Below are 143,209 nucleotides of genomic sequence, written 5' to 3'. Positions count from 1 at the left end.
AAGAATAATTCCTCCCTCCCTGGATTTGGATTTTACAGTCGGATGATATGAAATGCAATATAATACAATACAGAGTATAGTGTTATATTACTCTGACACATTCAGACAAAACAAAGTGTGTGTGCACGCGTGCATGTGTGTGTGTCTGTGCCTGCGTGTATGTGTGTGTGCATGTGTGTGTGTGTCCGTGCGTGTGTGTGTGTGTGTGTGTGTGTGTGTCTGTTCATATGTGTGTGTACGTGTGTGTGTGTGTGTGTGTGTCTGTCCTGCTCCTCAGTGCTGCTGCACCCTGGGGACCATGTCCTGGACGATCCTGAGGGTTGTTAGAGTAAATTATTCAGTAATGGCAGCCTGTTTCGTTTCAAGATGTATAAGAAAATATATTTAATATTCTTCTGCAGAAGGAGGAAGTTTACAAGCACGTCAGACAAGTCTTAACAGTGAAAGTTCCTCGTAAAGTCCAGATCATTCATTTCATCTCAGTATTTATACAATCAGGTACCCTCAGGTAAGGGGTCCGCCCTCAGGTGAGGTTTAGACCAATCATGAGCAATGGGTGTGGACTTGTACATTGATGAAGATGATTTTGATGAAGGCTAGGGGGGAAACGGCCCCCACTTTCTCCTAGTTACACAAAGGTGAAAAGGGAACACAATAGCCTGGTTTAGTCTGTACTGGGTCTGGGGCAACACAAAAGTCCAAAACTGCTCTAGATGGGTTGGTCCACTCCGAGACAAAAGAGGGCAATCAGGTCTTTGTAATCATTTAAATGTGTCCGCCGCCCAGCCGATGTCAAGCTTCAAGCAGAGAAACCGGTTCTATTGTGTAACAACAAACAGGAAATCAGCTTCCATAGCTTTGCCCCAAGACATCCAAAGTTTGAATCTTAAATGTAGAAGAATGTCTTTTACATATAATAATTTTCTCTCACAGGGTCCTGTCCTGAGGCAGCTGGGGTCCGGCCGTCACAGGGGCTGGATGAGCTTGAGCAACAGCAGACCTACGTGGGGGGTGAAGGCTGCTCCACGCCAAGTTAGCAAGGAGACGTGAGTAGCGGCTTCATTCATCGGCACGTCAACGTACAGATATAGGTCATATTAGGTCATATTATTATTACACTCACATACAGTGTGTTACTTTAATGTACATGTAAATGTAACGTGTGTGTATGTGTGTCCTCCACTGGCTAGGCCTGTGCAGCGTGGGCCTTTAAGGTGGTCATGTTGTCGACAGGTCACGCCGAGGTCAGACACAAGACAGAGTACACCCAGATAATGATCAGTCACATCCTCCTCTGTTACTATGGCAAGCGGCCACCGACAGTAGTCTTGGCAACATCCGCTTAACATCACATTGGGATTTGTGGTTTTCAATATTCATGTCTTAGGCATTATGGCATTCAAAGTTTGTCATTGCAGAGTACAACGAAATGCATTTATGGCGTCTAGGCAAACGGGTCACAGCCATTATAGGCGACCCCGGAGCAATTAGGGGTTTAGTGCTTGCTCAGGGACACTTCGACACGCGGCCCACCAGGGATTCGAACCGCTGCAAGCTGCCGACTTTTGCGATCGTTAGACACCGGATCTACCGATTGAGCCACCGATCACCCCCGCTACATAAATGTGTGCTTTGTATGTGTTTGGATCAGGAACATGAAGGCGCCGTCCTGTCGCCGTGCCTACCCGAATGCATTCTGGCCGGGTCAGGATAATCACGTCCGATTGTACTTGCCCCGCGTGGAGATCACCCCCGTGTGACCCCACTTCGAGCACATCGTCCGCTCCCTGGCCCCGAATCCAGGAAGCTGGCCCGTCAACGACATGGGTTACTCCACCTCAGGGGACATCGACGGGCGCAAGGCCTACATCCTGTAGAGCTCTTGACTCCGTGTTGAAGTTCAGTCACATTCAAGTGTCTTGACTCTATGCAGTTGAGTTTATTTTGCCTGTAAAGGTCATAATAAAGACTAACCCTGATAAACAGGCATTTGTGTCCCGGGTGTATATACGTTTCTCTGACACATTTACATTGATGCTAAAACGTACATGTTTTTTTATGTGCACTGTCCCACTGACCCACTGTCAACTTAAACCGAGTTCCCCAAAGTATTTCCTGACCATGTGACCTGATGAAATGAATTTAATGAATTTGAAATGAATTTAAGTGTTACTTTGGCATCATCTAATGCACTGTATTTCAGATTGGTTACTTAGTCTTAGATACAGTAACTGTTTGCAAAATAACTGTTATTGTTATTGCTGGAAATAAGGTTTGGTTTTGAGACTTCTCCTATTGTTTCAAGACCTCAGAAAGCAGTTCTGCAAAGAGTAGCCGTTTTCCTTTAGAACTAACAGATTTTCCCCACCTTCCCAATCGCTTCTCCCCACACAGAAATAATCTGGATTTGGTGGGTGGAAGATTGCAGCACTTGAGGCAAAGCCAACCGCATGACATTACATAAAGCTTTTTTTTATTTTATCTATCTCTCTTCATTAGAGGTTAATCTGTTCTAACCAACTGTCAACTGATGATGAAGGTTCAGTTGAATGTATCTGGGTGAATATATCACAGCAAACTCCCATGCCCTATGTTAGTTGTTATCAATTTTTTTTTTAAATGTATGAATAAAATGCTGCCATTTGATTAAATAAACGTTTAACATTATTTAATAATTGTTCAGAACTTTTCATAAACAATTGAACTGACAAAGCCATTGAGAGGAACATCTCTTCTATAGCTATAGTTATGCCAGATCTAACAGTCTAACAGATCTCGAGTTTCTGGGAAGGGTGACTCTGAGGAGACTTTTGGGTGTATTAATAGTGAGGCTTGCCGGGTCTCCCTTACTGCCTGTGTCTGCGTTATCTACGCTCAGCAGATGGGCTAAACAACGAGCTGCCCATCTGTAGACAGACTATACAATGCTACAGAGATAAGCATATTGCATAAACGCTAGTTAACAGAAAGCAGGACCTCCTCTGCAGAGGACAAGGAACGCTGCCAGGTTCAAGGCTAGGCTACTGGAACTGTGCTTGTTGTGGATGGGGTTGGAGGGAGCAATGAGATCTTTTTATTTATTTTAGTAGCCTATAGTTATTAGTACCTGTTACATTAGTGTTAGCTTTACCATACTTTATTTATTTTTTTAAATGTATGAGTGGGGCAGTCCCACTCATATTTTTCTTTTTAATGACAGATATTGTAGAGATTATGACAGGAAGGATGGGTGAGAGAGAGAGAAGGGATGACATGCAGGATGTGTCCGCGGCTGGAATCGAACCGGGAACCCTGTGGTACATGGTCAGCGCTTAATCCACTACGCCACCTAAGCGCCCCTACCATACCATTTCTAGATATTATGTCAGGTAATCCCTGTACCTGTTACTCTGTTACCTAGGTATAGTACTAAATGAACCAACCCCCCCCCCCCCCACACACACACACACACACACTACACACACGCGTGTCTAGCCCTCCAGCCCTCAGGCATGTACTCATGGAGACGGAGAGTACTCTTACTGTATAGTAGCAGAGAGCTGTGTAGGTGCTGGCAGCTTAGACATTCTCACTGAGACAAATTTAATATGATGTGTTTGTTTGGGGATTAAATGTGGTCCGAATGCTCTCTAAAATCTGGATTACAGACAGATGTACGTCACACAGGAAGATTGTCCCAGAAATACATTATTCTTAGAAGTTGCTGTATTTTCAGCAATGTTGTCTGTTAGGTCTTCACAAGAAACACTCAACCAAGACATTCGCCTGCAATGTTGTTGACTTTACTTTAGTCTGACAACAAGTAAAATACCAACTATGTGGCCATAAATAATGCTCAAACACATTTCCTTCAAACATGCTTTTTAATAAAAGCCTTTATTTATCAAATCTCCTCCAAAAGCATACATTCGAAACATTGGTGATGATGCAACAATAACCGATCTCAGTTTGGCAGCTGGTGGACCAACATCTGTGTGAGACGGTTACTTTGCACAGAGAATGACTCCGACATGCTGACATGACTACAGTAGCAATAGAGCTTCGTGCGTTGTGAGACTGGTCAACCCAGCTCATGCTTGTGGCTAACTACAGACTACATACAGTACCATTTTCACTAATACTGGCTGGATGGAACACTGGATAGAAAACCCACACAAAATGATATCAGTCTGATATCATTAATCTAATGTAACTCAAACAATCAAAGAGAAAAGAAAAAAAGAGATCTTTGTGAAACCATGGCAATATAAAAGAAAACAGTTCACTTAAGGCTGTTCAAGTTTATCACTGATAAAGCTTTATATGTCTTTAAAATCCCTTCAAATAAATATCTCTCTTAAAACAGACATCATCATGCATCATGACATTACACATTGGCATTCATAAATATATTACCCCCACACATCTTGTGTGTGACCAGCCATAAGCAACATCTAATCCAGTCCAATGCATCATCTTCAACAACTTAAGGTATAATGGCATATGAATCTATCAGTGCACTAAAAGTATGTAATGTAATGTAGTCAATAAAATAGACAAATAAATAGGAATACATGAAGTAACATATAAATAAATAAATAAATAGCTCTTGAAAATCTATACCTTTTCCAGCATTAAGAGTTAATTTATGTAATACAATTTCTGATTTGTTTGCTTGATTATGATATTACAAATGGCAACACTTGGTGCAATTATGCAAGGATATGACATGTGTCAAGGCTCTTCTAATCTGGTTAAGGAGGCAAAATTGGGCATTCAGCCCAGTAATTCAAACACATGTTCTCTGTTTTGAGTGGGGAAGATCCAGTCCTCTGGTTTGAGTATATCAGTATGTTGCTTAGACTACATAGTGTACGTTTCTAGCAGTAAGAATGAAGATAATAGGAAAGCTGTACAAGTTGAGTCAAGTAGTAAGAACATTGTAGCTGGAGAGTCTTCCAGAGTTCCACGAAATCCTTTTTGAGCTCAGCCATAGCACTCACAGAAATCCTTCTCCTCAGTGTGCAAGATGGAAGTCATTACCACTTTGCTCAAGTCAAATAACTGTCTTGTCTCATCTGGTGCATTAAAACCAGTAGGTTCCCCTGAAATAGGGCAGCCGTGGAGAGTCTCAGCAGTACACACACCAGTAGATGAGGTTGAAGATGATATAGGCTCCAGGGAAGATCATGCGGGAGTATGTGTCGATGACGTGGGTGTTCTGGATAATGCTGAAGCTGCGCTTCTTCTTGGTTCCTGTGGACTCATTGTCCAGGGAGAGATGCACCACCATGTGCTCCTGCTTCTCCGGAGGGTCCTCATGCACCATGGGGGACCTGGTGTACCCTGCCAGACTGTTTGTGTCTGCCTCGCTGTAGGTCCCATCCAGGATCATGGTCCTGGTGTGGGACATGCCACAGGTGCAGGGGAGGGACTGAAGGGCAGACAGGGAGACACACAGAGAGAGAGAAGATCAGGGCAAGTAACCATACTAATGGTGGCAAGAAATATACTAGAAAATATTGTTTGGGTAAAATGCTCCTTCTAATGGTTCTAGTACCGGTTTCCTGGACATAGATTAGGACAAAGCATCCTCAGTGGAGATTCTACATTGGAGGTGTGATTTAGTCCAGGACCTGGGGCTGTGTTCAGGAAACAGCCCCATAGAGTAGTACAATATTGGTAATGATGTGGGACCTTTACCTGCTTGTTGGCCTTTTCTCTGAGCTTCCGGTCTTTTCCGTCTCTTACTGTTGTCAGGTAGTTAACAGCAGCGTATTCCAACACCGATAGGAATACAAACACAAAGCTGACCCAGAGGTAAATGTCCACAGCTTTGATGTAGGAGACCCGGGGCATGGAGGCGTTCACTCCAGTGATGATGGTGGACATGGTGAGCACTGTGGTGATACCTGAAGCATAGTCAACACATGACCCCTGGTTAGAGCTGTTTAAAACGTAAGGATGCAGGATAGGCTACTTTAGTCAAAATGCAGGCAGCCACGTCCATAGACGTGAACAAACTAATCTGTCTATTGTAATCATACCTAATGACACTCTGGCAGGTACGGCCCGGCGGTCGATCCAGAAGGACACCCAGGACAGCATGACCATCAGAGTGGCAGGGAAGTAGGTCTGGAGCAGGAAGAAGAAGATGTGCCGCCGCAGGGTGAAGTTGATGTACAGACGATTGTACCAGCCTGGAGAGAGGAGGCGAAAAAACAGCACAAATAGGAAAATGTATTTTTGGTGAGGCAAATAAAACCCATATACTGTAGACTGTTGCTCAAGAAATATTCTACAATTGTGTAATGTTGATTAAAGGCATTTTGAATATGAATATCTTGAAACATTGATTCATAGTTATGTTAGAGTGTACTTCACAGTTGTTCAGACCAGACCAAATTCATGAGCCTACCAGTGCTGCTGTAAAAAGCCAGTCTGGAGGTAGTATGAAACTTCTGAATAAGGAACTGAGAAAGAGAGATCTTGTCATCTGTGCTCAGGGACTCATCCCCGCTTTTCCAGTAGAGCATGAGGTCCTCATCTGTGTAAGCATCTAGGGACAAAGGATATGGATTTCAAATCTAGCTCATAGATAGAGGATTTTAAATCTAACTCTCATAAAATACCCTCATTAGAATGTGAAGGACAGTGAGGGCACTTACAGCTCTCCAACTCTAACGTGCAGGTCTGTGAGTCCAGAGGGAAACGACTGAAGTCCATATTACAGGCAGCAGTAACTGTGACCCTGGGGATGATTCAAGGACACAACAGCATTACATTTCCATGATGACTCAAACAACAACACATCAACAGAAAACAGCCCAACTGTAGAGTTTGATTCTATGAGATTAGGTACATGTCTGTTGGGCAAATGTGGAGTATAAAGAGTTAGCTACAGTAGATAGCGTCATAGAAATGCCCTTTTAACAACAGTTATGTATTCAAACAACTGTTTTTAGTACTTGGGGGGTGATACAATAATACAACTCCCAGTGCAGCCTCCTAACCTCAGGCTGTACAGCACGTGGCCATCTGGAAACACCCGCAGCATGATGTTTTCAGTGGTGGTGTCGTGGATGAAAGACCTCTTGGAGTGGACAAAGAACACATCAGGCACCCAGATCTTCTTCACCAGACGCCCATCGAAGGTCATGCTCTTATTAGTGGTGCTGGGGAAGGACAGCCTCTCATCTTTCCAGTAGTGTCTCAGATAAAGGGTCATGGTGAAGTCCTGGGGTTTACAGAAAAACACAGATAGATAGCCTCTAGATTAATGTACTACTGCAGCCTTGTACAGTATGAATCCTCGCCTTTCATGAACAGAGATTTTTTTAGATTGAACCATTGATTGTATGCTGGGATTACCAGGGTTTCTTCCTGCCCTCAGGATTACAGGGTATGTGTATGATCAAACATATGTTGCTAGCATGAGCATGGAACATATGTTCAGAGAAAGAAGTCTGAGCCACATAATGACAATTCTGGTTAAGAGCTTACATTGGTAAATGACACAATATCCCTTTCCTTCCCGTACCCTTGTTGCTATGTTATTATGCACACAGGACAGTTCTGTGCCGACTAAGCTACTCTCCATCACCACCGCAGATCACTCGCGGCATTATGTAATAGCAGCTTTGTGATATGACTCTGATATGAAATAATAACTCTGGAGGACTATTTACAAATCGAGACCAATTTGTATACTGCATAATGATGATATAATAAATATCAGACCCACTTTATTTTTTTATTCAAATTCATTTGGGGTCTGATATTATATCATTAAGCATAGTTATCATCTAAAAGCTCTGTCTGTCTTAATACAATAAAATACCAAATACTGAGATCCAAATTCTATGTAATCCTTAGTTGTCCGCCCACAGAGAGGCTTACACAACATCAGGACAGCAGTTTGGAGTCCAATTTGCAGCTTAGAGCAGGAGACCCATTTAATTACATCACTATGGAGTATACATGTGACCCTTAGTTTGAACACAATAAATATGTTTTAGCACTGGGCTCTTATTTTCCTTTTGAGTATCCATCTAAAAAAAGAATATGAGTGAACATGCCAAATATATAATAATACAATATATTTATATAATTATAATAATTATAATACAATTTATATATATATAAATATATTTTTTTGGTCAGGTTACAGCATCCCCTGCCGATTACAGTACAGCAGTAGTAGCCACATTTAAAATGTTACAATGACCAATTAAATAAACAAAACGCATATGATTATGAACCCACACATACCATGTCGACCTCTGATATACTGTCCAAACTCTCCACTTGCACATCCACCCCTACAGGGATAGCCGGGCCTGCAAAACAACATCCACAGTAATGGTATTATGTGACCAAATCAACACAATGCTTATCATCAGTGTCACCTTCATTCAGGTATGCAATGAGAGTAGAAGTTTCAGTTACTGCACACCAGGTGGAAGGACAAGTTTCATGCAGTTAGACTTTGGTAACAGTTGGAGTTGCGATGATACAGTATGAACCCTAATGTAATACTGCACTATAATACGCTCAAATGAGTATGCAGTATGCAGATCATACTGTTTCACACAGCCCAAAACATCTCATATGAAATGTTGACATGCAGGGTACTGTGTGTGCGTGTGATGACTTTTTCAGGAATTATGGGTAGTCTCCCTCTTGCCTGCTATTGTCTAATCTGTGCTGATGTAGTGCCAGGCTCAGAACACGCTTATGTAATCAGTGGTAAAGCCTGTCAGTTAACTGGAAGAGAGGATATAAACTCATCGCCTTCTGCCAGCTGTGTGCCCTGTCTCAACCCTCACTTACACTATGTGACAGAGTCTGGTGAAAAGTCCTTAAGTAGGGCAAGGTCATTTGTGACAGCAGCTGGTGAAACTAGGGACAAGTCGCCAACCGACGGACCGTTCTGACTTTTATTCAGAAAAATGTCAATTCCTTTCTGCGATGTTGAAAACATCTGTGATGTTGAAAATCAACACACTCGCTAGTCAAGCCAAAACATTGCAATGCGATGGATTCGGTGAGTAATCCCACACTACTCTACACTTACTAGGTAGTAGTGGGGACCTTTTCACCAGACCGTGTCACATGTCATCCATCAGATCCCAAACCGGGCAGAGCCCCAGCTCCTACTGTAGTAGGACTTGTGTGTGCACAACACACACCTGCCACCTGCTGGGAAAAAAAGCCTGCCCTCCTAGAATCTCCTCTCTTAAATTAGACTGGGGATCAGGCTGTTAAGTTTTCTCTTTGATTCATAGCGATTACATGTGCTCTCCATCTGCTCTCGTCATGGTGGGACACGGGAGGGCAAGGTGAAGAGACTGTGGGAGCTGCACTCTTCTGAGGTGTCGCTGCTGGGAGGACACAGGGGAGGGCTGCATTGGCTCCTGACCAGAAGATGGATAACTATGTATTTGACCCACCACTTAGGTGGTGTCAGGTTCACTCAATTGCACGTTGAAAACGTGGGGTCGTAGATGCTTGTTTAACAGAGATGGTTACTGTCACAATGATTTTTTTTAATTTAAGCTTTATTTATACAGGGGAACACACTGAGGCCAAGGCTTCTTTTGCAGGCGCACCCTATCCACAATATTTACACAACAACAAAACAACACATACAAAATACAACACAGTTCAATACAGAAATCAATACATCCTATAAAACCACATTATATCAGGAGAAACAATCACATCTTTCACCAAGGAGGTCCTCAATTAACACCCTAAATTACCCAAACGGCACCAGAAAATCCAACCGATTTTTTTCTTCTGTAGATTGTTCCAGCAGTTAGGCGCACCATAACTAAAAGCAGATTTATCAAATTCTGTGGAGACCCGGGTAGCCTCAAGAGTTAACCAACGAGTTACGAGTTAGGTAATTTATGTTTTGGAATTTGAATGAGGTTAGCTACGCCGGGAATTTATGCAGTAGGGCATTATACACAAAAAGGGAGTAATTAATAGATCTGCTGGATTTTAACGAGGTCCACCCTTTGATAAAGTATGCAATGATGAGTACACTCATTTGACACCACCCAAAATCTATACATAAATCAGATACATTTTTATGTGATTTGGTACATAAGCACATCTTTCTAGCATGAAGCACCAACCTCAGCCAAACACAAATTAATGCTCTGCAGGACAACAAATGCAGACTGTAGCTCAGAAAGAGCCTGGTCAATCGTGGGGACAATAGCATATAACAGTGTCATCTACATATTGATGCAGGTTACAATTATTTACAGATAATCCAATATTGTTGATGTAAATAGTAAAAGAACTTGACCAAGAATTGATTTTTGTAGAACACCCTTTGTTAAGTCCAGAAAACATGATTTAACATGTTTAAGTTAAGATAGTGGGCCCTATTATGCACTTCTTAACTTGCCGTCTTAAGTCTTAATTAAGACGCACCGCCAGGTTAAGACCTACCGCCACCCTTATTATGCGCTTCATACGCGCTACTGCTATTATGCAGGTGTCGATAGGCGCCCACACATAAGACGTAAAACTCCCGTGCATATATTGCTCATTGTGGGAGTGTTCATATGTTAATGAAGTGCACTAGGCGCCCCTGCTATTATGCGATCTGACTTTGCTCCTAGCGCTAAGAAGTGGTTTGAAAAGTTCTTAAGTTTAGACTTCATGCACGTTTTGAAACACGAGCGCGCCTCCGCGGTTTGCGCATGCATGTGGGCACACATGAACACGCACGTGGCTTCACGGCAAGACGTCAATTACGGTCACAGTATAAATGCTTTATTTCAGAAGGGAGAGGCAGAGAAGCGCGCTGACCTCCTTCTTAGGACTTCCATAATAGCATAGCGCTAATGACTCAACGCAGCCGGTTCTTAAAGGGAATGGCACCTGGCACGCTGATTGGGTTGATTGAGAAGACGCCCAAAACACACCCATGACTAATTTCTTTGCTTAGCGCCGGGTTTTAGGCGCCCACTACCGCACGCATAATAGCAAAGTGGCCTTGACCACGCCTCCACGTCTTAAGTTAAGACTGTGGGGACGGAGTGGCCAATCACTGGCCAGCAGAGGGCGGGCTCTAAAACAGCTCGCAGTTCAGGAGAGGAAAGACCACAAGTGCACCAAATATTATATTAAGGGTTTAAATACGATATTTCGACAAGTTCAGTATTTATTAATTTAGTGACAGTGTGATTTGTGCGTCTATGAGAACCAACCACAATTTCACAAGTTCATTAAAGAACCATTAAATGGGAACAAGGTCTGGTTATTGGGACCCATCCCCTAAGACCATCATAGTTCTAACCGGACTATCCACAGCAATTTGAACTGTCCATCAGCAACGTTTATATATATTTTTCACACTACGTTTTGTCTGTTAATTTATTTCCAAACCATCTACATTGATCTAGGTCTCTGGAATGTATGTACCTTTTCCATTCAAGCCACTGATAAACAGATTGGATCCCTGAGTGAGTTAAATGTTTTACAAGCGATTGAGGACTCTTAGCTGGTAAACAGTCCATAAGACTTCACTATGGGCTGGTCAACACAACTGGTGTAAATGGGGCAGAAAGTCAGGACAATGTGGCCAGTGGTAACTCACTCAGTTATATAGAAACCTGTGACTTTTAAATGTCCCTGTTGGAGAGGTCGAAATGGCAGACCAAGTCATTCCCCAGCCAGTCAGCTCTACCGAGCACATTCACCAGCCCTCACAATACTAAAATAAACAACCAACAACAACCACGTTTCTGGCATACAGTACATACAAGTGCAGCTTGTCATCATGGGACTTTTTCTGAATGATCGAATTTAGGACAAGCTATACATTCCCTTACAATTGAATGATTTACAAGGACATAGTATACTAATCTGCTTGATCTACGTGTATGGACGTTGATGTTTAGATTAGCAGAGTATGGCGATTGATCATGTGATTTCTTTTAAGTAATCTTAATGGGTCATACATCTAACCTCTAAGTATGTCCAATCATTTAAGCTTTCCATGGACATATGCTGCTCTAAAACACCAGTGAGCGATATAGAGAATGTGAAGGATCAGAAAATCTGTTATTTACAATATAAATGTCACACACATTTCAGCCTATATTTACAGCCAATGTTTCTAATTAGATAACTGCATTGCAGTAAATAGATATAAATGACAGCTAGTTTATTAATATGCTATAAAGGACTGTTGCATGTCGTCATGTAATGAAGAGACATGTCTGCTGAATTAATAAAGCCCCTATCCATTTCACCTAATGACGCTGGAGTGCTCCCATTTTCATGGATTAGCACATTTAAATCCACGATTGGTTAGCACTGGCCAGATTAGGGCTAGGCCCTGCATTAGACACTACTGCTCACTCCTGAAAGAAATCCCATTGATGGGATGGCTTTGGCGGATGCACTTCGAAATCACAGGAATTAAATGGTAGGAAAAAAGGCTCTGTAATGCAAATGTGATTAAGCCATGACAGGTCTTTACACTCCTCTGATGGGTTTTAAATTTGAGGAAGGCAGGGAAGTGTCTGAAATACTTACTTTCATAGGTTCACCTGGCAAATGGGAACTTGGATGGATAAAAAAAACACATTCTCTTTGTCTGCTATTTAGAAAGGTTTAAATGGTCATTCCGTAGCTTCCTCACATTGAAAACAGGAAGAACCTTTAAGCTGGGGATATTTGGAGGCTTATTACCATCCACCGCCCCCACCGGCAGACATAACTAAATGCATAATGGACACTTCACAAACTATTTTGTCTCTAAAAAAACATCCACTGACAAAGTATGCTGCACTGTGTAGTTTAATTCTAACCAAACAATGAACTGTTATCTCTGCTAAAAGCGTGTTCTTTGTGATAAGGATGCTTCACAAAGCTGTTTATTATTATGGGATGGTACAATAGAGTGCTCCAGCAGTGGGATTTGTACGATTGTGTTTGGGATGTTTTCCACCCCTGAGACCCCCTGTTGGCACGTCTAAGACGCCATGATGACACCCCTCCATGAGCAGGCAGGCCGTGTAAGGAGCTTTCATTAGTTACACTGTGTGGACGTTGTTCTTTTTTAAGCCAAAAGGAAACACAGTTTCTGCGTTGCACGTCTTCAATCCAAATTCATTCCGACAGATTCAAGAGGCATCAGGATGCTTACACGAGTCAGCATGACAATAAAACCCCCAAAGCTGTCTATTGGGACACAAGACTGTCTATGTGTCAAACGTACATATAGGACACAAAAAGGAAGGTCTTAGGTAGAAAGATCCTCTTTCTATCCCCTATCGTATAGCCTACTGTCTAAACGGTATGCTCATGTTCTGAAACATGTAATTCACAAGAGTATCCCATTTAATGTTTTTTCAACAGCTCCTCCGAGTGTACAGTAGGCTATGATAAGAATAAGCCCGATGTACACTGCCTGTGTAAACATGTGAGAATAAGTGTGGATAAAACTGAATATCAATATACCCCAGAGTTACATTGGGGTATATTTGTTCCAAGAATGTTGTATCTAATTAGTTTGCCTATGAGGATGGTACAGTTTTTCCATACATAAAGCCTACTTTTCTTTGCCTGTCATTCCTCAATACCATTCAATACCACTCGCGAGACTTATCAAAATAAGCCTGGATTTTCCTTTAGCGACGTTCAGGGGCGGGGCTAGGGGGTGGCTACTTGGGCTCAAGCCCCGGATCTCCTACAATCCTAAATCCGCCCCTGGCGACGTTGATGCAATATCCCTCAGAACTGTTCGTGATCCCCCAAGTGAAATGTCACTTTATCAAGTCCTCTAGAGGGCACTGAAGTCTATCCTAGTAGCAGCAGACAATTAGTGAAAGGTGGTGACCCAGCTCTTACCTGCAAAAGCTGGTCTCATGGTGAAATCATGGTCATCTACTTTCAGCAGGTGGTCTGTCTTCACCCTGCGAGATTTGGTTCCATCTACCAACTTTTTTTGTAACAGACTGCAAAAAACAACAACAACAGTAGTCAATGAATTTGGCAATAGAAGATTTGCGATGACAATGTGAGATTATAGCCTAATCATTCTAATAATGAATTATTTTCTCCTTGACAAGCCTCGTGTAAGGTGCCACTATCAGATGGTCATTGAGATTTGAGCATTGCTGCCAGAACAGCTGATCGAAAATCCATGTGTGCGCAAGCGCGTGTGTGATGCTGAGCGTGTGGCTGTCTGCAACTACTGTGCATGGATACTAGGAATGGCGCGTGTCCTCGCTGTTAAGGTCAGATAATAAAACATCGTTTTGCCCTTCTATCAAAGCACAAGGTTGTCCTCCAACTGGTCTTGCATAAGGTTGAGGTTAATTCCTTATACTTTATAGTATTGAATGAATAGCACATGGCAGAATGGCAGATAGACCCCTAATCACTCTACTCAAACCTCTCCACTATCAATTTGTGCTTTCATTTGTGCTTTTCATGTTGAGGATGACACAATGTCATCGAGGGCCACACACAAATGGCTCATAACTCTATGCAATAATCACAGATATCAGGTTAATAGAATGACGTCTAGTAATAAAAGCCAATTGAAATATCAATAGGGCACTGTGAGAAACTCATATTTAACCAAGGAAATGTAGCTACAAGTTACATTTACCGTGCATTCTGCACGTTGCAATCCCCTCAAACACATAACAGATTGGATAGGTATATGACATTTCACGGATACAATTATTACTGACGAAACGCATGGGCCATCTGAAGGGGAGAATGGTAGAACAAATAAGAGTTGAGATGCATGGCATAGTGATACATACTTGCAGTATGCAGTTAGAGATAAATCATGGTTCAAGACACATTTGAGCAAGGTTCAACCATCGCAGTTTATCTGCGCTCTGAGCCATCTCACTTTTACGCACGGTTCCCCGCCGTTGCGCATTCAACGATCGACTTGAAACCACCTTAATATGAATGAGTTTAGTCAAAGACTATCTCGAGATTTGCATGAAACTATCCATTATGCGCACTAAGGCAAATAAAATAATACACCAAGCGGAGATTTGACTTGACCGAGGCAAAGTGATTTATTGCATAATAGAGAGCTAATAGGACACATCACATTTATTAACTGTCAGAAAGCAAGCGGAAACCATCTATGATACTCGGGTACTTACGCGCCATGCTTGTGAGATTCCGTAGCTTCAGACCACCTTCTTTTTCTACTTTTGTTCTTTCGGCACTCTCCGATTAGGATGAAGCAACAAAATAATAACAGGAACTTTGTATAACAATGCATTATGTGTGCAAACTCAAAAATCCTCGAATGAGTGATGCAATCCTTTTAATCCACGTCCGCGATGGTTTGAGCATTGTACCATCGTTTTGTCCGAAGCAGACCATGTATGATATCGGGCATTATGCTGAAGAAGTGTGCCGATTGATTAAAGTCAACTGACTGATATGTTTAAGACACCAAGCGGATTGTCCCGCTTGCTTTCTGATTGGTTCACCGGCTCCAACGGGTTTCGCGCTCTTGACCGCACGCAGCATCAGCTTGGTTATGATGACCACATTCCAGGGCATCCTCGATGAACTGACGTAACATACTCAGGATTTACACAGCTGTCTCCCTGTTCACCATCCCTCCCAGGCTTTCCGGAAAAAAGGATTCTCCTTGAACATGTACAATAATCATCATGAAACACATCTGGAACTATTTCAGAATCAAATGGATAGGCCTATTGCACTATACACCCAATTGAGATTTGAGAAATCTTGCATTGTGTGGCTTGGTCCCATGCTCTGCACACTGAAAAGGTGTTTTTGATCAACCGTGTACAACCGTGTACAGGTTGTGACAGGTAATACCGTATATAATGTATGTATGTGTATATATCAGAAAGATTGTAACCTGAGTGATTGACTGCGACACATTAAATTGAAGAAAGTATTCATGTCCAAGGTATTTATTTTCCATTATACAACTCTATAAGTACAGTTGGGGCACAGAAACTGAAAAGGTGCATATAGATACATGTATGTTAGCTTGACACTTGAAACAATGATGCTTAATTCAATGAATTCATTCCCGGGTTTTTTAAGTAAATGTGCCCACAACACTTAAACCGCTTCACATTAGCCCCTGATTCATCTTGAATGATAATGCTAATCTAACTGAAAAGTAGGACTTCATGTGCAGTTTATGATCATCTCCCTTTTAAGAGCTTCTTCTTGACAATGGATTAATGCCCATTCCTTTCGCTGCCTTTGTACTTCAGTGAACATGTTAGCCAGCATTGAGACAGTGACACAATGAATTTGCTATGAAGATATACTAAAACCTCCACTGTTGAAGAAGGAAAAAGCCCAGTCAGAAATTCCAATAACATAAAAGTTGAGCAGAAATGGTTGTAGGGGTGGTGGTCCTCTATTCAGTTGGTAGAGCATAACGCTCACAACGCTTAGGTTGTGGGTTCGATTCCCGCTGGGACCATAATATATACTGAAAAATGTATGCATTCTCTTGCAATGTGATTCGTTTTGGATAAAAGCATCAGATCAAATGGCATACATCATAGAAATGCATGACTTCTAATGTGCAAATACATATTGCTTTAGTTTGCACCATCAAAGAATTACTTTTAGACAAACAAAATACAACTTAATTTAATTCATGATCGAACCTGGCCGTGAGAAACATGTCATTCGTTCCAATTTGCACAATGACATAAAACAAATCAATATTTCTACCTAAGGTGAGTTGCTGTCATTGAAGTGTGTGATTCCTCTATGCATTTTTTTATGGGGATACAATTGAAAAGCCTTCATTCAATTACATGTTATGTTACAACATACACAATATTGAGAGCAAGCTGCAGTCCCTATGATAAACATTTGCTTGACAAATTAAAAAGATAGAGATACTGAGTCTCTGTGCTTGGAGCGGTTGGACACAAGATTCTCTTTACTTAAAATTGCAGTACACACAAGAGTAAATTCAAAGTAATAAAAGCCACCCTGGGGGTGTTGTGATGAGTCAACCCTGTCCTCCTCAGGAATGCAAGTAACCCTTATTGTAAACTAAGCCCTCTAGACGTACTGGGAGAAAATGTCACCAAGACCAGCAACTACCTCCATGACCAGAGGGGGAGCCGTCCATAGTTTCCAGGGCTCTAGGCTGACATGTAACAACTACCTCCATGAACAGAGGGGGAGCCGTCCATAGTTTCCAGGGCTCTAGGCTGACATGTAAGGGAATAAATGTCTGTTCATTGCCAGCTAGGGTGTCGGGTGGTAGGAGGGGTGGTTGACTTGAGGGTTCCTTGGGGAGTTGGTCACAGCTCGTAGTCAAACTTGTACTCATTGGCCAGATAGACCCTGCGGAAGATGAGCGCAGCCAGGGCAAGGGTGAGTAGCACGATGAGCACGACGGAACCCGTGTGGCTGTTGTCCTGAGGGGGGTGAGCAGCGGCGGGGAAGGCGGGGAAGGTGGGCCTGCTGGGCGGCTCTCTCTGGCCCTGCTGCTGGCTGTGCTGCTGGGCTCGGCGCTGCCGAGGGCTCAGGGGGCGGCTGCTGGGGGCTGGGGGACATGCCTCCTCTTCACTGGCAGCTCGAGCTGCCTCTGCCTGCAGGTAGCAGAGGACACACAGAGAATCAGAGTGGACCAAAAGAGAACCACGGAGCGGACCAATGCGCGTGCGCACACGCTCACACACACAGCTATGGGCTATCTTTCTCGAAAGCCCATCTGTTTCACCCACCGTCAGTGACTTTGTTTTGTTTTTCATGGTGTTCACAGGAAAAAGTGTGCCTAATTCATGAGCAGCTAAGATTTGTAAATAACTTTTCCTTAACTTGTGTATGAAACGCAGTCATACCAACTCTACAGCTTACTGTTTACTACAGAGGCTAAAGCAGGTTTCAGGGTGATGACTAAACTGTGAGCAACGTAGTAGAGCTCAGGTTTTACACAGGCGACAGCACACTCCGCCTAATTAGGGAATGGCTGGAGGGTGGGACTGTCATGCAGAGACATTGGGAGGGAGCAGGGAAGCAGTAAAAAAATTAACCAAAAGTTATGCATCTCTCCCCAGTCAATTGGGTACAAGAAGAGCAAAGCCGTGATGTTCCCAGTTTGTGTGTCTGTGTGTGGGATAACGTTGTCCTCATACGTCGGGGTGAGGTTACATCGGCCTCTTGTTACTCCAGCAGCAGATGGTAAGTTCTTTTCTGGCTTTCCCCCTCTCTTGCCCACTTCAGTTCAGTTCAGTAGAGCCTAATCCCGTCCAATCTTTGTACAAAGACTCTCTCCTCTCCTGTTATTCAGTCGTATGTGTAGGAACTGGCATCTCAAATAAATTCTAAACAACAACAACTTATTCAGCATATCATCTAAAACGGTAAACAAACTGACGAATGTGAATTTTGCCCAAATATAATTACAAACCTGTACAAAATGTTACTTACAATGCCATATCATTAGGTACTGATGAATAACAGCATGACTCCACTGATCGAGTGGCTGGTGCACAGTAGAACCCATAGAGCTAGAACCAATGTGCTGCACCGTCATCATACAGTACGATTACCTCCAAAGCCATTTAAAAAGCGCTACGCAACAAGCTGCATGACAGTGGGTGAGGCAGCCGGCCACCCATTACATAAAGCACTAACAGAGATGAGGGATAATATACAGCGGAACAACAGTGCAATATTCTGCTTCTTTTATCTTCCCCTCTGGAGCACAGGGACCTCCTGCTGCTCAGCTCCATATCTCTCATTATAAACCTTTAATGGCTTTTTAATTGGGTGGTTCTGGAATAACACTGGAGAAAACAGACCTCTGGATGTCTACCCCAAGGCAGCATCATCATGTGCGACCATGCCAACTACAGTATCTAGCGAGGACCCAACCAATCCCCCGCATAGTGAATTCTTTAAACTTTTCAGTTTCTCTACCCACATTTGAGACAGATATAGCTCATTAAGTGAGTGTGGATTTGGGGGGGCCTTGATGTACAGGCAGTGTGGTGATATTTCGTCTCACCTGCTCAGCCTGGGCCTCCTCAGAGTCCTCCTGTCCTCCCAGGTTGGAGCTCTCCCCTGGGTTGTCTGTGGGGGGCTCACTCTCTGCCCCGGAACCCTCACTGGGCTGCATGGGTGTGCTCTCTGCCTGCAGGGGACCAACACACAGCGAACCGCTGTCACCCACAATGTACTCTGGCGCTTGTCAGAACACGGAGCAAAATATTTGTATTAAAGTAAAATAATAACAAAAAGCCCCTGCTCTGTTTGGCCGTGACTGCTTCAGGAAACAAATGGGTTAAGATGTGGAAACACACTTCTCATTCCGTTCCGACATGCTCATGAAGCTTCAGAAGTAAAAAAATCCCTTGACTTTGAATGTAAGGAAACACCAAAAGGCTGGCCGGTGTAGAATCCAGGTTAGTAGGCCGTACAGTACCTTGAAGTTGATCTGCTGGGCGAGCTCTTTGGCTTCATGGTCCTCTGGGCTGGGATTGCTGTCGGGTGAGAGGGCCAGGAGGGCGGAGCGCATGAAACAGGCACACGTCTCACAGCAGAAGTCCTGCGATCTGTCGGAGGGGCAGGACAAGGGTCCACATGTTAGTGAGGCATTATGACCCCCCCTCCCCTAAAAAAAAGTTGGGTCTTCCATAATACCATGTGTCCTGTGTTGTGTGGGTGTTCATTCACTGGCCTTGCCTGCCTGCGTGTATACTTGATCTGCTGCCCCGCTGTTCCCTTCGCCACCTGCCTCTAGCTCACCTGCCTAACACTGTGTTAGCACCTTTTCAGTCTGTCTGCCATCACCCCATGAACCAGTCAAAATCCTATCAGTCATCAGGATGGAGGTGGATCAAAGCAGCAAAAGGCGATGACGGGTACATCCAAAATAGTCAACAGAATGGGGCAAAATGGTTTTCCATCGATTTTTTTCAATGGAAAAAAACCTATTTAGATCTGAAAAGCTGGGTTGGGAAAAGATGGCACACAACATACACAGAGTCTACAAACGAGGGCAAAACATTGACTTATAAAAGTTTCACCAACCCAAAGGAGGCCTGGATGAAATTGTGTGCATTTGGAGGCATTAAGTGAGTTAATGCCTTTTTTCTAGTTATACAGCCATCTGACAAGCACCAAAGTCCGTGCTTATCCGCCATGTAGCATATGGTGACGGGTGGCTGATGTTCTCCTAAGCCTCCAGACAGGATGTCAGAGTACCATAGAAGCTAAGAGAGCCAATCTAGATCCTCCCTGGCAGGCACCACCACTCACATTTGTGGCTGCTGGGACTTTTTGATTGGAGCATCTGATCACAATGCAGTCAAACGCAGAGAATTGTACAAAAACATTTATTTTTATTTTTTTATTTTTTATTATTTGGGTTGTGAAAGTTTCATTTGGTTTGACTCAGATTTCATATGCAGAAAGATGACAATTGAACGTCATTATTTGAAGACAACACACATTTGTGGCTAGGAGGGAAACACTGTTATACTAAAAATAACATGAAAAAAAATGAAACAAGTCACAGAGTTGCTGTTCTTGAAACCTCTTTCTGATCCAATATCACGCTTTAATAGGCAGAAAGGGAATCAAGATTCTGCACATCATGTGAAAAACTTTTGTCATTACAGCAGCCAGCAAACTTCTTCTTTGTCAGTTTACTTTTCTGTTTGAAAAACTGAGCACAAACTAGGAAAATCTGTTATGCGTCCTTGTGTGCTGCGGGGAGCCTTATTGACTGACAGCTATCACAATTACCTGGGGCACAGGGACAGGAGATGAGAATCAAAGCGAAGTGCTGCCTCAGCCGCAGCCTTTGTGAAAACAGCCCTTTCATCAGGGAGATACGCTGCCATGTATTTATAGATGTGGGGATATGTTCCTCTGTCACATCTCATCTAAATGTGTTAATGAAACAGCCAGTCGTTTAAGACCCCACCGTCATGTGATAATTGAATAGTCAGCTGGACTCGTTGAAGACCTAACAATGTAAAAAAATAAAAGAACAAACAAGCCCAAACATGTGGCAGCCAGAGTCCCGTTCCTCTGGTGCTAATGACACTGTCAGATTGGAAAATCCAACTCTGTCTTCTTGAATTGACTTGTAATCTATTTTTATTTATTTTTTGTTATTTTTTCTGAGTGGGGCAGTCCCACTCATATTTTTATTTTTAATGACAGATATAGTATAGATTATGACAGGAAGGATGGGTGAGAGAGAGAAGGGATGACATGCAGGATATGTCCGCGGCTGGAATCGAACCGGGAGCCCTGCGGTACATGGTCAACGCTTAATCCACTACACCACCTAAGCGCCCCCTATTTGTTGTAGAGGGGACACTCACTGTGGTCCAGGTGTTAATGACGTTACATGCTTGCATATTGGCATGGTCTTGAGTTCATGGTCTTGAGTTCATGGTCTTGAGTTCATGGTCTTGAGTTTGTTCAATCCCCCTGCTGTTAACCTATGTGCTTGTATTTGTCACTTATGTCCTGTATTATTGTCACATTTTTATCTTGAATTACGCCTATTGCCTTATTGTCTTGTGCTGCAATGTCAGGAACCGAAGCCTAAGAATTTTACTCTCTTACACTTGTGTAATGTGACGTAACAATAAACTTGAAACAACACAGCTAGTGCTAAGCTACACATGTAAGATCACAAATCTGATAAACAAGCAAACAGACGTTTCATCCCACCAGACGACGACACCAAAGCAGACAGACGCTGTGTTTCACCCCAAATAATGGGTTCCTTCACTCACATCTATGTCATCATGACTGAGCCTTCCCTCACATTAAATGCACTGGAAAGAGAATACACACTTAAGGGCTTTAATCTGCTAAATCTTACTTTTTGGCAAGGGCTCTCCTCTCCTCTGGGGTATAATCAAGGGATCCTATTGCACCCTCTCCCTTGGTTGGCATGAATCCTATGATAGCTATTAGTGCCGTTCTTACTGAAAGAGAAACAAGCAGAGAGAGAAACATACAAATATGAGAGACAAATTATGAGACAGACAAAATCAATTTCAACCTGTCCCACAGCACTGGATAATGGGAGATGGCTACGATCACATGAAATACAGCACATTCTGTCAAAGTTCAGCAACGATGTTACATAAGAGGGAGTAATGCTTTGTTTTCCATGTGTAAGCTTGGATTTAGAGAGCCTCTCTGAGGACATGTGTGTGACTCCCCTCAGCTATCCCCACGCTGACATGGGACATTTTTTGCATAATATGGTTAGGGGTCTGTGCATGTCGATGATATGACTGGTTATATATATATATATATATATATATATATATATATATATATATATATTATTTTCTTTCTTTTCCTTCGGTCAGAAAGAGCAACACATTTCACAAGACAATGGTTTGAGGCTGAAAACAGAAAGTCTACACATCAGAGTTACTGCTCCACACACTAAATCATGTAGGCATACAGACTGTAGGGTGCACAGACACGGAGCTGCAAAACAAACATAAGCTAAGAATCAATGCATCTGGCCCATCTGTGACATACATTTCGATCCCACTAAATCTCATTATCCTGCAGCATTTTCCCCCCACAGACTGAACCTATTCTGGACAAGAATGAACTTGTTGATGAATATCAGAAACCCAGCAGGGGCTCTCACGTCTCTGGGCCACGGTCTTTCATGTGAGGAGGGTGCTTATCATAGCCCTTTTTGTCCACATGATTGAATTCTGTTATTAATTCTAAAACTCAGTGTGGGGCCAAGTGTGGGTACGTAATGGAAATAAATGCAGCACGGGAGATCTGCATTCTCCCATTGAATTCTCTCTTGATTACATTTTTGTAACTCATGCTTTTTTGATTGGGTAGAAACATGACTCAGAAATAGGATGAATTAACAACAGTAACTGAAATCAGGCCAGAAAAGAATACCAATATTAGCCTGGTGGTACAAAAAATAGAGTGCTGCCTGCTGCCAACAAATAACTTTTTACATGTGAATAGACGCGTGTACTGAAATCTCCAGTGACACTATTGACTGAGTTTATTCTGCGGTGTAAAGTCTTCTTGTCACTCTTTTCCAGTTTCAACATATTAAATTGTGGAGGAAAATGTAACTTAGGTTCTCTGAAGGAGATGAGATATTTTGCGTCCTAGACTTGTGCTTGAGGGGGAGGGAGGAGGAGGTGATTACCTCTTTATCCTTCATCCTCAATTGGACCCTGGACTTCCAGTCATCGAGTGGAAAAGAGGCAAGAATAAATGAGCATGCAATGCATGAGCCTTTATAGGCTGGGCATTAGGCGAGGATCCGTGAATGCAAGGGTCCTCAGCCTGTATGAGGCGTGATTGATTAGGGTTTCAGCGAATAGGTACACAGAGTGCATGTCCCATAGTGAGGGGTTGAACCAAGTCGACGGAAAAGAGAGCCCCAATGTATAGAACAATCTAGAACACTGAAACACCTGAAGGAAAAACATTTGCATATCTGCTTCATTTATATTCAAATGAAAAGTCTTAATCCCTAGCACTTTGAGATTCTTGAAATGTAAAGTGCTTTATAAATAAAATCCATTATTATTAATCCCTTGGTTGTTCCTGTTGGTTCTTGCCAAGCAGGCAGTGAGTGTGGAGGCTAGTAGTACTGGCAGCTGGAGGACAGTGCAGGGAACAGAGTGTGTGTCTGCTGGCTGCAGACAGGGCCTGGCTAGTGGGATACCTACTGCTCCAGGATGGCTGCCAGGTCTCCGGGTGGTGGCCAGAGATACTCAGACAGATCTTCTTCCCAACTTCGAATCTTCCATTGGGCTAAAAAAGAAGCATATCAGCAGCTGTGACAAATAGGCTAAGGGGAAACAATGTAACTGTACAGTGAGTGAGTGAGGAGAGAGTGGGGGGTCATGGTTGCAGGCATGTTAAGGAAGAGAGAGCCTTCAAAGAAGTGAAAACCTGCTAGTAGAGAGAACAAAAATAAAAATCACTGGACATGAAAATAATTTGGTCACAAGCTTTCTGATCCACTAGCTTTCATCAGGCTGTCATCGGTGCAGGTTATTATTAAGCTAGTGCAATATGAAAAAAACAAAAGCATTCCCACTTATTCTCAGAAAACCATTCAAATCCTCCTGTGACAGGGCAATGACAGCCGCGACTTTGTGTTCTGACAATAGTCATTCTCTATGATGTAACAAGAAATGGCTCTTGGTTATGGCAAGCTGTCTTACTTCCAACATTTGATCATCTTGCTGCCTTTCATCATTACTTTATTGAACACTTAACTGGATATTTATTGAACTCCCCAATATTTTCAATTACAATTTGGCCTGTCATGCTGGGATCATGTTGGAATGGTTAAAAGATTACCTTAATGGAGTGGGTAAACACATTGATGAATGGTGTTGTTCACCTGTAACTTTGTTAAGTTTGCTAACTGGTGACAGAAAACAAATACCATCAAGCATTAAGAATTCCATTATCTATAGGTTCTCAACCTAGAGGGTTTATTTCTTATTTTTATAACTTTTTAGACACTTGCAACAAACATAATATAGACCATGTAATAGCTACTTGGGAGAGGGACTTGGAATCTAAGTATGAAGGGGCAGACTGGACTACATGTATTACTTCTTGCAGTAGCACTTTTTGCTGTAATAAATTTGACCCGTCCAGATCACCACTTTGCTCCAAGTGTAAGGAGAAAAATGGCACTTATATCCACTGCTTCTGGCGATGTTCTACCATTTCAAAATTCTGGTCACTGGTCGCCAAAGAATTGAATAACATCTTTAAATGCAGCATTGAAATGAAACCAGGCCTCTTCCTACTGAGTCTCCCTGAACGAAATATGCCATTGAATCAGTCTAATGTTCTGCTTCTCCAGAAATGGCTAGTTCTGGCTAGGAGATGTATTCTATTCAACTGGATTATGGAAAAGCCCCCAACAATCACTCAATGGTATCGTGAGATCTTCAAAATCTTACCGATGGAAAGACTGAGTGCTAGGGTAAAGGGCAACGAACAGCTCTTTATTAGAATATGGAAACCCTTATTTGACCACCTGCCACGTGACGTTGCGAGTCTGTGTATAGATTAGTGAGTTGTGCTGACTGATGAGCTTGCGAAAGGTGCATATTGACCCCCATTTCTTTTTTTTCTTTTATCGACCATATTGACCCCCATTTCTTTTTTCTTTTTAACAAAATGTTGTGTATATGCATGTATATATTCAGATTCAGATAACGTTTATTGCCATTATGCATACACATATAGGAATTTGCTTTGGCGTTACAGTAAGTGCATTAATATGCATATATAGTGTATATATGTGTACGCGTATGTATGTATGTATGTATGTGTATGGGTATATATATAATGTGTAATTTATGTTTGTTTGTCTCTTGTATGTGGGTATTGTGGAGGTTTGTTTTGTTGATTCAATGTAGTGTTATATGTATTGTGTAAAAAAAAAAAAAAAAAACTTCACTGGATACGACAGAAGGGGAATGTCTTCATAGGTGTGTGTGTGTGTGTGTGTGTGTGTGTGTGTGTGTCTTACTGTGAGGAGGATGATGCTGGGGGGCTTCATGGGGTATTCTGGAGGAAGGACAATCCTGCCATGGTAAACCCCACCGTCGAAATCTGAGTCAGGTGGTCCGCGAACGGAGAAGTGCCACTCAAAGAGATTATCCTGTAAGTACACATCACGTGAGCGTACTGATATTTCAAACACATGCCAAAAGGGACAGAGCCAGAGAACTTCCCTCTCTCTGAAAAGGAATAGGACAGGGACGTGTTGGGTGGTGGTCTCTGGATGTCACTCACCTCCAGTGGCTGGGCATGGTAGTGCTCTGTGGGGTCCCTCAGTTCAGCTGCCTCCTTCATCAGCCTCTTAACAGCTAAGCATAAAGACACATACATCACGGTTACTGCCCCAGGTAAAATGGTCACCGAACACCGTCTCACACACTTATCCCAGCCGACATCCTCTAAGTTTGCAGTTCACCTCCACTGGCAGGTGGGGTCCCCAGCATTTCCCTCCTGTCATCCTACATTTCCATCTACAGCAGTTTTAGTGGGCTTGACTCGTGACTTGAGATACACAGGGCTGAAAAAAGCAATTCAGATTAGGCTAAGGTAAGGCTAACCCAGACAGACAGTGCATGCAGAGAACTGAGTATCCAAATACTTGGCTACCCGCACCACTATTTACATTTTTTGGGCATTTAGCAGACGCCTTTATCCAAAACGACTTTCAAAAAATACATTTGTCTAAGTAAGTGAATCATCTATCTATCAGTCATCGCAAGAAAAAGTCATCTATGCTCGGGGTCATTGGCAGTCATGATGCTAGAAGAAGGAAGAATTGCGGAAGATAGGGAGTGACTCTTCAGACATGACAGCGGTGGGAAGCTCGTTCCACCAGCGGGGTGCCAGGACAGTTAAAAGCCGTGACTGGGTAGCGCAACTGCTGCATCCCCACAGAGGCGGTGGACTGTAACACGTAGTACTGATAATAGCCTACATCCTATTTTAAGACTTTCAGTAGCTCTCTGAATCAAGTCTTTAAAACCTCTGGATGAAATATTGAACAATTAAGTCTGTATCCAAAGGATGCTTTTATAACAATGGTAGTCATGCTTGGAGGCCAGGAGGTGCAACACCAAATGAGTGCATCTGAAGTGATAACTAGGAGTAAAGGGTAAATGAAGTAAACAAGCTTTAAAAAGCGGTAAAGGGTCAGTTACTACCTATAGCAGTGCTAAGAGCTGCACAGACACATGACATGCATTCAGAATCAAGAGCAGGAAACATCTGCCTGTAATAACCCCCTGTGACATGAGACCTGAGCCACACGATGGTGCTTGGGCCTGCAGTGCTAATCTGGGTAAAGGAGGGGGTGGTCCCAGTCCCTTTAGGCTGAAGCAGCTGTTTCCTCACTGACCTCACCGTAAAGGACTAGCATTCCTTGACGTAATGACTACCACCAGGCACCAGCCTTACACATCTGCTGCTGGCCAGACTAATGGGGAGGAATCAGGGCATCCTAACCACATATAGCATGCGACTCCAAGACAGGCTAGTGGCTCCTATCTTCTCAGACCTATCATGCTATTTCAAGGTCCCAAGCCACTCGACAGCGTTAGCCCACTGCACAAACATGATCTGCATTAGCTCCTATATTCTATAAGTTTCAGTCGAGTTGTCAGAAAGCAAGGTCAACATTTGTTGGTAATTAGTTTTGTCTGTTATTCAGTTGTTACGGTTATTCACTAGTCCATTAAAAAGCCAGATAGATGGAACTGAAATTGGAAAGTAAATTAGAAAAGGAAAGTGGAACTAAGAGGTATTCGGAATTGGATTTGAAATCCAATCGAGAACCGACGGCTATGGTGGTGAGAGTGGAAGGGGGCCTGTGAAATGAGCTCAGGAGCGTGGCGGACTAACGGGAGTCCTGTGGTCTGCAAGCAGTGGAGAAGGCCAGGCAGGCAGCACGCAGTAAAACAAAAACAGTGTGACATGCCACTCTCGGGGCTTGTGGAATCATGCTCCAACTAATCCAGCCTCAGGCAAGATTGTGCATACGCAACAATGCAAAGTGGCGGAATGAGGCAATTGTTTGTCAGACACAAACAAGAAGCAAGTGAAATAAGCCAACCTGTTTCAAATGTGAAACAAAACAATCGCTTATAGTTCATTTCAGTTTTGAAGAGTTCATTCTATAAGATAGGAACCGTTATGTTATTAAACGTTATTATAACTGTATTTCATTAATTTGTTAGCCTACATTATTGTACATTAATACCTCATTACTGCATGGTTGTTAAAACTGAGATCATTTTCCAATGATCCAAGGCATGTTAGCTAAATGAAAACACTGATGCGGAAATGTTTCATTCACATCTTGTCACTTGTCACTTCACTGCGACACTTTAAATGAATGTGCAATAACACTATGTGCAATGACAACCCTAGGGTACATAAGGTTCAGAGAATAGGAAATGTTAGAATAGGTATAGCATAGCATAGAGTACAGCACAGTGTTTTATTTGTATAGTATAGTATAGTGGATAGTGTACATAGCCTTTATTTATGTAAACCAGCTCTTTTCCCTTCTTGTTTTTAGTTTTTTTTCCTCTTCCTAGCACCAGGGGAGCCCCCCCTCCCAAATGTTGTTGTTTGGTACCTGTACTATATCAATGACAATAAAGACCATTCATTCATTCATTCATTCTCACATAAAATTTAAATGGAGCGACATAAAGCAAATTGAGAATTTACTTTAAAGCTTGTCATAACATTCACGTCTAGCATGTCATTGTACATGTATGTGCACATATTATTTCTCTAAGCCATTCATCCAATTTCTCAAAAGAAAGGCATTTATGAAATCAAATGACAGACACACCATTGAAAGAACAGTAAGGAGAGAAATCAGAACAGAATTTGACAAATGGCTTTGTTTTAAATGCCTTCAAATGCAAACAGCCACAACCGTGCACGAGCATGGACATTTGGTATTTATCAACCTTGTTTTCTCAAACGCAGAGAGAGAGAGAGAGAGAGAGAGAGAGAGAGAGAGAGAGAGAGAGAGAGAGAGAGAGAGAGAGAGAGAGAGAGAGAGAGAGAGAAAAAAAGTGTGTGTGACTGTGTGTGTGCAACCTCAGGCCTACTGCATTCGACCCACAGAATCCCAGGACCGGGGGAGACAGCAAGGACGATGTATGGCGTAAGCTGCCATGACAGCCCCTCTGAGTTATCACTGTCCAAACTAGGGCATGACTCCCCAGCAGGCCTTCACACAAGCCTGCAGAGCCAGGCTCTACTTCCATCAGCAGTAACAGATGAGGCATTCACACACTGCAAGCTTCGCATGAGATGGAAGACGATGTGTACAGAAAATCCCTGGAGTGTGATTATGATCAGGAAACTGTTTGTGTTTCCGAGTCTAAAAATAAAAAGTGGGAGTCCATTGGTCGTGGCAAAAACTCGTCATGGGTTAAGGCCCTGTTTGAGTTGATGCCTACTCTCTCCATCCTGCTGTACAGTGGCTGTCAGAGCTCCCACTTGGGAATCCACTGCGGTTGAGTGAAGGAAGTAAGTGTGACTGAGGTGAGATACACCATCAGACAGAGGCAAGCACAACAGGGGGTAGGAGCTACTTGGAGTGTCAGCTCCATGTCTCATCCAGTCTGATTACAAGGCTGAGGGTGACAGCTCCCAACTTTGATCCCAGGGCCAATGGCAGCTCAGACACAGCCTGTGCCACTAAGCCCTCCAGTCACAGGACTGATCCCATGGCAGTAATATGGGGTCTCCCCTGTAGACTCCAACAGCAGTTCTCTTAGCAGCTGGCAGATTTATTCTGGACGCTTTTCACAACAAACACCCACATTTGACTGTGGTGACAATCAGTCAAAATCAAAAGTAGTGCTTAACTAGAATTTGATTAAAATTGGACATTGGCTTAAAGATAACGTCCCCTTCAGACAGTTCCTCCAGCGTAGTGGAGGTCAGACTGTGTGGACTCCTCCTCGCATCTTTGCTGCTGACAGACAGCTGCAGTAGGCCTAACTCTTTCTATCAAGATTGTAGCTAAATTATCCTTTCATATCTAAAGCTATACCCTTTCCCTTATGTAAGCTATTAAAGATGCAGGATACATGTCTATGGATTCCTATACAAATGCAGTGTATTGCATCTCACATCATACCCTATGACATCATATCCAGGTCAGGCGTAGCCGCGTAGCCTAGATTATTTGTAGCCGACTGTAAATCCCTCCCCCTCAAAGGTTTTTTTGTGCGTACTACTATGTTGCTATACAATAATTAAAGGAAGGTTATGTAAAGAGGAATAGTGTTTTTTTGGGCCAGGCGAGCACAGCCAGTCTAGAGTTGGATCTACCCAGGAGCGCCACTGAGCACTCCAAGAACCACACGTCCTCAACTCCATTTCATTTGGCTCGACAATTAAAGCCTAAATGATGGCTCCAGCTGAAAGCGATATAGCAGGCTTCAAAAACATTTGGATTTCCATGGTTGTGGGGAGAGGCGAAAAAAGTATAGGCCTATATCCTCACTTCTTTCACGTGGGTGGTTGAATCAGCTAGTCTTTTGGCCTGGTCTGCTCACCCATGTATCTCAAAGGAAGGAGAGAAAGGAGAGATGCTGTTCTCAGACTCAACCCCAGACTATGGATCTAGCATGGACCCTTGTGTAAAATACTCAGCCATCCCTCATAAAACACTGCATGACGGGTTTCTTCTGGAGTTTATTGTTAAGCATAGCCTAGCCTAAGCCCTCCTCTGTTGCCAATATGTTACTATAGGACACAAATATAAGAGGACTTAGGCCGACCAATAGTTGACTTTAAAAACAGATTTACAGTCAGAATTTCTATAGCCTAGTTGTTTGGCTTTCAGACACACACTTTTCATTACTACTGAAGTAGAAATAGTTACAAAGGTAAATGTATGCTATTGCAGTGCAGTTTCTTTGCTGGATAAATTGCTTGCTCTTCTGTGTACACTCAATTTCAGCATGGGTCATTACTTGGACATTTGGTGAGCATTTAAGTAGAGCTGTGCATGTGTGAAGTGCTTGTCTACATATCAAAGATGACAGTGCTGTGACTGACAAGGAGGCCAGTGGTGACAGAGCCTCTGCATCTCAGCCTGTCCCCCTCCATGCCCAAGTCACTGGAAACGCCTGGATGCACTTTGACAGGAGCCCTAACCCCTGTTGGGTTTTATATTTGGAGCCCTTTTTTAGCTCCCTCTCATATAATAACAATGAGTGGCAGTGACAAGAAAAGCCTCTGCTCCCACATGGGCATCCTGACTCCAGTAGGGTTTCGGTCAGTGGCCCTGGGGGATAGGATTATAATCCTGTACTCAAAATCGTCTTACATAACACATTTATTTCACGCTTCGTCCATTGAGAGGGGAGACACTGTTGGTTGCGTAACAAAGCAAACAGACAGGAGGTGTAGCCTACTGAAAGGGGTGACGGAATCCTTGAACCCACTTCCGACTGCCCTGCTCCCAAATTTAATTTTGATTTAATTTAATTGTGGATTCCAACTACTGTTCTCAGCTTTCAGCTCCCTAAGCTGGGAGGTAAAGCCAGCCTCTGTCCTAGAGACAATGAAAAGCTTAGGCCTATCTTTCACAAAAGAACTAGGCTATATGGGAAAGGTGATACCCAAGACTCTCAATGTGCTTATCAATACACATAGAGCATGTAAACATGTACAGATAATCAAACTGTTGGCCTCTAATTTGAGCATGTGTGAAACTACTAAACGGAACATATATCTAAGGTATCTTAAGTTACTTAACCCTTAATTGCTCCAGGGGCGCCGGAAAAAATGGCTGGGGGTGGGGTGGGGGTGCAGTGCAGGTGTTGCCAGAAATACCACAAATGATTGGCAAATAAAACATGTTTTGTTTGTTAGTCAAGAAGAACTGTGAGACTCGAAAGTGATGTTCCAACCCACTGAAACTGTTAGGCAGGAAGTACATTCTGCATGTGGGAAATTCCTGCAGTGTGCACCTGTCTGTGTGTGTGTCCTTGAAGCAACCCAGCCACTCAGAAGCAGAATAAACATCAACAGTGCATGACACACAGTTTCTATACGTGGCATAACCAGGGCCCACTGCTATCTGGATGCAGTATCAGCAGTAACAACTACTAGAACAATTAGCTTTTTAAATTCAAATATTACTTCGCCTAATATAACTAATAATCCACAGTCTGCGAGATGTCCTGTGATTTAGAAGAGGAGAGATAGTTTACTCCTTGTCATTGATATGACTTTAGTGAAGCTAGTTCACTGCCTCATGCCTTATCATAATACAAAACTGAAGGACACATTACTCCATTGTTTAATGTTTCTCTAATCATAGCAGATTTGCAAACCAACTAGCCAGTCACTGCTGCATTGCTTAAGCAACGTTCTAAATGACACTATAAAATGGACAAAAAGTGTATCCATAAATATACCACCATTACCATGACTTCTATTAAGTGTCCATCTGTCAGTGTGTAGTTGTAATATAAGAAGGTTATAGTAAGATTCTATCCTGGCCGATGCCCTTTTGTATATGCGACTGCCGCTATTCTCCTAGACTAGTACAGCATAGAGAGCCCTATTCTCCTAGTCCTAGCCTAGAGAGCCCTATTCTCCTAGTACTAGCATAGAAAGCCCTATTCTCCTAGTACTAGCATAGAGAGCCCTATTCTCCTAGTACAGCATAGAGGGCCCTATTCTCCTAGTACAGCATAGAGAGCCCTATTCTCCTAGTACAGCATAGAGAGTCTATTCTCCTAGTACAGCATAGAGAGCCCTATTCTCCTAGTACAGCATAGAGAGCCCTATTCTCTTAGTACTAGCATAGAAAGCCCTATTCTCCTAGTACAGCATAGAGAGCCCTATTCTCCTAGTACAGCATAGAGGGCCCTATTCTCCTAGTACAGCATAGAGAGCCCTATTCTCCTAGTACAGCATAGAGAGTCTATTCTCCTAGTACAGCATAGAGAGCCCTATTCTCCTAGTACTAGCATAGAGAGCCCTATTCTCCTAGTACAGCATAGAGAGCCCTATTCTCCTAGTACTAGCCTAGAGAGCCCTATTCTCCTAGTACAGCATAGAGAGCCCTATTCTCCTAGTACTAACATAGAGAGCCCTATTCTCCTAGTACAGCATAGAGAGCCCTATTCTCCTAGTACAGCATAGAGAGCCCTATTCTCCTAGTACAGCATAGAGAGCCCTATTCTCCTAGTACAGCATAGAGAGCCCTATTCTCCTAGTAGTCCTAGCATAGAGAGCCCTATTCTCCTAGTACAGCATAGAGAGCCCTATTCTCCTAGTACAGCATAGAGAGCCCTATTCTCCTAGTAGTCCTAGCATAGAGAGCCCTATTCTCCTAGTACTAGCATAGAGAGCCCTATTCTCCTAGTACAGCATAGAGGGCCCTATTCTCCTAGTACTAGCCTAGAGAGCCCTATTCTCCTAGTACAGCATAGAGAGCCCTATTCTCCTAGTACTAGCATAGAGAGCCCTATTCTCCTAGTACAGCATAGAGGGCCCTATTCTCCTAGTACTAGCCTAGAGAGCCCTATTCTCCTAGTACAGCATAGAGGGCCCTATTCTCCTAGTACAGCATAGAGAGCCCTATTCTCCTAGTACAGCATAGAGAGCCCTATTCTCCTAGTACAGCATAGAGGGCCCTATTCTCCTAGTACTAGCCTAGAGAGCCCTATTCTCCTAGTACAGCATAGAGGGCCCTATTCTCCTAGTACTAGCATAGAGAGCCCTATTCTCCTAGTACTAGCCTAGAGAGCCCTATTCTCCTAGTACTAGCATAGAGAGCCCTATTCTCATAGTACTAGCATAGAGAGCCCTATTCTCCTAGTACTAGCATAGAGAGCCCTATTCTCCTAGTACTAGCATAGAGAGCCCTATTCTCCTAGTACTAACATAGAGAGCCCTATTCTCCTAGTACTAGCCTAGAGAGCCCTATTCTCCTAGTATAGCCTAGAGAGCCCTATTCTCCTAGTACTAGCATAGAGAGCCCTATTCTCCTAGTACTAACATAGAGAGCCCTATTCTCCTAGTACTAGCCTAGAGAGCCCTATTCTCCTAGTACAGCATAGAGCCCTATTCTCCTAGTACTAGCCTAGAGAGCCCTATTCTCCTAGTACTAGCCTAGAGAGCCCTATTCTCCTAGTACTAGCATAGAGAGCCCTATTCTCCTAGTACTAACATAGAGAGCCCTATTCTCCTAGTACTAGCCTAGAGAGCCCTATTCTCCTAGTACAGCATAGAGCCCTATTCTCCTAGTACTAGCCTAGAGAGCCCTATTCTCCTAGTACAGCATAGAGGGCCCTATTCTCCTAGTACTAGCCTAGAGAGCCCTATTCTCCTAGTACTAGCATAGAGAGCCCTATTCTCCTAGTACAGCATAGAGAGCCCTATTCTCCTAGTACAGCATAGAGAGCCCTATTCTCCTAGTACAGCATAGAGGGCCCTATTCTCCTAGTACAGCATAGACAGCCCTATTCTCCTAGTACAGCATAGAGCCCTATTCTCCTAGTACTAGCATAGAGAGCCCTATTCTCCTAGTACTAGCATGAATGAATGGACTTTATTGTCATTGCTACAGTACAGGTACCAAACAACGAAATTTAGGAGGGGTGGCTCCCCTGGTGTTAGGAAAGGGGGGGGGGGAAACACTTTTTTAAAAATCACAAGAAGGGAGGGAGCTGGTTTACATAAATAAAGGCTATGTACACTGTCCACTGTACTATACTGTACAGATAGACGACTAGGGTTGTCATATTGCACAATAGTATTATTTCAGAGAGCCCTATTCTCCTAGTACTAGCCTAGAGAGCCCTATTCTCCTAGTACTAGCATAGAGAGCCCTCTGCCAGGGACTGACAAGCAAGCAAACTGCAGTCGTAGACCACAGCTACGTCAATAGTACAAACAAGTAGTGACCCCAGCAAGCCTATTAGTCAGCAGTGAATGAGTATTAGCAGGTGGCTGGCTATGCTGCATTATTTAGCTAACTAGCTGCTAAATCATTTCTGTCTAGCTGTGTCAGTGTTTGCTAGCTTAGCTAGCTAGCTAACTAACTAGCTAGCTAGGTGACAAGCCAGCTGTTATAGCCTTTCTTGGCTCTCGATACAGACAGAAAAGCATCCTCTTGTGGACTTACCTGGACTCTTCAGATTGTATTTGTTCTCCATTTCAGCAAGACAACTCGTTGCAATAAATCTCCCTACTGTTGAGCAACGTCTAACGTTTACCTTCGACTAAAATGTCCAAAAGATGCGAACAATGTTCGCCTGATCTAAACAAAAACAGCCAGATGTCGCGTGCGTTTGTCTCTAAACAGCTGTCGTGCCAATTAGCAGGGAAATCCTGACGTGGCACAAGTTTTAAATAAGTTGTTCCACAAGTTTCGCTCTAGTGGGCCGATGACCTATTCGAAACGGAGAAAAAAAATCAGTTGTCACATGAAAAACGTAAACAGGAAGTCAAATTGTCAAGGTTTGAATGGCAAAACTTTATTGATTCTTTGATTTTTTTTTTTACTTCTGTCTTTGCGTCTGTCTGTCTGTCTGTCTATCTGTCTTTAGCTGTAAAATTGGGATTTTATGTCACCTGCTTTGTTGTCATGTAGAAGAAAAAAAAATGTTGAAAAAAAAGAATACTTTTTGATGACACATGATTATAAAAAGCATCTTCAATGGAGATTTTACATTGAAAGTGTGATTTAGTCCAGGACTAGATGATTAGATTAGATTAGATTCAACTTTATTGTCATAGCATCTAACCAGAAGTGCAAATAGTGAACATGATTTAAAAGGCATGACAATGATAGTGATAGGTACAGTAAGGCATGTACGGTAGTTTAGAGGTAGTTATGAGCAATGTACAGTTAAGGTAGCTTATACAGTGTCGTATCTTATGAACAGTATGTAATGTGCAGATGTATAAAAAATAAGCTATATCAAAGAGGCATGTACAATGTGCAATATACTATGTGTGCAAGGTAGTATTATAAACATCAGTTTAGTTTAGAGGTATATACAGTTATTATGAGCTATGTACAGTTAATGTAGTTTATACAGTGTGCTAGCTCATGTAGCCTACAGTATGTAATGTGCAGATGTATAAAAAGAGGCTATATCAAAGAGGCATGAGCAATGTGCAATATACAGTATGTGCAACGGCAGTATTGTAAATCAGTGGTGCAAAGGTTAAAGAGTGATCACATTAACCAAGGATGTGCAACCATCAAGTATTGTCATTGCCATTGTAACGTCATTGTCATTGTGCATTGTATCCCAGGGGGGGTAGGGGGTGGGTAGGACTAGCCTTAAGCCTTGCATGTGAAACTGGCCCTTTGTCTTTGCTCTCAAAGCTACCACAAAAAATAATGCTAAAGTTAACTAGACTATGTCAAATTGTAGTACTATTATCTTGATCTAACGTTACACAGAAGCCCTATGAGATATCAACATGAAAGTACGAGAGAATTATCATGTTTTCTTTTCATTATTAGAGGAGAATACACTCATATTTTCAGATTATTTTATTCTTTATTGATTGATTCTAGGCTTTGCGTTTGCCTTTGGAGTCTGCTATTGGTGTCTGTCAACATGAGAACCAAAGAGACATCAGTGAAAGTCAGGGGAGATTATGAGGCTGAAATATTTAAAAAGATATATCAGAATTATAGCCAAAACCGTAAACCTACCAAAATCAACAGTTTAGAACATCATTAAAATTAAAGAAAGCACTGGTAAGCTCAGATATCACAAATGGCCTGGTATAGAACAAGGAAGACGTGAATGGGTGTGAATGTGTCAGAGACTACCCTCTGCAGAAGACCGGGTTATGGTTTGATTATTATTATTTTTAAACAGCCTGCAGAGTTCTGGAAAAATGTGTAGACAGAGACAAGAAACTATTTCAACATAATAGTCAGTAAGTAAGTAAGTAAGTAAGTAAGTAAAGTTTATTTATATAGCACCTATCACAGACCAGGGGTCACCTTTTTTTATGCTGTTTATGTGTTCTTATTCAGTTTTTATGCTGTTTTATGCTGTGTGATGTTTTGTTTTATTTCATTTAATGTTTCCATCGAGGACCACTTTGTTTTAAATAATGCTTTCAAGTGCTAGCCTCTGGACATTACTTAGTGTCATGATGCGTAAATGATTCTATGTACATTCCTAATAAAAATCAAATAAAATAAAATAACATTTATTTTCAGGATCTCAAAAGTAATTGGACAAATTAACATAATCATAAATAAAATGTTCATTTTTAATACTTTGTCGAGAATCCTTTGAAGGCAATGACTGCCTGAAGTCTGGAACACATGGACATCACCAAATGCTGGGTTTCCTTTGTGATGCTTTGCCAGGCCTTTACTGCAGCTGTCTTCAGTTGTTGTTTGTTCGTGGGTCTTTCTGCCTTTAGTTTTGTCTTCAGCAAGTGAAATGCATGCTCAATCAGGTTGAGATCAGGTGATTGACTCGGCCATTGCAGAATATTCCACTTCTTTGCCTTAAAAAACTCCTGGGTTGCTTACGCAGTATGTTTTGGGTCATTGTCCATCTGTATTGTGAAGCGCCATCCAATCAACATTGCTGAATTTGTCTGAATCTGAGCAGACAGAATATCCCTAAACACTTCAGAATTCATCCGTCTGCATCTGCCTTCTGTCACATCATCAATAAACACTAGTGACCCAGTGCCATTGGAAGCCAGGCATGCCCATGTCATCACACTGCCTCCACCGTTTTTTACAGATGATGTAGTAAGCGTCGGATCATGAGCCGTTCCAAGCCTTATCCATACTTTTTTCTTCCCATCATTCTGGTACAGGTTGATCTGAGTTTCATCTGTCCAAAGAATGCTGTTCCAGAACAGGGCTGGCTTTTTTAGATGTTTTTTGACAAAGTCTAATCTGGCCTTTCTATTCTTGAGGCTTATGAATGGCTTGCACCTTGTGGTGAACCCTCTGTATTTGTTCATGTGAAGTCTTCCCTTTATGGTATACTTGTTGTATATATATATATATATATATGGACCTAACTGTAAATATGTATACCGGGCACAAATACAGTGCCCTCCACAATTATTGGTAAAGATGAGTAAAAAGGGTTTCAACTTTTGGTGAGTTAAAAAAAAGTAAATATATTCTGAGAAAAATCAAGAAATAATTATTTCTAACAAAAGGTGAACTTTGTGCAACCCTTTTTACTTATCTTTACCAGGAGTGCCAGGAGTGCCAATAATTGTGGAGGGCACTGTATTTTGACTCCACCAAAATGTTTCCTTACCACACAATTACCAAGCAATGCCTGTTCCTCAATAATTGGTATCAATCATGCTTTGATCAATATAATCACTGCATGAGAGCCTGCACATGTGCTTTCTTCCACTATGAGGAATGGGAATCTGACTTCTATAAGCTTTTTGAAGTCAGGCTCACAGATATCATGAAACAATTCATATAATTCTGTGGTCAGGCTCGTAGACTGACTTTAAACAGTCTACGAGTCAAGCCTCTCCTCAAGAAACCTACCCTTGACCCACCATCTGTCCACAATTACAGACCTGTATCCCTTCTCTCCTTCCCTTCCAAAACCCTTGAACGCGCGGCATCTAAACAACTGACTGACTATCTCCGGAAGATGGAACACTTAGACCCCCACCAATCCGGCTTCAAGGCTGGGCACTCCACTGAGACTGCGCTCCTTGCTGTCACGGAAGCCCTCCACTCTGCTCAAGCTTCCTCCCTCTCCTCTGTTCTCATTCTCCTTGACCTGTCTGCTGCCTTCGACACAGTCAATCACCAGATCCTTCTCTCCATCCTCTCAGAACTGGGCCTTCTGGCACCGCACACTCCTGGTTTTCTTCCTAACTGGCGGGCCGCTCCTACCAGGTGACCTGGAGAGAATCGCTGTCTTCTCCACGAACCCTCTCCACTGGGGTACCCCAGGGTTCTGTCCTAGGGCCCCTACTTTTCTCTCTCTACACCACTTGGCTCGGTAATCTCTTCACATGGGCTCTCCTACCACAGCTACGCAGACGACACTCAACTCTTCCTGTCCTTCCCCCCGTCTGATGTACACGTGGCAACCCGTATCTCTGCATGTCTCTCTGACATTTCAACATGGATGGCTGACCACCATCTCAAGCTCAATCTTAACAAGACCGAGCTCCTCTTCATCCCCGGGAAAGCCTGCCCTCTCCAAGGCTTCTCTATCACAGTGGAGAACTCTACTGTAACCCCCTCCCTGACAGCTAAGAACCTTGGAGTGATTCTGGACAACCGACTATCCTGTGCGGAGAACATTGCAGCAACGGCTCGCTCCTGCAGATTTTTCCTCTACAACATCAGAAGGATAAGACCATTCCTTACCAGAGAGGCAGCGCAACTCATCTCCCGCCTGGATTACTGCAACATACTCCTGGCTGGGCTCCCCGCCTCCGCCATTAGACCTCTGCAGCTCATCCAGAACGCTGCTGCCCGGCTGGTATTCAACCTCCCCAAATACTCCCATGTCACCCCTCTCCTTCGCACCTGCACTGCACTGCACTGGCTCCCGATAGCAGCTCGCATCAGATTCAAGACCCTGGTGCTTGCATATCAGGCAGCTAAAGGGACAGCCCCTGCCTACCTGAAGGAAATGGTAACCCCCCAAACTCCAGCCCGCTCACTCCGCTCCTCCACCTCGGCTGGCCGACTGGCCCCACCACCTCTGCACAGCAGTCGTGCTGCCCGATCACATCTCTTCACAACACTGGCTCCCCGCTGGTGGAATGAGCTCCGCACGGCTGTCAGAACGGCAGAGTCACTACCCATCTTCCGTCGTAGACTGAAGACCCATCTCTTCAGGTTACACCTTAACTGCTCCTCCTGAGACATCTTCTGCCCCTCAGCACTACGTCTCCTAAAGACACCCGCTTTCCCCTCTACTGTGTCCCTAAGAACTTCTATTGCCCCCCTTGTACTGTTTCTCTGTTCCTCCAGTATTAAAAAACAAAACAAAAAAACAAACAAACAAAAAAACTTTAAAACTAGGTTTTAGAAGAAGGTTTTTCCTTCTAGCAATGGCCCCGGGCCTGAGCTAGATTACTCTTCCTGCCACGAATGGTGGACTGATGATTCACATGCTTAGCACTCAAATGTATTGGTTGTAAGTCGCTTTGGAATAAGGCGTCTGCTAAATGCCAAAAATGTAAATGTAAACATGTGTGTAAACCGACCCATATTTCATACATCTGGTAACATACAATGGTACTTTGCTCTCAGATCTCCACCAGCAGCTTCTTCTTCCAATATAAAGGGAGTCTTGAAATGCAAAGCTTCTTTTCTTTATACTTTAAGATAACAACAAAGCTATATTTATCTTTCCTTCCAACTATGTGCTTAGAATGTAAAATGAAAATGATAATGGGTTGAAAAGTAAAAAAGAGTCATATGATAATCATACCATAATAACCTCATTTTCAGGAACAGAAAAAGAGACCTTTGGCAGCATAAAGCAATGGTTTTTCAGATGGAGGAAGTGATCAAAGGCTTCATATATATTACTTTATCGCCCTTTTATATTCTAAAATGTTAAGAGAATGTCTATGTTTTTCTGGGAACTGGAGGAGACAGATGGGTGAGAAAACCACAACCCTTTGAAAATATAAGAACATTAGCCATGCCTAGTTGTAAGTTTGAACATAGGCATACTTTAAATAAGTTCCTCAGTGTCTTGGGCAATGTGGAGAATCAACCACTTGATCAAATCAGGTAATCGCTCATACACTTACTGAATCATTAAAGCTATCCACTATGGCTTTCCCTTACTTTCTTATCATCCAACAACCATTGTGTAACACTGAAACGAGAAAGGCTAACTTCTCAAGGTCAACTCCCTGATTAGAACACAAACAAGTACCTTGACCACAATATTTTGGTTAATAATGTCATATCAAATGTGCAATAGGCCGTTAAATAACGGACACTTGTCTTGTATTGTATACATCCATACCGCAGGTGTGAGGTTATTATTCTGTTTCACTGCTTATGTGCCAAAACGTTCTCTCCCTCCAGTCTATTTGATTAGTCATAATCAGTCTGCACAGGGGGCATTAATAAGGACATTGCTCCAATGTCCTGCAGTGGTGGAGACATTGGAGCAATGTGCCCTAATGTGCCCTTAATGCCCAATGTGACCGTTGCCCTCCAACATACTTTACAGTATATAGGATGCCTTGTTCAGCACCCTGAGACCACTATAATCAATACTCGTGAGCTTAGAATTATAAGGTTCTATCTCCGTTTAGGGTAGTTCAGAGATATTGAGCGTCAAAGTTTTTACATTCCATTATGTTTTATGAGATGGAACCTTTGTATTTTATGAATTACTAACTCAAAAACGTCAACATTTTAAAAATACCACCACACAGGCATTAATAAACATGTATCAGATTATGTAAAAAACTAAATTTTGACAAAAATTTAGATAGAACCTTATAATTCTAACGTCACGTAAAATGTCTCTTCTCTGTTTCTATGTGTTTTGGACACAGAGACAGAGTCTACCAGAGGTAGTGCTGCGTAACCTGCATGACGAGTGGGATGTTACTATGAAAACAACTAAGCTAAAAACAAAACCAGGCCATACATTTACCTTTGTCAGTTTTATTCTGTAAAATGGTATAGTGCCATTGATAATTTTCACAAGTCAGTGTTACAGTTACAGTATCCATAGCAAATTCATACAGCAAATTCATACCAAATTACAGACGTGATGAAAACCAACATACTCAGTGACCCACAAAGACCGTGGCTAATTCCCCTAAAAGAAAATTCAAGGACAATGATAAAAGATTTAGTCAGTACTTAATCATGGACAGTGGGCCTACTCCACTCTTCTCTTCCTGTTGTTCTGCATTCTTCTGTCATCTGCTGGCCAGTACAAGTATTTGTCTGGAGAAACGTTTTTTTGTTGTTTAAGTGAGTAGCAGTGAGATTTGTTTCAGCACCACTGTGCCTTCAGCCTCCACTACAGACACAATGAAATGTCTATCACACAGAATCCATGATGACAGAAAGCTGTCAACTGCTGTCAAGGGCATTCTGTTACTCCCAGAGCACAGGCAGTGAGATATTCCAGTAGGGGCCATCACTAGCCAACACTGTCAGCCGTTGACACTTCTGTTTACTGGGGTTGATACAGTATGTTTTGTGTGATATGAGACTAATATGGCAGTCATGGTACAAACTTGTAGTTTAGAGATGTCAACAACGAGAGGTTTCAAAGATGGATACATGTCAATAACCAGACTGATTTCAGAATAACTTAAGGCCTATGATACCTGTCTATTTTGTTAATAATAATAAGTAATGCTGACCAGTAAGAACTGATCTTACCAATAAAGAAACACCATATATTTTGAGTAGGTCACCCCATTAAGTCCCTAAATTCAACTCTCCAAGTCAATATCAAGACATTAATTAATAGATATATGAAAATGGGTTGTACATGTTCTTTATGCGTAGCACTTTAGGTGTGCTGCTGATTAGTATTGATTGCTGCCAACTTGATTGCTTCGGTTGCATCCACCCCGGTTTACTACTCATTCACACCCTCCGTCGCGTGGGTCAACGTTCTGCTAGCTATAGAGGCTGTCTTGATATGACCCGTCAGCCATTCAAATAGCACAGCAAGACAGCACCAAAATAAACCACATGGCACTACCCGCGCGAAATACAACTCAGGTGAAGTCATATCACTGAAGCATTTTCCTACTGCATTGTCTCATAATTCCGGGTACACAGAGAGACAGGAGTCTGCAATAGTAAACTGCTGTGCTAGCCTCTGAGTATTGCATTAGGGTCATCCTGTACATCCTACATCCCTAATGCAATACTCAGAGGCTAGCACAGCAGTTTACTATTGCAGATCTTGTAGATAGTACTAGTTATTTGTCTGTATTATCTTGTAGATAGTACTAGTTTTTTTTTGTCTGTCTTACATGTAAAGATGAATTGAGAATCAAGGACCCCAATTGAAATAAGCCAGTGGCTTTCTTGGGTTTTTATCCTGTTAGTTGACCTTGTATGTAATATGTACTTTCATGTACCTACTTCTGCAAATCTTCTAATAAAGTTTTCAATCAATCAAAGCACAGCAGTTTACTATTGCAGACTCGTATTACTATTGCAGTCTTGATATTGACTTGGAGAGTTGAATTTAGGGACTTAATGGGGTGACCTACTCAAAATATATGGTGTTTCTTTATTGGTAAGATCAGTTCTTACTGGTCAGCATTACAGCAGTTTACAATGTACATATATATATATACTGTATATATAATCCAGATATAATAACATCCGTAGTTTTGAGTTTACAGAGTGTTTGTAATTAGATACAGACCATTACATCCATCATTGAGTTTGGAGAGTGTTTGTAATTAATTACAGACCATTCAGAAATGTACAGAGCGCCCGTTAATGCGCGTTATGACAGACACACCCCACACTGATTACAGTGGGAGAGAACTGTTTTTCACTTTGACGCTCGAATGCGCAGAGAATCTCATCCAGCGCGCAGCTCACCCTTATCTCCACACTGTAAAAAAAAAAAAAAACTACGCTTTATTCAGTAGAGTTAGTATTCTGAATTGTTCAGACAGGAACATTTAAATTACTATGAGTGAACGTAAAATGTACATCAGAGGAATGGAATGGACCCCAATAAGTTCTAAACATACACTTGTGAATAAACTGAAATTGCAATTCGTTGTTGGGACAACATTGTGGATTTGTGCTAACCATAACCCAAAATGTGTTCATGGACATTGGATCTGATTGCACACAGTGCGATCTCTGAAGAACAAACTCTTGATTTAATGCTTGTTTGGACAATAACTTTGTTACTTTCTTGATTGTTTTCTGTTGTTCTGTTATCTTGACTTGGCATATGCCCACGGTGACATGCTTTTTTTTGTATGGTTGTCATGTCGGCAACATTTTTGTTTGCACTTTGCGAAGTATTTTTTTTACATACATACATTCAGGAGAACCTTTGTGGTAAAGAACAACAATTCTTTTGTTTGTTGTTGTCCCCCAGGAGTCTATTTCCCTGCCGTATAATAAAGCACAATGCTAGCTAGGCCGAGGGGCGATCAGGTCAGTAGGAAGTAGTCATGTATTTTAGTTCTCACAGTCGATATTAACAGTCTATGGCATGACTTTTTATTTTAGGGTGGAAAAAATATTTCACCCCACTTTTTCCACCCCAATGTTATGGTTACGCGTTACTAGCTAGCTAGTCACGGCTACTGTTAGGTTCACAACTGTTATTCGTTGTGTTGTTGTTGTTCATTGATTGGTCGCTTGGCCACAGCTGATTTGCATATTAGCGGCCCCAAAGGATTCTGGGCCCAATTTATGTGAGTTTTATGGGTCAAACCGTAGCAGTGTCGTACAGGGGGGAGTATCGGGTAGTTCGAGTTCAAAGGAATAGCCCAAGCAGTAACCGTGCTTAGAGTAATGGCTGTGTCAGTGTTCGATGCCGTGCAACGGTCAATAAAAGCTCGCGTGATTACACTGTGCGGAGTCAAATCCTTTTCCACACTACAGTATTTTTGTTCCACTTCAGAATTAGGTTATAATTATCTTGGCTAATGAAAAAAAGTTAATGGGGTGGAAGACGATTATATTCTCGATTAGCTTTTTGTAGTTCTGTGAACAACACCATTTATTGAACAAACAAATCTGCATTGGCAGAATGAAGAATTAAACGTGATGACCATTGGCAGGACAAACTAATATTAGTTGGAACAACATTCTAATATTAGTTGGACCAACAATCTAATATGAGTTGGACCAACAATCTAATATGAGTTGGACCAACGATCTAATATGAGTTGGACCAACGATCTATGAGTTGGACCAACAATCTAATATGAGTTGGACCAACAATCTAATATGAGTTGGACCAACGATCTAATATGAGTTGGACCAACGATCTGATCTAATATTAGTTGGACCAACGATCTAATATGAGTTGGACCAACAATCTAATATGAGTTGGACCAACAATCTAATATGAGTTGGACCAACGATCTAATATGAGTTGGACCAACAATCTAATATGAGTTGGACCAACGATCTAATATGAGTTGGACCAACGATCTAATATGAGTTGGACCAACGATGTAATATGAGTTGGACCAACATTCTAATATTAGTTGGAACAACAAACTCAAAATTCTTAGTTGGAACAACAAACTCAAAATTCGTAGTGCATAAGGTTGCCGTGAATTTTTAAATATTCTCAACTATTCTTTGTTTAGAGTGCACGAGCAGAGCGATGGAACCTCAGTGGGTGATCTAAGCTAATTCTGCCCACCTGATGGCGCCTTAGGATCGTCAAAACATACCACTGCATAAGCCCAAATACCTATTGAGCTTAATTCGTAGCAAATACCTGTTGAGCTTGGCGTACAGACCCCCTTCAGCTGGTAGGCTACTGTGTTTTGTAATCATTTTAGAAATTTGCTTAAGGAACTGGACACAAGGAAATAGTATATTGTCCTTGATGATTTTAATCTGAACTGGGCTGACAAAGTAATAAAAAAGATACTCAATGATCTTACAAACCACTTCGATCTAACAATTAATAGATGGCCCGACTAGGTTAACAACTTCCTCAAAAACCCAAATCGATCAGATTTTTTTGCAACAAACCCGAGAGGATCACAAAGTATTTTAAGCTGTTTACTGGACTGTCAGATCATAACATGACCATTATTTCTAGAAAACTTAGCAAAAAAAGGTTTATCTACCATAAAGATAAACAACAATATTTTTTAAATAAAATACCACAAAAAAGCATAAATGATTTTGAGGAAGAGCTTAAACAACTGGATTGGACTCACATTCTATCAAACAAAAATCTGAAGACCTCCTGCCAACTACTCATAGAAGCAATCGATTGCATTAAAGAATGAAAAAACGAGATTTCGCTCTAAAACGGCACTAAAACTGGTTTAAGATTAGACAGATTAGCTTTTAATAGTCTACAACAAAGTAGTACAATAATTGAGCAAGGCCAAGGCACAATTTTTTAAATTAATATCATAAATGAAGCCAAAGGAAATAGCAAAAATGACATGGAAAACCATTAACCAATTGACAAAGATTATAGGCCCAGTGATAGAAAAGCCCTAGCTCTGGACATGGGGAATAAAAAATTATAATAATTAAGAGCCTGATGAAATCTCGGCTGCTTTCAACAACTTTATTGACTCAGTACAGTAACTGGCACATAACTTTGGAGCAGGAACACAGGCGATATCACTTCCTGATCCAGTTTACCCTGTTTTTAACATTGTGGAAGTCTCTGAGCAGAAGGTCTTCAAATCCTTAAGTAGGCTACCCTTAAAAACTCTCAAGCTAAAGACATCTATGGATGGGATTCCTCTTTTCTAAAAAGCAATAAAGAGGCTCTTTTGGCACCTCTCACCCATCTTGTTAATCTCTCCATAAATCAATCAACTTTTCCAAATGCCTGGAAATCCGCAGTGGTGATTCCAATTCACAAGGCCGGTGAACCAACTGATGCAGCAAACTATATTCCCATTAACATTTTGTCAATAGCTTCAACGGTAACGGAGCAACTTGTGGACTTTCTGACTGCAAGTCATCGCTCCCTACACCCAATGCAATATGGATTAATATTGTATGTAATGTTTTCTTGAGTGTCAAGTGTGATGTTTTTATTTCCTGTATTTCTGTTTTAAACTCAATGTCTATAACATCTGAGGTCATAATAATAATAATAATTCCCCTGTGGATTTACCTGCCCAGGGACTGCTGATGCAATTTGGCTACCCAACTAATTCAGGGAGAGTCAATGGCTGTCCAATGTTCCTTTCAAATAAATAAAAACGTGATCTCATATCCCTGTATTTTGAGGTTGTGTGAGTTGTCGGAACACACAAACGTCTGAAAGAATTCCCTGGTATGTTTTAGTGTACGCCTTTATCTGCAATGTGCTGCATGTGTAAAAATGTACGTATTGTGTTGATGAGAAACTTTGGAGAAACAGACCCCTGTCATGCTGTGCCATAGTCACATACAATAGAAACTAAGCTAACTATCTGGGACATATTTGTACAGAATAGCTAGTACTGGTTGTTATCAGACTGATTAGAATCAGTGTACCACATCCTGCATTGTATCCACTGTGTCTACAGCCTATTGGTAAATCAATCGTCTTTGATCTTCAGAATGTTTGCTGTTATCTGATGGCCATGCCCTCTGATCTGCTCACTGGCCGTCAGTAGTGTGCTCTCTCTGGGATCCTGTGCTCTGTTGATCTGCTCACTGGCCGTCAGTAGTGTGCTCTCTCTGCGATCCTGTGCTCTGTTGTCTGCTACTCTGATCTGCTCGCTGGCCGTCAGTAGTGTGCTCTCTCTGCGATCCTGTGCTCTCTCTGTGATCCTGTGCTCTCTCTGTGATCCTGTGCTCTCTCTGGGATCCTGTGCTCTGTTGTCTGCTACTCTGATCTGCTCACTGGCCGTCAGTAGTGTGCTCTCTCTGGGATCCTGTGCTCTGTTGATCTGCTCACTGGCCGTCAGTAGTGTGCTCTCTCTGGGATCCTGTGCTCTGTTGTCTGCTACTCATTGGGGTTCACAGAATCTGCCAGAGAAATATGTGACTGTCAGAATTATGGCAGCTTCTTATGTGGGATTAGTGTTTAAGTGAAACCTTCTTTCAGGTGTTCCTCCAAAACACTGTTTATGGCCACTAGATTCATTTTTCTTATACTCTCAGATTGATTGGAATATACTTTTTGCCTACACTTTATATTAACAAATGTCTGATTTACAGCATAGATTACATTCAACCAGAAAGGCCTTGCCAGTTTGGAAGGTACCTTCTTATTTTTTCAATGTAGATAGTTCTAAAAGGCCAAAGTGCCCTAAGGTATAGCATTGTTAAGTGACATGTGCCTGTCTAAATGGTCTGTATCAAATAACAAACACTCTCAATGAGGGGACCCGTTTCAAACTATGGACTCTATTACTTCATGGTATATCACCTCTCAAAGGGAGGTGATTTATACTTGGTTATAATACACAGAAATCAGACACAGTAGGATGACCCTACAGCAAAACCATTTTTCTATCCTCAGAGAAAAGCAGTTTACTATTGCAGAGAGCCCTGTCACCTCTGTACACCTGGAATTATGAGACAATGCAGTAGAAAAGTGCTTCAGGGGTATGACTTCACCTGAGTTGTTAGGGTGCTGTTGGTTTTTAACCACTGTACATTAAAGGTCACAGCTGAGGTGGTCAGACAAAACATGTTTTTGCTGCCCTGTTGGCTCTCGACAGCAGCTTTAAAAAACCTGCGGTTGTTTAAGCAGGGAGGTCAGGTTACAACCATCTCCACATCTCCAGGGCATAGAGCAGGAAATAACAAAGGGCTCGTCCTCCCTAAGATAGTGACGTGCATGAGCACACTCTCATTAATAGATGCACTTGAGCAGGGGTGCCACTTTTACCCAGATGTGGTTTCTGTAGATGAAACAGTATCCCGTCAGTGAGGGCAGGGCATAATCCTTTTTATGCCTTTTTTCTTCTGGTATGTGAGGAGATACCCACCTTTCCCAGAAAAGAAAAGATGTTTGTTTTTGCCACTGTCTCACAGAAACTGTTTGGCAGTTTACCAGATTCCAGTAATATTATCCTCTCTATACTCCACTCTCATGACTCTCATGACTCTCATGCACTCTGTCCAGTGCAGCAGGGGTGAGATACTTCCTGGCGCCTTACCCACTCCATTACTCATCCCCCTCAAGTGGAATGCTGGGACGGTGGTGTTGGACGTCATCTGATAGTACGTGGCGACCAGGTTCACACCATGTTGATTGATTTGTCACAGCTAAGGAGACACATCTCTGCAACTTACAGTACATTATACATCTACTATTTTAGATACAGGTTCATCCGGTATGTAGCCAGAGTCCTCATAAATGATGCCGTTGTCTTACATTTCTAGCAAGTAAAACCAAAAAAGAAGAGTGGAGGAATGAGACATCCAGATTTATTTACAGACTATCTATCCCTGGTCGGGCCCCACTCTGGTCTCCATACCTTGGGGGCAGAAAGATACCATTAGAGCTACATAACTAGAGACCATGCATGTTCACATGCCATGATATACATTCTATGATAGGAGATGAATGCATGCTTGAAAATAGCAAAAGAAAATATGACGGTTCTATTAACTGCAGGAGCCTAGAGTGGTTTAGAATATTCCCCCCAATACCTGACAGTGGTAATGTGACAGTTTCTCCCTGTTTTGTTTTCCCGACTACAACAACTTTTAAGCCCCAAAGACCACTTTGCAAAACTAAAATAAAAAAGTATTAAATTATTCAGGGAATGCCAAGGAGAGACAGAAGCTGGAATGAGAGAATTCCTAAGCCATGATGAGTGCAATAACATTCCCCAACAGTCAAGCCAAGCCCAGTTTCTGACCCTCTCTCTGACCCCTACAAGGATCATCCCCTGACATACTACTGAACACACACATCTGATTGCTAAGAGGTGTTGAGGGGGACATTTAAAAAGAAAAAAGAAAAAAGAAAAGAAATATATATATATATATATATCAAGCATTCACAATAGATTAGATTGGGATATGTCCACCAGCGTATTCATCCATAAGCCTATTTATTCAGGTTATTGTCATTGAGATGAAATCTATTTCACAATACTATTAAAATCATCTTACATGTCCATATTTAATTGCGTTTCCCCCTCACTTTTTCTTTATTTGCCAAGTTGACCACTGATTTAGGGAGTTTCTCCTTCAGACCAAGTTAAACTGTTGCTCAATGCTGGTTAATGAACATCAGTTGAGTTTAGCCCACCCAGTGATGAGGAATGAGGAATTTAATTTCATGAGTAGCCTATTGAGCCACCACACCACACCGGAATAGCTTTTCACTAGTAAGAATTAAATTGACGGACCAGTGTCAGGGCTGACCAAGGAACGGAGATTGGAACGTCCTACGTTACATTTCCAAAAGTTGGATAGTATCAGCGCGTCTACAGCCTTTTACGCGGGCGATTGACATGCAAATTCAGCAGAGCGGGCAGTAGGCTAGTGTTGAAGACGAGGCGGAGTGCGCACTGCCCCATATTTTCACAAGCCACCCAACTGCCTGGATAACTACAGAGCCATCAAGTTCTACATCGGTCGTACTTGGTCCACCCACAGTTACTCCTTTAAATAAACTACACCGAGCCGCGACTCGTGCTCGGAATTTATCTTCAGAGGATTTTGTAGTCGTAGCCTACGGAGATTTCGTCTGGCGATTTATGTGGAACGGAACAATTTGGTAAGAGCTTAAGGTCTCTTATTTATGTGCAATAATGTTGGTTTCGATTGTCACTGTCACTGCGATGTTTGGTAGCTGCTTATTTGCTCTGGCTTCTGTTCAGTCGGACGGCGCTCTCTTTTTTTTTTAAATTGTATTGCGCACTGAGCTATTTTGGAGTTTATCCATAGGACGCAGAGCGCAAAGGCCTATTCCATGTGTTATGTTTTACCTATAACATCCGAAACGTCTTTCCTCTGAGTCCTAGCTTGGTCCCAGCTCGTTTTTATAGCACGTGCAATCGAATTCCATGTGTCACCACCGTACTGACAAGAGAGTTGTTTCAGCACACGTCATGGGGATTTTAAATCTCCATGAGAGAGAGAGATATTTGATACAAGTCGCCTTTGGTATGACAACAAAACTACAAACAATTATGGAATAAAGTGTTGGTTAGTAAAGCCTAGTAAGACAGTTAGACTATTCGTTTAAGGTGTTTATTCATCATTATCAAGAGGTGTATTTCAATATTGTACATTACTGGTAATATTTCACAGTGCAGACTGGCGTAAATGTGAAAGTAATTTTGCGTCTCAGTGGAGTGTAAGAGAAGCTTGCAAGAGGCCTTTTTGCCAGAGTCAATTACAGGTCGAGTTTAATTACTGTGGAAGGAAAACATAATTAGGAGAAAATCCCCCGGCCTCAAAAACTGTTTGATAGGCCACTGCTTTTTTGGATAGCTTTAATCAAATTTAAAGGGAAAATGTATTAATTGTATTTCTTACATTTGTATAGCATTAATAATATTAACAGCAATACCTCTTAAGATGATGGAAAAGATTCATGCTGTGTTAACCAAGAAGTTAAAAGGTTTTATGAAGTATAAAGGCACTTCGCTTTTAAGAGAGGGCAACCCACCACCTAGTTTTAATAAGACACTTTTGAGTGTAGTGAATTATTATGACCGTTTAGAGCAGATTTTATGTTTGTTGAATTGTAAACTACATTCCCTCCTCTCATTCCCCTGCTCCAGCTAGAATTTCCCAGTGTCATTATGGATATGAAATTTGCCCGATGATCAGTCAAATGCTGTAATGTGCTTACGGTAGGTGAACTGTGAGACAGTATCACATTGATGCATTCTTCATGTATCAAGACACTTTCGTCATAACATGACGCAGTGTACGTCAGTGCATGACATTGCTGTCAAGAGAAGATGGCTATTCAGAGTTAAAAGAGATTTAACAGAACAACTTTGAAAACTAGTAACTGGGGTTGCTGTGTAGAGATCATATAACTTCAATAACAGATGTTACAAAGGAGGAGAAAAACCTTTATCTGCGGGTGACACATTGGTTGCATATGGTGGTATAGGTTAGTGCTTACGCTCCATGTTAATGCGTCCATGCATGCATGTGTGTGTATAAAGGCCACTCACACCCGCTTGGCCGTCTGCTGGGTTCCCTGGGGAGCTGATTAGCAGGGCAGAGTGATGGAGAGGTCAGGGGGCACCAGGTGTGTAAAGGGGAAATGATGACCCATAATGGATGTCTGGGGCAGGGGGGGCCCATTAAACTCAAAAGTGATCCAGAAACCAGATACCACTGTATGTAGATGGGGGGAGGTTTACATCGTTTACTCTTGTGTTCCCCAGGTGGTGAGACAATGCCTATTATATGCATGCAACACAAGAGCTGACCAATTAGGGGGAGGCAAAGGGAGGGAATGAATACAGGCTGTGTAGGGTCGTGACAAGTGTACTTTTAGACATAAAGTCGTCTCAGTTGGAAATGTAATTGAAAATCTGTGTTATTGGCCTATTCTTGCCTTAGCCAAGCTGCCTAGTAAGCCATTGAAAGCACAAGTGAATAGCCTAGTCACTAGTGGCACAATACAGGGAGCTTTCCTCAGCATTTTGCATTGCAGGGGCTCTAAAATCTCTTTATTGGTAACTTGAAACAATAAACTGCCTGTTGTTTCACAGCTCCAGGCTCTTTTAGTGCAGATTCGTCTGCTACCATAAAGTGTTTTAGCGTAGAGGATTTAAGAAGAGGGAAAATATTGATGTTGAGTCCTTCCTTTCAGAAGTGGTCTGAAAGGAGAGTCTCCAAACAAAGCAGTGGGGGGAGTCTCTCTTTAGGGGGACAGTAAAGTAAAGGGCTGCCCTTCAACTGACATGCAGTTCGTTAGTCCTCTCCATCTGGAGAATGGGTGGCAAGGCTGGCAAGACCCCCACCCTTTTCTCCATTTAGTGTGTGTGTGTGTGTGTGTGTGTGTGTGTGTGTGTGTGTGTGTGTGTGTGTGTGTGTGTGTGTGTGAGAGAGAGAGAGAGAGAGAGAGAGAGAGAGAGAGAGAGAGAGAGAGAGAGAGAGAGAGAGAGAGAGAGATACAGGGAGAGTGATTGAATTAATGTATATCTATGTAAATGTATTTAACTTACCCATGGGTAGAGAAACTCTTTGTAGGACACCACTAAAAGGCCTCTCTCAGAAGAACACAAGGGGGTCTTTTCTGTTCTGTGGCCCAGGTCAATGAATGCAATGCAGATGATTATGATAACTAGATCAGACAGAACAGTAGAGGGTAGGGTTCATACAGCTGGAACATACCGTATAATACCCTGACAGTAAGGATAGAGCTGGTGGTCTTGTGACAACATCTTATACCCCCAGTTATTAATAGTCAGGTCAATGATCAAATGATTAAAAGATTAAGCCAAAAAATCGTGGCTACTACATAGAGCCTACAGTATGACCACAGTCCTCCTAAAGACAGCCGTGGAACCCTATCCCTATATGTTTCCCATTCAAGTGAGTAATGTGTAGTTCAGATGGCAGCAGAGGGTGCACCTCAGTAAGGAGCGGTAAGGACAGTTAACAGTTGAAGTAATGCAGCTATTCGGTTGTTAAGTCGTGACGTGTTTCCGGGTCCAAAGTTGGCTGAGGCGCTGTCTTCGAAATGCCGCAATAATAATAATAAATTATATTTATATAGCGCGTTTCCGAGGCTCAAATACCCTGACAATATGGGGGAAACGGGAAAGTGCTGTGTCCCTTGTTGTATGAATAGATTCTAAAAAACGATTAAACTGTCATTCTACCGCCGTAGTACACTAGTATTCTGGTGCGGAGAATTTCTGGTTTGGACCCGGAAATTGCCAAACGTCACGCTTGACGTCAGACTTAACAAATCAAGTCCAAAATGTTTTTTAAAAAATGTGTGCCTTACCTGATCTTTAATTTTCCTACATTATCTTTCCACTGATAATGAAAAGATAGATGATGTCATACTAACTTTCGTCTTTAGGTAAGACTACACTTGTAATTGTAAAACCTGCTAGCACTAGGCTATACTAAGTGAGGCAATACACCCCTTTTACCAATTCCTGACTAAACAGAATACTGTTAAAATAGTGTATTTGCCTCATATTAACCTCACATATGTATATATAAAATAAAACAATATAAATAAGAGAGATACGTTTGGATTCTTTTTTTTGCAATTTTTGGGAAGATTTCCATTGGAGCACATGTGTTAGTTCTTACTCCCTTCAGCACCCCCTGCTCGTACAAAATGTACTGTTTTGCGGGGAGTTGAGTGGCAGTTCTCCTGTATAGATTCTTTGTTATGACCTTGTGACATTTTTTATGTTGAGGTAGTCTACTTGCAAGTATGGCTAGTAAACAAGGAGGAGACAATGTTATGCTCTTGTTATTGTTGGAAGTTCAATCATCTGCATTTCATTGTGTAGATCAAAATGCTATGGTGTATTCCTTGCAAATTATATACCCAACGTTTTGGACATAGATACTACTTCAGCTGTTAGTCTAGAATAATTGTCATCAAGACATTCCCCATCATCATTCTCTGTGGGAAATATGTGGTGGAAGTGCTGGAACCACTGTCCAAGAATTACGCAACCGCTAGCCTCGAGCAGGTTCTTAGCTCAACACTTATTCTCACCATGATAGACATTTGGATAATAAATGAGAGACATGGGGAATATTTGAATTAGATTTTTGTATTACCATGATATGATGATAACGATTAAATGACCTTTCCATCAGAAATTAACCCCTTGATCTGCCTGCGTGTCAGAAGCTCAATTGCCTCCACCCCCTGAGGGACCAAGCTATAAGAACTGAAATAGATCTTGGGATTAGGGAGTGGGTCAAAGTTTTGATTTAATCTGGTTTTGGCATTCTCTCTCCGCTGGAGGTGGTATGAGGAAAGGCAGATGGCTGAGTTCAAGTAAATCCAGAGTTGGTGGGAGCCAATCCTGCTCTGCTCTGACCACTCATCTCAGTCATCATCCAATCACGTAATGTTACTGATCCCTCTTCCAAAACCAGCAGGGTTACACCCCCTCTACCAGGGAATATGACCACACAGTCACAAGAAGTGGAAGCTATAAACCAAATGTTTTTCTTTTTGTGCTGTTGGGAAAAAGGGAGCACAATCCTCTGGGGTCTGGACTTAAAGGGATCTCGTTCCTGGTAACATCATTAGAGAAAACAAAGCTGCTTGTCCAAGCTATAATAAGAGGCCTGGGCAGTGTGGAAGCGGCGCACTGTGAGGTCGTGAAACTGGTACAGCTGCCCTGAGACAGGACAACACAAGCCTGCCCTTCTCTTCCAGAGGCTAGCTGTGGTTGGGTTCTTATGTAACCCTCTCAGTCCCTACGGGCTACAGTTGCTCTGGAAACCTTACGTAAGAGATCAACTCTGGTAGATTTGCTGCTGGTATGGAAGAGGTTAAATCCCTGTGTGTGTATGCCCCAGAGCACACTCAAGCAAGATGTGCTCTCTTTTGCGGTGTGAATATAGCACGTACACAAATGGAGGGAGACAATGCTCTGTTGATGGGAATATAAAACAGGCAGTAGCTTAGGGTCATAAGAGCTCACACGTTAATTCTACTAGCACATTTATTTTTTGCGTGTTATTGTGTGGATGTAATGTTTGGAGCGGCGCCATCCTGCTTGGGTGTCTCAGGTGCAGGTGAGCAGCGCTGTGAATCAAGATGAAGGCCCCGCAGTGTTGGCTCTCCATCCTTTATGTGTTGCCAGGTGTCTGAAAACGTTTGACTGGCCTCCTCTGGGAATCTCTCATTTTAGTAAACAAGAATATGCCTATGCTGAAATGTGACGCAATAGTAGAAGCGCTTCCATTGTGGAACTCGTTTATTTTCATTGAGTCAACATAGAATCATTCAGACAGAATCTCAATCCGCAATTTCATTTTTTTTGTTGTGTTTGAGTTCGGAGTTCCTTATTAAGCCCCCTGAACAATTCTCATATTGTTTGCAGTTAAATGTGCTATTGAAGGACTTAAAGCCAACATGTTGGGGACTGCAAGATTAGTTTTTGTGAAATAATCTTAGAAGGACTGCATGAACACAAATATGCAAAGTTCACACAATAGTTCTGAAATTCTCAGACTTATCAACAACCTTGTTTGAGTCAAGAGCTGAATGTATTTTTTAATGGTGGTTCTGCTGTGTGTTGACAGACGCTTGTAGGAGAATTCCTGACATGCTTTGGGGTATCAATCACTGTGCAGTTTCTTAGTAGGTGTGCAGTTTGATCACTTATCATTCATAGCAGCAGAACTAACTGAGACCACTTAATTCTGGCAGTTCCTCTGGAAATGTAGTAAAAGGTGTGAAATATATTGCAGCATGTCAAGATAAAAGTATTCCTGCCAATGTAATATATGCCCTGCACCATACCCTGTATTATTATGTAGCATTCGATTCGATTCACCAATGATTCTCATCAATGTACAATTACATTATCTTACAGTTCATGCACAAAGAATCGGTCAAGACTTCAGATTCTGCTCTGTTCAGTAGGTGAGAATCTCCCAAATATGGACTCAGGGACACCCCTCCCTTTTGTTTAGAGAATCAGTTGTCGATGCATTAGCCAAACATTAGTCGAATGAGTCATTAGTCACATTATGTCTCTTTCAGTGCGTCTATGAATTAAATCCTGCACATTCACAAAGCCTCTTTCTATTGCAAAACAAATGTAAGTGCCTTGAAACCTGCATGGTGTCAGAACTAGAGCTCGACAAATTTCTGTTGACCACCCAGGCTTGAGAGACTTATGTTAGGCCAGAGAGTGTTTTTGTTGAACCCTTGATGCTGCTACAGTATTTTGCTGACCAAGGAATAAACTACCATGGATCTTAGAAATTCTGACTGTCAACGGTCAACTCAGTTTGGGTTGTCTTTAACAGTCTTGAACCCTCGTTCACGCTAGTGTGTCTCTCAGAAGTGTATGTGTGGATGACATTAGCTCACAGGAGTTAACAGTCATGGCCCTATTCCCACTGGTGTAGAAGTCTGACAGGACACCTCAAGTCCCTTAGGGACTCACACTACCACTATGTATGGATGCTTAATACCTATCCAGGCATTGGTTAAACTACACTGAGAGAGAAGGAGGAATCTGCAGTTTATGCAGTCACAAAACATGCCTGGTACTATATATATATATATATTTTTTTTTTTTCTTTCTGTTCCTAAGTAAAACATACCGGTAAATAAAAAAAGACGTTGTCCCTAGGGCCTCCCATGTGAAAAGCATTTCTTGTTTTTAAACCAGGTCCTGAGTTCCTGAAAGGTTTGCACAAAAGCCCTGTTGCCTAGCTGCATGTGAGGAGCCCTGCTCTGCCAGCCTTTGTGTGCGGCTATCTGGCTGAACAGACCTCTTATGGAGATTCCACAAGAATGTGGAGGGGGAGAGACTTTCCCCACTTAATCTTATTCATTTCTCAGCTGGTAGGGGGGAGTCATTCAAATGTTACCATAGTGCATTTGCACCCATTTCAGTACAAATGAAAGGCTCTCTCAGAAGTTGGTGGAAAAAAACTCTTCTTTGACTGCTTCTAGCACATTCTTGCCATAGCAAAGTCATTTGTGCACAAGCATGAATATTATTTTGACTGCCAACCATAAAGGCTTTAACCTTTAACTCCTTGTCATGTCTTTATCTCTGTGTGAGAAGTGACCATGCATGGTATTTATCAGCTTGTACAGATTTACTGCCTTGCTTTTTCATCTCAGAGTGAGTATATGACACTGAAAACCACCAGGATCTTTCATCAGGCTTCTCTGGACCATCTTTGCCAGAAAGACCCAGATGGAGGAATTTGCTTCTTCTGCTCAGAAACAGATGAAATAGCTTGAGTTAAAACAATTGTTTATGTTGTGTGATGATAAATTAAGGAAAAAAGCAAGGAAACATATTCATAATCTAGACTATTTTCTTTATTGGCTTCATTCAATGTTTCTAACTAATACATTTAGGCTTTAATGTCAGGCTAGGACTTTTCCATTGAATCATGAAGAATGGCATATTTGGAAGGATACTGAATGTGTAATAGGAAATTAAGGGCCACAGAGGAGGCACATAACACCAGGTTGTCATAACACAGCAGCTTAGTTTAGGATCTGCTTTGCTTGGTAGTATTGTTTGGCTGCTTAGAGTGCTTAGCCTACTGTGTCATCACCATTGGCATGTCAATGGCATAGTTTGAATTATGCAATTTATAGAAAGAAAAATAATTATACATGTGCCCTAATAACTGTTTTCAATGAGTTCTATTAACTAGTAATAATAACAGGGCAACCAAAAAACTACTACGACAGTATATCTTTACAGGGGTTTTTAGATTATGAATACAATGTAGTTGGCAATAGGTCATTTGAACCAGAGTAGAGTTTAACCTGTAGCTGTATTCTGTTTTGTAGTTTCAGCCTGTAGCGATGGAAATGACTGTGATCTGATTCTAGAGAACCAATAATAATACTGTCTCTCCCTGTTAATATGATCTACACACTACTGTATGTGTGTGTGTGTGTGTGTGTGTGTGTGTGTGTCTGTGTCTGTTATATACTGTACTTGCAGAGAAATAAAACAGTCGTTAGAGTAGATGTCATAGTGGATTAGAGTCCAGGGATCAGATCGGACATGCCTCTTCCTTTCCAGATTGAAGCTGAACAATAAGTGTGTTCAGAGGAAAATAGTGTTTTTGGTGTCTCTCACTTCAGATTCAGAATAATTTTATTTGCACATACAGGAAATTGACTTGATGAGGTTGGTGCATACGACATAAAAAACAACAATATATAAGCATATAAGAGAGTAGCAATAAGAGAGTAGTTATAAGAGAGTAGCAATAAGAGAGTAGTTATAAGAGAGTAGCAAAAAATCAGAACAATAACTTATGTAGGCTGTGCGAGGTAAGAGGCAATGAGGCTAGAGGCTGTGAAGTGGGGATGGGGCATGTACACTATAAATGTAAATAATATACATTATTCCTTATTTCTTATTACTTCCCTCCTTATTCCATAAATTATTCCTCCATTTGGAAAGAGGGCTATTTGAGTCAATAATAAACCCTCAAGTTTCTAAATTGTTATCTTGGACTTGTAAGGGTACAAGAGAACAAGGCAATTTAGGCCTACCTTATCAAATTGGGATATTCCTGACTACTGTTTCAGTCAAATCCGGCACCGTGTAGCCAATGCCTATATCTCTTTCACTTAGATTTTACATTTCTTCTATGCAACAACATCTGATATGGACTAGAGCACTGGACAGATAAGAAGTAAAGTTATGTAAGTTATGGCCTTCTGTAATGGTTGACAGCAGCAAGAGATTCCACTGACTCAGTTGCTCTTCTGTCTGTAAGGAGTAAAGATCTAACCACTATGAGTCTTAAAACAGATCCGACGGTCCCAGGATTAGAGGCATCCACAGGGATCTTTACTTTAATCTGAATGCTGTATTATACCCCGACATTAAGCCTGTTAATTGAGGCCAGCCATTGGAGGTGAAGGACTGTGAGAAACTCGATTAAAGCCACACTGGGAGAGGAGCAGGCATGGCCCCCTCTGCTCCCTTCTCCCAGCCATCATAATAGGCCTCAGTGCCCTCACAAACCCCTGCTGTGAACAGGCCTTTGCCTCCAGCCACCCAGCCAGCATGCAGCCCTTCTCACAGACTAGGTCACCACCACAGTCCCTCATAGCCATCGTGGCCTAATGATGTGCCGTCATAGCCCAATTGTGACTCCAAGCATGCATACGGACGGTACTGTAGTTCCTTCATGACAGAAGATCTGTTGGGAAAAACCCTTCTCCCTGTCAACTGTGTGGGTATTAGGAAGGTATGTAGCCTATATCCCTGATGAAACAGCTGCTTTGAAGTGTTATCAACAGACTTATGATCTATGGCTGCTGTATAGACTGGTTGTCTAAGATATTTAGCTCTTCAAAGCACTCTATCTAGACACTCTGTTTAAGTGGAGAGATCGTGAAGGGGGACTGAGGGAACCATACGTCCCTACCCATCTATCTCCAGCTACTTAACATTACTTGTTTAGGGAACCTCCCTTGTTCCATGTGAAGTGTTGTTTTGCCTCAATGGAAGATTAAAGTTCTCCCTTAGTATGGATGTTAGATATCCCTTGAAAATAGACTTGGATTTACCAGTCAGCTGGGACGCATCATCAGTGATGGAACCTGGGGTCACTGGGTGTTTCGGGTCTTTCAATATCAGACACCCTCGCCCAGGCGACCCAGCTGGGGTTGATCAGACCCCTCAAAACCTTGTGGTTTTCTCTGCGGCATCAGTAGCGGATCTCATGGCCTTCCTCTTAGCATCCCTGGTGATGCCCAGTAGCGTAAACACTTGGCAGAATGAACGCCCTGCAAATCCTCGGCAGCCCACCTCCACAGGCTCACAGCGAGTTCGCCATCCCTGCCTTCTGCACTCTTTCACGAGCTTCTGGTACTTGGTGCGCTTCCTCTCGTTGGCCTCGTCCATATGTTCTTCCCAGGGCACTGTGAGTTCCAGCATGATCAGTTGCTTGGTGGAATTTGAGAAAATGATCATGTCTGGTCGAAGCCGAGTTGATGTTATCCGAGCTGGGAACTTCAGCTGCTTGCCCAGATCCACTTCCAGTTGCCAGTCGGTGGCCGTGGTGAGGAAACCAGGCTTTGCCTTAGTTTGTCGGTAGGGCCCCTGCATTCTACCTCAGCTGACTTGACGATCATGTTCATGGCAAGGGCGAAAAGGATGACTGAGATGGTGCAGCCTGTTATGATGCCTTTCTCAAGCCGATGCCAGTCTGATGTGCCGGACCCAGCAGTAACTCTTAGCCTGAAGTTACGTTAATAATCCAGAATAAGGTCCTTAATCTTGCTGGGAACATGATGTCGTTGTAGGGCAAGCTCAACGGGTTTGTGTGGTATGGACCCATATGCATTTGCAAGGACCAGCCACAATACAGACAGGTCTCCTTTGCCTTCCCGTGCCTCCCTGATGAGTTGTGTGGCTACACCGGTGTGTTCTAGGCAGCCAGGCACCCCATGGATCTCGCCCTTCTGAACAGAGGTGTCAATATAGCTGTTCTTCAGGAGGAACTCTGTTAGTCGTCATGACAAGATGCTGAAAAATATCTTGCCTTCCACGCTTAGCAGTGAGATGGTTCTGAACTGGCTGAGTTCTCTTCCTTGGGGATCCAGACACCTTCGGCACACCTCCACTGGGTGGCAACTCTTCCCCTGCGCCAGATCACTTTTAAGATCTTCCAAAGGCGCCGAAGGAGTTGCGGGTGCAGTGCTTGTACACGGAGTAAGGAACTCCAAAACTATCTACTTGGATCGTATAATCTCATTCACCTGCTGTATGTTGCAAGTCATAAACAGGAACACAATATCCTCAAATAATTGCCTCCACTTACAGCACAAATAACATGAAATATTAGCTGTGTAATCAGATAGCGGCGCATGTTAGGACATGTAAAGAAGGACTGTTTTTACCCACAAATCGTAACCACTCATTTTCTTAAATGCCTCAAAGTAAATCATTGTTTTGGGAATGGGGAAAAAAATGTAAGTGTTCGCTTGAGAATATGTCATACAATCTATGACGCTTTGCATACCTCCTCTTGCCTCTTCTTGTATGTTATTACAAAGCTATAGGATGCCTATGGGACTGAACTGCCTATGGGAATCGTCACTTATTGTGCATGTTAAGACTGACCTCATTTGACAGTTTACAGTACAGTAGGTTACACCGCTGTCACTGTGTTGAAGTGAACTGTCAGTCAATGTCAACAAGCACTGTAAATGCGTATGGACATTTTCTTGGGAGTTAATTTGCTTATAACCCTGGCATAAGAGGAGCTACATTCGTTTTAACACTGTATATGAGGGTTTGCACCAGATGTTGGGGTGGCTAATTGTGAGCTAGTTCCTCTGAGTCAGGGGGAACATTGAAACATTTGACAGGTGAACATGTTGATGGGTTGTAATGATGGTAGGAACTCAGATGAGACATGGAGAGACCTTTCCCGTGAGTCACTTTGCCTGCGGTTACACCAGCTCTCACTCAGCTAACCGCAGATGTCTGTCCCTGCTGCTATGTGGTTAAAGCGATGAGATTGATAGTGTGTGCCTGGTGAGCTGGCATATATGTGGCGTACTCTGTTGTTAGTTGAACTGTCAATTATCAACCATATTCAACCTGTATAAAGGTCTTTTATCACAGATATTTAGTTTACAGCTGCTGTCTGTGTCTATTCTATCGAACAGGAATTACCGGTAGCCTGTTTTTCTACAACTGGGCTAGATAGTAGTCGTTTTTGAAATCTCAATCTATTTTCCGCATTCCCTTCTGCCTTCCTGTTTGCCACTCTACAATGAGCACGTGTTAGCTTGTTATCACCACATGTGTTTCCTGTTCTCTTCCAGGATGACATGAGGGAGGGATCTTGGGACCGTCCGGTGGTCGAAGCACCCTCTCTGTCCTCCTGTCTATCTGCCCAGTACCTCTCTGTGTGATGGTCATGAGTTAGAGGGTCCTAGCCCCCCCCTCCCACTTGCACTGCTTCATGAGCCAGCAGGATGCAGCTGCGGTCCTCGCACTCTCTGAGCGCCTCCTTGTAGCCTCCCACAAGGGCCAGGCCGACAATGTGGTCCAGCTCATCAACAAGGGCGCCAAAGTAGCCGTCACCAAGGTGAGTGGATGGGAGGTTTTCGTATGTGCTGATACAACATTGAGCAATGGTTACTAGCTGAGTCCTATCAAATGTGTGTGTCTGTGTGTATAAGGAGGTGTTTGTATTGTATGTCACACAGCTGCGTAAGCCCTATTGATATTGTAATGACTATGAGTAGATACAGTATGTTTGTGTCATGCTCTGATTAGGTACCGACTGTACAGCACATGTCAAAAGGTTAGGGGGACTGGAGCAACATCATATGAAAATGATAATCCTCACTATATGTCATGGGTAAACGGTGCTAACTCAGGGTTGCAGAACTGTAAATCCACTCTCTACTGGTTGACTTGTAAAACAGTCTCATTTGTACAGTAGCACAGTAAGTGATGTGTTTTGACAGGAATGTGAGAGAAAAAGGATGCTTGCTGGCTGTCCATCAGAAATGAACAAGGCCTCCAGGGACTTGAACAGTGTGCAGTGGGGGGGGGCTTTGTCAGTGTTCCATCTGTCTATCCGCTAGCACAGCTGTGGGACCACACATCTGGGTACACACACAATTGTTCACCTAAGTTTGAGGTCGCACAACACACTGCTTGAAGGGTGCATTTCATGTTCATGCTATGTACATCAGGGGAGGCTAGTGGAGGCAGGAACCGGAGGATGAGCTCATTGTAATGCATGAAATGGAATTAGTTACAATTAAATCGTCCTCCGATTTCTACCTCCACCAGCCTCCTCGGATCTATAGTCCTCTGCCCTGAAAGGACCAGAGTTCCACTGTATTTATGTACAATTGTAATTCATTAATTATTATTTATTGTTGTTATTGTTATTTACAATTGTATTCTTACTAAATGGTGAAACCAATATTTATATAAATAAAAGCTGACAATCTGTACTTTAACCTCTATATTAATAGTTCGATTTAAAATTCAAACCGTTGGAGTAAAGAGCCAAAATAAGAAAACAAACACAAAGCACTGTATGTGCACAAACTTAACATAACTAGTATATGGCTGTTTGTACAGTATGAATCATGAATTTTACAACAATATCATTATGATTTTACAACACTTTATGTGGCATCTCCAAAGGACAGAGTTAATGTACAGTATCGGTGTGCTGTGCATTGGTTAGGCTATAGCCAGCTGTGCTTGATTCAACCCATGTGCGCAGTACAGTACAGTATGTAAAGCAGCCCATCTCTGTGTTTCAAAGCAGCCGTTGTTAAGAAGATAAACCTGAGGTGTTTGATCAGAATGTAGGTCAGGGCGTCAGATCTCCACAGATCTTTAACTTTCTGAGCTGCAATATGATACTGACTGATAAGGCTTTTTTTTTTTCTTTCTCAACCACATAAATTAACTTCCTCCTCAGTGCAATGGTAGGCACGTCTCTGGGCACACAGAAAGCATTGAAGTCCTGTGTATTTTATTTCAGGATTCAGGAAATTGAATTTGACGTTCAGGAAACCAAATTCATGATGATGATGACATTCATTATAATGATAGGGAGTCCATTGATTTATATCCCTCACATACGCACGATTGAGGATGGCTCTGTGTTGCTGAGTATGTATCTACAGGAGATGATATCAGTGACTGTCATTTGTCATCTGCTATACGCCTACTTGACTTTTTGATAATTTTGTGACTGGCTGTATATGTTTTGGCTGGATGCCCTAATAATGCCTGAACCTAGAACATGAGGTTTGAGTTTCAGCCTGGAAAATTCCTCTGTTGAGGCAGGGGAGGGGATAGTAGTAGGGAGTGAGATGTAAAGTGTCAAGTGTTGGATGGATGGTTTGGTTAGGAGAATGAGAAAGAGGGAAAGGACATGGTAGTGAGGTGAAGTGAAACTTTATTTATATAGCGCCTTTCGTACATAAATGCAACTCAAAGCACTTTATGTACTAAATATACTAAAGCAAGTATGGTAGAGGAAAAGGGGCAGAGAGAGAAAGAGAGAGAGAGAGAGAGAGAGAGAGACACACACACACACACACACACGCCAGTCGGGTCATGCCAGGCCAAAAGAGCACAGAGTGCAGCCTACCCTGTCCAGGTCCAGTTAGCAGGAGACTCTCCCTCTGGGCTGGACTGGTGTTGACTGCTGCTGTACCTGAGACAGTCCTGTGGCAGCCCTCCAAAACTGGCCTGGTGAAACTCAACCCCAGGAACACATGAATGCCAGACTCTGCAGAGCCGCACCCATGATAGCCAAACACCCACCGCTTACAGGCCTGTGCTCAAATTAAACGGCATTGGGGAAGAGGGTCATAATAACATGGCTGTCTTGATATGGTTCTATGTGGACGCACGCCTGACCTGTAATTAGGCTACATTGTATTAACAGAGACAGCGGAACAAATATGGCTGCCAGCAACATGTTTTTGGCAGTAGATTTCCCCCCCGAGCTGCACGTTAGGGTTTATCTAACTGACTTACAGTTATAGTAGTACCGTACATGGAGAATCCAGGTCAGATCAGGGTCAGTGTATAATGTTTTGAGATTACTTGGAGCATTAGTTTACATTAGCTCGACTTAAGCCTCTTTAGGACAATTTTAAATCTCTCTCAATTGCTATGAGGAAAGGCACATTCCAAGAAGAATGTCCATGCTTTTAACATCTCTATCCATTATCTCATCCGCTACTTCATATGATTGTAATGTGTTGTGTATCACTGCATTGGCCATCAATCCATTATCATGGAAAAGATAAACCTCTTTAATGACAGATATTCGTTCCATGGCTGGCTGGCTGGCAGGTCCAGAAGTGTTTGTCCTAAGAGCTGGAGAATGGAGGTTTATCCTTGTTCCCTGCGTTGCATGACCAGCTGCAGAGGTTCCATGTCTGTCTTTTAAATCATCATCGTGGATTAAACACTTGTTTGTTTGCCTCACTCATTATTCAAATGGATTGTGCTTCATGACAGATTGCAGGCGTACCGCTGTGCTGGGACTGCGACATATGGCATGGCCTCTCTCCCTCTATCTCTGTCTCTCTCTGTCACGGTCTGGTGGGCACGGTCCGTTTAGTGTCCCCCTCTGGTATTTCTGTGTGCGTGTGTGTGTGTATGTGTGTATGTGTGTATGTGTGTATGTGTGTATGTGTATCAAGATTCAAGATTCAAGATTGCTTTATTTTCTGTCCTTTGACAGGCAGAAGTGCAGTTCAAGAATACAGTTTCCAGTATGTGTGTATGTGTGTGTGTGTGTGTGTGTGTGTGTGTGTGTGTGTGTGACAGTGTGTTCTGTGTGGGCTTCAGTTTCTCCTGGATGTGTGTGTGTGTTAACTTAGAATGTGTGTTTTGTGTCCGCAGTACGGCAGGAGTCCCCTGCACCTGGCCTCCTACAAGGGCCACATTGAGGTTGTGCGTATCCTGCTGAAGGCAGGCTGTGACCTGGACATCCAGGACGATGTAAGTACCAGGACCCAAGAGGCTTCTTACATACTGGGTTTCATTCTCTCTCTTTCTCCTTTTTCCATACATCTCAAGCTTGCACTGCAATCAGTCATGACTGTGTGCGGATGGAACATTGCCTTGATTTCTCTGTATTTGCATCATAACATATGCAATTAGAATCACCAATTGTATGTCCTCTCTATACATTCATTAAATCAAGCACAATAATTCACAGATGATGATAAGCTTCTTCTGTATACAAAACACTTTTTTTGAAACACACAACTGAGCATGAGGATTCTGGGACTGGCTGGTGTGTTGTTTGATTGCAGTGTGGTGTTTTCCTGGCGGACACCCTTTTCATTCCTCTTGAGTGTCTGTCCCACTAGTGGAGTAATGACCTCCAGTGGTCTAGAGTGGGATTATTTGGACTGCCAGCTTGAGGGATCCAGCAGCCTTCCTCCGTGGTCAGCCTCTGGGTGCAAGTCACCCCTCCCCACTGATCATGGCCAAAATCTCTGGCTCTCCCAAATTCTCTCTGTCTGGTCAATGAGCTCCCGAACGGGCCGCAGCGCATCCTCAGCGGCCAGGGGCAGCAGACATAGCAAGCAGCAGGAGGAGCAGGAGGAGGAGGGGAGAGAGAGACGACAGTGGAGGAAGGCTGGAAGAGAGCCTGGAAGATCAGGGAGAGTGAAGGAGGTTAGAGAATCCTACTCTGAGCCAGTGGAAATCACACCCCCACCTTGCCCCACAACCCCTCCCTCCCCCCCCCCACTACTACTGCACGCCTCCGGTGCTCTGCTCGGCACACCTCTTATCTCGCTTGGAATGACGAGCCCCCCCCCCTCCCCCCCGCCCCCCCCCCCTACCCCCTCCTCTCGAGGAAATCTGTGCTTCTTGCTCTTTCTTATACTCTTCTCATGTCAAACCTGGCCTGCTAAACATCAACGATAATCTGCTTTGTGTGAGCAGCGTTTCTCCGTGTTTACAAGAATTCCATTTATGGCAAAAAAAAAGACATAAATGAGAGATGAGCTGAGAGCTTTCTGACTGTTTGCTGTATGCTTTTTTCTGCTTTGTATGGATAACACACACTTGAGACTGTGATTGTGTTAGTTAGAGGCTCATGTGGGTTAGGCTGCAATGTTGGATGAACTGTCTTAACATCATTGTCATGTGTTGTGTCAATAATGAATGAATAACTGAAACACTGGAATATGCAGGCCTATCCAATGTGACAGACTACCAACCACATTTCTTGGTGGTAAGAAGTTGAAAGGGGTGAAACATAATGAACAGAATTGACTGTACTTGTCGTTGTATTACTCACTGTCCTCTGAAGACATTTACATTTAAATGTTTGGCATTTAGCAGACGCCTTATTCCAAAGCGACTTACAATCAATACATTTGAATGCTAAGCATGTGAATCATCAGTCCACCATTCGTAGCAGGAAGAGTAATCTAGCTCAGGCCCGGGGCCATTGATGGAAGGAAAAACCTTCTCCGATCACCTTCTTCTAAAACCAAAGACTTGTTGTCGGTTTTGTGTGGATGTGAAACCCTTAACGAAGCGGTGTTTCATGTGACTAATGTTGGCAGGGTGAGCAGACAGCGTTACACCGGGCAGCAGTGGTGGGAAACAGTGATGTTATCTCTGCTCTCATCCAGGAAGGGTGTGCTCTGGACAGACAGGACAAGGTAAACATCAAATAAACTTACACGCACGCACACACACACACACACACACACACACACACACACACAACCTCTGATTCCAGATTAATCTCTTTAATTACCCCGCTGTGTCAGGTATTTTCACTTGAAGAGAAAAATGCACGGAGAAACGCTGCTCACACAAGCGCTTTGGAATAAGTCAGTTGTATGACGATGATGATGATGATGATGATGATGATGATGATAATGACTAATCCAGAGGTTGGTTTCAACTTGACAGTAAAGCTCTCTTACTGTTTGTTGTTGTTACAGGACGGTAACACTGCTCTGCATGAGGTCTCCTGGCATGGCTTCAGCCAGTCTGTCAAACTGCTGGTCAAGGCTGGAGCCAACATTCATGCAAAAAACAAGGTAATGGGGCGCGTAAGTGGCGCAGCACACTAAGGCGCATACAATATCATCGCAAAATCCCTGGTTTCGATTCCGACCATCGACATATCCTGCATGTCATCCCTCATCTCTCCCTCACCCATCCTTCCTGTCATTCCTATTGTCTTTACCCAATAAAGCAGAACTGCCCTAAAAACACATAAAAAAACAACAACAACTACAGGTAACAACAGTACAGAAAATAAACGTACACTCTTCCTCAATTGTGATACATGAGTTCCAGTGAATAGTATGGATGGATGCTGTGTTTATAGGGAGCAGTACGACTGGGGGAGGGGGAGGGCTTTCCTGCACAGTGTTGACCCTGTCTCTGTCTCTCTGTCCATAGGCAGGGAACACAGCCCTCCACCTGGCGTGTCAGAACGGCCATGCTCAGAGCTCCAAGGTGCTGCTGCTGGGGGGTACCAGGCCGGACAGTAAGAACCATGTAAGTCCTCCCTTCTGTACCTGGCTGGGGTTTGTAGTCCTCCCTCTCTTTCTTGGTTGGGGTTTGTAGTCTCTTCCTTGGGCTCCTCTGCACCTCTTCTCAAGACCACCCAGGCTGACAACAACCTCTCTAACAGAGTACAGTTACCACAGCGCAGTTACGTATGTGCATGCTTAAGTAGACATTATGAAACGGTGTGTTGTTGCGCGTTTGCACTTCAAACGTAATCTCTTCGTCCTGGGTGATCTGCTCTGACTCAGCAAGCAGCACAACGCAAGATTGAGACCCTCTCACTGCCATGTGCCCCTTGAATACACCTGCCAGTGCCAGCTCTGTCTTTGAGAGTGCTCTCCATTGGTCTGCGTTGAGGAGACTCCAGCTCCATTGACTGTGACTGTGATGGTGATGAGGGTCGGCTGTGGCGCAGGAGGTAGAGTCTATTGATCGCAAGGTCGGCAGATCGGCGGTTCGAACCCCGGCTGGCCTTGGGCAAGACACTGAACCCCAAATTGCTCCCAATGAGTGGGCCGGCGCCATGCATGGTAGCTTGCCGTCATTGGTGTGTGAATGGGTGAATGAGAGGCTGTTGTAAAGCGCTTTGGAATAAGGCGCTATATAAGTCAGTCCATTTACCATTTATGTTGATTTGTTCCAGGTAGGTGACACGTGTCTGCATGTGGCGGCCCGCTACAATCATGTGGCTATGATTCGCATCCTCCTGGGAGCCTTCTGTTCTGTGTCAGAGAAGAACCAGGTCAGTCAGAGTTACGTGACACAGCCACAGCATCCTCATAATATGTCTATTTTGGCAATATTGCTATAATGACAAAAACGTCTTTGCTAAAGGTTCTTTACATGCCTAATTTGACGGTCTAATTGTGCTGGATATAGTATGTATGTATGTGACGGGGCGATGTAGTTCTTAAAAGCAAATGCTGTGAGAAAGCATTTATTTGTATTACATACAGTAAGAGTACAGCATATAGTTGTTAAGTCTCTCTCTCTCTCTCTCTCTCTCTCTCTTTCGGACAGGCTGGGGATACACCACTGCATGTGGCAGCAGCTCTGAATCATAAGAAAACAGTGAGACTTCTCCTGGAGGCAGGAACAGACAGCAGCATCCTCAACAGCGTGAGTGCCCAGGGCCATACTCTACCCTGGTAATGCTCACAAGCAGTCATGACATGCAGACTTTGGTTCTCAGTAATGGCATACTCATCCGTAGAACTTATGTACTTTGAGCTATCGGTGTTTCATTCTCACCTTTACCTCCGTGTCATATACATGTGAATCATTAATCTTTGCCCTGGAAGCCTTGCTTTAGTACAGGCTGATGTGACTCTTGTCTCTGTGTGTACAGGCAGGCCAGACTGCACTGGACCAGGCCAGGGACCATAACAACCCGGACGTAGCTCTGCTCCTGACCAAAGCCCCTCAAGTGAGCAAAGGGTGTCCCAGTCTGAATTATCTTGTACCGGTACTATCCAATTCCATCCCTTCACATCCGTGATCATGTGACTCAAATTTGGACTTGAATTATGGCACTCCAGTGTTTGACTTTCTCTTGAACTATATGATGCTTTCATATCATCGTAATCCTTATGTAATATAATTCCTGTGGGCTGGTAGTAAAACAATTTCATGTATGGGCAGAATCCCAGGGAGGCCATTATAGATGTGCACTGGAAAGTTTGACTTATCAGCAAAGTTGAGAGGCTAAGCTAATGCTAGCAGGCCACGTCCCATTAAGCTATCTCCATGATCGATGAACTCTTTAATCAAGAATCTGTGTGCACTGCTGGACATAAGCTGTCCATTTAAAACAGGAATTCCAACCAATGGCCATATTAACGTAGCCTTGGTACAGCCTTCCTCACACTTGACTTCATCTGTGTCCAGGTTCAGAGTTTCACCCGTGGTAGGAGTGTGAGGAAGAGGAGGGATAAGCTGAGGGCAGAGGGCCGGGCACAGTCTGTGCCAAGGGACCAGATGCTGCATAGTAAGGTACAGTACAGCTGGACACCTTAATGTATGCTTTAGCCTGGGAACGGGTTACAATCACTGTTCAGGTGTTTTACCAGCCAGATCCTGGGAGTTTTATCTAAAGGCTGAACTTAAAAAATGTGACTGACCTACTCAATACACTACTAAATGAGTGAGAAGTGTGGTTGTGCCATAATGTGTCGTGTTTAGCTTTAACTGGCACAACAAGGTTTATTTGAAGTTCTCCTGTTCCCAAATGCTAAATGTCACAGCGTTCCACACAGGACAGTGCGTCGGCTGCCGACGACAGCAGCGACCGAGTCGCTCGCAAACACACAGAGGCGGTAGAACCATCCACCAGGACGGCCCGGAACAAGAAGGTCAAAGAAAAGGTCAGCTATTACCTTGTGACCTCTCTGACAAGAAATACATAATTGTCGTCGAATACCAACAACATCGAAGCAGATGAAGTAATTGATGAGCTGTGGTGTGTCATTGCAGCCCTCTCTGTCAGACCCCCCATGCCGCAGAGAGAACAAACACACTGACTCGGCTCACAAGAAGAAGGGCAAACAGCCTGGAATCTCCCCAAAGCCCCTGCTCGCTCCACACAACTACAAGGCCTATCAGCTATACACCCTGTATCGCGGCAAGGATGGCAAAGTCATGCAGGTAGATACAAGTTCATGGTTAATACCTCCACAAATGCCCGGCGCGTTTGTTTGTATTGGAATGATGATATGACTTCATTATGCTTATGTAATAATGAAGGTTTTGGGTTCCTTACAGGCTCTGTATTATTCTGTTCTTATAGAACATTCACAACGCACAACTTTATTTAAGTCAGAGCTCTCTATGTTGTCAGTGTTGACTAGAGTGCTTTTGGTCACTGTATTCAGGCCCCACTGAACGGCTGCCGCTGCGAGCCCCTCATCAGCAAACTGGAGAACCAGCTGGAGGCCACCAAGGAGGAGATGAAGACTGAGATCCACACTGTTCAGGACCTGATGAACAACAAGATGGGTCAGCTGGACCGCAAGAACAAACATCAGGTACGGAGTAATCTCGTTGAGACCAGGGGCCTTATTTATAGAAAGTACTTAGATCAAATTTTGTGCCATGTCGTACGTAGAAAACCACGTCAACGTAGTGATTTAAACAATTCCAACGTGAATCGATTTGACCGTGGAAACGATCGTAGCTCTACGTCGGGTATTGACCTTGCGTACGCACATTACCTACTGGTTATGCAGAGTTATTACAGGCATGTGAGCCGTACTGCCTACTGTAATTCATGCAAGTGGCTCGTAATAAAATTAACGATGTTGTTATCAGCCGAGAAAATGAGTTTAATTCAAGATTTAAAGGGAACTGATGTTTATGATTGTATTTCAGTCTTTCTTTATATCCCTCCGGAGCTGTCTATCTCCCCTTCAACATGCCTAGTGCGTTCCACAACGGACCTTGCCCGGCCATGCGCTAAATTATACTGGATTTTCTCCGGTGTCTGGGAGTTCGCAAAGGGAGTTCGCAGCCATGTTTTCAATGTCACCTGATAAGAATAAGACCATTATATTATTACAGTATAAGCAGCACTCGAGTTGAGGGGGGATGAGGGGGGATGGCAGGTAGGCAGGGGCTGTCCCTTTAGCTGCCTGGTAGGCAAGCACCAGGGTCTTGAATCTGATGAGAGCTGCTATCGGGAGCCAGTGCAGGGTGCGAAGGAGAGGGGTGACATGAGAACATTTGGGGAGGTTGAACACCAGACGGGCAGCAGCGTTCTGGATGAGCTGCAGAGGCCTGATGGCGGAGGCGGGGAGCCAGCCAGGGGTACGATGCAGTAATCAAGGCGGGAGATGACCAGTGACTGAGTCAAGAGTTGCACTGCTTCTCTGGTGAGGAATGGTCTTATCCTTCTGATGTTGTAAAGGAAGAATCTGCAGGAGCGTGCTGTTGCTGCAATGTTCTCCGCACAATATAGTCAGTTGTCCAGGATCACTCTAAGGTTCTTGGCTGTCACAGTAGAGTTACAGTAGAGTTCTCCACTGTGATGGAGAAGTCTTGGAGAGGGCAGGCTTTCCCAGGGATGACGAGTAGCTCAGTCTTGTTAAGGTTGAGCTTGAGATGGTGGGCTGACATCCATGTCAGCGAGACATGCAGAGACACGTGTTGCCACATGTAGGTCAGAGGGGGGGAAAGACAGGAAGAGTTGAGTGTCATCTGCGTAGCTGTGGTAGGAGAACCCATATGAGGAGATTACCAAGCCAAGAGACTTGGTATAGAGGGAGAACAGGACAGAGCCCCGTGGTGAGGGTTCGTGGAGAAGACAGCGATTCTCTCCAGGTCACCTGGTAGGAGTGACCCGCCAGGTAGGAAGCAAACCAGGAGTGTGCGGTGCCAGAGATGCCCTGTTCTGAGAGGATGGAGAGAAGGATCTTGTGGTTAACTGTGTCGAAGGCAGCAGACAGGTCCAGGAGGATGAGAACAGAGGAGAGGGAGGAAGCTTGAGCAGAGTGGAGGGCCTCCGTGACAGCAAGGAGAGCAGTCTCAGTGGAGTGCCCGGCCTTGAAGCCAGATTGGTGGGGATCTAGATGCAGCTCGTTCAAGGGTTTTGGAGGGGAAGGAGAGAACGGATACCGGTCTGTAGTTGTGGACAGAGGACGGGTCAAGGGTTGGTTTCTTGAGGAGAGGCTTGACTTTGGCCCCTGGAAGAGGGGTAACAGTAAGGTTGGAAGTCTGGGAGGATCTGGTTGAGGTGATTGCCTGCCTTATTAGTTGGAGGAGAGGGTGACAAGGCATTCATTGCGATTGTTCTCTCAGGAATGTAACTCTATAAAAATTGTGATTGTGTGCCCAGATTCGTGCGCTGGATAAGATGACCGTGGAGAGGGTCTCAGCCGAGAGGACTGAGTGTCTCCACAGGATTGACGAGAGAGCCCTGCAGGAAAGGCTAGATGGGGATAAGAGACAGGTAATACTAACAATAGTGTCAACTTGAGAAGTTTTCATACTGTAAGCTAGTCAAAACAGTTAACATTTCAACAATACTTTAACACTTTAGTAGTGTTTCACCTGTCACTAAACCTTTTTTTTCCTTGCCCGCCTTTTAAGCAGGCCTCAGTGGTGAATGAGCTGAAAAGCTGGTGCATGACCAAGCTTCAGAACATTGAGGTGCGTTTCACTGGAGACCCCCGTAATGCCAAGCTCCAGCGTTCCTCCTCTATGGCTGACAGCCTATGTGACCTAGAGCCAGATAATGAGCTCATCGTGATGTCTGCTGGGCCTGGTGAAGGCACCCAGTGTCTGGCCCACCACACCACTTCACTACCAGAGCCCACTGAGATAGACTCCACAGAGGACGGCTCAGCCAACCACTACTTTGTGGTTCAGGTGGACAGCTCTCCAGGTATGGCTTAACCAGAACTTAGGGAACTGGCGCTCCGAATAAACATACTGTTCATCATGCACACACAGACACACAGGCTTATGTAACCATTAGTACCATGTAGCAGTATAAGTACTGTATATTATTCTTAGGTCATGCCCTATTTTTAAGTTAATAAGAGATTGAGGATAAGTTGGAACATTATTCCATGTTTATACATGTATATGTTTATATATGTATATGTATTCATTGCTGCCTGTAGCGGCTTTCTTTATTATGTCAACCCATGCATAACACTGTATTTACATTTAAGATGGCAATCTTACTGCAACAAATTTGAATAATCAGAAATAATTTATTTTGAGCTATGCTGTAAAGTCTATTTTAGTTTTACTCTCACTCAATAAATTATTTGATTTTCCTCTTGGAAATCCTCCAGATGGTGATAAACATCACAAGCCTGAGAGCTCCTCTCCCACTCTAGCTAAGTCCCTGTCTCCCCAAGTGGTCCGGCCCAAGGAACGGATATTAGCCTCTGCTGACCCCTGGAGGCAGGACCAGGGACTGCATGACACCGATACGCTGGAGCTTGGACACAGCAAGAGTAGAGGCAACAGGGCCAGCAGCCTTTCCCCTGCCACAGAGCGTCGCTGCAGCAGCAAGCAGGACCGGGAAAAAGACAGAGAGAGGGACCAAGAGCGAGGTCGGGACAAGGGAAAGCACCCCAAGAGACATTCCCAGGGCAGGACTAAGGCCAAAGGAGCCACAGGGAAGGCTGGAGGGACTCAGACTCTGGAGGTGTTTGGGGAGAGACTGGCAGAGCCCTCTTTTACCCAGGAGAGGGAGAACATGCACGCCCTGGAGGTGACTCAGTACTTCTTTGAGGCAGTGTCCACTCAGATGGAGCGCTGGTATGAGAGGAAGATCCAGGAGGCGCGCTGGCAGGCGGACCAGAGAGCCCAAGCAGACAAGACTGCAATGATGGAGAGAATCACCTACCTGGAGGATGAGCTCCGCATGCTTAGGACTAACAGACAGGACGACAGCTAACACACACTGTTTTCACACCTTCATAAAAGCATATTGCCATCTGAGGTCTGTTCGGATTACGACCTGCTGGATCCAGTGTTAGGCTTGCTCATTTGTCACTAACCACGAATTATCAGCACGGTATAATGCTTATCGTGGCTAATAATACCATGTCCACAGTCTGAAAATAATATCCATTTATTTGTCTGAGTAATTTATTGAGGACATTCTATGGCATGGAAATGTAATACAATGAATCCTGGTAAATATTGTATTTCTGTCTGGGCAGCTCTTGGGCTCCAGGGCAGAACTGTGCTTTGTAAAACCCCTGTAGATGTATGGTAGTTGATTAAAATGTCTTGTCATGGTGCCAACACACATACACACACACACACACACACACACACACACACACACACACACACAGGGCACAACTTCAATGTTATCCTGTTCTAAAATGAATGTGCCAACTCTCCATCATGCATTTCATCTTTATGAGACAGACAGCACTACAACACACAGGACAACATGATTCCAGCAATCTGCTTGTAGAAAAGATCTTTCTGTTTCAGACATTGCTAACTAGTATTTAGTAGCGAGTATAGAAAGACCACTGCATGCTGGAATTCAGCTTTCATGTGACTTATAAGGGCAACAAACTCACAAAAATACAGCCTAACGGACACTGTCTTAACTGAATTAAACTTGAGCTTTGATAACATTACCATTTATGAACTTGTCAATCCTCTATATTTTTCCCATAGTTAAAAACAATAACATCTTAATCCCAATACTTTGTTCCAGTTAAACAAATGTCAAATTAGTTTCTGGTATGATATTGTTTGCATGATGAAAAGGCAGACATGTGCTATAGTATTACTGTGCATACGTAAGCAGTTATGTGACACTACTGTTTTGTTCATGTGGTGGAGGTCAGTTGTGCATTGACTTCTTTGTTGATATTAACATGCATTCTGTGTAATAAAGTCAAACATGTAATGTACTGTATTTTTGGTATTAAAAAAGAAAAGAAAAGAACAATTGCACATCTGTGCTTTTTATATTAGACATGTAAAGTTGACTGTTTAAGGGTCATTACCTCACAAAACAGCTTTTCAGCCTAACATCTCTCCCAACATACTGTAGTTGTATAACATTATTGTAAATCATGTCAGTGTACTGTATATCACCTCCGATTGGACTACACTTACAGCGCTGAAAGCACTAGAGCATGTGTACTTGTTGACTATCAGCAATAGGACAACAGACATACAATGTACATTCTGGGCTTTGTGGCATATTTAAAGGACACATAAAGGATTATTTTATCTCTGGTGACACGACACTGTGTGTGAGAAACAGGACAACACTGGGCAATGAGCTGGCCTTGCAGAAGGCCTAAGCGCTTCCATGGTGAGTGTAACCGATTCCAAGTCGGCCTACTGATTCCTATGACACCCTCCATACTGTCCAACTAGAGTCCGGCAGCATGGCAAAGTTCCAGATGAGTACTTCATGAGAGGGTGGATCAACTCGGCCCCAATGACTCCAGTTTCAAGTGTCTCTAGCTTCCTAACGTCCTAACTCTTGGCTAATGAAAGGGATGTCTGTAGTTCTTCTAGGTGCATGTTTGCTTGAGTGATCATCATACGGATGGCATCCTGAGGATATGGAGAAGAAATGTTAGAACAACATGGGATAGAAAACAAGACATCAAAACCCCCCAATGGCATTTTCGACCATTTTAAGTACAATCTAGCATTAACTCACCGGATTTGTAGCGGTCTTATTCCTCTTGAACTCATCTCTCGCCCAATCCTTCAGGTATTTTCGGTCTCCAACTGCTGGTACCTGTCGTATGGTCCTCAACATGTTTCTGTACAGACCTAAAACCTTCTGCCTCTGCAGAAACTGAGATATGAACAATATCAAGGATCAAAGCATTTAGTAAATTCATGGCAAGCAGCACTTAAATTCTATGACATATCTGTTATGCTAACAGAAATCAGCATTTCTTTTGAAACGTGATCATTTTGTCTGCCCTTATTGATTTCGTATAAGAGGTACACAGGTTATACTTCAAAGACATACCAAACACCTACTTGCTAGCGAGTTATTAGCGACATTACATTCACCTGAACAGCTGCTAACTAGCTAGAAAGCTACAGAGTTGCCACAGAGTTTGGCAAACGATTTGCTTTTGGCAAGCGTGAATGTGGTAGATTAATGTCTACAGTATGTTCACGCTACGCTGGTGACGTTCTATTTTCACACTACAATAACGTTTCAATTTCTAGGGATTCAAGATAGATACCTGTTTCAAGGTAAGTGCTGCTGGGGGTAACCTTGATATAGCAATCATGCTAGCAAGTCAACAATGTCATGTTGTGTGTTAAGTAGCTGTTTTAGTCCTGACAGCTAAAATTAGAAATATACAGCATATATCGCCCCCTTGCGAGTTGGAGTATATTGTACGTCCAATAAATCTGAAACGAAGAAAACCAAGATATCACTTCATTCTCTAACATTCTCTAACATCTTTCTAACATTCTCATCAAAAAGCTCGCAATAATGTGGGCTACTACTATACTAACAATTAATCAATCAAATCAAGTGCTGACAAGTTTTAAAAGTTTATTATCATCATATGTGTCATGTCATATGATTGATGGATGGTATGAAGAAACATCTTGAATACTCATTTATGTTTGCTTATATTTATGTCCACATTAAAAAAACACCTTAGTGATAAACATTTCAATGCACAATCATCAACAATTGTAATCCTAACGGACACAACAGAATTTTTAAATTGATGTCCTTACCATGATGAACTCACCATATCTACAGTATAGATGTAAAACAAATGTAGTTGATACAGTATTGTCACTAAGACCAAATAATTGGTTATTGGTGCATTTATCAAAATGGATGTTAGCAGTCCTTGCTTTAAAGTGCATAAGAACTGAATTTCCACTAACCTTGACCTGTACACAGATTGTGTGAAGCTTCCCAATTGGGCAGAATGTTTCACTGATTTGGGGCTGTTTACATCAAGTAAACTATGGTGTAAAATGAGATGCAATAACATTTCTTCAAGGCACATTTTTTGGGTTATCAAGACCATAACAACATGCTTCTTTTTGCCATGACATTATGAAGGGATGCTTTTTACAAACAGTTGTGCAAAAACACAATTTCACAACACTGATGTGTTCACATCTAAGCAGAGAATGACATGATGATGAGCATTGGAACATTAAAAACATCCATACAACAATGAAGAGGGGTATAGTACATGGGGAAAGAGGTATTTAACATCTCTTCACTGAGGTTTTTCACACAGGGGGGGGAATCACATTTTTGTTTCTATCATTTGCTATAGACGTGCAAGTTAAAGCAATCCTTATTACAATACGAAAGAACTTCCAGAATTCCCCTGATGACAAAGACTTAAACAGCAGAAGTTGCTAACAAACTCTACAGTCTACTAAAATGAGAGTAAAAATAAGAGAAAAAGGCACATGTACAGCGGCAAGTCCGTCTTGGAGTCCTGTGAGTTTCACGCTGAGAGGCTAGCAGCAGAGTGGCATTGTGCAGTAGATGGCTTCTCTGTGGCCTATTGGTCAGTTGCCGTGACTAGTTCAAACCACTGCCTCAATGCGTCGCTCAGGGTCTCTGGCAAGGCGTTGACGTCCCGCAGGATGACGTAGAAGGGGAAGGGGAACTCTTCCATGTAGGAGCGGATATCCGGCATCTCTCCTGGGCCTTTGAATATGGGCACCTTGATGTCCAGGATGGAGTCCTGCCGGATACCAACAGAGGGAGGTCAATAGGAGCATTCACTTTACATTGTGATGGGCTCATCCATAATGACAAATGCGACTGAAACAGAATCACATTGACTGTATCGTCAAAATTAGAGCTGACCTTATTATTCGGTTTACTTATTGCATGGCATTTAGGAATTCAGCACTTCAGGCGAATAGGGCCTCTTCCCAAAAAAGTTTCCAAAAAGAGTTTCTTACCCTTGAGTTGGGGTTGTCTAGCACCACAAAAATGACAAACACGTTGGCGCTCCGAGCCGCCTGCACGGCTGCCGTCACCCTCTCCTTCCCCTCCAAGAAGAGACCCCTGCCGTCCGACACGATGAGCAGCAGCTGGGCTGTTTCTGTGGAAGGGGGACGACGACACAAAGACAGGTCAGTTTACACATCTGCATCTCTGGTTACAGACCCTGGGGGTGGCTGAGAGAGCTCAGTGAGACGCTGATACCGGCTCCAGCCTGTGATCTGCACCGCCGTTCTCTCCACAGAGGATACTGGATGTTAGTCTCACCAGGGGCACTGTAACAGGAACAATGCCCTGCCTTTGAATAAGAGGTTTTTGAGCCTCAGCTCCTCCAACTCCCTATCCTCCCACCTCTACAGTAAGGGCTTGTTTGTTGGATATAATATACAACCAGGCCAAGGGACCTCACATGTTCAGAGGTGGATGCAATCAACGGGCATTCATGAATAAGTCGCCACTCATTACCTGAGGTTAAGGCATTAATGAGATTTAAAAAAACACGAGCTAAGAAAAACATTTTTGAATATATATATTTTTAGAGAGAGAGAGAGAGAGGGAAATTCAAGCACTTTCAATGACCCATGTCTATTTTCAAAAACTTTTAAGGCCTTTTTTCTCTCAAATTCACTAACTTTCAAGGACCAGTGGGAACCCTGGTAAGTTCATGATTTGAAAAGGGATGGAGACGGAGAAGCACACAGTACCTGTGTTCATGGATCCAGGCGCTTGCTGCCGCGCTGCTATAAACATGTTGGCTGAGGTCTCCAGGAACTACAGGAGAGGAACACAATGTGTGGGTGTCGGTCTATGAGAAGAGTACCTCAACGTCAACATATCTCTTTTAAACAATTGAAATCTCAATGAGCTTGTTGCCAATGGCAATGACAGACTGCCGAAAGAGCTGAATTGGAAGGGGGAAAAAAACAGGAGGAAATTGAGGAATAAGGAAGGAATTCAAACCTGGGCTATCCTGGTCTTCTTCTGCTGGAACTGACAGAGCCTCAGTATCCTAGCACCTGACTGATCGTTGAACTGTTGCTGGAAGGGGTGGAGCAGCTGAACTGTCTCTCCAAAGCTGAAGGGATAACAAAGCACATATCTCATCACACATTATGACACAACGCTGTCAGGGGAGAGCAATACATTTCATGAAATGAATCGCTTTTTTAAGAGATCACTAGTCTCACCTGCATACTGACACCTGGCCGACCTCCAGGAGAGTGAGAGCGTTGACAATCACAGATAGAGACTCAAATGCCAGCTGCAGGACACAGGAGACAGAGGTGACACATGAGTGAGACATTGATGAGACACGGTGGAGAACACTGACTAAGGTGACGTTCCAACTCTTCCCTTTGAGAAGTCCTACCTGTTTGGAGTGGTTGTCCACCATGCTGGAGGAGTCATCCACGGCCAGGCAGATCTGGTACTGCCTCTTGCTGGGCTTGGTTCTCCTCAGCCAGATCTTGTCTTTGCGGAATTGACTGGCGATGTACGGGATGACCTTCCTCATGTTCAGACGCTTCCCTGTGCGGAAATCTCCTCTGTTGTGACAAAGAGCGAGAGATGGTAGATGAGAGTTTAGATGTGAGCTACGAAAGCATTTCCCCCTGTCAGTCTTTTGAGTATCATGCTATGGCTAACCGTGCTCCCTGCATGGCTTTCTGGGAAATGTAGTACTCACTTAAGCTTGGCAGCCTGCGTGGGCTCCAGAATGAGGCGGAGCTGTTCACACAGCTGCTGAGACAGGCCTGAGGTCAGCGTCTGGTACTGGTGCCACATGGCTGCTGCTGCACTCTCCTGGTGGAGGAGGGACACACAGTAGGAGTTACTCTCTGAGATCTGAACTTGCACAGGTCGTGAGGAGATAGGGAGGGTTAAGCTTGATTAAAATACAGTAAATGATTATTATTATTAGGAGGACAGTATTACCTCATCCTTGGCCCCAGGAGCCTGTTTCTGCCAAGCCTCCAGCTGCAGCTCCATCTCCCTCCTCAGCTCCTCTGGGTCTCGGACTGGTTGCTGGACATAAGACACAAAGAAACATTCAGCAGGTCTGATACAGACAAGAGTGCCCCATAGCTTGTTTTCCTGCAGTACTTTAACATACACTAACACAGGTCTCGGATCAGTCTCCCTGTACCTGCAGTCTGTCCACCAGCAGCTCAGGGACAGTGTGGATGGTGGACTCTGTGCTCCTCTCCTGGCGCTCCTCTTCACTGAGACCCTGTCTGTCCTTTGGCCTCTCCTCGTCCTCCTCACCCTGCATCTGGGCCTCCATTTCTCCCCTATCCAGACCTACAGGGGGAGAAGAGACCATAAGACACACAAAGGCAAGACAAGGCAAGTTTAGTTGTATAGCACATTTCATTACAACAGGGCAATTCAAAGTGCTTTACATACATTATTTAAAAATACAGCAAGCGCAGGATAGTAAGAAAATAAAAATTACAATGAATAAGAGCAAATATAAGAAGTACGGTAAATAGATAAAACATTTAATAAGACAATAGTTAATGGAAAAAAGACATCGATAGAAGTGTTTGTGTTTAATCATAACTGCTGCAAAACATGAAGGTTTTTAGCTTAGATTTAAATATTTTAAGGGTTTGGGCCTGTTTGATTTCTTCAGGGAGTTTGTTCCAGGAGCATGCAGCAGCGTGACTGAAAGCTGCTGCATCGTGTTTTGTTTTCACTCTTGGAATGATTAGCTGATTAGCCTCAGCTGACCTTAGGGACAAGAAGCAAAATGACACACACACTCTCTCTGACTCAAACACACTACAGCTGTGGGAGGTGGGATAGACGTAGCACCTTTTTGCGATGCTTTGGTAGAGTCCAGCTGCTCTGGCTTCAACTCCTGGGCCTCAACAGCCTTCAGGTCCTCCTCCTGCTCATCAGTCTCCATGGCAACGTCCTCGTCCTCTTGGTCCTGCTTTTGTGGGGCTCCCTCTGGTTTCTGTTGCTCTGCACTAGCGACATCTGTCAACAAAGGAGAGAGGGAGCCCATAGTGCTGTGTGACGCCACTTACTTGAGGAGGAAGGCTACATATATTGGATTATACATCGTCTAACCCGATCTTTAAATGGGCTGTATGAACACTGCGGTATGCGGTGCACGTCATATAGGCTCACCGTAGGTCTGGGCGTCGTAGGTCGTCTCTCCCTGTTTGATGTGTTCGTACAGGTCTGACTCCTGCTGGGCCTGTGTCTGACTGTTCTCCTGCGTTTTCTCTTTCTGAGTGCTCTCCACCGTGCGCAGGCGCTTGTTGATGCGCTCGTTGTAGTCTCCCGTCGACCGCTCGTTGTCCGCCTGCCCGGGTTTCCTCTTGAAGCTCTGTAACGGACAAGACGGGGTTTCATATGTAGCGGTCTTAAAACACTCATTACAAAATTGTACATTGAAAACGTCTCTTTCGTGTGTAAAACCATCTGTGACCACACAGTAGAGCTTTGCTGATCAAACGTACCTGTGTTTTGCTCCGGCTTTGTTTCTGGGAGGACATTCTTGCCATCAGCTTTGAGTCGTGCCCCTCTGATTGGCTGGCATCAGCCGCTCCGCTGCCGTGCTCCTGTCAGACAAACCAAACAGAAGTCAAGCGAGATGCCTGCCTAATCTAACATCTGTGTGGGCTGCTCTATACAGCCATGGTGTGTGGGTGTGTGGGAGGGGTGGTATGATGGTTGTAACATCACCTCTTTAGCTTGGTCTTTCTCAGACGCTTCCCCTGCCAACTCCACGGCCGTCTCGCTCTGTAGGTTCTCCTCTCCGGTTTGACCGTCTGTGTTGTGCTCCTTCCTCTCCACTGACTCGGGCTGTTCTTCATCCTCATCGGCTCCATCCTCTTCCTCCTCCTGTAAGTAGGCAATGAAGAAAAATGATCGTTAAAAACTCAAGCACCCAAATGCACCTAGATCGGCGGTTTTGTGGTGGTAAAGTGAGAGCAGGAGTTGACTAGCAACGTACCTTTGGTTTCTGGCCTTTGTCGTCAGGGATTGCTAGGTCCTCCTCTTTTCCTGCCTCCTGTCCTTTATCCTTCTCCTCCTCCTCCTCCTCCTCTTTTTCAGCCAACCCCTTGTCCTCCTCCGTTTGACCTCCCCCTCCCTCTTCTTCTTCTTCTTCCGTTTTCGGTTCCTTGCCGTCTTCCTCACCTGGTTGATCTGGCTGGTCCTCAGCCATTTCTTCAGGTCCCTCCTCCTCCTCTCCCTCTTTCTCTCCTCCCTCCTTCTCATCCAGGTCCATGGGTTTCTCGTCTATGTCAAAGGGGTTTTCCTCTGGAGGGGCAATCAAAATAATAATTTAAAAAAAGATAATAATAATAATAATTAAAAAACAGTATATTCATAACAGGCTCTGTTGTGTCTTCCCCGTGTTCTCCTACTCTCCCGACCCCCTAAATCCTTGACTTCTGAGGCCTCACCGACTCCCTCTCCCTCTCCCTCGTCTCCGTCCTTATCGTCTTCGTCGTCCAGGTTGAGGTCCTCAGGCAGGTCCATGGCCTCTGGGTTGGGCTTCTGTTCCTGTTTCCCATGGTAGGGGTCCGTCTCGTTCTCGTCAAACTCCCGCTAAAACACAGAAACAACAACCGTCACTCCTATACGACATATGATAAAAACATGGAACATAACAACCTATAATATAAAATATTCAGTTTGAGATCTGTGCTTTTTATTTCAGTAAGACGGTACCTCGTCCCCTTGTTCATTGATCTTGTCCTCCTCGTTGTCCAGTTCGTCTTTGTCCTGGCTTTTCGTCTTGTCATCTTTGTTGGGGTCTGCTGCCTCCAAGTTGTCATCCTTGGCTACCAGTTCTGACTCTCCCTAAAACAAATTAAATCACAATTACACTCAACAGAAATATAAAGAGTTGAAAATCATGAGTTGAAATCAAAGACCTAAGACTTCTTCTATGTACACAAAAGGCCTATTTCTCTGAAAAGAAAAATCACAAATGTGTTTAAATCTGTGTTAGTGAGCACTTCTCCTTTGCCGAGATAATGCATCCACCTGACAGGTATGGCATATCAAGATGCTGATTAGACAGCATGATTATTGCACAGGTGTGCCTTAGGCTAGTCACAATAAAAGGCCACTCTAAAATGTGAAGTCAGGTGGATGGATTATCTCGGCAAAGTGTTCACTAACACAGATTTGAACACATTTGTGAACAGAATTTGAGAGAAATAGGCATTTTGAGTACATAGACTAGTCTTCAACTCATGCCAAATTTTTGCAAAAACAAAAGCGTTTATATTTTTGTTCAGTGTATAATTTAAAAAAAAAGGAAATTATATAGGAAAAAGCTGCTGACTGGTCCCAAAAAGGACAACCAGTATATATAATGCTGGAGCAAACATTGAATGCAATGTCTGTTGGGACAGTTTCTCATGTATCCTCTACATACCTGGTCCATTCCCTGGCCGGACTCTTCCTCCTTGTCACTGCCCTCCTGGTCTTCATCCTCCTCATCATCCCCCCACATCCTCTCATCCAGGGTGTCCGTCTGGCCCTCGCCCAGGTCGCCCATCTTCTTATCCAACTCGTCCTCATCCTCTTTCTCTGACTCCTCTTCATCATCCTCACCTACACAAGTACACACAAGTGCATGTTTGAGACATGAGATGAGATCAGGTGAACATTCTCACTCCCACCACCAGGATTTCATGAGGTCAACCCACCTGGCTCTCGATCCTCCCCATCATGCATTTGTCCTTCGAAGTCGTCCGACATCTCAATGGCGTTGTCCTCCTCCTTGATGTCCCTCTTGTCCTGCTCCTCCTCTTTCTTGTCCTGTCCTTCCTGGAAAGTGTCCTCAACCTGATCTTCGTTCTCGATCTTGTCACTGACGTCTTTTTGGCCCTCTCCCTCTCCGATGCCACCGCCCTCATAGTCATGGAACTCTGTGGCCCCCTCCCCCTCTCCTCCCATCAGCTCCTGGGGTAGGCAGAAGCCCTGCAGAGGAAAACAACAGAATCATCAAAGCATGTGCGCGACTGTGAAGGTTTCCCCCCTAAAACCATAGAGATATCGGTATTGAAACCACCAGATTATTCTAGGGAATTCTAAAATCGTTCACCAATCATTGTATCCAGTATTCACTTGTGGTTTCGAAAGAGATAGATGCAGAAGTAACATGGTCCAGCAGAAGAGGTGGTGTGGTACAAGCAACAACAACAGTACCTTTTGAGCAAGCTCAGTGAAGACGCTAGCCAGGACCGAGAGCAGTTTCCCAGTGCTTCTGTGGGCTCCTAGTGACACGGCCAGATAGTAGCGCACCAGCTCAGAGTACACCCCCAGCAAAGGCTCCAGACGCACCAGCAGCTGACACGCCTCACTCAGCTCCTGGGCACATACACACGGGACAAGAACGGCTCAATAACCGGGCAAAGGCAGGGGAACAAGGGCAGATTAAAACAAAGACATGTGAACCTTTTCCCCTTTACTGTGTTCCGTATGACTTCTACTGCCCCCCTTGTACTGTTTCTCTGTTCTCCAGTGTCTATATACCGTATATATATATATATCGAGGGCCGAAGAACATAACCTCCTATCTGAAAAATTCACTTTTTTTTTTTTTCCCTTGTAGAATGCTATTTTAAAAAAAAAAATAGCATTCTACAAGAAAACAACACAGTTATTTTTTAAGGATACCATTGTATAGGGGTATCCTTAAAAAATAGCATTCTACAAGAAAACAACAGTTTTTTGTGTTTTCCCAAAAAAGTAAAATTTTCAGATAGGAGGTTATGTTCTTCGGCCCTCGATATATGTAAAAAGAAAAAAAATAACGTTCTTCTTCTATCACTGAGTCTGCCAATGACCCCGGGCCTGAGCTAGATTACTCTTCCTGCTACGACTGATGGATTGATGATTCACTTGCTTAGTCAAATGTATTGATTGTAAGTCGCTTTGGAATAAGGCGTCTGCTAAATGCCCAAAATGTTAAATGTAAGCCACAGGACACCCGTCATTCCAGGAACTTCTGGAGGAAAATTATGAACTCATCACATTACTGACAAAAGTTGTGTAAATCGTTGTTATACTATAAAGTATGTTATCGTGTCTATCGAGAATTTCTATACAAGGGCTGCTACCAAAGGGCTGTGCAGTAGATGTGTACCTGGAGCTGCTGAGGTGGGCAGGTGTCTCTGTGTGTCCGGAGTCTCTCCAGAAGCTGCTCCAGCCCCCCGCTGACCTCCCCCAGAGACAGAGACGCCACCTCGGCCTCCAGCTCCTCCTCCAGCAGACGGCTCAGGTGACCAGGCTTCAGTAGGTCCTCTTGTGGCTCCTCCTCGCTCTCTGCGACGGAATAGATTCAACAAACAATGACCACCACCATCATCACATCTGACTGACTTCTTAGAAAACCATGACTACTGATTTATTTAAATATATATATATATATATTTAGTATATATATATTTCTTGTCTCAGCTAGTTACATTAACTTACTTTCCACAGCGTACTCAAGCACAAAATACACAAACACAGGTGGTTATTAACCTCACCAGTCAACAGGTTTGAGTCCTCACCTTTTTTGGTGTCTGGCTGTTGGTCTCCCTCCTGCTTGTCCTCCTTCCTCTTCACCAGGGTCTGGACTGCACACAGCACAGTGTTGATTGTCTTCTCCAGCTCCGCAGAGAACTCGGTGCGGAACGCCTGCTGATGACCTGGGTCAGGAAAGGGGGAAGATTTGAGAACCAGTGTAAAATACCGTTGTTTCAGCTCTCCTGCCCTATAGGATTGATATCATAGGTTAACATAATATATAGGTCTGTTCTCACCGGTGTGTTCGTAGCCCAGTGAGAGCAGCTGGGTCTTCCAGGTGGTGAACTCTGTGAGGCTGGCCTCCACCTCCCCTCGTACAAACTGCAGGCCCCGGATCAGGCAAGGCCGGGTATCTGCAGTGCGCTCGCGCGTGACAGCTGCGGTGAAGAGTTGCTCCATGGCGGGCATCTGTGCCGCCACAGCTCCCAGCTGGTCAAAGCCAGAACAGCACAGGGCAAAGTGGTTCCTGAGGAGAATGAGAGTAGGGGGCTTAGCAATGAGCATCAATGCGCAGATCGATCAAAGTCATATCGATCAAAGCCCTGAAAAGCTATTTGGCCCTGGTATTGCTGATGTATTGTGTTCCTCACCAGGTGTGTAACGCTCCCTGCGTAGACTGCTGTGCCACAGCGTACATCTCCTCGTTAAAGGTCTTAGTCTGGCTCAACAGGGCCGTCACACACTGACTCAGCTGGCACCAGGCGGGGTCTCCCCTCCTCATCAGACATCCGGGGGGTTGGCTCTGTGTGGCCAGGGGAGAGGAGCACCTCAGAGTGGGCTCCCTCTGTCCTCCTGTCCCCTCGGACTGCTGGAGGCCCTCTGGGCAGCACTGCAGCACCCAGGACAGCTGCTGCAGGCAGGTGGCACACTGGGCGGCCAGGGCCTGTGCTCTGGTCACCCAGCCCTGGAGAGAAGTCTGGGGAGGCAGCCCGCCGGCGTCCTCGCTGTCCCTCTGGAGGTGGGCCTGGATACCCTGGACACTGGTTGTTAGCCTCCTGTGTGTGTGTGTGTTTGTGTGAAAGAGAGAGAGAGAGAGAGACAGGACACAAGCAAAAAAAAAACGTTTTGAGAACAACTCCAGACAAGAGTACAGAATATCCTAGCGGGGTTGGCAAATATTTCTTTGTCACAGATGGATAACTGAAGTGAAATACCATAATGGTTAAACACTTAAGTTTGGAGATTTTACCTGAGGTGGACCCACTGCTCTGTGAGCTTGGCCAGGCGGCGCCTCTGTCTGAGCAGCAGCTTGAACAGGTGAGAGGAGAAGCCGCGGCAACGCTCGATGTTCCCTAGTCCCAGCTCCTGAAACACAACAAAGACGGCGTTTACGCCGGGCAGCAGGGGTGGGGAAACAGTGATGCTCTCATCCGGGAAGGGTGTGCTCTGGACAGACAGGACAAGGTAAACATCAAACATGCGTGGCACGCAAGCACACACGCACGCACGCATACGCACATGGAGCCATTCAGTCCAGTCAGTTAATAAGTGGTGTTGATGGGGCTTGGCCCCAAATGCGTTGTGCGAGTGTGGCGCAGAGGACCAAACCGCAGACCATGCTATCCTGGATTGCCCGGTGTACCACCCACCCAACGGGATGCATGGTCTGTCGGTATTAGATGACGAGACGATGACGTGGCTTCTGGAGGGGTGTCCAGAAATATAGCCCGGGTGAGCCCCTCAACCAGGTCTCGAGGTGGTAAACGGGTAGCCCCTCTGCCCCGAGCCTGGTGAAGTGGAGAGGAAACAACAACCCATACGCCAAAGAAGAAGTTGAAGTGTCTCTCACCTTGGCGGCACTCTGGAGTGCAGTCTGCATGGTTGTTCGTCGTGCCCACGAGCGGTAGAAATACTTCTGACACCCATCCCATGCGGCTGTCATCTCAGTAAACAGCCTGCAACGGAAAGAGGTCAAACATTAGTCCATCACAATACAGTGGTATCAACTACTATTACATTGCGAACCCTCGTTGGGTGTGGCTGTGTTTGTGTGGCAGGTGGTGGGTGTAGGGTGCAGGGTTCCCACACCTTCTGAAACATCAAATTCAAGCACTTTTCAAGGACTATCAAGTCTCAATTCCCTCAAATTCAAGGACCCAACACATAGTTTGAGGCAGATCTAGATGAGAATTGATATAATAGGAACTATCCGCTCACAGACAACAATTAAAAAGAGAGGCTTTTGAATGTAGAGGCTTGAACACAAGATGGTCTCTTGCCTTTTATACCACAGCACAGCAAAACAATATATTGTGAAATATGTGTAAAGTTACTGTGTTTAAGTTAAGCAATACAGAGACTTATCTACTATAATTACGTAAAACACTTTTTTGAATATATAGATTTTTTTTAGAGAGAGAGAGGGGAATTCAAGCACTTTCAATGACCCATTTCTATTTTCAAAAACGTTTACGGCCTTGATTTTTTTTCCCTCAAATTCACAAACTTTCAAGGAGTTCAAGGACCCGTGGGAACCCTGTGGGTGAGCCTTACGTATTCTCGGCCTGCTCCTGTGTCCTGACTGCAGACAGAGCCGTGGTCAGCTCCAGAGGCTGCAGGCAAAAGGTCTCCTCTGGGTTCGCTGTCCTGCTCCAGTTTAACCCTTTACGGTACGACAGGCCTGCAGACAGAGAGCATCACTGTCATCACTTCTGTCAGCTGGAACCTGGCTACCCCGAAAAATCTAAGTGCATTCTTATACTCCCTGAGAAAAAATACTTGGGTGTACTGATTCCATAGGGAGGGCTCACCGATCTCAGCCAGCATCTTGAAGAGATCCGAGAGGGCCCTCTGTTTCTGCTGGAGGATGTGTTTGATCTCCGACTTCTGCTTCTCTTTCTCAGCTTTCATGTCGACGGTGAGGCTCTGGAGGTCACGCACGTTGCTGATGATCTCACCTGAAAACACAAGACACGAATCTCATCCAGTCAGAGCAAACAAGGGATGATGTCGTCGGTCATTATCATCCATAATAAGGGCTTTCATGAGTCGGTTCATGCCCTACATAAACAGGGGTAGGACAGGATAAGCCTAGGCTTCTTCCTACTCCTTTTCAAACAATTGATAGGACTGTACTACATATTAGTTATTTGTTATTTATTATTTTAAATCATGTTTGAAATAAAGATTCATTCATTCATTCATTCATACATCCTTGTGTGAGACAACAGCAACTTGTCCTATGAGGAACTAGATTAGTTGGTCTGCTCGTACCAGTGAACACGTCCAGATCCTCCGAGAGCTCAGGCAGAGGGCCCTTTTTCACCAGCTCCACACACATCTTCCTCATCTTCCTGGTGAGGAGGGGCAGACGGCCCTGCAGGGACGAGGGCTCCACGCCGACAGGACCTCCCTCTGGGGCTTCGCTCTGAAATACACGCCGCCGCTAACGGTCAGACCAGTATAGACACACCGACCAAGTCTCGGAGGAGCTTATCGTTGAATATGAATACAGCGCAACCAAAAAAACGTTACATTATGACTATTCACATTGACACCACACGTTCAAAGTCATACATTTCTGATCGTAGCTGATGAAGGGCTGCGCTGTACCTGTAAGTCCCTACCCCTGCCTGGGAGGGCGCTCTTCAGCGCTCGGTGGACCCTGTGCAGGGGTGTTTCCTCTGGGTTGGCGTCAACACTGTCCATGCTGGCGTTGCTGCCCTGCTCCACTAGCGCCGGGGCACAGGGACCACTCAGGGCTGCCTCAAACTTCTTGACAAACTTGAAGAGGGTACTGGGCAACAAGAAGAGTGACAGCCCATTGTAATATCAAGCTAAGATGAGATTCATGCAACTGCCATCATTTGAGAGCATTAAGGATGTTTTTGTTGTTGTGGAAAAGCTTACCGATGGGTTTTGTCCACTGACTGTTTTATGGACCAGAAACTGACATCATTCCACCTGGAGATCTTCACAAAGCCCTGAAAAAGGATCAAGATGCATATCATCAGGATGTGTATTGACACTGGCATCTATGTGTAAAACATTTAAAACACGAAAGTTGGTGGATAAAGATCCTTTACGAAACATCTGCCAACTAACCTTGAGCTCCTTCTCAATGGGTTGTCGGAGTTGAGTGACTTTGGTCTGAATCCCCTCTGAGAACTGGGTGTAGTATTTGTGCAGGTTCCAAAGGAGACAGCATAGAGGCTCTGCGAAAGAAGGAACTATCACTCTTCAGAACTACATACAGAAAACCTCAATGGAGGAGGAGTAACTGTCTTAGTACAGAGCCCAAATACAGGTCTAATTCTGTGAATCCCATATAGGATGAGATCCTATGACCCACCTTGTCCCTGCTGGCTGGGGGCCAATAGGAGGTGGCAGTGGAAGCTGAGCAGCATGGTCAGGCGGGTATGGAACTGCCCCAGGGAAGAGCCCTCCATGAAGCCCTGGAGGGTGGAAGACACCGAGGACAGGGACAGACGCTCCTCGTCACCCTCTGCTGGAGAGCCAGGAAAAGATGGGGAGTTGAGACAGAATCAAATAGCATAAACATCTCCACATGACCATCATCGTTATCTGGAGGGAGGGTACCTGAATTGGTGTCCATCCGTTGCTCCTCCAGGTACCTCTCAATCAGCTGGTAGAGAGAGAACCAGTGCTTGGTGGATCTCTCTGTGTGGCGTTTCAACGCATTGTCCAGGCTGCTGGACCAACAGCTAATAAAAAAAAAAAAAAAAAAGAGAGAGAATGGTGAATGTCAAATAGCCTAATGGGTAGCATGTCTATGTATTCCAAATTATTTTCCTCCAAACGCCATGCTGACCATAATCAAGAGAAACACCCAATAGTAATTTATTACTACGAGGAGAGACCAAGCCTACTCTTTCACAGTGAACTTACTTGAGCTCCAGTTTGCGCCACTGGATGATGAGCTGAGTGACGGCCTCGAGCTCCTTCCGTAGAGAGACCGTGCGGCTGGCGTTGTTCTCCCAGTCCTAAGGGGGGGGAGGGAGAGCAAGGTAAATGGTAAATGGACTGACTTATATAGCGCCTTTATCCAAAGCGCTTTACAACGGCCTCTCATTCACCCATTCACACACACCAATGGCGGCAAGGCGCCGGCCCGCTCACTGGGAGCAATTTGGGGTTCAGTGTCTTGCCCAAGGACACTTCGACACGTGGCCAGCCGGGGGCTCGAACCGCCGATCTGCCAACCTTGCTCATTAGATCATTGATCATTAGACGGCGGCTCTACCTCCTGCGCCACAGCCGCCCCAAGGTGAGGACATACAGTAGTATAGCAGTATAGTAAATATACACTGTACAAATAATATCTAACGGTGAAGACGAGGGAGAGAGCAACTGCAGGTACTCACCTGTGCTTTGCTCAGCAGGATCTCCAGGCCGTTGAGGAATTTGGCTAGTGGGCTGGCCAGACTGAAGGCCATGATCCTCTCCATCACCACAGTGAGCTGGAACAGAGCACACAGAACATGTAGACCATGGATCACCAACAGGCGGCCCGCGGGCCAGATGCGGCCCACCAAAGCTTCCCATCGGGCCCGTGGAATATTTGTGTTTTTTTAATATTAATGAATTCAGAAAATGTGAGGACGGAAATACCGTTTAGAACATATAGGCTGCGTTCGTAAATTCGTCGGAGTGCAGACTGGATTCAACGTCATCATGGAACCAAGTAATTTGATTGGACTAGAGGCAGTCACGTGGACGCTCTGACTCTCTCTGGTTGGTTCTACCAATGCAGAAGGATTCAGACCGAACTCATTCACAAATCTCCAACCTTGCTTCTAAATAGCCGTATAGTAGTATAGTATACTAGTATATAATAGTATAGTATAGTAGCAAAGCTGAAACTAATTGGAATTGGAATGCGGCAGACGTAGCGCCTATTCGCATGCAAGAATGGGGACAAACTCATAGCTCTCATTTAACATTTCGTGTTTTTTTTCACATGCTCTTGTTTAACATTTCGTGTTATAGGCTATTTTTTCACATGCACATTACAGTGACTTAAATAACAACTAACTTCTCAGTCAAAAAATGACTGAGGTAAATGGCTTGTTATGCTTGTAGAACCCATACAGCCCGGAGAGATGCACTAGTTGCCCTCTCGTTCAGATAACGTTCTGCTAATAATTCCACTGGCATGTCCATATCCAGCTTTTAAGTTTGCAATTATTCTGCGATGGGTCTCAGGATATGACTTCTCATGGTATGATTCTCTGAAAGCTGCACGCCTTGTATAATTGTAACGGCGAAGATTGTATTGTTTTTCATCAGCTACTGTTTCAGTGCAGATGAGGCATACAGGTTTTGCGTTACTAAATGTTGGCAAGATGAATGCGTACTTGTCAGTCCATTCCTCATTAAAGCTGCGTTTTTCCACGTCAATTTTACGCTTCAGGTTCTCTCTATGAGAGTGACACTTTGCTTGAAAATTATTACAATGAAGTGAAGCCAAAATATCTTGATCGCCCCCTGGTGGCTGGCTGCAGTATAGGTGTCAGGAGTCTGTTAACACTGATAAGCCATTAATAACATACATTTTGCAAGAAAGTTAAAATATTAAACAATAATATGCTAATTATGCCGAAATAAAATAAATAAATATACATAAGTCCGGCCCCCACAGTGTATGCTTAGAAAAATTCTGACCCTTGTACAAATATAGTTGGTGACCCCTGATGTAGACGCTCGATGCGGTCGATGATGGTGACAACAGAACAAAATGAACGCTCACTTGAAACAGCCCTTATTCAAGGAAAACCTGTGATCCAGTACCTGTGGATGTGATTGGGAAACGTTGTAACCCAAATACGATGGAGTTCCAATACAATAACCCCAGTCTCTATGACGTCTCTAATAGAGTCTTACCTGGACCAGTGCAGGGTGGTCTGGCCACTCCTCCAGCCTCTGTCTGACAGCCAGGGTCAGCTGCTCCAACACGGGCAGGCAGAGGCGGGCCTCGCTCATGTTAGGCTGCTGGTAGAAGTCGTGTGGCCCGTCTGGTTGGACGAGCAGGCCGTCAGCCCCTCCCGTACCCTGCACCGTGTTCTGGAGGAGGGAGCTGAGGAGCAGCTGGGTCCCGGTCAGCTGCTGGTCCATCTCAGAGTCTGAGATTCACACATGGGAACAGTCCGTATAGCACACCATTACAATCTACAATCTGCAATCTAAACACCAGTCCCTTCCAATTCACGTTCTGCAACCTTCCTTACTCTTGTTAAAAATGTATTTGAATTGATAGAGAGACCCCTGACCGTGAGGTACAATGCAACATCTTAATGTTCTGTTGAATTGTTCAAATAATTAAATACAGATATGACATGACTAGAAGGACCCACCCATTAGATGATAGAACCGTGACATCACAGGGGCTGTCATCTGATAGGAGGAGATCAGAGCTCTGATGTGATCCTTGCTGTGGTTGACTGGAGCGGTGCTTCGGTACCACAGTGACTGGGAGTAGCCCAGACTGAGGCGCTGATGGACCTGCACCACGGTGTTCATACAGGCATTAGAGAGCAAGCTGCCCTCGCTGGGCTCCTCGGCCACTTCCTCCACGAGCTCCGAGTCTGCCGGTCCCTCCAGAGTGGGCTCAGCAGTGATGTCAGCAAAGTCCTGAGCGGCGAAACAAGAGAGAGAGCAGAGGGGTGACTTACGGTGGCAAAGCCAGCTGGATTGACTGTGGGTCATTGGAAGTGAGATCATATCGGGAGGATGAATTTGATGACGCTAATACCTTGTTGAACTGGGGAAAGCAGCGCCTGAAGTCTCTCTCCTCTTGCTCGTCCTCGCTAAGGCCTGTCCCGTGGAGTCGACTGCGGTTGCGGTACAGGCTGGCCTCCAGCTTCTCCTTCTCCTGCTTGCGTTGCTCCTGCTCATCCCATTCGTTCACCAGAGCCTGGAGAATATCACGTTACATAACACAGCGTTAGGTACCACCATTAGGTACCATGAAACCCATAGGTCCGTCTTGTGATATGATCCTATTGATTGACAGTCAAACTAAACTTAAAAAACAAACCGCTACTCCCAAAAAAGCTGACCTCTCTCATTGACCTCCGATGCTACAGACATTTTTACAACAACCCACCTGACAGATGTGTCTGAAGAGCTTGCGTGTGTCCTGGCTGAGCTGGCCTGTGGACAGAGCGTGGCACTGCACATACAGGAGAGAGTTCAGCAGTAACGTTGACGCCTCTGGGACCACGTGCTCAGGGTCCTGCTGGGGTAAGAGCTTCCCCAGGCCCCGCAGGATGTCCATGCAGGCTTTAGAGCACAGGTAGTCTGCTCTGGCCAGGTAGGACGGCAGGCTGGGGGACAGGGAAGGGAAGGCCAGCAGGCAGGTCACCAGCTTGGGCAGGCCGGGCAGGGTGGTGAGGGAGGAGGACACTTGGGACGCCACCAGCCTCATGCCGTGCCTGAGCTGGAAGATGGCGGTCCGCAGCGGCCCCACCACGTCTGGGTAGAGCGGGTACTCTTCCGCCAACCTCTGGGCGAAGCGGTGCTGGGAGGTCTGCCACACGGCTTCCTCCTTCAGCAGGCCCTGAGTCCCCGACTTGGATTTGGGCCCAGTCCCCTGGTGGGCCTTCAGCAGGTGGGACAGAAGGTCCTCGATGGCGGCCGGCTGGCCGATGCTACAGAGGTAGTGCTGGAGCTCCTGGAAGAGTCTCCCGTACTGGGGCTCGCTGGGCCGACAGGCCTGCTTCCTGGAGAGCTCTGCTATCTGCTCCTTCACCTGTTGCATTCGGATCCACAGGTACCTACAGCCAACCGGAGACAACCAGTTTGATCTTCTCAAAAAAACGTACAGAAATAAAACCAAATGCACGTTTCTTGTTCCAGATCAGAGACGTCATCCTATTGAGCGAAACGGAGAGGTGACTCACCTGATGCGAGGATGCTGGAAGCCGTCGGTGGTGCTGCTCTCCTCCAGCTCTGCACCTGTCACCAGTTGAGAAGACAGGCTGCGGCCTCTCCACTCCTCCTGCAGCAAAGCCAGCTGTGAAAGAGAGGCAAATACACAGGCCGTCGTCACATATGGATCTAAACCCGAACAGGAAATAAAACAGGACCTTTTAAGTTAGTCATATTTTGTCATGAAAAACTGAAAGTGACCCCACCTCCTCCTGAGCATAGTTGAGCTTGTAGGCTCTCTTCACGGCCGGGTCAAAGATGGTCTGCGGGGTCCACACTTTGATCTGCAGCAGGCCCATGTTGACCCAGAACACGCCGGAGCGGACCAGCTGACCGGAGCCCTGGGCCCTGTTCTGGACGTACTGCTGCAGGCAGGTGAGCAAGGAGTCCAGGAGGCCCTCAGGGAGCAGGCTGGGGGTCAGGAAGTCTCTGAGGGCGGTCTGGACCTCCTGGGCGGCCACCGCAGGGTCCCGGTCCTCCACCAGACTCTCACAGCTCTCGGCGTAGCCCTCCTGCAGTCCCGGGGGCAGCAGGTCAGCCAGAGACTGCAGCTGCCTGCGCAGGACCACACCCTGCAGCCTGCAGTCAGTAGTCCTGAGAGGGCAGAGAGAGGGACACTCAGTCACAAACTACAGCTACAATGACAAAGAAAACAGTCAAAGCCTAAGGGCCTCCCTACAGCACAGTACAAGCCTCAAGATAATTGATCTTTATTTTATTTTTTTAGTGGGCAGTCCCACTCATTTTTTTTTTTTATTGTGATAGAGACAGTAGAGATTTGACAGGAAGGATGAATGAATGAATGAATGAATGGTCTTTATTGTCATTGATATAGTACAGGTACCATACAACGAAATTTGGGAGGAGGGGCTCCCCTGGTGCTAGGAGAAAAAAATAAAATAATAATAATAATACTAAAAACAAGAAGGGAAAAGAGCTGGTTTACATAAATAAAGGCTATATACACTATCCACTATACTATACTATACAAATAAAACACTGTGCTGTACTCTATGCTATGCTATAAATATCCTAACATTTCCTATCTCTGAACCTTATGTACCCGAGGGTTGTCATATTGCACATAGTATTATTGCACATTCATTTAAAGTGTCGCAGTTTGCAGGTTTGAAATGTTCACAGTTGTGTTTCAGTATTGCACTTGATTACAATCTAGTAGCTGCCATCAAATTGTCTAGATTGTCCAGGGCCTAGAACCTAGATCTTTGCTGTGTTCAGGGCCTGAATGGCCCTGGGGTAGAAGCTGAGCTTCAGTCTATTTGTCCTTGCGGACATGGTCCTGAACCGCCTGCCCGAGGGCAGCCGAACAAAGTGTTCGTTCCCAGGGTGGGATGGGTCTCTGGAGATCTTGGAGGCCTTCCTGAGGCAGCGTGTGTTGTACAGCTCTTCCAGAGAGGGGAGGGGGGCGCCGATTATCTTCTGGGCCGATCTCACGACTCTCTGTAGCGCTTTCCTCTCTGCGGCTGTGCAGCTGGAGAACCACACGCAGATGCAGTAGGTGAGGATGCTCTCCACTGTGCAGCGGTAGAAGGTCACAAGCAGCTCCTGTTTGAGGTGGTATTTCCTGAGGACTCTCAGGAAGTAGAGCCGCTGTTGTGCCTTCTTGATGATGGCTGCTGTGTTGGTCTTCCAGGACAGGTCATCCTGTATGTGCACCCCCAGGAATCGGAGGGTTGAGACTCTCTCCACGCTCCCTCCATCGACGAGCAGGGGCTGGACCTCAGATTTTTTCCTCCTGAAGTCCACGATGATTTCCTGGGTCTTTGACTGGTTCAGCAGCAGGTTGTTAACCTTGCACAGCTTGCCCAGCTGCTCCACCTCATCCCTGTACGCCGCCTCGTCCCCCCCCGAGATGCAGCCCACCACAGTGGTGTCGTCTGCAAACTTTACGATGGAGTTGCTGGGGTGGACGGGGGTGAAGTCGTAGGTGTAGAGGTTGTAGAGGATGGGGCTTAGCACGCAGCCCTGGGGGGACCCAGTGCTGAGTCTGAGGGCTGTGGAGGTGTGGAAGCCCACCCGCACCCTCTGGGGGCGGTCAGACAGGAAGTCCTTGATCCATGCACAGATGGAGTGTGATAGTCCCAGGTCTAGTAGTTTGGTCACTAGCCTGTCTGGAAGGATGGTGTTGAAGGCAGAGCTGAAGTCCACAAAGAGCAGTCTCGCGTAGCTGTTCCCCCTCTCCAGGTAGGATAGAGTGGAGTGGAGAGTCGTCGCGATGGCGTCCTCTGTGGACCAGTGGGCTCTGTAGGTGAACTGGTATGGATCCAGGTTGGGCAGGAGGCGTGTGACTATGTGGGCCCGGACCAGTTTCTCGAAGCACTTCATGATGATTGGCGTGAGTGCCACCGGGCGGTAGTCGTTTAGGCAGCTCACCGTGCTTTTCTTCAGGACTGGGATGATAGTTGAGGTTTTCAGGCAGGGTGGGATGGTGGCCTGGGACAGGAACTGGTTGAAGATGTTGGTGAAAACCCCGGCCAGCTGGTCGGCGCAGTCCCTCAGCACCCGTCCCAGGACGCCATCCGGCCCTGAGGCTTTTCTGGGGTCCACCGCCTTCAGCACGCGTCTCACTTCATGCTCTGTGAGGGTGAGGCTGCTGAGAGCTGGAGAGAGTGGGGTTTGTGTTGTGGTTACCTCCGTTCGCCCCTCGTCGAACCGGGCGTAGAAGGAGTTCAGCTTTTCCGCCAGCAGGGGGTCGTCCTCCGCGGCTGTGAGCCTGTTGGCTCTGAAGTTTGTCATGTGCTGAACCCCCTGCCACACCCGCCTGGAGTCGTTGCTCAGGAAGCATTCCTCAATCTTCTCTCTGTGGTCTGCCTTGGCCTCCCGGATGCCACGGTTTAGGTTAGCCCTGGTGGTGCTGTACAGCAGTGTGTCCTTCGCTGAGTAGGCGTTGTCCCTCTCCTTGAGCAGTTTTCGGACCTTCTCAGTCATCCATGGCTTCGTGTTGGGGTAGACCCGGACACGTTTGTCCACGGTGGCTGAGTTGGTGCAGTTCACTATGTGGTTCAGAACCGACGACGTGAACTGTTCCAGGTCTTCATGCTCATATTCCTGCCATGAGGTGTCATTTAGGCAGATCTGCAGTGGAGCGGACCCTGCTGGCCAGGTCCTGACAGTCTTAGTGGTGATGGGGGCACTTTTCCTCATGGGAGTGTAGGCTGGGATCAGGAGGATTGACACGTGGTCAGACATGCCTAGATGAGCTAGCGGTCTAGCCTTGTAAGCAAGCTTGATGTTGGTGTATACCTTGTCCAGTGTGTTATCTCCTCTTGTTGCACATTTAACATGCTGATAGAACTTTGGTAGTACTACCTTCAGGTCAGCATGATTAAAATCCCCCGCGATAATGTGCACTGCCTGAGGATCCGCGCTCTGTCCACCACTGATGACGTCATGTAGCCGCGCCAATGCTAAGCTAGCATCCGCGCTTGGTGCAATGTATACTGCTGTTATGTACTCCGCGTTGAATTCCCTCGGGAGGTATGTGGGTCGGCATTTAACAGTCAAGTATTCCAGGTCTGGGGAGCAGTGGCTACTTACAGTTTTCGTGTTTAAGCACCAGCTGTCCTTCGTAGAAATGATCAGGCCGCCCCCGCGCGTCTTCTCACTAAGCAAAGTCCGGTTGGCTCGGTGACGCGAGCGGCCTTCTAAGCCGACCGCAGAGTTGATGATGGTAGCGTTGAGCCAGGTCTCTGTGAGAATAATCACACAGCTATCCCCCACGGTGTTGTTGGAAGCAACCTGCAGTCTCAGTTCGTCCATCTTGTTAGCCAGAGATCTTACGTTGGAGAGGAATATACTCGGCAAAGCTGGCTTATCCGGGCTTCTCCTCAGCCTAGCTAGCAGGCCTCCCCTGCGGCCTCGGCGTTGTTTACGGTCTTGACGCCTTCGTTTGCGTCTGAGGGACGGGATTGTGAACCATTGTTCACCCGGTAAGCGAGCGATGTCGAGTGGGATCTTTTGCTGCTTCAGGAATTCCGCTGTTACTGTCTTCTCGTTTTGCGCACCAACTTCTAGTAAGTCTAGTCTGCTGTAGGTACTATTTACACAACAGTTCCCTATAAGTACTGACATAAAAATGTACATACAAATGTATTTAAAAACGCTTAAAAGCACCGACGTCGGGAGCCCCACCAGCCTCGCGTGCGAACGTGCCGCCATCAAGGATGGGTGAGAGAGAGAAGGGATGACATGCAGGATATGTCCGCGGCCGGAATCGAACTGGGAACCCTGCGGTTACGTGGTCAACGCTTAGTCCGCTACGCCACCTAAGCGCCCCTGATCTTGTATTATTATAAAGTACACATAGGTCTGATAAGACTTCTGTTTCTGTTATCTGGTATGTGTGGAAAAAATGCTTCTATGGCGTTCTCCAGCGAGAGTTACCTGAAGTCAGCCAGGGCAGGGATAGCCATGTTGTCCCACAGCACGGCGGTGACATCCTGGAGCTGCTGGGTCCTCTCCCTCCAGTCCCCCAGGGTGACGCGGGAGGACGTGAGGAGGGCCGTGCCTGTGGGGTCCCATTGGGCCCCCGTCTCACTGCTGCTCAGGACCCCCAACATACACCTGGTCCACACCGCTTTACTCAGCATACCAGGGCCCTGGAGGGGGACACACAAGGAGTGTTCACTCTCAATTCGCAAATCAGAATAGTTAAGAACAGAGTTTTGTATTTCAGTTAGGAAAGTCAAGAGGTAATAGCACTACCGTATTATCCGGTCCCAGGAGTGACTTTGGTGAAACCTGACCCTCGGGACACAGGGGGTCCCACTTCAGCCAGCGCTCTGGGTCAGAGGTCACACTGCTGTTCCAGAGGGCTGCCAGAGCCTCAGACAGGAGATCACACCACACAAACTGTAGCTCTTCGGCAGGCTGGAAGGCGGAAAAGGCACCACAGTCAACACGAGGGAAAAGGACATCTTCGGCTTTTAAATCTTTTGATCTGGTCAAAAATGTTTAGGACAGGCATAACACTGACCCTGTCACTGCTGAGGAGGAACCAGAGGGATTGGAGCTGCTGGACATTCATAGGCGTGGACTGGAGACAGAAGCGAAGGTGTTGGGAGAGCTCTTGACACAGGCGGTCCTCTGTGTCCCGGTCACTGAAGAGACAAGTCAACATTAGCTGTTAATATGACTAAGACACAACATCCATATTCCCAAATCTCAATCTCACATCTCTGGATCAATACCATGTAATTCCATGTAATTCAATTCCAAGCATTATCAATATTCAAAAATGTCACTATAATCTTCCATATATTTCTCTTCCGTGAGCAGCGGCCCTCTTACCCTTGTGTAAGTCCCAGCTGCAGCAGGTCAGTGCTCAGCCTCAGTTGGTTGAGCACAGCCAGTCCCTCCATGAGAGGCCAGAGCTGGGCCCTGCGACTGAGCTGCTGTAACACCTCCCTGCAGGGAGGGGCGCTGTCCCCTGGTTCTCCATCGTCAAGCATATTAGAGCGCACCTCAAGCAGACCACAGGAGGTCATCTGACCCTGCTGTTGCTCTACACAAGACACCAGCCTCTCCAAAACACCTAATCAAAACACAAATGACCATAATGAACCATCAGAGGATGGGGAAAAAGAATTTAAAAAATTAAAACACAAACACAAAGTTTTTCATTATTCTATGGCGCTAGTTCTACCTGAGTTCTGGGGCTCTAGCTGGTTGTTGGCCAGTAGGACTAGGCCCCAGGCTTCTAGCAGGCTTTCCTTGGTTTCAAGCCCCAGCGCAGCACCCTGGAGTCTGGCTACCTCCCGTTTCCACGCGGAGGAAGTTTGGTCCAGCCTCAGGTCACCCACGTCCAAGGCCCTGCTCAGGACCCTCAGTCGAGAGGCATATTCAGCCACAGCCTCCAGCTGGTTCGAGGAGAGGGACGCAAACAAGTCGATATGATTCAAAAGATTCGAAACGATAGACGTTCAAGTATAAAAGTGAGTGACTGAAAGGTCCTACCTTGAATGGAAGAGGTTTTCCCAGGGTCTTCTGGATGCCCTTCAGGGCGTTGGCCACAGTGACGGGGGTGGACAGAACTGTCTGGATGGAAGCTGACACAGTCTGGAGCTCCTGCTGACCCCTGGAATAGTATTATAGCATTTGTATTTGTTTGTAATCATAAACACTGCAGCAAAAACGCAAACCCACATACTTCCATTATAGCATAATGAAGGCATTGATATGTTAACACAGTTCACCGTCCCCCCAAAAAATGATAATCGAATGAGAAAATACTGATTCCTGAGTACAAAGGAATGCATCACTCACTCGTAGTTGCCATCTCCCAGCAGTAGCTGGGGCAGCCTGAGGATGAGGTGTTTCTGGACCCACTGCCAGTGCAGGGAGAGGACCGACACCCCCTGAGAGTCTGCCGGCAGGGAGTTACACACATCCCAGAAACGGTCTCGCCACTGAAGCAGCTGTAGGATCTGGAGGACACAGAACAGCAGACAAGGTTGAGGGGAGCTTATCCAACGACAGATATCTAAATCTAATTATGAAACTAAAATGACCGCAGTCTCAAAAATGAACAACGCCTTGACAAACCTCAAACATGAGGTGGTCAGAGATGTAGGGCTGGCCAGTCTGCACAGCCTGTAGTGTGAAGGCGTCCCACAGGTCAAAGAAGGAGCGTAGGTGCATCAATACGGGGTGAGGGAGATGCCCAATGTCCACTGTCCCTATAACAAAACATACAGCACACCATCATCAGTTTTTTTAATGTTTTATTATCCAACTTGACCTTGCAGTGTACTCGGATATAAAAAGTAATCTACAGTACAATTGCACAGCAGCTGTGCTACCCCAGGTGTGTTTGCGTACCTTTAGAGAACGCTGTGGCCAGCCTCAGAGCACTGTTGTGTGCTGATGATTTAACAGCATAACTACTCACGACAGCCCTCTCCTCTCTGTTCATCAGTAGTAAGATCCTGTAAAAAACAACAACATTACATTCAGGCTACTCATCCTCATGACAACATCCATTTATAAACCAATGTACTAAAACAGCCAGATTAGCGAGACTCCTACCTGTTAGCGACTGCATTCAGGGCCTCCATGAACTCCATGTATCTTTCCTCGTCCTCAAAGTTACACGTGTTGGCTAGAATGTCCAGGTACTGCTTGTTCCAACGCATGTCCACCAGAATCCTGTAGTCGTCTAACAACACAGACAATGGCACGAGTCAAATCTTTGAAAAATGAAAACTATCGGTCTAAAATGAAAACTATCGGTCTAAAATAAAAAAATGAAAACTATCGGTCTAAAATGAAAAAATGAAAACTATCGGTCTAAAATGAAAAAATGAAAACTATCGGTCTAAAAACAACTATCTATAATAGTGTGTATGGTAATAGGGTGGCCGTGGTTACCTGTGCTGTGTGGTTGGAGCAGCTCGGTGAGGCACTTGCCCTTGGCGGTCAGCTTGCTGCTGAACACAGCCTTCAGAGCTCGGTTTCCTGCCTCCAGCTGTACCAGTGCTGGTTCTGCCAAAGCAAAATTACGCCCCCCCATCCAGAACAATTCCTTAGTTATTTTTTTCGACATGGGGAAAGCTCGACACTCATGGTGACAGTTTTTTCCCAGGAGTGATTTAACCTACCAGGGGCGTGTTTGTAGCTCTTTGTCAGATGGGAGAGCCAACTGGCCCGAAGGATCCAGTCGCTGTGAGTGGCCCTCTCTGTCAGCAGTCTGACTGCTGTGGGGATCAGGCGCAGGGCGTCGCCCGCCTCCAGGTCCACCACCCCACCAGAGAACACCAGACCCTCGTGCACTGCCCCGCTCTGCAGCGCCCTCTGGAGGTCACTTAGGCTCAGAGGACGACTTCTGCTCAAAGAGAGGGAGGAAAGGGGGCGCTTAGGTGGCGTAGCGGGTTAAGCGTCGACCATGTAACCGCAGGATTCCCGGTTTGATTCCGGCCGCGGACATATCCTGCATGTCATCCCCACTCTCTCTCTCACCCATCCTTCCTGTCAAAATCTCTACTGTCTTTGTCAATAAAAAGAAAAATATGAGTGGGACTGCCCCACTCAGAAAAAATACAATAAAAAAAAAACAAGAGAGGGAGGGAGGAAAAAAGAAGCCAACCATAAAAAAAATCTCACACTACTAATTATGATCCTGTAATATATGAATACTAAATTGACCTTGAGGCTTGAGGTCTCACCTGGTTCCCTGCAGACTCAGCGTGTTAAGGCAAAAGGAGAGGACCTGTCCGTCTCGCAGGACGGAGGAGAAGCAGGAGTCCTCAGTGGAGAGCAGGGCGGCGGGGAAGCCATCTGGCCACACCCCGGCACACAGCAGCCCACTGCCCCAGTCCTCAGTGTCCAGGATGGACAGGTGTCGCTCTATCACCTCCTGAGCTAGCTGGAGAACACAGGGCAGAGGAGGGGAAAAACACTTGTAAAGCTTCGCTACAAAAGTCTGGACATAATTTAGATTTAGACTGGTGGGTAGATTGAGCTACAGAAGGGAGTAAGAAAGAGAGGTTGATCGAGTCTAGCATAGAGGGTTTCTTGTTTTTTAATTTTTTTTGACAGGGTGGCTACTGGTACCTTTTGGCTGGTGGTGGTGCGCTGGCAGAGGGAGTAGGCCTCTCTACAGGCGTGCTGCAGAGCACTGGGAAGGTCCACCCCGCGCTGCAGCTGACAGGACAGCAGGGCGGCGGTGTGGAGCAAGGAGGCCACGGATGACGCAGGGGAATCTGGATGGAAGAGATTCATATTCGAGAGAGCTCATTCTATGGATACAATCTAGACTGCTTTAAAAACAAAAAAACAGTCAAACCATGGCAGACAACTTTGGATTCAGAGTACAGAAGAATGATTCTTCAGTTAGAGGCACTCACCCCAGATGGCAGCTTTGATGTTGGAGTGTATTTCGATCAGCAGGTCACATACACAGTCTCCAGTCACCCCTGCCGTGTGGAGCACAGTCTTCAGGTCCAGAGTGTCCCAGCAAACCCCCTCGTGCTCCCCTGGGATGTATATCTCCACCCCTCTGTTCCTCATGGCTCTGGAGATCTCTCCATGCACAGGGTCCATGGTCAGGAACAACCTATAGAAGTCAGAAGAGAACTAATGAGACTGGGATAGCCTTAAATACACTACAGGGCATGCAACGCTGTACACCTAATCGTTTTTGTATTGTACCTGAAGTTGGGGTGTGGGGTGATTTTGGGGGTGGTCCCATCGATGACCCCACGCTCGTTGATGGTCAGACACCCACCAGGCTCCAGAAGGGCATTAAGGCGGTCCAACACGGAGGGGCTTAACAAAAAACACAAGCCACAATGACCACATGTTTAACCACCTAGAAAGCACACTCAATGGATATACAGACAAAAAAATAAAATAACTAACTCATATCTAATGCCTCCACTGAAGAAAACGGGAGTGAAATGATTGGCTTTCCATGATAGATTCAGAAGACTCGGGTCCTAGTTATACTATTGACCATGTTAATAAGTTAACCAGACAGATAAGATAGCCAGACTGTGTTTACCACCTCAAATTAATTAATTTATGCCCAGCCAAATCCATGTTTAGAGGTAGCTAGCTAACATTACATTGATCATACTCGTAAGACTTTTCACTTTTCAAAAATGCCGGTCGAGAGAGGACGCTGGTGTTGCTTGTTCGCCGCTTCTCTGCCCGAAATCTAGGTGTAATTGCACTATACAGAGTAGATTGTCCTACAAAGACATTTAGATTTAGTAATCTAAAAATGAATTAGACCCCTATACTTTCTTTTATCGATCTTTTCAGTTTGTAAAGCGTCTTTGAGTGTCTAGAAAAGCGCTATATAAGTCTAATGTTTTATTATTATTATTATTATTATTATTATAGATTCAGAAGACTCAGGTCCTAGTTATACTATTGACCATGTTCCTCCACCTGCAGAAGTTGACATTGTCCATGAGCAGCCAATCTCCAGCCTGCAGGGCCTGGACCAGCATGCCATCCAGCCACTCGAAGCCTCCGTTGCTCCAGCCATCCTGCAGCTGGGCCAGACGCTCCTTTAGCAGGGTGAAGTCCATCTGTAGCTTCGACATGTCTGCATGGGAGCACACAGATACAGAACATGGTCCAGGTTCACACTACTCAACCGCGGTTCAGTTTGTACATACACAATGTCATTGAAATACACAATAAAAATGGACTCCATGAATCAACTACTTCTACACCCGGGCACTGCGATTCTAGTGATGCGTCTGCAGTGTTTCCTGGATTTTTCACTGGATTTTTCACATTAGTGGCGGGGTGGTGATTTTTCGCACGCATGGCGCGCGCGCATACCTTTAATGACAGCGACATGAACCCTGTTTACCCGTACCTCCGCCGTTCTGTTCGTGATGATTTTAGAGGCAATAGATTATTTTTGCCCCGCGCATTTTGCCCTGTAATTAGACCATGCGACCACACCTTGTGTCTCTTATTGTCCAAATGTTTCCTGAATTTTAGCTGCATGTTTTTCCAGCATGTAAATCCGTTGTCAATAAAAATTCGACTCCCCTTCTTTCCCCCTGCCAATACTGTGTCGTTTATGACATTTACCAACGTTAATGCTATGAATAGTTCGAAGCTAGCGTTAGGTGCGAGGCTGCTCGGTTAACCCATTAGCGGGAACATTATTTGTTTCACAAAATAGGCTGATTTAGTTGACCATGAACATCAGAGACATTACGAATGTTCATTAAAATACTTGTATACTGAGCACTGGTATAAGAACATGAACCAGAGAACAGCAGTAAATGCAATAACCCACAGTCGTCGCTGATGATGTTGCATTTTCGATTAGGATACGGGATTAAAGGCACCGGCAATGGGCGAAGAGAGAGAGAGGAGAGTGATTTCCTGAAATCCAAATGTCCCGCGAAATTCAGACAAAACTGTTTTGCAAGCGCGTTGCCTCGCGCCGCGCGCTTGTTGAGAGCGATTCAGTCTCGATTGCAGTGTGAACACAAACGACGAGGTTAATTGCAACATTGTAACATATTGTAATTTACTACACCCTAAATCGTAACGAAATGTAGGTCTGGAAGCGGCCTAAATCTAGCTTCAATCTGCTTTTTTTCTGTTCTCCGGTCATAATAACTGAATCAATTAGTGGCGGAGAAAATTCATTCATGGCGGCCCGCCACGAATTAATGCATATAGAGGAAACACTGGTCTGTTCTACGGGGAGCGTCCTGGCCTTGTTACTGATGACCATACCTGTGAAAACCTTGAGTTTGGTGTTGAGTTTCTGAAGCAGGAGGATGATGACCTCTAGCTTGTTCAGAGCCTCGGAGGTCACCGTGCCCCCCGTCCTCTCCAGCCCTTCCTCCTTCAGCCAGCGGCAGAACAGGTTCCACGTCTTCAGGAGGAACTCCGTGTCCTGGACCGCCCCGTCCAGCGACATCAGACCCCGCCGGGTCACCATGGCGACGATGTAGTCCACATTCTCCAGCACCTGCTGCCACGGCCTCACGATGTCGACCTGGAGAAGAACGCGAGACGTACTTTAACACCATCCATATCCCAGGTACCTATCTCTCGCATGGTGATCCATAGACAAGTATGTTTTGAAAGTTGACTGCCTGGCTTCTTTCACAGAGGTCTGGTTTACCTGCTCAAAGCCTCCCAGTAGTTCTGTTGTGTCCATCGCGCTGTTCATGGCCATGACCCTGAGACGGTGCCCGGTGAGCAGGGCCAGGAGGCGCACCAGGCTCGTCTTCCCACTGGCGGTGGGGCCCACCAGCACTGACATCCAGCCCATCTCCACACACTTCATCAGGGACTCCAGGGGCCGAAGAGCCTGGTGGGTGATGGAGAGGGGAGGGTCCAGAGCCACAGGGGCGCCTCCACTGCGCTGGAGGACGGAGAAGCCCACCTGAGTGACAAAGAGAGAGAGAGAGGCGAGGAGGATGAAGAGGAGAAAGGGATACTTTGTTTTCTTGATAGCTGATTTGTCTGACAAATACCAAAAAAACGGCATATATGCAAGTTGATTCTTGACAATAACCTTCAAATGAAAATCTGACAAGGTTTAAGAGTGTCGACTAACCTGTAGATTGAGTGGAGTGATGTGGAATTGCCTTGATCCAGTGTAGGGCTCAAAGTCCTCACCAAACACCTTCCTGAACACACACAGCACCTAAAACAGAGAAGGTTTTTTCATGAGCTAAAACAGAAAATTCCCGTTGGCCCAACAGATACCAACACTAAACATGTAAATTCACTTGCACATACTTGGGCTTTGTCTGTCTCTGTCCTCATCCGGTCAGCATACACCAACCCCACGTGCTGGCCTGGGTTGAAGAACCCTGGCGACTGGTCAGCCTGCATTAGTTGACACCAGCGGAACATGTCACGCAGGTTGAACTCCCAGGGGCCACCTCTCTGACCCCATCCCCTCTCCACAGAGACCTCATGGACAAGCTGAGAGAGGGCAACAGTGGTAGGGAATGTGAGTGTGACTGGGGCAAAACAGTGCTTAAAGGACAGTTGGTCCATGGTCCATTTACACCCTGAATGTAGTCTATGAGAAACTGTATTTTTTTGTTTGTTTAAATAGCCAATACTAACTTTTTTTTTAATGTTATTTTTTCTGAGTGGTCCCACTCATATTTTTCATTTTATTGAGAGATACAGTAGAGATTTAGACAGGAAGGATGGGTGAGAGAGAGAGGAGGGATGACATGCAGGATATGTCCCCGGACGGAATCGAACAGGGGACCCTGCGGTTACATGGTCAACGCTTAACCCGCTACGCCACCTAAGCGCCCCCAACACTAACTTAAGCCACCGTCAACAGAAAAAGCAATCGGTGTGAATGGGAGCAGTATACAAAGTATACAATTCGATTCTATCAACAAAAAAACCAAAATAACCCTAACCCCCTGGTCACTGTTGTTACAAGCACTCAGTGTTTCCACTGTTTTCCCCCACTCACTAATGGCTCTTAATGTAAGGAACAACATCCGCCGCTGGGCATGCAAATGAATAATCTGACCAGTCGATGGATACATAGAGGAAAGGGTGGGTAGGTGTTAGAGGTTGTTAGCGCACAGAAATCCCTGGAATGGGCAGGGTAAACTGAATCCAATACATACCCTGTTGTTAAACCGCACCATCTTAGAGATGATCTGATTATCAATGTTGGGGAAGATGGAGTCTCCTATGAAATCCATGTCCTCACTGGTGAGTTGGTCCACGTACACCTAAGAAGGCAGATGACATTCTAGTACACTCCCACTGAAGGACTAAAACACAGTCAATATTATACAACACATATTTACACATTTGGATAATTGTAAGTTAGCTTTCATGACCCCCACCTGAGTGAATCTATTCAGGAAGGATTTGGGTAGTCCCTTCCGCCCTCCTCCTTGAATGAAGGGGTTCTGGCAGCCAAAGATCTTGGTCTTCTCATGCTGCACCTGGAAGCTCATGCCCAGCTCTGGTATGTAGATCTCCGCCCGGTGGTCAAAGCAGGCATTCAACCCTTCCAGCACAGACTGTGACGCCAGGTTCAACTAAACAAGCAGAGAACACAGAAACATGTGTAAAAAAAGAAAAATAATCACAGATTATCTCATCCCTCTCCCCTCAAAGCCTAGCTTGCTCCCAGTGTTCCAATGTCACACTCGACGATTTACATCACCCCAAACATTTAAAAAAAATAATAAGTTGATTTAACTGCCTTAACTACAAATTGGCAGCGATTTCCTTTGAGATGAATACAAAGCCTCTATACCTCATCCAGCACAATCCAGTGGCCAGCCTTCAGTCCGGCCAGAAGTGGGCCGTCACGCCATGCAAACTCTCCCCCCTTCCCTCCCTCCACTGGCAGGTCTGTCCCAAACAGATCTGTCACATCCTGCCATGAGAGGACATTCATAGGTTAGATATGATGACAGTGGTCTGTTTGTTTTAATATGCTTAAAAATACTAAGCAGCATTCATTGAAAATCAACATTTACCAACAAAATCAAGACGGAAATTCAGGCATACCATAATAATGTATACTGGACAATAAGGGTGTCATTTAGAAATTAGCATGAAATAAAGGTGTGAGAAAAAAAAAGAAGCTTACCGTTTGCTCAGACAGATTGATTCTAATAAGGTGGTTTCCAGATGCCTTTGCCAGGGCTGCTACCAGGCTGGTCTTGCCCACGCCAGGTGAGCCCTCCAGCAATACTGGCTTCTGGAGCTTCAGGGCTCGCAGGAGTCTCTGGGCATTCACCGCTGTGGTGCCCGCCGCTATGGCGTAGTCTGACAGGCTCCGACTCTCGCTCTCTGGTCCTGATGGGTTTGGATGTGTACACAGGGACAAGAGAGAAAACAGAACAGAGAATAACAAATGAAGAAGGCAAACCGTATTTAGGTGTGACTGCTAATGGATGATGCATGGGAATATATACTGTATATATATATTTTTTTTTTACTTAAGCAATCCTATAAACCACTATTCCTTAGGACCAAAAAGTCCAAACCTGAGACGACATAGAACGGGTCGATGCCAAAGAAGTCTTCCCCCCACTGGGGCTCCCGGGGCAGGTTGGTGTCGTAGACCCTGAGGGCGTCCAGCGTCTCCCGGTCCAACTTGCTGGTCCTGCTCAGCTTCTGCTGCAGGAAGCCCAGACACGCCCTGCGGGCCAGAAGGGCGTTCTCCGCAGCGGACGCTGTCGTGCCTGAGGTCACAGCGTCGGGTAGAAGGGAGACACGCTCAGGTTATATCAGGGTTCCTCCAAGTTTCAACAAGTCAAATTCAAGACCTTTTTAGACCTTTTTTTTAGACCTCTTTGGATAGAATTTTAGACCTATCCGCAACACCTTGAGGTGATGAAATTAGGGATTTCACTGCCATACAGACAGAAAAGGAAGCGAAGTGGCATTTTTGGGGTTCCAGCTTGATTCATTTCCACGTAAATAGATGTGGTCGGACTGATTTCCTTGCAGGATCTAATTTTTAAGACCTAGCACCTAATTTTTAGACCGAATAACTGAAATTTGGGACCTTTTTAGGCCTTGTGGATTGGATTGGTGGATTTTAGACTTAAAGGCTTTTTAAGACCAGCGCGGGAACCCTGTTATATCCTACTGGAGCACTCACAAAGCATTGTATGGCTATGGCGTGCAATGCATATCATCAATTCAATTACAAACAAATCAATCGCAGGACGTTCCCTGTGTAATCGACTATCACTGTTAATTATCTGATCGGGACCCAGTGCAGGCCAGTAGCTGACCTGAGCCGATTCCGTCCACGTAGACCAGACAGGCAGCGTGGATGAAGGCGGTGACCGTGTCCAGCCTCAGGTCCCACTCTGCCCCCTCGTCCTCATCCTCGGCCCCCATGGTCATGAAGCCGTCTGCGTCGCGTTCGCACACTATGTTCAGGAAGTTGACCCAAGACAGGATGTCCCGCACGCTCAGGATGCAGCGCCGGCCAAAGTCCTGTTGGGTCAGCCAGTCGATAAAGTCCAGCATGAGCTCGGCGATGTCTCCGCCTGTATCGGAGATCAAACAAGGTCATTGTGAGATACAGCTAACGAGGAATACAGCTACACAGGGAGGGTAAAAGGAAACAGGAAGCTAGTGAGCATTACACCAAATTCAAATGAAATATGTGTAGGTTGATAAGATGTACGGTAGGTAGATGCAAGCCATTAGAATATATAGAAAATTCCTAACAGATGAGGCAATGGAAAAACATGTCTGTAAGGGGGGTGACCTTGGTGGTCGTTGTCGTCCAGGGAGAGGCCGGTCCGCAGGTTGTGCTGGATGATCTGCACCAGGTCACTGCGGCTGTTACTCTGAGGGCACCAGATCTCTGTGAAACGGTTCCTGAGTGCAGGTGAGAGCTGGACAGACACAAACACAGACACACAGAGACACACAGAGACACACAGAGACACACAGAGACACACAGAGACACACGTGTCAGACAGATCAAACAAATGGTGTGTTTGAACACATCAAACAAAAGGTAGCTTAAGCCCTTTGTTCCTCTCTCAGGGGCAAGGTTTACCTCTTTCTTTCCAAAGTCTCCTCCGGGGTTCATGGTGGCGACTAGCCGGAAGCTGGGCACAGCTGTGATCAGCTCCACGTCGTCATTGTCCCCGCTGCCCTTCTCTGCTAGCAACAGGGACCTCTCCGTCTCTAGAACGCTGACACCGACAGGGAGCAGGGTCAATGGTTGAAGGTCATTGCTATTACTCTATGGGCCAGTTTCACCGACAAGGCTTAAGCCTAATCCTGGACTAAAAAGCATCTTCAATGGAGATTTTACATTGAAAGTGTGATTTAGTCCAGGACTAGGCTTAAGCCTTGTCTGTGAAACCGGCCCCAAGTGTGCTACACAATACACGACTGTTACTTTGAGAGACTGTGTGTGTTGGTTCCTAACCTGTTCAGCCTTTCCAACACCGAGTCGTCCGCCAGAGAGATCTCGTCCATGAGGAACACCCCTCCCTCTCTCATGGCCAGGACCAGGGGACCGTCGTGCCAGTCAAACAGACGGCCGTCCTCAGCGTCCGACTGCATGCAAAAACAGAGAGGAGCGGTGTGTGTCAGTGCTGAATGTACGGTTTGCTATTCCGTCACGTTCCTGATAGAGCATTTCCACAGTTATAGCTATTAGCTCCGTGTTTACCTTCTGGGTCCCTGTGTGTCTGACAGGACGCAGGCCGCCCAGGAAGTCGGACGTCTCCATGTGCAGGTGACAGTTCAAGGAGAATAACTTCTGTCCGGCCATGGCAGCAAACAACTGGCAGATGGTGGTCTTACCACACCTGGGGAAGGATAACAGGAGTTACAATGCGTGAGCTTAGAATTCTAAGGTTCTATCTCTGTTTAGGGTAGTTCAGAGATATTAAGCGTCAAAGTTTTTACATTCCATTATGTTTTGTGAGATGGAACCGTTGTATTTTATGAATTACTAACTCAAAAATGTAAACATTTAAAAAATAACACCAAACAGGCATTAACCTTTAATAAACACATAATGGATCAGATTATGTAAAAAAAACTCAATTTTGACAAAAATGGAGATTATAATTCTAACGTCACAAATGGCTTTTCTAGTGCTACCAATTCACAAGAGGGGTTTGCGTTAGTTGGGAGCTGCTTGTAACACATACCCTGTGTCCCCCACGAGCAGAACCGACTCCCCGAAACGAAGCGCCCGTCCCACCAAGACCGCCAGTCGCCTCATGCCGCTCGTCCATACGACGTGGCGGAATTCCTCAGGGACACCGGCGATACTATCCAGGAAGGGACCTGGCAAATCACAAAACAAAGCCAGATGATTTCCAACACATCGCCTTATTGCCCAGTGAAAGGCCCGGCTAAACTTTATGGAAATCATTATCAGATACATTCTGCGCAATGGGTTGTAAATTCTATTCCAATTTGAGAGGGCAGCAGCACCGCAAGGGGTGTGTCGCTATCAGCCTGGCTAGTGCTGTATTACGCTATGCTGTACTCACTGAACTGAGTGGTGAGCTGCTCCTGTGAGAACAGGGTGTCTGGGTTCACTGTCCTCTTGAAGTGCTTCTCCAGGATGGACTGGATAGTGGCCACCTCCTCTGGCTTCCTCACCCGCCCAGCCAGCAGCATGAACCCTGTGAGAGACACGCGCGAGCACACACACACACACACACACACACACACACACACACACACACACACACACACACACAGACACAGACACAGACACAGACACAGACACAGACACAGACACAGTACACACACAGTACACAGCATAAATACAACACGAAAGAGACAGACTGTTATAGAAAAACAAACAGGATATCCCACTGCAAATTTCGATTGGGTCTTTACCATCATTAGCCAAATGCTGCAGCCAATCACGGGAGTCGTCTGTCTGCTCCTCCAGACGGTAGCGATCCGCCCAGCGGAAGAGGTCTCTCAGGGTGATGAACCCGTGTTTCCCCGCAAACACTGTGGAGCCCCTGCGCAGAGACTGGAGAGAAGAGAACACACACACACACAATATTACCTAACTGACACGACAACCCATGGGTCAGCAGCATGCGGAGAGGAGGAGGAGGTGATAAGACATGGATGTGACAGTCACCTGGAGATCCTGCATGACTTTGACCAGCTTGGTGCAGTAGGACGGAGGCAGGCTGCACCTCTGGTGGAGGATGGTCTCCAGCTCATCGCTGGGTAACTCATCAAAGTGCAGCTCCACAAAGCGATTCCTGAAGGCCCTGGAGAGCACCTGGAGAGGGGAGGTCATTGTACTCAAATCAGCCTTTTTTTCGTTTATTCAGGTTGTACACATTTGCAGCCAAATGGCTAAAATTGCCAAGTACTGCCATGTAAATACAGCTAATGCTAGAACTAGACCTACCTTTCGGCCTCCGTAGAGACCAGGAGGATTCTGGGTAGCGTAAAGCATGAATCTGGGGTGAGCTTTCACAACTTCCTGGGTCTCGGCCACAAAGAGCTCCCTGTTGTCATCCAGAAGCCTGTTGAGGGCCTCCAGGACGTCCGTGGGGGCCAGATTCAGCTCATCCAGGATGATCCAGTAGCCTTTCCTCATGGCATCAATGAGAACACCTACAGGGGAGGCACAGAGACAAAGTGATAAACATCACATAGTGACAGTACCGGACACTGCTGGGAGGGGGAGACAACGTGTATGGAGGTTTTGTGAGGCTTTGTGAGGGTTATTTCAACTGTCCCTACCCTCTTGGAAGGCCAGCTTGCCCTTGTCATCAGAGGAGTAGCAGCCGATGTACTCCTGGATGTCCGTGTGCTCGTGGTTGTTGATCCTCACACACTGGTTTCCTGTGGCAGCCGCCAACCACCTGATGAGACTGGTCTTACCCACCGAGGTCTCTCCTTGGAGCAGGACTGGGTGGCTCCTGAAGGACAGAGAAAAAACAAAAACACACACAGATTTAGCACCAAATTTCATTTGGTTAAAATTAGTGGGTTGCATTACAACCTGCAATTAGTAGAATGGGAATTAATTGATTTTCATGGGGGGGCTCAAGTGGAGGTCATGTCCAGAGGACAAACAAGGCAAAGAACAGTCGATCAATTAGGAGTATATTGACCTGTGTGACCATGACACTACTCAAGAACAACAACAACAACAACAACAACAACAACAACAACGCAAACATCATGTGAAAGCCATGTCATCTTCATTGCGGTAGTAATGCACAGTAGTAGTTCAACGGGCTGTGAACTATAGAACTATGATACACACTCTACCATGAACAAGGTTGATCATGTCATTCCCTATCAAAGCAAACATAGCTACCCCTGACAGAGCGAGTGGCTACACAGGTATTGACAATCTGATTGATCTCAAGGGCGATTGGGTGCACTGTTTTCCTACCCTGCGGACACCACCCTGGCCAGGTCACGGAGGTTGAGCTTCACAGAGGCGGTGAGGATGTAACTGGGGTCAAGTGCTGGCTCCATCTCCCCCTGGGACACCCAGTAGCCCTCCATGTGGACGCAGGGCCGGCCGGAGGGCTCAGGGATGGGCTGGGTGGGGGGGCAGACCATTACTCATTAACATGGGTTCTTATCAAAGAGGGGTTGTACAGCAGGTCAGGTGGTTTTTGTTACGTTGAATGAACAATGTTTCCCTGCTGTATTACCTGCTTCAGACACTTAGTGTTTCCTATCAGGATGTGGTGACACACCATCTTCTGGACTACTGGATGGGAGCTCCTGTCCAGTTGGGTCAGGAAGCTCAGGCAGAAGCCCTGAAAAAAAGCCCAGCAGGGAGAACATTGGTCACATCTGAACTGTAATCGATGAGGTTAATAAGGGCATTGTTTGTCAGCAGCAGAGCTTTGGCCTGTTACCTCATAGAGAGAGCGCTGTATGCTGTAGCAGGGGTTGGCAGCAACATACTTCAGAGCTCTGCAGAGTGTACGCAGACTGTAGTGGGGCCTGTGTCCGGTCCCGTCTACCAGATGAGAGTTGGCCTCCTTACGGACCGCAAGGTAAAAGCTACATGGAAAGGACAATCAAATCAGACAGCAGTCCTTATGACATTCGACATACGGTAAATAAAAAGGAACTTCACATATGCACTTGCACTGATTTGCCTGGTATTCACTGTTCTGTCCTGTTTGCACTCTTATTGTGTATTTGTGAAAAAATAGAAGTAGCACGAACACACCAATGCCACAACAAGTTCCTACTATGTGTTTCAACATAAATGGCAATAAATGTTATCTGAATCTGAATAATGGCTACAACAGAGGACGGTGTTGTTCTGACCTGATGATCCCGTTGATGACGTTCTTATGTGGGTTCAGGCCTTTGAGGTAGTCAGACACCAGGATGCGCAGGTCTCCCTCGTTCTCCAGCTCCTCCACATAAAGCTCAGTAAACCTGGGAGACACACAAAGGGGCAGCAAGTCAAACCACCAGAACCAGTTAAGTCGTCAGGATGCGAACAAGCTAAAAGAAAAAAAAGGATTCCAGCTAAACCCCAGACCGTGGCTCATACCTGTTCCTGATGCCCAACGGAAGGTTCCTTTTCCCCACGTCAGTAGCGGGGTTCATGCAGGCAAACAGACGGAAGTCTGGATGGCGAACCAGGGGCTCTGCGCAACAGAAAAAAAGAAAAAATAGAAAAAAGAGTGAGTTTCATATCCAATGCATAACCTTATGACCAATGCCGTCAAAACAGTCTAAAAAGTATATGGTCCGGTATGATGATCACCTGTGTCTCCGCGGTCCAGCAGCACCAGAGAGCCAGTGCTGCCCTCCAGGAGACCACTCAGACACTCCAGGGTCTCGGCTGCAGCCAGGTTGATCTCATCCAGCAGGATCCACTCCCCCTTCTTCACCGCCTGGGCCAGAGTCCCCTGGAAGAATGACAGAGTAATGGGTAAGCAACAGAGATATTACTGTATGTGTGTGTGTGTAAGGGGAAGCTTTAGAGACCATTACCTCCACAAAGGCAAATACCAGTGAGGTCTCACAGGCTCGGATCTGCTGCTGAGTCTGACTCAGTCTCAGGGCCAAGACCTCCCACTGCTCCTGCAGCATGGCAGCTGTAGATACAGAATTTAGAATTTTAAAATGTAGACACAGACAGACACAGACACAGACACACACACACAGAGACACAGACACACACACAGAGACACAGACACAGACACACACACACACACACACACACACACACACAGACACACACACACACACACACACACACACACACACACACACACACACACACACTAAGTGACAATAGCCAATAGTCATCAATAAACATTTCATAATTCACATTGAGAGTGCAATATTCAATCAAAGGACATCAAAACACATCAATGTCTTGTACCATTGGATGTCTCTTGCAGCTCTTTGGTGAGGGCAGACTTGCAGACATGGTCCATGAGCTTGAGTAGATCCTGCCAACGCTTTCCCCTGAAGCAGGTCTGCACGTGGCCCAGGAAGGTCAGGTTCTGCTTGCGAGAGTACGTCTGGGAGAACAGGTCCTCGAAGGCCTCCCGCAGGGGCAGGAGGATCAGCTTGTGGTCCACTGGTTTATATCTGCACACCAGGGGAGAAAGTACAGTCAACAACAATACAGGGCAAATTGCCTCCGTCTGAATAGGTAAGTATAGGCCAAAGGTGGTGTAGGTGGGGCCCTTCACTCACCCTCCTAGCAGGTCAGCTGTGTCACTCTGCTGGTTCATATTCACCACCCGTAACCTGTGTCCTGGAGGATGGAGAGATGGAGGTTAGAGAGCAGACGGGTTGGTTATTGAGTGTTCTACTGCCTGAGAGGGCCTTTGTACTGTGTTCTACTGCCTGAGAGGGCCTTTCGGACTCACCTGCAAGTCCCGCTAGGTACTGCACAGTGGAGGTCTTTCCGGTGCCAGTCTCTCCAACCAATAGGATCGGCTCACCCTTGACGACACACACTGCAAGTTGTTCCAACAATACCGCAGAGGGGCGCGTAGCAGCAAAGGTCTGCTTCTCACTGGACACACACACACACACACACACACACAGACACAGACACAGACACAGACACAGACAGACACAGCATCTTACTCATAAAAATGTAATTCTCAAATGCATTACCATTTTCAAGCTGTCACCTATGGGTGCTTAAAACCAGGTCAAAAGATGTCTGATGTTTTTTTTATGCATTATCACCATTTACAACATCACTATTTCATTCATCTGAGAAACACCAAAAGGAGATTGATGAGCAATTCCTGAAAATAAATACTATTTTATTAACTGTGCTTTGTATTGTTGATCCAGGGTATTATTGATCTGATGGCGTGACAATCGATACGTTGTTTTTCTGTTGGCATATGCTGAGAGGTGGAATATTTGTTAATTTACAGTCGTGCAGTTAAGGATCAATTCGATGTTTATTCAATCTACCAGCAGGGAGTCTATCTGCGCCATCTTCGCCTGGGTAAATGTTGGCAGTGGTGCATAGAGCATACTGTCTAAACAAGGAAGTACTGGGGGACAAGTGGGCACCGTGCCCCCTTTTTCCCAGGCCTGCAGACTAACTTACACACAGATCCGGACCACTTCATTCTGCTTCCGGACCAGATTCACCCTGCCCACAGTGGCCTCCAGCTCGGTCACAGAGATACCAGGCTTGTACATTTGGCAGAAATGCAGGGCCTGGAAGCACATAAATCACCACATCCAAAAACAGTTGAACACAGTGGATCTTGAAAATGCATGCATTTATGAGGTCATTCTGTTTTGGGGATATGGTCAACAACGGGCTTGTCAGTTCTAATGACACTGTACTACAGTACCTTCTCTTTGGAGATGTTGAGCTTGGACCCAATGACCTCAGCCATTCGTAGTCGGCTCGCTGGGCAAGATAGCATCGCTGTGAAACAATCGAGGGCCTACAGGGGGCAGAGACAGACAGTCAGGAAGGGCATTAGGCTAAAACTGGCCTTTGAAACCATCAACACCGCAACCATGAACTCTCTCTGCAATAGGTCGAAAAACTCACCTCGAGGAAGACATGTTGAGCGGTGGCTGATGAGGTGCTGTCAAAGTTGTCGCTGATCCTCTCACACCATTTTAATAAGTCTCTGTTGGAGGAAGAGATGTGAGATCTCACAGGGCCAGACTTGGCAATTCGGCTTTCAAGTAAATAAACCAATACAAGACAGTAGTTCATGTCGCAACAGGAAAATAGAGGAAACAGACCCATTCAAATGTTTACTAGCGGTATACAGTAGTGCTGTTATAGCATGTATAGCACTGTTTAACCCAGCGGTTCTAATGATAGAAATAGGCAGGGCTTATATTGCAACTTCTACTGTAAGGAGAAGGTGCCATTTTCCCCATGCATGGCTGAACATAACAACATTGTACCCATCCCATGCAGCAAAAACAAATACCCTAAGACAGGGGTCGGCAATAGGCGGCCCGTGGACCATTGCTGGCCCATCACCAATAATATTTGGCCCAGCAGATTATTTTGAGAATCCACTTCTTTTTTTCTTTTTACAATATCGGACCGACATTCCCACATATAGCGGCTATACTGTCCGAATAGAGAATCTACCACCACCTAAAGAATGCTTATTGTACTTTTATCCATGTTGAGAGTGAATGACACAGGGACAGACAATCAGGCAGCGAGGTGCACCGTCTCGTGGTGCCGCTTAATATTATAGTCTTTGCAAGCAGCCACAACTTCATTACAGATAAGACACATCGGCTTTGCATTAATGAAACCAGGTAGGATGAACGCATAGTTCTCTGTCTATTCCGCTTTAAATGCCCTGTTTTCACCGTCAACCTTCCTCTTTAGACCTTTGGATGACATTTTTATTTTTCTCTTGCTAGCTAGCAGGTTACATGTGTAGCTAACTTCTCACTCAAGTAGGGTACAATATTGCCAATCCAATAATAATGTGACGTTGTACGTCTGGCAGGAGCGGGGAATAATTATCAGAATAAAAGTATGTTAAACAATTATTAGAATAAGTTAGGCTCCGCTACATTGTCAGTCCACACATTTATTATTAAAAAATATGGAAAGGGAAAAAAACCTCCTCGTTTACAGTTAAGTTTATTACGCCACCTATACAGCTTGTTTACAGTTATCTTGATAAATTCTCTGCATTTCCCACAAATGCATGTCTTATAAGGCGGTCCGTCGCGGAGTTCCAGTAACATTTGTGACGATCGGATGATCAAAATGACTTTTCTTTTGAAACACGGAACTACGTTTCAATTTGAGAATCACAACACAAACTCGCTAGTCAAGCCAGAATAGCAACTAGGGCTGCAACTAACGATTATTTTGGTAGTCGACTAATCTGTCGATTATTTTTTCGATTAGTCGCGATTAGTCGTGTGGCTTTTCGCTGCGCGTAAATGGCGACGCAGAAGCATAAATCCGGCTTAACTAGCTATCTAACCTAACGTTACGCCAAGCTACAGCTGCTCACGGAGCTAGTTGACTGGCTAGCTAGCATTGCTGGCTAGACTACAGACAGCTCACGTTAGTAGGCTACGCTTGGCGCTGTTTATCTTACAGACAGCTCGCTGGTGGACTCAACATAATTGAAATAGCATTCACTTATCAAGCATCATTCATGATCATCCACCATGACTACCTGGTATTTTAATAGCGACCACCCCTCACTTCATTTCATCTCGCGTTCTCCTGGCTTCAACATGGAAAACCCCTGCTACGTAACGTTACATACAAGCGCCTCTGTCTGTCACATGCGTGCCACAGGGCAAATAAATTAATAGCACAAACGCTCATAGCATGTACAGCCCTGTCCATGAGACGTTGTTTTCCAACATGTAACAGTAAAGCTAACATAAACATTACGACCCTAACAATATAACGTTAGCCAGTTGGCTAACAACGTTAGCTAAAACTTACCCAGCTGATTCTTGCATGGCTCCCGTTTAAAAAAAAAAAAATCCCGTTTTTTTTAATATATTTTTTTTATGCGATTAGTCGACAACAACATTTCACGTCGACGAATTTTCGTAATCGATTAGTCGTGACTAGTCGACTAATCGTTGCAGCCCTAATAGCAACGCAATGGATTGGGTGAGTAATCCCCACTGCTACCTAGTTAACTAGAACACTACTTCACATTGTTAGCAGGCTCATAAAACAAGCTGTGTTAGTTGACTAGCAATGTGTGATTTACAACAACGCGGAAATGTATTCACATTTTTCGAAAGAAAAGTCAAAGCATTCGAACGTGTCACATTTCATTTTTTAACAATCAATTACTTAAATTAGCCTTTGATTATATTTTGGCACGCCATCTGGTGGCTCAAAAAAAATTGGCCCGAGGCCAAACCTAATTGCCGACCCCTGCCCTAAGACCTACACTATTGGTGTGGCAAAGAGCAGAGTATGGAAAGCTACCCCCATACTGATTTCTCAAAATCCAATACTTAATACCATATTGACCCGAATATAAGACAGGGTTTTTTCCCCGGAAAAAAGTCTGAAAAGGTTGCATCGTCTTATATTCGCGCCCTAGACTTACACGTCAATATTAATTCACAACAACGTATGGCGCCAAAAGACTGTTCCCCACGCGAGCCACCGTGTTTCTCCCTCTCACACACCCCAGTGACGGGTGCCTGGAGTAATGGAGACACACTCACACACACACCCGCGGAGAGACACCGCAGAGACACACTCGGACCAGCTCGAAAAAAGTGGCTCAAGTGGTTGGTCAAGTTAACAACAGAGGAGGAGTTACGATGCCAATTTTAAGAACATAGTGATCAATGAAGCAGAGGCATCAAACAACTGTTGAGGAGCCAAGAAATATGATATTACAGAGTGTAATGTTAGAGGTTGACGAGCCCAAAAAGATCGGCTTAAGAATGGTAACAGTCAGAGAAAAGCGTATCGCCGTCCGCAAAGTGGCCTCTTCCAGGTGATTGACAGGAGGGTATGTGAATACGTGACTGAATAATCTAACGATTGTATGCCCATACCCCAAGATGATAAAAAATAACCTACATTGTTTCATTCAGTGTGAATACAAATCAAATTATTTTCTTTATTTGGTCTTCTTGATTTGGTCTTCAAAAAAAGTATTTGACCAAAAATAATTATTGAAAAAGGGGGGTCGTCTTATAATCAGGGTCGTCTTATATTCGGGTCAATACGGTACATAGAATAAATTCTAGACCTCATTCAAGTGCAGGAATGTGTAATAATAAAAAAATTGGAGGACAGGGGCGTGTCCTCAGTAAGAGAGAGGGGGGGGGGGTGAACTTGTTATCTAATGAGGCTGCCCTAGTGTGATTGCCCATCAATCAATGGTCTATTGAGCGCAGCAACTCCCAGTGGAAAAGCTAATTAAAGTCCAGGGGGCTGGCTGGTTGGTCATATGACAGCGGGGACGGATGCAAACTCGACATACCACCCTCTGACACAAATGTAGGGTCATCAGATTGACCTCTCTATCCGGGGGCTCCGCCATACCACACCACAGAAGACTGAATACTGAATCATGGGTGTAAACTTAACACCTATGTGCCAATGGCATATTGCCAGGTACATATTTCAATAGAGGGGACAAAATACTGCATGATGGTGGTTAGTGTTTCTGGCAGTGAATGATTACAGTGGGGAATTACCTCAGGGACAGTCCTCTCCCCTCCAGGGATGAGGCCTTGTCATCCAGCTTGGGTTGGGAGTGGGACACCTCTGGGTTCTGCAGGCTGCCTGTGTGGCTCAGTGCAGCCAGGTCCTGGTCAGGGTGCCTCTCCCCAGTGAGCTGGCAGTAGATGTCCAGGAGTCTCTCCACCACCACGGTGAGGTTAGGATACCGGTTTACCAGCACCTACAGAGCAAAAACAACAGGGACACTTAAACTAGAACGCGATAAAACGCTAAAGGTGCTACGAGGGTTAAAACAGAGCATAGTAAATCGATGTGTGACTTGTTGGTTGACTTACCTTCTTCAGTTCCTCTCTTGCCATGTTTCCCATCTGCAGCTTAGTCCAGTACTTGTCCAGAAGAGCTGCGTGGGTATTCTGTGGCCTGTACCATCCGCCACCACTGTAGAACATCCTACAAATACACATAAACATCACTGTTACTTTCTGTGGGAAAAACACACACAAACTCTAGGGTCACATACTCAGTAACTACAGTAAATCACAATCAAATTATATTTTTACCTTCTTGTAGCAAAGAACTGGAAGCCTGGAGCCACATCAATGCAGTCCTCCCGGCCTGGAATCATCAGCTTTTTATTCTCCATTAAGGGCAGGAGCACAGATATCTGCAAACAACAAACAAACTCAACAGGATTACCAACACATCCTATCACACATTATTATTGTAACCAGAAACCGTTCATGTCAGAGTTAATATCCCCTACAACAAATTCCTGCCTCATTCAAGTTTGAAAACACTCACCACGTCCAGAGGTGCATGATCAATGTCCTCCAACAGGATCCAATGTCCTTTAGCAACAGCTTGTGTCAGGGTACCTGGTTGCCACATAAACTTCCCTGGAATATCTGTACAACGGTACATCCCAAGCAACATCTGCAATAGCGCAGCATAGGAATTACAGAATTAACATGAGTTCTCAAAGGTGCAGATGTTGGTGGGGTCTCCATAAATCTACAAGCCCGGTAACAAAGGATTTGATAGGTTTCCTACTCAATTGAGTAAATACCTTGCTATCAGTTTGATCCCCAAGTTGTACTTTGAGAATTTCTGTAGCTTTTGTATGTCCAGTCACAGCAGCCATGAATTCCACAAGGGCAGTTTTACCACATCCAATGGGTCCTTCAAGGAGAACAGCCTTCTGGGAAGCTACAGCCATTGCTAACCTCCGCAGGTTGCGGCAGGTTGAGTCCACTAGCACCAGATCCTTCAGGTTAACCTACAGAAAAGCAGAAATACAACAGAAAACAAAACTAAAACACTTATGAACACAACACTAAATGCCAACGTCTTAAATTATTTTCTGCAAGCAACAAACCCCTAAATCTAAATGTCGCACCTGCTCTGTCTGTTTGCGGGGAACCCTGGGTAAGACCACTCCACAAACAGCCACAACATTCTGGGACAGGTCCTCTGACACCACCTGACCCCTGGTGAACTTGTTCGCCTTCTCCTGGCGCCACATCACAGAGCCCTGATTGGCCAGGACTAGAGCCTTTTCTACTTCCAGCTGCTGAGTTTCCTCCAGTGACCTGTATGTTTACAAGCCCATTGAAGCAAATGTTATAGGCTGACAACATTATGGAATGTGAACACTGCTCAGTGTAGAAAACAAAAAAATTAAGAAAATTAAGATTTAATTATTCATTCTACACACCATCAAAATACCCAATATGTACCCAGAGATGTAGGCAGCTACAGCTGCAGCTATCCTGCACCATACATTTCTTCATGAAATGTGGGTACCAAAGAGTGCCAAATACATCATTTCATTTTGTTCAACTCTGACAATTACAATATCAGTTCAACAAAAATGAACATACTTTATCTTCATATGCAGAATCTCCTCATTCGACAGCACCTTTCTCAGGAAGATGGTTTTCTGATTGTCAGTCATGTGAGACACCAGGGCCAAACACTGGGCAGTGTAACTAAATGGGAAAGAATCAAGAGGATCATTAAATCTCATGAGGGGAAAGAGAATAGATCCTGAGTGAGAGCAAAAAGACACTGTATAAGAGGTAGACACACCCACCCTCGAACCATGACATCACTGGTGAGTAGCTGAGACACACAGGCACTCCAGTCCCAGAGCACTCTGAACTTGGCACAGTCACTTTGGAGGAAGCGCAGGGTGGCACCCATCAGGTCTCTCAGTTTCATTCTCCTCGGGCCATACTGGACAGATGAGGACTCTTCGCTAGTGAAGAAGAGCCTCTGAAAAACCGGAGGGGCGCCGTCAAAGTACCTGGCGGCAAACCTGACAGACAGAGGAGTGTAAACACAGGTAAGAAGAGAACGGAAAAAGAAAGTTGGCGTTTGTGAAAAAGAGTCATGGTAAATTGTCAATGATCATGAGGGGGTGGGGGGGTCCACTTACGCTTGAGCATCAGGACTCACACCAAGGAGTTTGCTGAGAGCCACACATAACCGCTCATGAAGATCATGGTTTATCCTGCCGTCTGCTTTGATCCTCTCTGCGTTCCTCTCCAGCAAGTCCAGGATGAGGGGCCGGAGATGGCGGGCAATCAGCAGTGTATAATCCTTCTCCAACAGCAGCTGAGCCAAACACGCCAGGATACTCTGCCTGTCCTGTTGGCTCCATATCTACAGAGACATATCATGTGTAAGTCAAGATTGACATGTGGATTTGTTTACTACACTGTTCAATTTCAAGAGACAGCCATCCTTTTTAATTTACATAGCAGCATCTCTACCAAAGAAAATTGCAAGCAAGATGTGTCTGCATTTGTATATGATGTATGTATGCATACTGTAATTGTGTTGTGTGTAAAATAATAGGCATCTATGCATATTCAAAAGGGTAAAATATGCACACAGGAGGGGGGGGGGGGCATTTTCAGTTCATAGATCAAAAGGAGCATGCTACAGACACAGTATTCAGTTCCAACCAGTCAGAGAGAAATGCATCTTACCTGCTTTGCCAAATATTTGCCTAGTTCGTTGTGACTTTTTTCAATATGCCTGGATATGGTGCCCAGTGATGACAGGCTCAATTCTAAATTTTCCATCGTATCATTGGTCGTTCATAGAAGAAAGAGCTACAATGCAATTTACAACAAATGATCAATTAATGTAATATGTTAACCCTATGTTATAATCTTCGTTGACCAAATCGTGGGGTACATCACTTGCTTGTCTGTCTTGGTTGAATCACAACACAGTTAGCACGTTCCCGTCCCTGTTAAAATCCAGTCCACATGTGAGTAAACCAGAGTCACTTCCGGGTCGACTGTCGCTTAGATGACGCAGATGACCGCGACGAGCATGGATTTGGTTGTTTGATGGATTTGTTTTGGAATATTCAGTTGCTAAACCGTACCCCCGGCAAGTGTCAGATATTACTCGAAACACTTGTACCATAGAAATTGGACTGTTGCCAACAGATTAAGGTGTCGATCAACGTTTTGCATTATTGCATTTGTATTGGTATTTTATCAACAGAATCCCTGACCGGTGTTCTGATTCTGATGTCTGTTCCACTACAAGAAGGTATTTTTCTGAAGTAAATGTAAAACATTGGACTGATGTTGTTATGCTACGTCCATAGTGATAGAAGCGGGTTCAACCATATAAAGCTGGGCTTTAACTTATTGTGAGTTTGGTCAGGATAGTAGCTAGCTTTGATATGATCATGTTCTCATTTTTAAGACCCGGAAGAGGCAAGCGTTCCCTTATAAGTCCGCGGGAAAATGTCGTTATTTCCTGCCTAGGTGAAGAAGGTTTTGGGTTGGCGCCACTGTCATTGTAAACATAAAGGATTATATTACAGTTATTTGAGGCGGATTTTCTAATGTGAGTAGGGTGTAAATTCCGATGTTGTTGTCTTATCTATGGGGATTTCATGACACAATGTTCCGTCGCTGTCTTTTTATCCTCTTTGTTGCAAAGTTGTCCTCTCAGGCATAGGTTAGCTTACTAGCTAACGTTAGCTATGCCATATTATTATTATTGTTGTTGTGAATAATAATAATAAGCATACAAGCCTGACAGATTACAGACTGGGTTGCTTCCCTGAAAGATGCACAGCACAATAATATGACAATTTGCTGTAGCTGATAACTTGCTGTAGACTCAGCTAGATACTAGAGCAAGTTTTTGTAAACTGCTAAGCAGCTTGTAATTAGGCTGTTCTTAGCTAGCGAACTGAAGCATTGCAATAATAACAAACTCCCCAGGTAAAAAAAGATGATCAGTAGACCTCAACATCTGATTCACTAAATGAAATGCTTGCTTTCAGATGACAGACAGCAGATTATTAAGAGCACATAGCCTAATGAGCTACTCCATTGTTTGTGTTTGTTGTTAAGGGACAGTACATCATAGACTTGTATAGGATGCCATTTTCCTCTAAATCTTTTTTTTTTCTTGGGGCCCACTCTTTGATGGCATGCATAAACTTCAGAGTGTGTCTTTAATGACCTGTTATATTCATATAGGCTTGTCTCTTTTTCAGCTATGCCACTTGAAGACCATTGATTGCATTTTGGGAGAATGGAGATGGATTTGCTTGATGACATGTCTGGTGAATTCACCCAAGACCGTCATTGTGAGTAAATTACTACATTTCTATTTCACTTTCCATGATTTCTTGTTTGCGGGTGCTTAAGAGGGGAATACCAAGTATTACTGCTCTGTCAAAAGTGTAAATGCAAAAATGTCTACAACCAACCAATCACTCAATAAGTTGAATTGAGTCCAACTGAGTGCTGGTTCATGTTCATGTTATTTCATAATGAATATCTGTGTTTTTATTAGGTCTCTGATTTGCATAGGATCAAGTTGAATGTCATAGCAAAGGGGGTGAATACTTATTGACTCAAGACATTTCAGCTTTTCATTTGTAATTAATTAAAAGGCAATTCTAAAAATAATTTTCACTTTGACATTATGGTGTGATTAGATTTAAACATAAATTAAATCTATTTTTAAAGTGAGGTTGTAACACAACAAGATTAGATAAATCAAATCCCCCCCCCCCCAAAAAAAAACACCTAAATAAAGGAAGCATTATTACAGCAATGTGACAGAACTCCAGTAGGTAACTTTGTACATTATACTTCACAGACTCCTCAGTGATTTGCGATGAAGATTCTGTGGATATTTATTCTGGCCTGGATAATAGTCCAAGGAGTATTTCAAATGCAGGTAAATGTCACATCAATTATTATTATCAATTAAATTAAATTTGCAGGGTGCTTTGAGTTTGACATAAATATGTATGTTCCTATCTTGCTCTCTCAAAATATGATAGAGCTAATGTTTGTGTTATTTTATGGCAGAGCAAGCCTGCACACATCACTCACCATTGAAACTGAAAGAATCTATGGATTTATATGAAGAAATCATAACAGAGGAGCAGCATGGTAGAGAGGCATCTTACAATGAGGTTTGTAATCTTGATGATCATTCCATTTCTGTGGTTTGTGTGCTAAGAGGATAATGACATGTTTTATTTGTATCACTGACAAACAATCCAGTTACAATTAGAACTGAAGATCATTATCAGTAACTCTCTTTCCCATTTCAGATGAAGATAAGATTTAATGCTGCACAAAGCCAAATTGAAGAATTACGGAAGAGGTTGCAGCAGAGGGAAACACAGGTTTGTCTGTTTTTACACCACTAATGTTGTTATACATGTCACTCCTATTTATCTCTTCACATTTCAAGAGATTCTAAAAATCATTAGTAATTATTATAATATAATATATATATATATATATATATATATATATATATATAATTAAAATTAGGCTAATAGTAGAAATCACAAATGTTTAAATTAGCATTTTATTCATTCATTCTTTTTCTTTCAGGTTATTTGTGGCTGAGGAAAAGTACATAGTGCTAAAAAAAAAAGTGGTGTAAATTGTCTCTGTTTCTTGTATGTGTGAAATATTTGTTTCTTTTTGTAGAATAAAACATTGAACACTGAGAACAGCAGTCTTAAGAAGAACATCTGTGCGCTGATGAAAACAGCCAAAATGGAGATTGTGCGGAAAGACGAGGAGATAAATAGATTGAGCCAACGGTGAGTCTTTTTTTCCCATCTTTCATGTATATCTCATGACTTCCATGTGTTAGAGAAGTTGTTGAGCCGTTTCTGAGGGGTAAAGTCACAAATAAATGTTGTCAATAGCTTTCAGTTTCTCAGAAATGGTCATGTAATATTCTTCATTTTGCAGACATGAGGTTAGGTACATTTTCTATATTGGAGTAAAAGCTTGCAAATTATTATTATTATTTTATTTATTTTTTGCAGGTCAGGGAGGTTTCCTGCTCATCATCAATCACAGATGAACAGCTTGAAAGATCAGGTTTTTACCAGACCCAACTCTTCTGGACACTGTGGGCCATGTCCACCAACCCAACCACAAGGACTCCGTGGAGACTCTGCATTAAAGGAAAGTCCTCAGCTCCAACATAAAGAAGATGTGGTCCACCACCCTGATACCTCAACGACTACACAACCACTTCCTTATGTCAGTACAAAATGCTCTAGAAGAGATTCTGAGGCTCCAATGAAACAGAAAGATTCTGTTGTTGACAGCTCTGGCACCTTCTCAGGAAATAGGCACCCAATACATGCACTTGGACATGGCCAGCCAGACAAACTGAAACAAACCAAGCACAGAGAAGGCACAGGTGAAACTCCCCGACCATCCGAGTCGAAAGGTCGGCAACATAAAAAAATCACAGATGTTGATAAGGAATATCAGACAAATGAGAGGAACAGATCACACAGAGCACAGAAAGAAACAAGAAAATATGACTCCAAGACTGGCAAAAGCAGACACCATCCTGCAGATGTTGGGGAACACAGGAGATCAGAGGGGGCCAAAATTCCACCATCAGACGTTGTACATAGCACAGCCGCCACCTCTCATGTGTCTAAAGGGTTGTCTAAAGACAGTTTAGAGATGCTGTCTGAAGGGTCTGGTCGAGACCTCAGTTATAATAAGGATGTAGATGGACATTGTAGAAGTACTAAAGACTCTAGCTCTAAATACAGAAAGCAAGCCTATTCAAACCAGTCCAGCTCTGCTGAACGGTCTAGTGAATCTCTAAGTCGCAAGGGAAGGAGTAGTCCTTTAAGGGATCATCGGAGGAAAGAGGAGAGAAGGAGAGAGGATGACGTCAGAAAACATGGAGAAAGAAGAAAGCGGAGCAAGGAACATGAGATGAAACGATCAAAGGAACATGACCAAGGCAAGGTGGTTGTTAGCAGTAAGGTTGTGGAGAAAAAAACTTTTGAGGAGTCTAAGATGTATCCAACTAAGCCTAAAGTTGATGAAAATAGCACCTTGGAGGAAAATAGCCCACACAGAAAGTTAAGTTTCATGGAAACACTGAACCTCACCCTATCACCAGTTAAAAAACCGAAACAGTCTGCTAAAGCCAAGGAACAAGATGGCACAACACCAGAGGAGGTTCTTGAAGGCAAATCAGGGGAGGACAGTGGGCAACTAGATCTAGAGGAATTATGTGTCATAGATGAAATCAATTGTAGTTCATCTGTGGTAGATCCTGATGAGATCTTCGAAGTCCCAGTTGTACAATCCTCTGAAATTTCAATTCCTCTAGGTTCTGTAAGCATAGACGGTAAATGTATAGTCAAAGAACCATGTCAGGATTATGATACTGCTCAGACTGAGACTTTAGAGACAAATGAGCAACCTACATGCCAATCAGAATTGGAAGAGAAAACTATCCAAGATAGCTTAGAGTGTAGGAATAAACTGTCCATGGCTACAGAAGATAAGAAGAGGACTGAACCCACATCCCCAGAACTGTACAGAAAGAATTGTCTTTCAGATCCAGACAGTGATATTACTTTGAAAACTGCTGTGCAAAGCAAAAATTGTGCCTCTGAAAGAAAAACAGGTCTGTCTGAGGATCAGACTGCTCCTACATTAACACCTGGAAATTGTGGGAACAACTCAAACAATGACTCATGCCACTCAAACCCTTTCTATAACAAGCCCACCCCTGAAGTTTCAGCTGTTTCATTGACTTCCACTGACAAGTGTGTGCTTGATTTAAACACCGAAACCCCCAATGCTATAGTGTGTAAGATTCTGCCGGTTGAAACCGTGACACAAGACCTAATTGATGTGGACTGTGTGAAAAGTCCTGCGATTAATGGTGTTGCTGGAAGAACAAACCCAGAAGTAAGGCGTTTTCAGGAACAACTGTCTGTCTCTGTTGCTTCCATTAGTCAGGAGAAGGATGTTTCCAAAGATGCAGTGTCCAGTTCAGTAAGCGTGGCGGTTCTTACCCAAAGTGACCATATACCCAAGGTCATTTCTGATGTCACACTGATCCAGGAAGATTTTAAGAGAACTGTAGTAGAGAAAAGTTCATCATTGGGAAGCTTTGGGGTGTCTAAAGTTAGTAGTACAACAGGAGAGGTTTCACCATCTGAACAGCACAATAGTGGTTTGCCAAAGTCACCAAATAGGTCCTGCAATACTGACACAAGTTGCACAGAGCATGAAGAAGAAAATGTTGAGCCCTCCAGTTCCGTTCCATTAGTACTTGATGAGGACTCTATGATGCTTACCCTGACTAGTTTGAAAACCATTCCAGATGCCATCAGCCCTCTCACAAGCCCAATTCGACTGACCAAGAAAAGCCAACCACATTGTCATAACAAGCCTCCTCATGTCAAAAGCCTTTGCAACGGTAAGCTCAGCTAAAGTTACAGTATGTTCCTATGATAGAAGTAATTTTTTCACAGATTGTTCTAGAAATCTACATATTAAGGAGATGCAAGAATAGGTAACAAATTAACTTAAATACCTGTGTAGTAACATTTGGGGCCGGTTTCACAGACAAGGCTTAAGCCTAGTCCTGGACTAAATCACACTTTCAATGTAAAATCTCCATTGAAGATGCTTTTTAGTCCAGGACTAGGCTTAAGCCTTGTCTGTGAAACTGGCCCATGGAGTTCTTGCACAAATGGAATAGTAACTTAAACCACTCAACTCTATTACTATTACTAAATTTCAAAGAAACTAACAATGTACTATGTTACTGAATGTTAATACAATATTGTTACTAGTATAATTGTAGAGTTACTACATAGGTATAGGGGCAAATTAAATTAAACTGACATGACTGTTTATGGCACTAGCACTACTGTGTCAACAAACATGGTACTGTATGCCTCTGCTAATCAATGTAATCTGTTGACTTTGACAGAGTTTTCCAGTGCAACTGTTGATGCCAATTCAAAGAAGTTGGATGTGAACAAAGAGAACAAGCATCCTGTTTGCTCTATGAAGCGTGCTACACAAAGGAATATGGATCAGACCTCAGAACCTTCTTCCAGACACTCTGAGGATGAACTGGAAGAGGGTGAAATTGTCACTGAAAGTGAGGGGGAAGAAACGCCATCCTCTCCAAGTCCTTCACGAAAGACAGTTAAGCCTATAAAGAGAGTTAAAAACCAACCAAGCCCTAAATCCTCCCCTAGACTTTCAAAGAGGGCTTCAATAGAGACAAAAGGCACTCCTGAGCTGAGAAGTAAAACTGCAGCTGCACCAACTGTAAGCCCCTCATCCCAAAGAAGTCGCTTTAAAACTGTTCTGCCTCCATCATCCAAGACCTCTCTCTCCACCATTGAGGAGGTTATGGACAAGTTTAAGGATTTTCGCAGGATAGTCAGGAAAAAGTACATGAAACTTCATTTAAAATTCCCAATGAAGACCTTCAATGGTATCATTGATAATGCCCTTGAGTCTTTTACAGGCTTCGTTGATAGTATCAGCATAAGTAAATTATGCAGTGAAGAAGATGACCTTAAAGCTAATCTGAAGAATATCATAGTGTCTGTTTTGAGTAAGATATCAAATAATGGCATTGTGAACCGCATCTTTGACCTGCAATCACATTGTCTTAAACAGAAATTGTGGGACTTTGTAGATGTGCAATTAGATTTCTTATTCAAGGAAATTCATACTGCACTTGCAAATGTCTGCAAACAATCAAAGGGAAGACCTTCTACAAGAGCAGAAGAAAAGAACAAGAAGTTTAGTGTAAATAAGTTGTCACCAAAGTCACCTGTGGCTAAAACCTCTGGACCAAAAAGACAGCGGGAGGAGGTAGAATTGGCCGTTGAAGCCAACATGAAGAGAATCAGGTTTCCGAAAGTCTTCCCTTGCAAAACCGGTCTTGGAAGTAGAGGCAAAAATATAAAAATGCCCATTGAGGAAGAAGACATGGCATCAGAGCCACAGACATCACATTGCCCTCCAGTGCAACCTGTGGTAGAGATCTTGCCTTCAAAAAGCATCCCTTCAACCATGGAGAAAGCAGTTACTTATGTCCGTCGGCTGTCTCAGAATGGCTCCACTCAGGACAGGTCTGACTTTGAAATCCTCACAGAACAGCAAGCATCTAGCTTAACTTTCAACCTGGTGAGAGACTCCCAGATGGGAGAGATATTCAAGTGTCTCCTACAAGGGTCTGATTCATTAGACACCAATGTTTTGTCTGTGGACAATCACGGCTGGCCCATTGGTACTCCCCGGAAGGAGGCACCCACTGGAGAGTATCTCATGGGCATAACTACCCCAAATAAAGTTTGTACTCCCTCTAAACTCATTGCCACATGGTCAAGTATATCACCCCGTAAGTTGTCCTCTCCAAGTTCAAAAGTCCACATCCCACTAAATCCTGCCATGTTGGATGAGAGTTGTTTGTTAGAGGTGCCTTCTGGCCTACCACAAAGCGCAATGCCATCGCAGTTCAATGTATTTTCACAGAGATCGTATTCTATTTTGTCAGAAGATCTGTCTGTCTCCCTCACTATGCCTTCACCCCTCAAGTCTGATAGCCACCTTAGCTTCTTGCACCCAGCTAGTGGACAACCTATGTCTGTGCCAGAGAGTATCATCAGTGCCCACTTCAGTGAGGATGCTCTCATGGATGAGGAAGATGCTACAGAGCAGGATATTCATCTTTCTCTTGACACAGACAACTCCAGCTGTGGATCGAGCGATGGCAGGACCAGAGAGGCCGCTGTTCCTCCCTTGTTTCACTTCAAGCCTCACTTGCCAATGCAGGCAGTGGTGATGGAAAAATCTAATGATCATTTCATTGTCAGGATACGACAAGCATCCACCAGCCCAGGCAGAGATCCTAGGACTGATGAGACCATAATAGAAAGACCATCTGGACCATTAGAACATGGTAGCAAAGACAAAGAAATCTCCCCAGAGAAAAGTCCTTCGACAGCAATTTTTTCAGAGTGCAGTACCCCCAGCCTGTCTGCAAGCATAGAAACTGTAAATTGCAGACTGTTGCCTCAGGAACCAGTAGAACCAGATAGAGATGATAAGACCTGTAAAAAGCGGAAGAAGCACCATGTGGCACCTAAAGCAAAGCATGCTAAAAAGGAGGTGATCCAGGAGAGAAGCAAGCCGAAAAAGGGCTCAAAAAGTCCTAAAAGAAAAGGGACAAGATCTCGCAAGAGAGAGAGAAGTCAAGTCACAGCTACCACATTACAGCTATCACCCAATAGTCTGTCTGCGAAGAATGTGATCAAGAAAAAGGGTGAAGTGGTGGTGACATGGACGAGGTGAGCAGCTCCTCATATTCCTACCTGACATTTTAATGATAGCATGACTAATTCAATGGCTCATTCTACGTCATGTGGTTATGTGTATTTATGGTAAATGTGCCACTGAAACGTATTATTTTCTTGAAGGGATGAAGATCGAACGATTCTACTGGATCTGAAGATGAAGGGTGCCTCTTCAGATACATTTTCTTCCCTGTCAGAGAGGCTACACAAGTCACCAGCTCAGGTATTTCAAGGTCGCTGTGTTGAATTTGTAATGTGATATAAATGTCATCCAATTATTTATTCCTATATTGATTCTGCTTAATTCTGATTCTCTCTCTTTCTCTCTCTCTCTCTCTCTCTCTCTCTCTCTCTCTCTCTCTCTCTCTCTCTCTCTCTCTGAATGAGTTATATTTAGTGACTGTGTAGACTGAACAATTTTCCATCTGTTTAGATTGCAGAGAGATTTAACCAACTGATGAAACTTTTTAAGAAGAAGGAGAAGATGGAAAGCTGACCCCTGGAAAGCAGATTTTTTATTTTATTTTATTCCATTTAATGAACTACGCCTTTTTGATGAGTCAGTGGAAGATAATCTGGATGTTTTACCAGCCATTGATATGCAGCAGGCCAGGAACATAAGAACACAGTCAAAGATCTCAAATGGGGCACTGTGACGGGACATATAAGTCATCAGTGTTGTGAATTGCAAGACCTGCAAGTGTTTTTTAGTGTGTTGGTCATAAACAATTTACATTTCCTTTAATGTTCTCCATGCAGTCTTCAATATTCAATCTATAATACTCCCCACAGAATAAATTAATATGGCTCTTTCAAGTATTGCTTTTTTGGTGTGTCAGTTTGGTGTGTCAATATTTATTTTAAAATCAGGTTCTGTGTTATATAACATTGAAACATCACAACTCTAAATATGCCCAAACAACGTTATATTATAGAAATGTACCGGTAGTCCAAGACACATCCTGTGCTGCTTGTACAAAATGTGTACACAATTTGTACATGCAAAAGTTTTGTATGCCTTTATACTTCAACTAATAGGGTGACTCCATCATAATCTCACTGTTTGTCTGCCCGCCCTAAAAACGATTGTAACAAGAATTTATTCATCCCATGCCAGATGGTGGATTTGTCAATGGTATTTTATTCTGGGTTGTATTTTGCAGATGTGAAGACAAGACATGACTACTGCTGATTGATTAAATATAGAGCTGTTAAATAGAGCATACATGTTCCATTTTCTGTATTTTGCATGCTCTTATGTTTATATAAATTAATATTTTTGTTTGCTTTTCTGTTGATTGTGAATTAGTGATGACATGGTTAAGAAATATACAGTGTATATTATATTGTACATTTCTGTTTTGAAAATAAAGTTTATTTATTTATCATGCTGGTTATTAATTGTGTCTACCGTATTGCATTCATTCAATGGCATAACTTTTTTGCCAATCAAATGCAGAATTGCAGCAGGGTTTCATAGCAATGGGAAGATAATTACCAGCACAAACTATTAAAAGTTACACCAGATACAATATCCTTTATTTGCCACACAACCGAGGTTGGAGGAATTTGTTTCCAGTATTGTGGGATGCACTACATTCACAGACATTCATGTCCAATAATGAGACAAGACAATATAATATTATGTACAATTTATGTACAATATTTAGATCTATCTGGAGGTCAGTGTGTCAAGGTGATACATGCTCTATGAATACTCTAATAACTGGGCCGCAAAATAAGTAAATTTAGACTAGTGCATGCCCGAGGCTGTACTTGCCTTTGCTCATTTATGACCTCAAACCCAATTCAAATAGACGTATACAATTTAGTTCGAAAGGATATTCTTTTAGTCACCATAATAGATTAAGGATCACATTCATGAAAATGAATTTATGTGATGATGGCAAATACTGTTTCAATTGACCTGCTTTTATGTGTTTCATGTAGTCCTCATTTCAATCCAATTACTGAAAATAACAAATGATGCTATGGTTAACTCATTTTCTCAGTGCGAAATTGGCTCCCAAACATCAATGGCATCTTTTTTTTCTATTTGTGTTATTTGTTATGGATTTTGTCTAGGGAATTAATGGCTTTCAATATAACGGCAACTGTAACTATTACAGATGAGAGCCCATTGAGGACATCACCCGTTCTTGCAATTGTCTGGTAACTAATGCAATGTCTAAAATAGCCCATCACGCAGTTAACTATGAAATTGGACATGACTCATTGATCAGTTTGTCTGGCTCTAAGAATAAGCCATTTGTTTTGCAAGGTCAGATGTATATAATCATTTACTCCACATGTTGCTTTCGTCCATTAAAGCAAAACAAGACAGTGTAAAAAGAATTGTAAATAAAAATTAAGCTGTATGGAACTTTAAAACAGCATAGATTTACATGTATTGACGTCCTAAGATAGGCCATGGGGTGTATGGCACTATTGGTAACATGTCCTATATGGTGTCCTGCTGCCAACCATGGCATGGTGAACTAGCCTTAGGCCATTGTCCAGTCGCCTGGTGGATCGATCACCACATTCTATTTTGCAGTATATTTGAGGTACTCTCACTCTAGCAATGCCCAGAGAGCGATCACTTCTTCAATGGATGAGAAAGGAGCTTTAGTATTACCACATGTGAATCTGCTTTTTTATGATGGTTATAAACGGTAGCAAGTGGAACACAGACCCTAGTGAAAATGTAAGTTAATTCTTGTTCTTATCATTTGTGATATTTTCATTGCATGTTTGATAGAATGCAATTGTTTTGGAATTATGCAATTCATACTAAACCTGAATAAAGTTAGTACTTATGTGAATTCATTGTAAAGGTAGGCTTATAAATGTAATTGTAAGTAAATTTGTGCAAATATTTGCATTTCACAGTATAAGGACATGTGACACAGAAGATGGGGGATTGGAATTTGTTGGGGAGTATCTTAGAGGAGGTACATGTTCATTCAACCATTGTGGGAAAAATCTGGCTAACTATCCTTTTCATATTCCGGATGCTTGTTCTTGGCGTGGCAGCCGAGGATGTTTGGGATGATGAGCAAAGCGCGTTTGTTTGCAACACAGACCAACCTGGGTGCAAAAACGTATGCTATGACCAGGCTTTTCCCATTTCTCTTATCCGATACTGGGTTTTACAAATCATTTTTGTGTCCTCTCCCTCTCTGGTATATATGGGACATGCACTATACCGTTTGAGGACTCTTGAAAAAAAGAGACACAAGAAGAAAGCTTTTCTGAAAATGGAGCTGGAGGGGGTTGAGGCTGATCAAGAGGAACACAAGAGGATAGAGAGGGAGCTGAGGAAGCTAGAGGAACAGAAGAGAGTGAGGAAAGCTCCACTTCGAGGTTCCTTGCTGCGCACATATGTTTTCCATATCTTGACAAGGTCAGTGGTGGAGATTGGTTTCATCATCGGACAATATGTGTTGTATGGTATTGGACTGGATCCTTTGTATAAATGTGAGAGACTACCTTGCCCAAACAGCGTGGATTGTTTTGTGTCAAGACCAACTGAAAAGAACATCTTTATGGTTTTCATGCTTGTCATTGCTGGAGTTTCTTTATTCTTAAATCTCCTTGAGATATTCCACCTGGGGGTGAAGGAGATCAAAGAAAGTTTGTATGAATATAAAGGAGATGATGACAGCATATGTAGGTCCAAGAAAAACTCTATGGTGCAGCAGGTGTGTGTTCTTAGAAACTCATCACCACAAAGGATAGTGCAGCTCACACCGACAGCATACACGCTCGTCCCTGATGGGCAGATGGATGCTCGCCCTTTGTACATGCCCTCAGTAGCTCCTCACAACCATGATATGTTGAGCAATGCCTGTGTTGCCAATGGCTCTGACCAACAGCCAAGACAGCTGTGCCTGCCCAGCCAGGCTGAGCTCCATGCACTGCGACAGCTGGGGTCCATGGAGCGCCACTACACTCTGGACAACAGGAACCATTCATGCAGCAGTGATGACTCAAATGGGCCTAAAAGCTCAGGACATCTGGGACTCCGGCAGTGCGGAGAACAGCCACGACCGTCACTTCTGCCCAGCAATATGGAGATACCAGCAGCCCTGCGTAACCAACTGCGCAAACAGAGTCGAGTCAGCATTTGCAAGGACTACAGTGACTTGAGTGATTCGCCTGACAGTGACCACTATCCCACCACGAGGAAGGCCAGTTTCATGTCCAGAGAATTTTCGGAGGGGAATCTGGCTAGTCCACCAGATAGCCCTGACTCCTTGAGTGGAACAGAGGCTGAGGCCAAGCGCCTCGCACAAGGAGAGAGTCCACCAATGACCCCGCCCATAGTGAGTGGAAGAAGAATGTCAATGGTAAGTAGCTGTTACACAGCATGCTCTCCAAAATGGAAGACTGTCATCGTCATTCTAAAACTATGGTTCACATCAATGACTACTGTGTAATCCATTTTTCACTCTTTCAGAGCATGATTCTGGAGCTGTCTTCAATCATGAAAAAATGACGGAGGGACCCTGAATGCAAGCAACTCTTTATCTCCCTCACTCTTTATTGCTTACAGTTTTTCTCAATTGCTAAAACACATTTCACAGAATTCCCTCCATTTTCCCCAAACTCTAAACACAACACACTTTTCTAAAGCTACATAAGCAAAACCACACCTTCTCTCTTCAAAACTCAAACTTTCACACCAAAACAGCTGCTCAAAGCCTGCAAAAATGTAAACACTATATGCATCATTACAGACTACAACAAAACAACTGAAAACACAATGTTCAGTGTGTGAGAATGTTCTTTTTTTTCACAACTGCCAAAGCACATTTTTAGAAACCTTACAGTATCTGTTCTCAGAATATATCACTGTAGAGTATTGGGCATTCATAGATTTGTGTGTTTCATATGAACAATTTGTAAATCTACAGAAAATACATGTTTGTTACGGTACATGTGGGAATACGGTACATGTGGGAAAATTAGGGTTAGGGTTAGGTGCTAGGGTGACTTGGTACATGCTGGCATGTCTAACCCTAACCCTAACCTTAACCCTAACCCTACCCCTAATCCTAACCCTAACCTTAACCCTAGCACCCTAGCACCTAACCCTAACCCTAGTTTTCCCACATGTACTGTATTCCCACATGTACCGTAACATGTACACTACTGTACTGTATCACAACTCAATGCAAACACTACAGAGGATCCATTACACACAACAATACTCACTGAAAACAATGTTCAGGGTGTGATGTTTATGTATTTATTTATGGAACTATACCACATACACGGTACATGTATTCCCACATGTACCGTAACATGTACACTACTGTACTGTATCACAACTCAATGCAAACACTACAGAGGATCCATTACACACAACAATACTCACTGAAAACAATGTTCAGGGTGTGATGTTTTTTTTATTTATTTATGGAACTATACCACACACACACACACACACACACACACACACACACACACACACACACACCACAATCATTTGCAACAAGTGTCTTACATTTTGAGTCGTTATGTTTAATGAATGAAGCTAGGTGTGTTCATTGTGTTCAAATTTTGCTGACTGTGGCAAGCATTTTGCATCACATGAGCAGAGTTTTTTGCAACTTGTGTTTTAGCAAGACAAAATGTGTTTAGACTTGAAAAGGAGGATTGTGTTTTGTGAATTGTGTCTTCATGTGAAATGTGTTTATGGTTTTGGCAAATGGGAGCTAGTTTTATTACATGTGTTTAGAGAACTGGTCATTTGGTTTAGAGAATTGGCTTTTGTGTTTTAGCAATGGGGAAAAACTGTAATTGTATGCATTTGTTGTGCATTGAGCAGTAAGATCTTAAAGGTGCAATCTGTAATTCAGAAAACAACAAAGTGGGCTCTCCCCACTTTTTTGGTTAACAACTGAGGGATGGGGCTAGAGAAATGTAACCACTCTCAAGTTCATAGATGTAGCTATGGATACATGGACTGACCATCCATGAGACCACAATTATAGTTTTAAGCATGTTTTGAAACTCTACCAACAATGGAGTAAAACAAAAAAAGGTTCTGATGGGGTAAGACAGTTGAATTAAGCTCATGAGGCATTGATAAGTTATATTCCTCAAGAATCAATGGCTATATATCATTAAGTCCAAAAAAAGTATGCACCAATACAGATTCCCCCTTTCGGTACAATTATGTTGGCATCAGTAGATCTTTAAGATTTAGATTTGAGTTTTTCTTGTTTTCATGTTTTTTGTCACATGCTCTGATGCAAGAAATATCTGTAGCATTAAATTGTATTTCTATGGAATCTAATTCCATTTGTAGTAGTGATATTACAGCAAGCGGCTTGTTTTTTGTAGGCACATTTTGCACACTTCAAGATGACATTTGGCTCTAAGAGTAAAAGCGTTCTCATGAGATGGAACATAGGCCTTCCAACCAAAGCCATTCTAAAAGAACTCAATGCCTTATGATCAATAATTAAACATTGTGGGATATAGCATGGCATCCACTCAAAATATAGCATGGCGAAATGTGAGAAATGTGTGAAAATGATTTTTTGATAGCACTGTGTATGGTGATTTTCTTTTATCATACAGAATGATTAAAGAGTTGGAGATACACTGCAGAAAGAAGGGCTCATCAAAGTCAATACAATTATTTGATATAAATATTGAGCAATATCGTTATATGTTTTTAGTTTTGTATACCCTATTATGAATGTTTTTTTTCAAAATATTTTTTATGTTTCCTGTCTAATTGAAGTGTTGTTGACTGATGTTTGAAAGAAAACTACCTAGATTAACTGTTTGTTTATGGCTAAGATTTTGGCACAAAATGACATTTAATTGCAATTACAGATATAAAGAATGACAAAATACTGTACATGATATGTTTCTTTATTTCATAAACAGAAATGGTGTCTAGACAAAATCTCATTTATATAACACTCGTAATTGAAATGAATGAAAATGGGGTTTGCACAATACCATATTTACAATGATTATTAAGTCATTTTAATTCATTAGGGTTGTGTAGCATTTTAAAATTAAAAGGTAAGAACTCTGTAGAGAATAAGCAAATAACAGCTATTTCAAATTGACAATATTAACACAAAACAATGTTCTAGAAAAACGAGAGAGAAAAAAAACAACTTTGTGACTACAAGCTTAAGAGCTATTACATTAAAAATGATGCACCAAAATCTACTAATACAATAATCCATATAATCTGTGTAAAAAGCATGTAGAAAAAAGACCTGATGCAGTTTGCTGATACAGTCATTGACCAGTTATGAGAGGTATGAAGGATTTCACAGGTAGATAAGTGTGAGAAAGTCTGCACTGGTGACTCAGAGATGGGGGCATATGCCCCTGCATACACTCACTTCACTTGAATGTGAACTATGGCCTCTGCAAGTTCTAAGGCAAATCGTGACGTTAGAATTATAAGGTTCTATCTCCATTTTTGGTCAAAATTTAGTTTTTTACATAATCTGATCCATTAGGTGTTTATTAATGCCTGTGTGGTGTTATTTTTAAAATGTTGACATTTTTTAGTTCGTAATTCATAAAATACAAAGGTTCCATCTCACAAAACATAATGGAATGTAAAAACTTTGACGCTCAATATCTCTGAACTACCCTAAACGGAGATAGAACCTTATAGTTCTAACCTCACGAAATATCGGAGGTGCACTTGTGTCCATGTAACGCTGAAACATCCCAGTTGGATGAAAAGACAAGTTGAGGAAACGCATAGTTTGTCTGTTTACATATGTAAAAACACATCAGTCCAATTTAAACCTAGCATTTTCTACTGTATATACATGGCAAATTTACTAAACACATGACACCTTTTGTAAACATATTTCGTTTTTTCTTTTTCTCCTAAAATGATTTCAGCCTGTGCATTCAATCGGGATACCAGTATATTATAAAGTTGAGCAATTTGTGAAAAAGGCAAGTTTTGTTCATATTTTCAAAGAACAACCTTTGGAGTTGAAGAGCCAGTGTTAATGTTTCAGAGAAGCAGCACAAAAAAGAAAAACAAATAAACAAACAAAACAGTCAAACTAAATAAGAAAATAATACAGCACAAAAGCCTTTGAAAAAAGTAAGAGCATTACATTTCACCTGGCTTTGCAGCAACGGCAATATTAAAATCTCAGTTAAATCCATATTAACCACCATGCAGTTAACAAATTAATTTACCTTTTTAAGTGTGTTTGGCTTGTAGAAAAGATAAAGAACATGAAGGGAATCCTCCATTTCCTTTGATTACCAAAACATAATTCAAATCATCAGCCCTTGATGGTTTGTATCTATATTATGCAAAACTTATTACTGTTTGCATTGGTAGATATTATCTTAGGGATTATAAAATCATAGGTTAGATGTAAGATTTATTTCCAGACAATCAAAGCCAGCCACAACATAAAAAAGCAAACAAAGACAAACCAGCTAAAAGTATAAAAGTCTGCTCCAGATTCAGAAATGGAGAAATAAAATGCTCGGCACCCTGAGACGATATACAAGAGCAACTGTGAAAATTACAGTCTAGGTTGGGTACACCAGACCAGACTTATCAATGTGTGATTGAGATGATGACACACAAGCTTATTTGACCAATGCTTGGAGTGACCAAAGTGACGACCACTACATTCAACCACTAGTCACCAATAGGAACACTTCACACAGCAGGTATTGAGTAGCTCTCTCAAGGCTAAAAGGCTAAGAGGTCTGGAGACAAGGACTGTCAACTGACTAGAGGATGTGCTTAGAAACCCCTTATTCCTTTGTATCAGCTCATATCTGCATCTGCCAACCTTTACATGAATCCAGAGGCTCTTCAGGAAGCGCAAAACAATGATGAGGAATTAGAAATGTTACATACAGTACAAACCAGAAATATGCTATGCACTCATTGCTATCCAAAGAACAACATCAATAGTAATTATAGTAGCATTACATGGACATCTAAAAACAGATATCTTGGGGTATCTATTATTTTTGCTTTGATGTAGGACAATACGTTTTTTTTAAATTCTTTTTTTATTTAAATACATTTCCCCAAACTGTAAAGTAGACAGATATTTGTCAAAATGTAGCCTAATGACAGTGTGCTTTAATGGTGGAACATCATGCTTTCCACATTGAATTCAAAAACGAGTAAGAAAAAATACATTTATTGGGTAGGAATTGCATATGTTGCACAAACGTTCACTTGAACCGATTTATCTTTAGTTTCCTGTTTTGTACCTGATATCAATTTTTAGAATGGTGAATATTGTTCCACTTTAGTGATGGCATCTGAATCATAAAAGCCAAAGTGGAAAAAGAACCCCACAAACAACAATTACAACAGGTAATCCCTACTGCTCTAGACGTTTTAGGGACTCAAATAGACATGTATTGTTTATGTTTATGAATATTTATGTGTGTGGATGTCTAGGTGTGTATGAGAGACTGTATATGGGTCTACAAAAAGAAACGTGTCAGATAATCAGACTGGCAAACACAATCAGAAAACACAGACGCACATTGCAAAGCTGCACAACTGAGACTGCACCTCTTACCACAACTTGGACTATGCGTCTCATCTACAAAGACTCATTTGAATAGAGGACAATTACACAGCTTTGTCAAAGAGGGGGCAGGACAACTCTAATGTGAATTTGCAGGCTACTTTTTACTTCCACAGACTGTTTAAACCTTTCATCTTGAAGAAAGGTTAGAATTAATGATAAAGCTTTATATATTCCAATCGAATTCAGTCCTCCCAATAGGTTATGTCTCTATTTCTTGTTGTACTTTTAAGCACATATCTGTTGAACAGATGAGAGAATGAATCATATATTTACAATAAGAAATGTAAATATTGTTCATCAAAAGAAGAGGACTATTAGTTAGAGGCAACCATAAGCTATACAAACTAACTACACAAAATATACAGGCAGCATGCACTCACATCACAGAGTATGATGCTTTCATCATGCACAGTAAGGGCAAACATGTTCCTATCTCACATGATTGTTACTCAATCAGTTTGACAACATGTACACTGCTTTCATATGAATTAAAGTCTGAATTAGCTTATTCAATTCTTAAAGAA

At 44.0% G+C, this 143,209-nt stretch overlaps 8 protein-coding genes across 8 annotated transcripts; 4 read left to right on the top strand and 4 right to left on the bottom strand.

Moving 5' to 3' along the window:
• Window positions 1-5,110: 5,110 nt before the first annotated feature.
• Window positions 5,111-7,207, bottom strand: LOC308152592 (gamma-aminobutyric acid receptor subunit rho-2-like; the record flags this gene model as incomplete). Its single annotated transcript, XM_080525601.1, has 6 exons — window positions 5,111-5,413; window positions 5,683-5,891; window positions 6,027-6,179; window positions 6,398-6,538; window positions 6,648-6,730; window positions 6,993-7,207. The coding sequence occupies 6 exons, from the start codon at window positions 7,205-7,207 to the stop codon at window positions 5,111-5,113; spliced, it is 1,104 nt and encodes a 367-aa protein (XP_080381727.1).
• An 8,769-nt stretch (window positions 7,208-15,976) lies between these two features.
• On the bottom strand, window positions 15,977-34,946 carry ube2j1 (ubiquitin-conjugating enzyme E2, J1). The gene is made up of 8 exons (XM_080525673.1): window positions 34,709-34,946; window positions 25,807-25,880; window positions 25,541-25,672; window positions 23,709-23,793; window positions 21,854-21,959; window positions 19,433-19,562; window positions 19,016-19,141; window positions 15,977-17,594 (listed from the first exon to the last, which is right to left on the bottom strand). The coding sequence occupies exons 1-8, from the start codon at window positions 34,737-34,739 to the stop codon at window positions 17,304-17,306; spliced, it is 975 nt and encodes a 324-aa protein (XP_080381799.1). The 5' UTR covers window positions 34,740-34,946; the 3' UTR covers window positions 15,977-17,303.
• A 30,793-nt stretch (window positions 34,947-65,739) lies between these two features.
• Window positions 65,740-74,314, top strand: ankrd6b (ankyrin repeat domain 6b; the record flags this gene model as incomplete). The annotated part of the gene is made up of 14 exons (XM_080525835.1): window positions 65,740-66,042; window positions 66,945-67,043; window positions 67,332-67,430; window positions 67,798-67,896; window positions 68,552-68,650; window positions 68,929-69,027; window positions 69,257-69,334; window positions 69,796-69,900; window positions 70,164-70,271; window positions 70,381-70,551; window positions 70,779-70,931; window positions 72,737-72,850; window positions 72,991-73,285; window positions 73,704-74,314. 14 exons carry the CDS (start codon window positions 65,740-65,742, stop codon window positions 74,312-74,314), a joined length of 2,433 nt encoding a protein of 810 aa, XP_080381961.1.
• A 317-nt stretch (window positions 74,315-74,631) lies between these two features.
• On the bottom strand, window positions 74,632-76,683 carry lyrm2 (LYR motif containing 2). The gene is made up of 3 exons (XM_080525320.1): window positions 76,608-76,683; window positions 76,064-76,204; window positions 74,632-75,954 (listed from the first exon to the last, which is right to left on the bottom strand). The coding sequence occupies exons 1-3, from the start codon at window positions 76,653-76,655 to the stop codon at window positions 75,874-75,876; spliced, it is 270 nt and encodes an 89-aa protein (XP_080381446.1). The 5' UTR covers window positions 76,656-76,683; the 3' UTR covers window positions 74,632-75,873.
• Window positions 76,684-76,971: 288 nt separating this feature from the next.
• On the bottom strand, window positions 76,972-124,525 carry mdn1 (midasin AAA ATPase 1). The gene is made up of 101 exons (XM_080527704.1): window positions 124,424-124,525; window positions 123,868-124,094; window positions 123,523-123,747; window positions 123,311-123,418; window positions 122,827-123,019; window positions 122,497-122,706; window positions 122,232-122,363; window positions 121,991-122,094; window positions 121,766-121,880; window positions 121,445-121,650; window positions 117,813-117,894; window positions 117,607-117,702; window positions 117,354-117,466; window positions 116,650-116,798; window positions 116,474-116,534; window positions 116,154-116,365; window positions 115,760-115,863; window positions 115,530-115,674; window positions 115,314-115,410; window positions 115,082-115,195; window positions 114,661-114,808; window positions 114,451-114,558; window positions 114,183-114,334; window positions 113,522-113,700; window positions 113,184-113,392; window positions 112,905-113,051; window positions 112,649-112,790; window positions 112,294-112,428; window positions 111,946-112,084; window positions 111,459-111,597; window positions 111,213-111,343; window positions 110,835-110,973; window positions 110,538-110,667; window positions 110,053-110,313; window positions 109,297-109,494; window positions 108,897-109,105; window positions 108,558-108,680; window positions 108,139-108,336; window positions 107,914-108,021; window positions 107,051-107,239; window positions 106,866-106,955; window positions 106,428-106,691; window positions 106,034-106,298; window positions 104,714-104,873; window positions 103,970-104,086; window positions 103,666-103,874; window positions 103,373-103,521; window positions 102,985-103,184; window positions 102,421-102,644; window positions 102,191-102,304; window positions 101,849-101,978; window positions 101,642-101,748; window positions 101,366-101,499; window positions 101,087-101,247; window positions 100,778-100,898; window positions 100,467-100,680; window positions 100,112-100,355; window positions 99,798-99,921; window positions 99,527-99,691; window positions 99,206-99,420; window positions 95,008-95,395; window positions 94,774-94,886; window positions 93,978-94,647; window positions 93,624-93,785; window positions 93,226-93,502; window positions 92,756-92,994; window positions 91,237-91,332; window positions 90,761-90,855; window positions 90,452-90,576; window positions 90,204-90,359; window positions 89,957-90,066; window positions 89,762-89,835; window positions 89,465-89,648; window positions 89,126-89,279; window positions 88,663-88,809; window positions 88,406-88,532; window positions 87,702-87,807; window positions 87,102-87,217; window positions 86,503-86,907; window positions 86,149-86,378; window positions 85,897-86,034; window positions 85,485-85,663; window positions 84,545-84,706; window positions 84,043-84,316; window positions 83,769-83,947; window positions 83,054-83,185; window positions 82,786-82,930; window positions 82,332-82,639; window positions 82,061-82,219; window positions 81,835-81,936; window positions 81,500-81,701; window positions 81,179-81,346; window positions 80,508-80,662; window positions 80,297-80,386; window positions 80,049-80,164; window positions 79,734-79,908; window positions 79,552-79,625; window positions 79,325-79,439; window positions 79,069-79,135; window positions 78,322-78,464; window positions 76,972-78,098 (listed from the first exon to the last, which is right to left on the bottom strand). The coding sequence occupies exons 1-101, from the start codon at window positions 124,517-124,519 to the stop codon at window positions 77,913-77,915; spliced, it is 16,623 nt and encodes a 5,540-aa protein (XP_080383830.1). The 5' UTR covers window positions 124,520-124,525; the 3' UTR covers window positions 76,972-77,912.
• A 3,906-nt stretch (window positions 124,526-128,431) lies between these two features.
• LOC308154212 (uncharacterized protein) lies at window positions 128,432-129,654 on the top strand (the record flags this gene model as incomplete). Its single annotated transcript, XM_080527383.1, has 2 exons — window positions 128,432-129,100; window positions 129,643-129,654. The coding sequence occupies 2 exons, from the start codon at window positions 128,432-128,434 to the stop codon at window positions 129,652-129,654; spliced, it is 681 nt and encodes a 226-aa protein (XP_080383509.1).
• A 1,882-nt stretch (window positions 129,655-131,536) lies between these two features.
• Window positions 131,537-133,903, top strand: casp8ap2 (caspase 8 associated protein 2). The gene is made up of 3 exons (XM_080527773.1): window positions 131,537-133,095; window positions 133,225-133,324; window positions 133,535-133,903. Exons 1-3 carry the CDS (start codon window positions 131,642-131,644, stop codon window positions 133,595-133,597), a joined length of 1,617 nt encoding a protein of 538 aa, XP_080383899.1. The 5' UTR covers window positions 131,537-131,641; the 3' UTR covers window positions 133,598-133,903.
• A 2,113-nt stretch (window positions 133,904-136,016) lies between these two features.
• On the top strand, window positions 136,017-137,602 carry gja10b (gap junction protein alpha 10 b; the record flags this gene model as incomplete). The annotated part of the gene is made up of 2 exons (XM_080526185.1): window positions 136,017-137,453; window positions 137,564-137,602. The coding sequence occupies 2 exons, from the start codon at window positions 136,017-136,019 to the stop codon at window positions 137,600-137,602; spliced, it is 1,476 nt and encodes a 491-aa protein (XP_080382311.1).
• Window positions 137,603-143,209: the final 5,607 nt, after the last annotated feature.

The sequence above is a fragment of the Nansenia antarctica genome, assembly GCF_963989245.1.
Source record: "Nansenia antarctica genome assembly, chromosome: 3".
In the NCBI taxonomy this organism is placed as follows: domain Eukaryota; kingdom Metazoa; phylum Chordata; class Actinopteri; order Argentiniformes; family Microstomatidae; genus Nansenia; species Nansenia antarctica.
The sequence above is the reverse complement of the archived record's forward strand: the minus strand, read 5'-3'. Positions and strand labels throughout refer to the sequence as shown.

Excerpts from the sequence above, each read along its gene's own strand:
- mdn1 (XM_080527704.1), bottom strand. The coding sequence starts at position 124,519 with ATGGAAAATTTAGAATTGAGCCTGTCATCACTGGGCACCATATCCAGG. Across the intron at positions 106,692-106,865 it reads TCACTCCACTCAATCTACAG|GTGGGCTTCTCCGTCCTCCA; the intron begins GTTAGTCGACAC and ends TTTGTCACTCAG. Across the intron at positions 81,702-81,834 it reads AAAGCCGGAGCAAAACACAG|AGCTTCAAGAGGAAACCCGG; the intron begins GTACGTTTGATC and ends TGTCCGTTACAG.
- ube2j1 (XM_080525673.1), bottom strand. The coding sequence starts at position 34,739 with ATGGAGAACAAATACAATCTGAAGAGTCCAG. Across the intron at positions 25,881-34,708 it reads ATACAATCTGAAGAGTCCAG|CTGTTAAGAGGCTGATGAAG; the intron begins GTAAGTCCACAA and ends CTTTATGCTTAG. Across the intron at positions 21,960-23,708 it reads CTGGCAGCCATCCTGGAGCA|TAAGAACGGCACTAATAGCT; the intron begins GTAGGTATCCCA and ends TTTCTCTTTCAG.
- casp8ap2 (XM_080527773.1), top strand. The coding sequence starts at position 131,642 with ATGAAGAGAATCAGGTTTCCGAAAGTCTTCCCTTGCAAAACCGGTCTT. Across the intron at positions 133,096-133,224 it reads GTGGTGGTGACATGGACGAG|GGATGAAGATCGAACGATTC; the intron begins GTGAGCAGCTCC and ends ATTTTCTTGAAG. Across the intron at positions 133,325-133,534 it reads TACACAAGTCACCAGCTCAG|ATTGCAGAGAGATTTAACCA; the intron begins GTATTTCAAGGT and ends CCATCTGTTTAG.
- lyrm2 (XM_080525320.1), bottom strand. The coding sequence starts at position 76,655 with ATGATTGCTATATCAAGGTTACCCCCAGCAGCACTTACCTTGAAACAG. Across the intron at positions 76,205-76,607 it reads CAGCACTTACCTTGAAACAG|TTTCTGCAGAGGCAGAAGGT; the intron begins GTATCTATCTTG and ends TTCATATCTCAG. Across the intron at positions 75,955-76,063 it reads ATAAGACCGCTACAAATCCG|GATGCCATCCGTATGATGAT; the intron begins GTGAGTTAATGC and ends CCATATCCTCAG.